At 41.5% G+C, this 144179-nt stretch overlaps 4 protein-coding genes across 5 annotated transcripts in view; 3 read left to right on the forward strand and 1 right to left on the reverse strand.

Annotated features, from left to right (window-relative positions):
• The first annotated feature begins 20393 nt into the window (after nt 1–20393).
• On the forward strand, nt 20394–72838 carry fbxo38 (F-box protein 38). The gene is given in 22 exon segments (XM_085788580.1): nt 20394–20515; nt 22654–22881; nt 28326–28459; nt 34019–34182; nt 36820–36985; nt 40122–40397; nt 44193–44286; nt 45215–45345; nt 45750–45920; nt 47970–48112; nt 53076–53361; nt 55406–55597; nt 57952–58107; nt 59046–59470; nt 59472–59775; nt 64074–64174; nt 66326–66428; nt 67485–67651; nt 68612–68757; nt 69648–69751; nt 70419–70532; nt 72639–72838. Coding segments are annotated over 21 exon segments (3690 nt in total). The 5' UTR covers nt 20394–20515; nt 22654–22747; the 3' UTR covers nt 72818–72838.
• A 7121-nt stretch (nt 72839–79959) lies between these two features.
• On the forward strand, nt 79960–97512 carry magt1 (magnesium transporter 1). The gene is made up of 10 exons (XM_085788593.1): nt 79960–80099; nt 85581–85750; nt 86782–86899; nt 88328–88468; nt 89277–89417; nt 91251–91340; nt 91431–91494; nt 93095–93169; nt 95567–95657; nt 97257–97512. The coding sequence occupies exons 1-10, from the start codon at nt 80019–80021 to the stop codon at nt 97270–97272; spliced, it is 987 nt and encodes a 328-aa protein (XP_085644719.1). The 5' UTR covers nt 79960–80018; the 3' UTR covers nt 97273–97512.
• A 5456-nt stretch (nt 97513–102968) lies between these two features.
• On the reverse strand, nt 102969–111374 carry igbp1 (immunoglobulin (CD79A) binding protein 1). Its single transcript, XM_085788603.1, has 3 exons — nt 110875–111374; nt 106923–107261; nt 102969–103490 (listed from the first exon to the last, which is right to left on the reverse strand). Exons 1-3 carry the CDS (start codon nt 111358–111360, stop codon nt 103218–103220), a joined length of 1098 nt encoding a protein of 365 aa, XP_085644729.1. The 5' UTR covers nt 111361–111374; the 3' UTR covers nt 102969–103217.
• Nucleotides 111375–121522: 10148 nt separating this feature from the next.
• Nucleotides 121523–144179, forward strand: part of abhd18 (abhydrolase domain containing 18) — a 24536-nt gene continuing 1879 nt past the window's right edge. Inside the window, exons 1-11 of one of the 2 annotated variants that reach the window (XM_085788587.1) lie at nt 121523–121634; nt 122451–122535; nt 123885–123985; nt 125067–125142; nt 125914–126026; nt 129531–129669; nt 130601–130690; nt 134890–134991; nt 136965–137161; nt 140425–140561; nt 141808–141970. In XM_085788587.1, the coding sequence (XP_085644713.1) occupies nt 121543–121634; nt 122451–122535; nt 123885–123985; nt 125067–125142; nt 125914–126026; nt 129531–129669; nt 130601–130690; nt 134890–134991; nt 136965–137161; nt 140425–140561; nt 141808–141970 (1295 nt within the window). In that variant the 5' untranslated portion in view covers nt 121523–121542. The remainder of the gene's footprint in view (nt 121635–122450; nt 122536–123884; nt 123986–125066; nt 125143–125913; nt 126027–129530; nt 129670–130600; nt 130691–134889; nt 134992–136964; nt 137162–140424; nt 140562–141807; nt 141971–144179) is intronic. The other variant, XM_085788588.1, reaches the window with a different exon arrangement.

Below are 144179 nucleotides of genomic sequence, written 5' to 3' on the forward strand. Positions count from 1 at the left end.
TTACCTAAAAACTAACTTGTTTTTAGATAATTTTCACTTAAATTCACAATAAATAGAAAAATCTGCCAGTGAAAGCAGGTTTTTTTGTGCTTGTATAATAAGAAAGAAAAACTTGCTCCACTATCAGATTATTTTAAGTGAAAATCTGCTTGAAAGAAGTAAAAAGTGTCTAAAAACAAGCTACTTTTAATATGATGAGTCTTATTTTAAGTAGAATGAGATTTGTTTTGACTAGAAATGACATTTTGACTAGAAATAAGACAAATATTCTTGGTAAGATTTTGAGTTTTTGCAGTGAAGCCACTCTGAACATGGATCTTAGAATCAGTGACCAAACATGGCAGTGCTGAGCAGCTGTGAGTCAAAGACTGGAGCTGGATCAGAGCGGCTATATAGGAGGGGGGGGGGGGTCTGCCCAGAGGAATTATGGGTAACTTGTTGGTGGGAACCGAGGGAACCTATGAGGAGGACTGGGACTGAGCTGGGGGTAAAGTGTTCCCATGGTGGAAGTCTCAGAGGTCACAACAAGATGATGAGGAGGACAAATCTGTGACCACACTGAAGCACTGCAAAAAACTCAACATCTTTCCAAGAATATTTGTCTTATTTCTGGTCAAAATGTCTCATTTCTAGTCAAAACTAATCTCTTTCCACTTAAAATAAGACTCGTTACCTAAAAATGAACTTGTTTTTAGATCATTTTCACTTGTTTCAAACTAATTTTCACTTGAAATAAGTAGAAAAATCTGCCAGTGAAAGCAAGTTTTTCTGTGCTTGTAATAAGGAAGAAAAACTTGCTCCACTATCAGATTTTTATACTTATTTCAAGCAAAAAAAATCTGCTTGAAAGAAGTAAAAAGTGTCTAAAAACAAGCTACTTTTAATATGATGAGTCTTATTTTAAGTAGAATGAGATTTGTTTGGACTAGAAATGACATTTTGACTAGAAAGGGGGTCTTAAGGGTCTGGGGGCTGACAACAAGGTGCTGGACCTGTTAGGGGTCCAGTCCAGAGGAGAGCAGAGATACACCATGAGGTACCGCCTGGCCTCTGCTGTCCCCCCCCTCCCCCTCATTCTCCCATGTGAAATTGACCCAGGCAGTCCCGGTCTCCTGGTCCCAGGGGGACAGGGGGGTGGATGGGGGGGGGACTGGTATGAGTGTGTGTAGGGGTTATGTGAAAGTCCTCCTAACCCACTGCCCTTAAGACTTTTGACTGCTGGGTAAATAAATACAGCATTTCCTCCTCTCTCCCTATGGACACTTTCTCATGTCCATGTCCAGTGGTCAGCAGGACAGGACAGGACAGACAGGACGGGACGGGACGGGACGGGACAGCAGGACCTCAGTATGACACTTCTGATACATGACCTTTAAAGGGGACATATTCTGCTCATTTCTGCTTCTTGACATGGTACCTTGATGTCTAAAAGTAATGTTAGCAACACGCTTTGGTCAGAAAAACCAAAAGATTGAGCACAGCTGGGTTCTCTACACACCAGTTTCACAGCCCTGCTCTAAACGGTCGGTTTAGAAGCTTCGCTCTGGTAGCTGAGGTAACCATGGTAACCGTGGTAACCATGGGAGCGAGGGCTTGAATGTTCACATCACCCGGCTTGTGATGTAATAAGCCGGGTGAAATTAAAACGGCTTGTTTAGAGACACATGTTCTGACTATATGGTAGTTTACAAAATGTTGACGTAGTTGTCAAAACTGACGTTTAAGGGGTGAGGAGGCAAATACACATACTAAAGCTATGAAAAAGTGAGTTTTGCATAATATGTCCCCTTTAAAACCATGAGCAATGCAGCAGGCGGCCTGTCAGGACCAGGACCAGCAGATTTTCACTTGAAATAAGTAGAAAAATCTGATAGTGGAGCAAGTTTTTCTTCCTTATTACAAGCACAAAAAACTTCCTTTCACTGGCAGATTTTTCTACTTATTTCAAGTGAAAATTAGTTTGAAACAAGTGAAAATGATCTAAAAACAAGTTCATTTTTAGGTAATGAGTCTTGTTTTAAGTGAAAAGAGTTTAGTTTTGACTAGAAATGAGACATTTTGACAAGAAATAAGACAAATATTCTTGGAAAGATGTTGAGTTTTTGCAGTGTAGGTCCTACAGTGCAGTGGTTCAGAGGTTCAGGTTAGAATCAAGTTTATGTATCAAAGTCAGCAAAGCGCATGTGAGTCTGAGTCTTTCCGTGTGTGTGTGTGTGTGTGTGTGTGTGTGTGTGTGTGTGTGTGTGTGTCCTCTTACCTGATCTTCTTCACACCTCCTCCTCCTCCTCCTCCTCCTCCTCCTCCTCTGGACACACATGTGGATCTCTGTGGGAACACACACATGTGTTGAGTGAGTGTGGTAGTGTTGGTATCTCTCAGAGGACCCCACCCTGCCCCACCCTCCGTGGCTGCAGGAGTTCCACTGTTTACACCACTGAGCAGCAAACACACACACACACACACACACACACACACACACACACACACACACACACACACACACACACTTTGCTGCAGAAATATTTGACTCATATTTGACTTGAATCATCAGAGCTTCCTCACAGCCCATCACTGACCCACTGCCCTGATGCTGTTTGTGGCTCGGTGTGTGTTCTGTCATTTATAATCCATATCTATATCTATATCTACTGTATATCTATACCCATACCCATACCCATACCCATACCCATATACATATACATATACATATACATATACATATACATATACATATACATATACATATACTGGTCAGACTAGTGCGGACTAGTGAGACCGATGCGTATGAAGTGATGAAGCCCCTTGGATAAGAGGTGAAACGTCTTCCTAGATAAATACAAGTCCAGTTGCCTACAATTCAACTTGAGAGACACATATACATACACATATAGCCTATATGATTGGTTCTCAAACCAATAATTACCTCAAGGACCCCTAAACTGACACACATTAGACCAGAAAGACAGAAATATTAGTGACTGTTTCAGACTGGACAATGTTACTTTTTTTTAGTCAGTGTAGGTTCAAATCACTGCCAGTGGAACAGGAACTTTTGGAAACATTTCAAGAAATCTCTGGAAGAAAAATGTAATATTTCTGGAAAACAAAAATGTGGTAAAAAATTTTGAGAAGAGTTGGGGACCCCCTTGAACCCTCTTAAGGACCCCTGGGGGTCCCCGGACCCCACTTTGAGAACCACTGGCCTATATTCACAAAGATATCCCATATGTATGAACGGGTCAAATGATGTTGGTGTAAGTCTGAGATGAGTGATGCAGAGCTACAGTCACACACTGAACTCCTTTGACTAACTGTTTGTAAAAATGGACAATACTAATAAAGATTGCCCTGCCTTGTCAAAGAGCAAGTTAGATTTTCTCTGTTTTTTTCCCCCTGACAGTCAGAACTCAGGTCTGAGAGTCACACTGAGTCACATTATCACAGTCTACAGGAGTGAGGAGGTCTCATGCTCTGAGCTGGACACCTGTCAGTGAGTTCAGAGGACAGCGTCCCAGACCAGTGGTTGAGTACTGTACTTAAGTACATATCCAGAGGATTTGTACTTTACTTGAGTATTAGATTTCTTTGGTACTTATTACTCTTACTTGAATACATTTCCAAGACAAATATTTTTACTTTTACTCGAGTTAATTTCTAGGAAGGCTGAAAAATACTCGTTACTTTCAGGTCTGCTCTTAAAATCCTATTGGACACAAGCTGTGTTTGTCAAAGAAGGAAACCCTACACACTAAAAACAGTTGGGTTAAAAAATAACCCAATTTTAACCCAACTGCTGGTTCAGATAAGGACAAACCCCTATTTTGGGTTAATTTTAACCCAACAGGTTGAGTTATTATTTTTTGACCCAACTTTTGGGTTGAATATTCAACTGTTTCACTTAAATTACTTGAACAACCCAGGAATTGGGTTAAATTAATAGCCTATAACCCTGAAAATGGGTTACACTCTGGAAAAATAACCCCCCCAAATCTAACTCAACACCAATAACTCAGAAATTGGGTTACAGAAATAACCCAACATTTTTTTTAGTGTGTAACCCCTAAAAGCAGCACATCAGTGCAGGTGGTTTCAAAGAGTTCATCAGAAACAAGAGTTAAAAGCTCCTTACATTCATTTAGAAACAATTATAGTAATTCACTGATGTGAAAAATAAGAAATTTACTCTTACTCTTACTTTTACTTAATACTTTTGGACACTTAAGTACCTTTAAAAGCAAGTACTTTTTTACTCTTACTCTAGTAACATGTCGACTGAGCTACTTTTACTTGTAACGGAGTAAATTTTGACCAGTAGTATGTGTACTTGTACCACACTGAGACACTGAAACACATCTAAGTACGAGACCCCGTCCCCTCGTTACCTGACGGAGCTGCTGCACCGCGACGTCTCGTCCTGCTGTCATCAGTCTGGCTGCTGCCTCTCTTCTCCCAGCTGACTTCTCTCTTCACTATAAGGCTGGGTTTTTGGGGGGTTTTTTTACCACAAGCTGCTGCTGCTGCTGGAGATGATGATGATGATGGTGATGATGATGAAATAGGAGCATTATTTCTCTGAAACTCTCTGAAACTCTCTCTGACAAAACCTTAAAAAACAGTTTTCAGTTGAAGAAGACAGGAATGAAGCAGCTGATGAGCGTGGGACAGGACACCCTCCTCTCTCTCTGTGTGTGTGTGTGTCTGTCTTATGAAGCAGATGCACTGCCAAGCCATGCATTCCTCTCTTACCTTGTATGGTCACCGGGGGGGGGGGAGGGGCCTTACACCAAAGAGGGGGAATGCCCCCTCCCTCCCAGCATGATGATGACCGATCGGCTGCTGATGTCAGAGAGAGTAAACCAAGAAGCCTCGACCACGACGACTATAGTGACCTGTAGAGTGAGTGAGTCTGTCTGGGAAAAGATGGAGGACGGAGGGAGGGAAAAAGGAGGGAATGGGAAGGGAGAGGGGGAGAGGGAGAGGGAGAGAAAGAGGGGAAGATTAGAAGAGAGTTGGGAGAGGAAGAGGAGAAAAGAAAGGAAGAAAGAAGGAAGGGAGGGGGAGGGAGAGAGGAGGAGGGAAGAGGAGAGGGGAACAGAAGATGGGAAAAAAGGAGGAGTGTGTGTGTGTGTGTGTGTGTGTGTGTGTGTGTGTGTGTGTGTGTGTGTGTGTGTGTGTGTGTGTGTCGGGTGGTATATTTTCCTCTGGTTAAAAAAAAAAAAAAAAAAAAACCTTTGACAATTTTCATATTTCTTCTAAATTTGGGCTTTTTCTGCATCAGGCAGCAGCCGACTGGACGGCAAACAGAGAGAGAGATACCATGTCCATGTGGAAGCTATTACACTGCTGGGGGGGGGGGGGGTGAAGGGGGGGGGGGCAGAGAGAGAGGGAGAGGAGGGAGAGAGAGGGAGGGAGGGGTGGTGGGGGTGAAAAGGGAGGGAGGAGATGGAGAGAGAGAGAGAGAGAGAGAAGGAGCAGGAAGAGAGCAATTATTTAGAGTAACATTGTTTAACTGCTTTCTCCCTCTTAAACACACACACGCACGCACACACACACACACACGCGCACACGCACACGCACACACACACACACACACACACACACACTTAACTCTGTCTTTGTAAGGACTCCCATTGAAATGATACATTTCTACATTTCAAGTGAACAGTGGAGACAGAAACAGGACAACTTGATGTCATTGATTGTTCCCTTGGTAACGCAGTCTGAGGCCACTGCGAGGTCTAACGACTGAAATCACTGCATGATGGAGAGAGAGAGAGAGAGAGAGAGAGAGAGGGAGTTAGTGAAAAGTATTTTGTTTTTGAGAGAGGAATGTGTGTAGGAAAACTACACTAAAGACACACAACAAGCAGCTACAGGAAGGTGATTACAAAAGACGGTAAGACTTTACAATAAAGGTCCATTAATTAACGTTAGTAGGCTACATTATTAATAAGCATTAATTAACTGTTTACAGATTATTATGTATTACTTAGGATTAGGAAAAACATTTATTAAAGGGATAGGTCACCCAAAATTGAAATTTCTCTACTCATTATCTCCTCCCCCTCATGTGGACTAAGGGCTGGGAGAAGTTTCAGAGTCCTCCGTGGCTTGTCCCGAAAAAAAATTAAATAAGTCATAAATTTGGACGAACTGGAAAGAGGAGCTTCCGCTACAAACAAGCTTGAAATAGAGACTTATTTAATTCTTTTTGGGACAATTTCGCATTTCAGGGCTTCAATACAAGACGGACATTACATACGAGCAGCATGGAGGTATCTGGATGTTTTTTGGTGTGTCTTTTTGTTACGAAGACAGTTGGTATCCATTTGCAACCGTTATATGGACATGCACTGCTACGCCGAGACCCCCTGTAACTCAGAGAAGCCACGGAGGACTCTGAAACTTCTCCCAGCCCTTAGTCCACATGAGGGGGAGGAGATGATGAGTAGAGAAATTTCAATTTTGGGTGAACTATCCCTTTAATGTAGCCTATTAGTAAGCAGTTAATTAATGTTTACTACTCAAAGTTAGTTAATAAATTATTAAGTAATAATAAAAGTTGAACAATGTAATTAGTTATCATTATGTATGCATTACTCAGCATTAATTAACACATTATGCTTAATAATGTACTAACTAATGTTAATTAAGGGACCCTTATTGTAAAGTGTTACCCTAAAGACTGACAATAAACAATCAGTCAGTCAGTTTACAGTTGACACACACACACACACACACACACACACACACCTCTTCTGAAGGTGACATGTCTATAACACAGACCTGAAAAAAAAACAATGATAAATGACATATTCTTCATTAGAGGTGGACGGTATAAGCAGGAGGAACTCCATAAAGACACATGCACCAGGTCCAAGGATCAGGATCAGAGTATGTGACAACACCAACACCAAACACATTTAGGTTTAGCTGTCTTTAAGCAGACAAGTGACTGACACAAGTGTCACTAGGTGTTGGACGTGTCTTATCAGCTGATGAGACCTGAGACACATCACAGCAGTTCAGGTTTTAACTGTGACGTCTGGAAAAACAGCCAAAGACAAACAGTCTTCTTCTTAAAGCAGAAGTAAGCGATGGTTGTGGTTTTGGCTAATGCTGCGTTCCAGGCAGGCTTTTGAAATCGTAAATTACAGCTTCAAGTCACGACTTACGACTTTGTAGCGTTCCAGGCAACCCACTCGTGTTTCTCCGACCTGTTTTACCTGTGAAAGTCACTATAACGGCCACTCGTAACTTCTGACCCGTGAACTCGTACCAGATCGAACTGGTACCACTTCACGGGTCGGAAAAACACGAGTTACGGGTTGCCCTGAACGCACCATAACAGTCCTCGTCCCTACGTCGCCACATTCACGGCGTTCCTTGGCTGCACACACAGCCCTGCATGCTGTTCTCTCTCCTCATTGGATAAAAACTGTAGGATACGAGAAAAGTTTTCTCCTAGGCTCAGAGCAGAGCAGAGTGACTGACAGACCCGTGTTTCAGACCAAACACTCTATAGAAGTGATTGCTGTCGGAAGATATAACTATTTAAGACTTATATTAACACAAATATATCACTTACTTCTGCTTTAAAGGGACAACGAGGAGTTTTGGAAAAGCGAAGTGTCTTCTCACTACATTTATGAGCCTCCGCACCGTGAAATTCTTTGACCGGCCCAAGACAGACTCATGTTTTCATTCATCAAGAATTAAAGTCAGAGGTTCAAAGACGATCACATACCGTCGTAGTTCCCATCGGAGATTTGGCTGCGTTATTCTCATGACTCGCCGCGAAACCTAAAGTAAAGAAACGCTGGTCGGCTCGCCCAGCATTTCCACCACCACTAATAATAACAAAATAACGATAGAGACAGAACGATATATTTATCTAAAATGGACCATTAACAAGTGGTAACGTAGATTCATCCACATTAATATGAGACTTTTTTTATAACCGAATAGAAACTCCTTGTTGTCCCTTTAAGTTACCTGACAGAGTCTTTCTGTGTTGATGGTCCAATCAGCAGCCATACATAGGCTACCAAAGACACATTTTTAAAGATACAGTAAGTTTCTGACACTAACTCTATTAAATATACAGTTTATATCCAAATGATGAGTCACTGTTGGTCTCTCAATGTTACATCTAAAGAAGTTCAGTCAGTTGACAGTGGACTGCAGGTGCTCTGTGCTGTCCCTGGTCTCACATCATCTGTCATAGAGGCACAGCACTGTCTGTCTTGTTATATTGAGTTGTTGTAACCCTGGCAACAGCTGCCAGAACTGAACCAGCTGACCTGAGCGCTCTGTAACACTCACACACTGCTGGTTTGGACTTTAAATAAATCCAGAGATGTGATGTTTTGTGGTCCCGTCCCTCTTGGTTTGGACTTTTCACGGACAGAGAGACCTCAGCTGATCTGAGCCAACAGTAACTTTGACTCTTTCTTCCTCAGAGATCTACAGGGCCGTGGCTAGGAGTTCTGGGCCCCCTTAAAGAATACTAAAGTGGGCCCCTACCTGCTGACTTTTCCACTTTTTTTCAATCAATCAATCAATTTGTTTATTTCGGGCATGTCAATTTAAATCATCATCATCACACTTCATCTTAGTTCAAATAATACAATACACATGGCCGAAAGGGAAAGCGGGAGAAGCAAAAGCTGATCTAGTCCCGCCCCCATTACCCACAGAATAAAAATCTTTATCATAATCTTTTCTTTTCTTTTTGCTTTTTTTTTTACATTTTGATATAACATTCTTTTACTTATGACATTTTGACATAACATGTTACAGCAGTAGGTAGTATACAGAGCTGAAGTTTAATTTTGTATAGGTAATTTTTTATTAGACTACTTATGTATTATCATTTCTTATTTAGCCTACTTTGTTTTGATGCTAACGCAGCGTTACTATGAGTATTATGCTGCGTTCAAGACAGGGTCTTATGCAGAATAAATCAGTCATACAAAGATTAGACTATGGGTTTTTTTGTGGGCCCCTAGAATTATCATCACATTTCTCCCTTATAACGGCCCTTCATAAAAACAAAATAAAATCCCCCTCCATACCAGCAACCCCAAAGTAAGACTCCATTAAACACTGTAGTGTAAGGCCGTAGCGAGACGCTAGCAGCTTTACAAACCTGGTTCAGCCACAGGCAGGTTTTTATCAAGTCCTTTTCTTACCGGCTGAATCCAAAAATGGATGATTTCTCTCTCACATGCAGTGGAGTTAGAGTAGCCTACCTACACACTGCAGAACAGTGACGCTGTCATAAAAGATGTTGATGGTGATGTTATGTGGCCTTTATACCTGCCCCTTGTTATTTGACTGGGTGGACCTGTGGAAAACTGCACGTCCCCTGTTTCATGTTCAGTCCTAGAGCGTCTGACATGTTCTGTAACACGCTGCTGTGACTTTTAAACCTATATTCTTGGCTTCCAGTCAGGCCCAAATTTAGGCTGTCTGATGGATGGCTGGAGCTGGAGCTGGAGCTGGAGCTGGAGCTGGAGCTCTTCAAAGCGTTTCCTCTACAGTAAAGTACCATCTTTATTTTAGCACAGTGAAGAGGATTATTCAGACTCTCTGTCTGTTCTGTCTCACGTGTCTTAATAAGGTAATGTTTGGAGATGGTTCTCTGTTTACAGCAGCCCACAGGACCGGCCTATTAGCAACGACAGCCATGCATGGACAGGACACACATACACATGCACGCATTCGCAGCAGCACGCGCACACATGCACTCAGTCACACACACATGCAGGCATGCGTGCACACACACACTTACGTACATTACTCTTTACTGAATGAACAGTGAGTCTCCATGAGGCGCTGCTCCCTCATATGGAAACTCTCTCTGCAGAAAGTCAACCCTGATGAAAAGCACAAACCTGATCACTCTTCTCTTCTGAGGTGAGTGATGGAGAGAGCAACAACAAAAACAACTGATCCTGCCAACCAGCATTAGTTTTGTTTTGTTTTTCTAGGATAATGTCAGATATGATCAGAGATGGACAGAGTACTACTCGACACCCCAGTACTTGAGTAGGAGTACAAATACTAGGCCTACTGGTCAAAATTTACTCCGTTACAAGTAAAAGTAGCACAGTCGACATGTTACTCCAGTAAGAGTAAAAAAGTACTTGCTTTTAAAGGTACTTAAAGCAGAAGTAAGCGATCCGGTCGTTTCGGCTAATGCTGCGTTCCAGGCAGGCTTTTGAAACCGTAAATTACAGCTTCAAGTCACAACTTACGACTTTGTAGCGTTTCAGGCAACCCACTCGTGTTTCTCCGACCTGTTTTACCTGTGAAAGTCACTATAACGGCCACTCGTAACTTCTGACCCGTGAACTCGTACCAGATCGAACTGGTACCACTTCACAGGTCGGAAAAACACGAGTTACGGGTTGCCTTGAACGCACCATAACTTCTTGCACTGCAAAAACTCAAATATCTTACCAAGAATATTTGTCTTATTTCTAGTGAAAATGTAATTTCTAGTCAAAACAAATCTCATTATACTTAAAATTTTTAGATCATTTTCACTTGTTTCAAACAAATTTTCACTTGAAGTAAGTAGAAAAATCTGATAGTGGAGCAAGTTTTTCTTTCTTATTACGAGCACAAAAAACTTCCTTTCACTGGCAGATTTTTCTACTTATTTCAAGTGAAAATTAGTTTGAAACAAGTGAAAATGATCTAAAAACAAGTTAATTTTTAGGTGATCAGTCTTATTTTAAGTGGAAAGAGATTAGTTTTGACTAGAAATGAGACATTTTGACAAGAAATAAAACAAATATTCTTGGAAAGATTTGGAGTTTTTGCAGTGTGTCAGCCGATGGAGTTAGCAGCCCCCGCCCTCGTCATGGATCTGTTGGTCCTCGTCCCTACGTCACCACATTCAGGCGCATCCCTTGGCTGCACACACAGAGAGGACTGCCCCTTTATGCCGTTCTCTCTCCTCATTGGATAAAACTTGTAGGATACGAGAAAAGTTTTCTCCTGGGCTCAGAGCAGAGCAGAGTGACTGACAGACCCGTGTTTCAGACCAAACACTCTATAGAAGTGATTGCTGTCGGAAGATATAACTATTTAAGACTTATATTAACACAAAAATATCACTTACTTCTGCTTTAACTCTTTGAAACCAGCTGATGTGCTGCTTTTAGGGGTTAGGGTTTCCTTCTTTGACAAACACAGCTTGTGTCCAATAGGATTTTAGAAAAAAAAGAAAAGAAAAAAAGAGCAGACCTGAAAGTAACCAGTACTTTTCAGCCTTCCTAGAAATTAACTTGAGTAAAAGTAAAAAATATTTGTCTTGGAAATGTATTCAAGTTAGAGTAATAAGTACCAAAGAAATCTAATACTCAAGTAAAGTAGCTACAAATCTTCTGGATGTGTACCTACAGTAAGTACAGTACTCAAGTAAATGTACTCTGTTACTGTCACCACTGGATGTGATATGGAATCGGGAGATGATGTGAAACCACATGCATGTACCTGTTAGATGTCATAGTCACAAAAATGCTTTCAGCTCTTCCATCAGCCTCTACCTTCCACCACTCTGCATCAGTCTGTTTCTGTCTGTTCAAAGTGTAGGTGGGTCTGTTCCCTCCAGCAGAGGGCAGACACCGCTGATGGCTCTAGTGTTCACAAAGCCCCAAAGTCTTAACTCTTGTCCTTTTTTGTCCAGACCGGTCTGACTCTGACGTGCAGGATCGTCCACAGCGATGGCAGCGTCTCCTGGGGCCAGTTTGACTGCATGTGGCTTAAAGTCACCACAAATAGTCAGACCACAGAAAGACCACAATGGATTCTAGGTAAATCAACAATAAACCCTTCCCTTTTCTCTGAGCTCCTGACAATGTCTGCAAGCCACATACATTTATTATATGTAAATGTGTTGTTGGGTACTGGTCAGTGCAGGTGTATTTCTAAATAAATAAACTTGTATGAGCAACATGAAAACTGGAGCAACACTGCAACTGGTGTGAAGTCACCAGGGCCGTTGTACAGGGGAGAAAGGTGATGATAACTCTAGGGGCCCAGCGCCCAGTGGGGCCCATAAAAAACCCCAGTAGTCTAATCTTTGTATGACTGATTTATTCTGCGTAAGACCCTGACTGATACTCATAGTACACTGTAAAAACTCAACATCTTTCCAAGAATATTTGTCTTATTTCTTGTCCAAATGTCTCATTTCTAGTCAAAACTAAGACTCATAACCTAAAAATTAACTTGTTTTTAGATCATTTTCACTTAAATTCACAATAAATAGAAAAATCTGCCAGTGAAAGTAAGTTTTTTGTGCTTGTAATAAGAAAGAAAAACTTATTCCAAGTGAAAATATGCTTGAAAGAAGTAAAAAGTGTCTAAAAACAAGCTGATTAAATCAAGATTCTGTATGTTTGTGATTACAGTAAGTATGTTCCTATAAACAGGAGAAGTTGTTTATAGTGAGGCCAAACTTTACTTTCAAAGAAAAATATCTGGGATTCTTCCCAAGATGCCACGTAATTACAAAACTCCCCAAATCTCAGTGAGTTGGTGGCTCAGCAGGAAGTCCCTGCAGTTTGTGTTCACCTGTAACCTGGACAGATGAAATATTAAGTAAAGGGGGAGGGAGGAGATGGATGGAAGGAAAGAAGGGGGGGTTGATCAATTTACCCCACTCCTATGGTCAACTTACCCCATCACAAGTCACAAGACCACTTTTTTTGAACATGCTATATTTTAAAAACAGTTATATTTACACTCATTCTGTTAATTTGTAGGGATGCAAAACATCCTGAAATATATGCAGATGTGTTAGTTAGCAACAAAACTATAATTGTCTTGATGTAGTGATCCTGAATACAAAAAGTGGCTCGACTTACCCCACTCTCCCCTAAGACCCTGTGCTCATGTCTGGCTATACAACAATGTTCAGTGTGAGGAAATGTTCTGGTTAATTTCAACATAAGGAACTTTACAACTGGCCTACCTCAGAAAACATCAGCTAGTACATTTTAAAGGTCCAGTCTGTAAAATGAGGGAAAACCGGCAAAGGACAAAAAAACTTTTGGTTTACCACAACTGGGAGTATTTCAGGAGCATGGAGCGATGAGGTGAAGATCTAAACCATCTTACAATATGTCTGCTGTTTCCTCTTGAAACGTGCTCTCTGATTGGCTGGGTTTTCCAGTCGGGCTGCCGTACAAACATGGCGGCGCAAGATTGGGACACTCTCTAAAGCAAGACCCCTGCTATATAAAAGAATAATTATAAGGCTACGAAAAACAAACTAATTTTATTTTATAGTGATTATACACTTAAACAAATATATTCATGGGTAGCATATTCAGATTTTGCCAATAATAAACCTTGTCAGATATTACACACTGGACCTTTAACAGCGTAACTAACAACTTAAACATGAACAGATATTATAACTGTTGTATAGATCTGTGAGGTGCAGGTGTAACGGAGGATACGGGTGCACTCACTCATCCATAAAGGACGTGCAAACCCAACTGCCGAGATTAACATCGGCTACATGTCCCCCCCAATTTCTGAAAAATATGAATCGTCCCCCCCAATAAAAAATACCCTAAATGATTAAAAATTGATCAAATGTATTTTCAGATTTCACATTTTTCACATTTTAGATTCACACCTAAAAATAAATGATTGAAATGGTGAAACAATGTTTGACAAATGTATTTCTGACTCCACATTCCATCAGTGGTCTCCTCCACTATGATGCAAATGAACGGGTAGTTTCTTACACAGATGCCGATGACATCAGCAGGCTTTAAAGAAACAACCCCCTCAATCTTAGGGCTTCATTTATTGATATTCATCCATATCAATTAATCATGCATATAAAAAAAGTAGTCCCATACACTGGGAGAAAAGGAAGATGGGGAGAAGAATTGGGGATCTGGGAAGGGGGAGGCGAAAAATAAGAACGTGAGTAGACATTACATGACCCTTAAAATTATGATTTACTAATATAACAGTTGAGGCCGTGAAAATAGGCCGTTTCTTTGGGTCTGTTCACAACACTGTATGTTGTAAATCTCTGGGCAGGGCTATTATGGGCTGGCGTTGCTAACGGGAGGAGTGCAGAGAGTCTTCTACTGCAATTAAAGTACTTAGGGGCTATTTGGAGATCATACAACCCCACTTTAAAAAAAATGCTACTATCCCTTTAAGGACAAATAAACGAGAAAGGTATAAGCACAATAAATGATTCCCTGTGCAGTACTTTTTGAATGATATGGCCAGCCTCTACCAAGTTGTGATTTATGGGTGGCAATATGAGTTGCATACCGGCAAAAAAAAAAAAAAAAGCACACCTGTCTCTTTACTTTCATCACGCACGACTCTTATGTAACCAATCCTGTGGCTAATACACCATAAACATGTGTTGTGTAGAGCAGTGGTTCTCAACCTGGGGTCCGGGGACCCCTAGGGGTCCTTGAGAGATTTGAAGGGGGTCCCCGATTTTTTCTTGAAACTTTACCACTTTTTCTAGATTTTTTTATTACTATTTTTGTTTTAGAAATTTTACCACTTTTTTCTAGAAAATTTTTACTTGTTTATTTTTATTTTGAAATTTTTTTACGAGAAATTTTACCACTTTTTTCTAGAATTTTTTTTTTTTTAAATTTTACCACATTTTTCTAGAAGTTTTTTTTTTTAATTTTACCACATTTTTCTAGAAGTTTTTTTTATTTTAGAAATTTTACCACTTTTTTCTAGAAATTTTTTACTTGTTTATTTTTATTTAGAAATGTTTTGACGAGAAATTTTACCACTTTTTTCTAGAAGTTTTTTTTTTTTTTTTTTTAATTTTTACCACTTCTTCCTAGAAATGTTTAAATGTTTTTGGAGAAATTGGACCACTTTTTTCCAGAGATTTCTCTACAATATTTCCAAAAAATTCACGCTATTGGCCCCAATTTAGATGTATAAAAACGTAATGTTCTTCAGTCTCAGAACAAATATTTGTGTATTTCTGTGTGTTTACTTCTAAATTTGGTCCAATGGGGGTCCGTGGTCTAATTCGTCTCAACTTAGGGGTCCTTGACGTACAAAAGGTTGAGAAGCGCTGGTGTAGAGGGAGTGTGAGGCTGTTCAGTGTCAAAGGAAGTCCAGCAGAGCAGCAGGAGGCTGTGGGCAGTTTCACTCTGTTTACATCCAGTGACAGCAGCAGCACACCAGTTAGAACAGTGTGTGTGTGTGTGTGTGTGTGTGTGATAGAAAGAGAGAAAGAGAGAAAGAGACTCCATCTTGCTGTACTCCAACTTGTCAAAGCAGGAAGAGCAGAGATTAGTGGGTCCAGAATTAGAACGGTGTGTATAGGTGTAGACCTGCTCTGTCTCTGCAGCTGCCACGGCCGTGCTGCTCTCATCTGCTTTCCATCAACTCCAGCACCTTCACCATGACCGGTACTGTAGGTACGCTCACAGCTCACAGCCAGAGATGGACAGAGTACTTGACCCCAGTACTTGAGTAAGAGTACAAATACTACTGGTCAAAATTTACTCTGTTACAAGTAAAAGTAGCTCAGTCCACATGTTACTTGAGTAAGAGTAAAAAAGTACTTGCTTTTAAAGGTACTTAAGTATCCAAAAGTACATGCTTTTAAATTTACTTTAAAGCAGAAGTAAGCGATATTTTTGTGTTAATATAAGTCTTAAATAGTTGTATCTTCCGACAGCAATCACTTACATAGAGTGTTTGGTCTGAAACACGGGTCTGTCAGTCCCTCTGCTCTGCTCTGAGCCCAGGAGAAAACTTTCCTTGTATCCTACAACCTTTATCCAATGAGGAGAGAGAACGGCATAAAGGGGCAGTCCTCTCTGTGTGTGCAGCCAAGGGATGCGCCTGAATGTGGTGACGTAGGGACGAGGACCAATAGATCCATGACGAGGGCGGGGGCTGCTAACTCCATCGGCTGACAAGACATTATGGTGCGTTCAAGGCAACTCGTGTTTTTCCGACCTGTGAAGTGGTACCAGTTCGATCTGGTACGAGTTCACGGGTCAGAAGTTACGAGTGGCCGTTATAGTGACTTTCACAGGTAAAACAGGTCGGAGAAACACGAGTGGGTTGCCTGGAACGCTACAAAGTCGTAAGTCGTGACTTGAAGCTGTAATTTACGGTTTCAAAAGCCTGCCTGGAACGCAGCATTAGCCAAAACGACCGGATCGTTTACTTCTGCTTTAAGTAAAAGTAAGAGTAAATTTCTTATTTTTCACATCAATGAATTACTATAATTTTTTCTAAATGAATTTAAAGACCTTTTAACTCTTGTTCCTGAGAATTAACTCTTTGAAACCACCTGCACTGATATAGCTTTATAAAGCTGCAGAAACACCTATAAAAAAAACTAATAAAATGAATGGGATCATAAGAGGACAGCAATTGTCATTTTCATGTTTTACACCCCCCAATGCTGTATTTATGTGGTACCACAGGAGATTACAGGCAAACGTTGATAAAAAACAAACAAACAATTCTTTAATTAAGTAATGCAGATGTTTATTACGTAACAATCATTTAACTCTTGCGTGAAAACTGTAACCAAATGAACCTGCACCGTCCAACTAACTCTTACTCTTACTTTTCAGCCTTCCTAGAAATTAACTCAAGTAAAAGTAAAAATATTAGTCTTGGAAATGTATTCAAGTAAGATAACAATTTCTCATGTCGGGGCTTCAATACAAGAGGGACATTACAGACGAGCACTATGGAGGTATTTGGATGTTTTTTGGTGTGTCTTTTTGGACGAAGAAAGTTGGTATCCATTGACAACCATTATATGGACAAATACTGCTGCGCGGACCCCCCTGTAACTCAGAGAAGGAACGGAGGACTCTGAAAACTCTCACAGCTCTTAGTCGACATGAGGGTGAGTAGATAATGAGTGAAATTTGAATTTTGGGTGAACTATCCCTTTAACATTGAATATTTACCTTTACTAACTGAAGTTGATATTGTGCCTTACTGACTGACAAATAAAACAGAGCGCCATTGTCTCACTGACTGATGAGATAGAGCTGAACCTGTGTCTTTACACTGCAAAACTCCAGTTACCTCATCAGAACTATATAACACTGAATATGAACATGAATATTCTCCACTTTGACATTACTGATCATCAACACTGAATATATCTCACTGATGATTGTTTTATTAGACTGAGCACTTACTCATTTTACCCAATTAAACAAGTTAATCCTGCGTGGTGTGAAACATTTGCCTTTATGAAACCTGAAATCAGCCCCAACTGTAGCTAAGCACTTTTAAATCCAGGTTAAAAACATTTCTCTTTTCACGTGCTTATAGCTGAGCTCTTTTTAAGAACTTTAAACTTTACCTATTTTATTTTATTTTACTTTTATTTGCGCTTGCTTTTAACTCTGTTTTTAGTGTTTTGTTTGTTTTTATTCTGTCTTATGCTTCTTTTTGAATGTTTTGTCTTTATGTAAAGCACATTGAGTTGCCTTGGTATGAAATGCGCTATATAAATAAAGATGCCTTGCCTTTATGTAGCTACCTGTTTATGCATTCACTTTATAGTAATAAAGTTTAGTCTCATGTTTTAACTAACCTATTGTGTCTTATATTTTTGACTAACCCATAATATAATATAATATAATATAATATAATGCAATGAGTACCAGTAACCTGTTTGATCATTCAGAGGTAAGCTGAGGGCACACGGAGCCACAGTGAAAGCAAAACATCTCCAAGGCCGAAGGGAGGAGAGGATGAGAGGCCTGTGAGCTCTGCTGAATGAAGCATTCTGAGGAAGAAGTTTTAAAGGGATAGTAGCATTTTTTTTAAAGTGGGGTTGTATGATCTCCAAATAGCCCCTAAGTACTTTAATTGCAGTAGAAGACTCTCTGCACTCCTCCCGTTAGCAACGCCAGCCCATAATAGCCCTGCCCAGAGATTTACAACATACAGTGTTGTGAACAGACCCAAAGAAACGGCCTATTTTCACGGCCTAAAAGAGGTTTTACCTGAAAGAAAAATACACAGTTCCATTGTTCGCTATAATATAATTTTTTCCAGCCCTTCAAAGTGCAGGAAAAACACAGTTTTTATTTGGACCTAACCAACTGCTGATTGGCGGGCGCTAACCCTGGGCGGAGGGATACGTGAGTTGGTCGCGACACTGACAACACTACCTTATACCCAAATATATTTGTTTTCAGCAGAAAAAAGTGGTTTAGGGGTTTAGTTCCTCTTTAAGTGTAACTTACTGGTAAGTTATTGTTGACAGCTGGTGTGGACAATAATCACACCAGTGAGTAGGCTAGACTAGTAGACTAAAGTTAACTGCTAGGCAACCATGTCAGCACATTTTACCATAAATTAATTAGTTATCACGAGAAAACGGTCTTTGTTATCTCGAGATAACGAAATAATAAGTCGTTGTCACGAGAAAACGGTAATAAAAAAAATATATAGGCTACGGACCTGGCCGTTCTCGGCTTCCGTAAATTATTATTATTATTATTATTATTATTAGGGCCCGAGCGGCGACTGCAAGTCGCACAGCGAAAGCCCTATTGTAATTCGTTCATGCCCCAACGTGCAAGTGACCCCAAAGTGCAAGTGACCCCAAAGTAATCAAGTAGTGAAGTAATCATGTGGTATGGAAGACCCAGGGGGAAAAATGCTATATTGAAATTGTAATGTTTATTATTCTTATTATTATTATTATTCACGCGACTTTTCATGCCCCAATTTCGCCCCTTTCCCAAACTGGAAAAGTTGTCTAACTTTGCATGTCCCTCCGGCCTCATCCGAAATTCAATATTTTTGGGTCGTCGCACATGGTCGACGCAAAATGGCGAAATAGCGCCCCCTACAAACTTTAAATTTGCCCTCGCCTATTGGGTTACTTTGTCGTAGGCAGACGAAATTTGGTACACACATTCATCATCCCCAGACGCACAAAAAAGTCTCTTAACGTCATGGTAAAATCTCAACAGGAAGTCGGCCATTTTGATTTTAATTTTCAATTTTTGCCATTTTTTGGCCATTTTTGGACATTTCCACTACTTACGTTTGATCTAACTCGTCCTAGGGACTTCACTCGATCGGCTTCAAATTTGTTTTCCAGCATCGAAACCCCATGATGACCTTATCTTGTGCTCCGCAGGTGTGTAGGTCATAGGGCGTGGCTGCTATGGCTCAATTCACATTGGCGACTGTTTCGGTGCTCGCCATTTAAATACGAATGGCTCTCACGCCCACATACTTTATCGTAGCTACTTCAAACTTGCTGGACATGACGATGGCTCCGCCCTGAACGTCCCGATATATTAATTTCCTACGTCACTCATAGCGCCCCCCGGTGGTAACAGGAAGTGACCAGTTTTTACATTACGTGTACTGATTCCACATAGTTGACCCCATCAACTTCATTCCACTTCTAAAACATGCAGAACCAGTTGGTGAAGCTACATTATGAACGCTATGAAGCTACGAGTAATGGCGACCGCATGGCGTCATGGCAACTGATGATCCCTCGCCAAGAAAATACGTTTGGCTTTTTGATGGCTTTAATGAACTCGTATCATCATGACATTTGATACACAGGTCCAGGGTCACGACCTCAACGTCTCCATATGCTCATAGGCGATCTCACTCATGTAGCCCCCTAGTGGAAACAGGAAGTGCCATTTTTTGCATCAACATTGTCCGATTTCCACGAAACTTCACATGTGTGATGAGGGACTGACCCTGAACACACCTGCACGCATCCCATTACTGCCCCCTAGTGGACGAACATTTAACTGCTCATAACTCCCTCATGCTTTGTCCGATTTCCAAAAAACTTCACATGTGTGATGAGGGACTGACCCTGAACGCACCTGCACGCATACCATTACTGCCCCCTGGTGGACGGACCTTTAACTGCTCATAACTCCCTCATGCTTTGTCCGATTCACTCCAAACTTCACACGAGTGATGGGGGGCGGCCCCTGAACGCACCACACCACATGCGATGACTGCCCCCTGGTGGATGAACGAAACATTGCGTTTTTGGACTCCTTCCAGGTTTTTTCTCCATTTCTGCTCCGCGCCACGGCCCCGGCGTGCCTCAGGCCCCGCGGTGGCATGGGCGAGCGAGGGCCCGCCATCGCCGCTTGCGGCTTTAATTATTATTATTATTATTATTATTATTATTATTATTATTATTATTGTTATTGTTATTATTATTAGCATTATTATTATTACTACCAATTATTGAATTTACAAGTTCTTGTTTGAGCTGTCCCAGCTGCAGTTCTCCTCTCGGTTCTCCTCTCGGCCTCACTCCGCACCAGCTGGGGGCGCTGTAGCTCCGTGTTGCCGTTCACCCGCCGCCGTTAAAGCAGTGGAAGAAGAGGAAGAAGTGATGAAGACTGCTCCGTGTTTGGTACAGTAAAGCTGCAGCAGGATGATGGACGCAGAGCAACAGCAGCAACATCCCAGCGGCTGTCATAGAAACAAACCGGTAGGTAGGTAGCTCAGCTCAGCGGTTAGCCGAGTGGCCGCGCTGAAGGCCCTTAGTAACGGCCGCTCGGTGTGTTGTTGTTGTTAGGGTTACGGGGCTAGGGGGGTTACCACTGTTAGCTGCGGCTATGCTAACCAACGGAGCTAGCCTTGTAGCTTTGACAAAGAGCAGGCTAAAGTTTGTAGCATTGGGACGTGTGGCCGCTGTGACAGACAGACAGGGAGGCAGGCAGACAGGGAGGCAGGCAGACAGACAGGCAGACAGACAGACAGACAGACAGACAGACAGGTGTGTTGTGTTCCTCTGCTTCCAATGTCGGTGCTGTTGTTATTAGTGACGGTGTAACTTCACTGTCGCTGGCCGTCGACGTAACAGACGTGAACAGCGCTGTCTGTCTGTCTGTTTCCTCTGTCTGTCTGTCTGTGGCTGCAGTGACGGAGTGTTTCCTTCCGTTAACCAGCCGGTAACTTACACACCGACCTGTTGTCCCCCCCTCACACCCCACACACCTCACCTGTCCCCCCGGGGTCCTGGTCCCAGACTGAAGGCTTCTCCATACCTGCTGCTGCTACTGCTGCTACTGCTGCTGCTGCTGCTGTGGACACATGTGGAGACACACCTGGTGGGTGTGTGTGTGGACAGGACACAGTGTCTGTCCACACACTCATCCTCAGACATGTTATTGTGGGGTCATTCCTATGTTCCCTCAGCCCTATGTTCCCTCAGCCTTATGTTCCCACATTTCTAACTTTTGTTGTCACTGAAAATTAGGCCCTATGTTCCCTTCCCACAGCCCTTTGGTCCCACCATTGGTTGGGTTTAGGCAATGAAGAAAAGAGTTGGTTAACCCTCCTGTTGTCCTCCTGTCCTGAAAGGAAGGAAGGATGAAGGGAAAGAAAGAAAGAAGGAAGGAAGGGAAGGAAAGATAGAAGGAGGGAAGGAACAGATTAGGTCAAAGACAAGGCTCTCCTATCCACAACATGGGGCCTAATTTTGAGAAAAATCTTAGAGCTGTGGGAACATAAGGCTGTGGGAACATAGGGCTGTGGGAACATAAGGCTGTGGGAACATAAGGCTGTGGGAACATAGGCATTGACCCGTTATTGTAGCTCTAGAAACCTCCCTGACCTGTGCTCTCTGTTTTTTTCACTACTGTATTTAATTAACAGCATTGTGACAGAGCTGTAAAGTAAAGGTAACATCCTCTCATCATAAACCCCTGAAGAATAAAGAAGCAAGGCAATTTTATATGTATAGCCCATTTTTACCAACAGTTTGTCTCAAAGGGCTTCTTCACATGGCATCACAACAACATCCTCTGTCCTTAGACCCTCACATCCACTGAGGAAAAACTCTTAATAATTACAACTTATGGTTGTAATTAGTTTCAAATCTCAAAATAATTGGTAACATTTCGACATAGAGAAGTTAGTGGCGGTCGTCAACGCTAAATTTCTCACCGCCTCCAGCTCCAGAGTCAGTGTTTTGTTTTTTTCCGGACTTTTTATGCATTTATTTAGAAAGGACAGCTGGAAAGAGACACAATCCAATGTTCATGTAGCAGTCACTTTACCTTGGATCACATAGGAAAGTGGGTAAAATTGTCCCTAACCCTATGTAGCCTAATTGATGTGGGGTTTTTCTTTTTTTTTTCTGCATTTGTGTTTATTATGAAGTCGCTCTTAAATTTAATTTCAAGTGGCTTTAAAAAAAGTCTTAAAAAGTCTTAAATTTAACTTGGCTTAAGCTGTAGGAACCCTGCTAACAGTCACCGTTGTCATCGCTTTGTCGATCAGACAAAACCACAATTTCAGTGTTGTGTGCAAACTGCAGCATCCCATCCAGTAAGATGCAACACAGCAGTGTCCTGATCACATGGAAGGAAGGAAGGAAGGACCACCACCAACTACCACTGTGGTTTTCCACTGACGTCTCCTCCTGTCACAGTCTCATCATAAACCACCATGTCATAATTTACAGACCAACTTCCAGCTGACCACTTGACATCAGACTAGTGAAGACACAGGTCAACACCTGGTTTGATCAGGGCCAAAGGTGTCAGGACAGATCAGACAAATGAGAAACTGCCTTTATCTTGCTGCTGCTAACCTGTCCCTCTCTGTGCTGTGTGTGTGTAGAACTGAGGTCCATGCTGAGGGATCGAGCCTCCAGGCTGCAGGAGGGAGGAGGTGTGTGTGTGTGTGTAAGAGCCTGAGCAGTGACGTTGAAGTGATGGGTCCGAGGAGGAAGGCATCTAAACTCCTACCTGTAGTTGGCAGCGGTGGAGGGGAGCCGGTCCTGAGTCCCAGCGAGCCCAAGGACTACATCAACGAGCTGTCCCATGAAGTCCTCTGTCATATATTCAGGTACACACACACACACACACACTGGGCTACGGGCTAGCTAGTAGCTACACCGCCCTGTAGTGGTGATGTTCGATACCACAGATTTCCTTTCCGATCCGATACTGAGTAAAATTCAGGCTGGTATCGGCGATAGCGATACTTTGTGCAAATGCACCTAATGTGTCTGGTAAATCTAATAAAAAAAGTAGTGTATTTCAAGTCATAGCTTCCTAAGGATGCAAGACTTCAGAGTAACGTATTTATTTTAAACTCTAGTGCAGGGGTCATCAACTATATTTGTTGAAGGGCCAGAATCTTTCTCAACCCACACCTCGGGGGCCGGACATTCAAATAGGCCGAGACTGAAATTAAATTCACCTTTTTGCCTAATAATTTATTTCTATTTTACCTGTAAGCTCATAATTTTCATTTATACATAGCCTATCTTTGGTGTTTGGTATGATATAAAATGAAAATTCTTGACAGCTGGACTTTCAGATGCTCCCACATGCTGGAGCTTTACACTGCTGACTGGCCCTGTGATTTTCAGCCTAAATATGAAAGGAGGCTGACAATCGGTTCTGATGATACAAGTCAGTAGTCCTGAGTAGTCAGTAGTGTTTCTCTAATACACAACATCTCGGAGGCGACGTTTTTCCACACACGGGCAGAGCTCAGTGGGAAACAGTAGGAGAGATGCAGGCCGAGGGGGAACCGGGACAATTGACCCTCGGGGATAAATAACGTTTTTTGAATTGAATTGAATTGAAGGGAGAAGCAGGTCCGTGCAGCTGTGCGCCACGGACATGCACAAATAAAAACAACCGAGTGGCATCAAACACGCGCCGCTACCGCATCGTTCGAGCGCGCATGACACTGAATGGGTTTGAGTGCGCAAAAGACGCTACATCTGAACGGCCCGTCCGTGCACACCCAGTTTAACTAAGGCAGCGGCCAAAATCACCCAGCAGCCTCTGCAGACAGACAGGGAAAACCCTGCAGTCCAGTCGGCTCTCTAAACTTTCATGCACGGTGCTTTGGGTACCGCGGCGTTTCCTAATCCCAGTGCAGGGACTCACAGGCACACAAACACTGAGCGCGTCTGCGTGTCTCCGTGTCCCAGCGCATTGACTGACAGGCGCACACAACGGGAGACCGAGAAATATAGGTACTTGTAAACTATTAGAACTCAGTCGCGGGCCGGATTGGAAGGTTCGGCGGGCCGGATTCGGCCCGCGGGCCGCCAGTTGATGATCACTGCTCTAGTGGCCTCGTTTAGAATACAGCGGAAAATAGTAGGGGTGGGAGAAGAAATCAATTCACATAAATATCGTGATATCTTTTTTGACGATGTTTAAATCGATTTTTTTTTTGAAAAAAATATTTTTTGGGGGAATTTTTTTTTGGGGGGGGGGGATTTTTTTTTAAATATTCTGCAATGTGCATTTGTTAGCCATTTTTTACATACAGAGAGTACAGGTTTTGAAAAGGGTTATAAGGGTATAAAGTTCACTTTATAATGGAGTATGTTCATTTAGGCTCCTACAGTATTTGTGTGCAGATAAATGTTAAAAATGCTAAAGACTAAAAATCGAGAGAATCGGCAATATCGTAGAATCGCAATTTAAATCGAATCGCCATCCAAAAAATCGTAGAAGAATCGAATCGGGAGAAAAGCATATCGTCCCAGCCGTAGACAAAAGTGTTTCAAACACTAAAAAAAGAACATTAAGTAAAATAATAAAACCATAAATTAAATAAGAAAATGATAAACAAACATATAATTTTTTTTAATTCATTCATTTATAATATTATTTATAATTTTCCCACAGATATTACAGACTTCGTCTTCACTGTTTGTGGCACTGAAACAGCTCCACACCTGACTCCTTTCATGCTGCTGCGCTTACACGTTACGCACTCACCCAGGTGGAAGAAAAAGTAGTTCCAACCAACCGCGTGTCATTTAGACAAGATCTGAATAGTTTAGTTACTTTCCACTGTGTTCCTGTTAATGATATGCATAACCACAAATGACTGAAGTATCAAAAGTATCGATATTTTCATTTGAGTATTGATTCTAGAGCATACAGACCTGGTATGGGAAGTATCAATATTTCAGTATTGATCTGCACATCACTAGCCTGTAGTGGTAGTACTGCTTCAGACAGTCTTCATGTGTTTCTGTTGTCAGCACAGTGATGAACTCTCCCTTTTTAATCTGATATAAATCAAGGTACTTCATCCTCCATGTCAAATGTATGATACAACCCTGTTATTGATTTAGGACGATGCTCTAATACAGCTAGAGTTTTACAAGAGTCCCACCCTGATGTAACGATAAGTTGTTTTTACAGTTTTTCTCAGTTGCTAAAGCACTAAACCCTGTTGTCTGAACCAAATTCTCAGTTTCCTGAACCCACTGATTGAATCTGTCACTTCTTTTGGCAAAACCATCAGCACTTTTCACCTGTTTAGACACAACTTACCAACACATTTTCATTGTGATGCACCTGTGTTGCATAATGCTGAGCACAGGTGGCAAAAGTCAAACACAACTAAAGCACAAGTTTCACCGGTTGAACACAACAACTCAAAACTGATAACACTTGTGTCTAATGATGTGAGGGAACAAATATAAACCAGTTCAGGATGAAGTCCTGTGGCCTGATCCAGTACAGAGAAATGATGCTGTGGCTGAGTTGTGCACTTCTCATTTGTATATTTTTGTACTTTATTTTTACGTAGGCTTACTGCATACAAGTACTAAATGCACAAGATTTCTGTTTGTTTTTGTACTGTACAAGTGCTACGTGTAAAATGCAGAGGATTTCGGTTTTTTGTACTTTTTTTTGTACAGTAGTACTATGTACAAGGTTTTTTGTTTTGCAACATGCATTTATGGAGGGAGAGGAGGAGGAGAGGAAGAGGAGAAGATGAGAGACGACAGGGTGAAGGAAGAGAGGATGAGGGAGGGAGGGATGAAGTGGGAAGAGAAAAGAAGAAGGAAGGAAAAGGGGATGAAATGGATGTGAGGAGGGAGGGAGGAGGGTGAAAGAAAGGGAAGGAGAGAAGTGCTACAGTGTAAATGCACAGGTTTTTTGTTTTGCAACATGCATTTAGCTACAGTGAACAATAAACATTTATTTCTACAGCTTCATGACCTGATAGTTGTGTTTTCTATTTTTCTATGTAGTGTTTAGTGGCTGGCTCAGTAGTGTTTTTAATTCTGATTGACTCGGGGCACGATTTGACAACATAGTTCAGTTTTGAGAACAGATTGAACTGTTTTGAGGTGAAAGTTTGGTTTTGCAAGAAGAGTCTGAGGTTTTGTGAATGTAGCTTGAAAATTGGGGTTTGTGTTCACAGTTTAGAGAAAAGGAGAGCAGCTTTACAGAAATGTGTCTTAGCAATCGAGAAAAACTGTAACTGTACATCACAGCCCCCCCTTGTGGAAGTGACATGACTTACATTGACATCTACTGTATAAACTCTACATCTGATGATCTTACATCGTGCCATTTCAGCAGGATGGGGCTTCAAATTAATATAAGGCGAGACACTACAGGCAAAAACATAGTTTTTTTCATGCACTGCCTGGTCAGTTTTGAGATTTGGAGCTATTATTTTTCTTCCTTCACATGTCTTCTTTCAGAAAAGTGGAAAAAAAATGGTAGAAAATCCACATTAAGGTTTTTTATTTCACTTCATTTTGTCTCTATCGTCAGTAGATTTCTCCTAAATTCAACAAAAGTTAACCTGCTACTGTGACAGACTGAGCTGTGCCTGTTGTCTGACCCAGGTCATGTCAGGTATCATTGTAAAGCTCTCTCTCTCCCGAACAACGATGTAGGCTCCAAAAATTGTCATTTCCTCCGTATCAGTCGTAGTTTTTAAGTCTTTAAAAGCCGTTTTCTCAAACTGAGTTTTTCCTCAGAGTCTGAATTATAAAATCTCCACTTCAGCAGCACTTACAGACACCAAACCTTCCAGTTTTATCACTTTCTATATTCTGAAGGTTTTTACAGAGGGGTTTGTTGATATATCATTCACAGCCTGATTTATACAACATTTTATTCCTAAAAACATGGAGACATTAGATTTTTTAGGGCGGGTGACAGTATTTTCTCATTTACAGAGTGATAAAAAGAGATATCCGAGATAATCCTCTCTGTAAAAACTTCTGACTCTAATATATGTCAACAAAATAAAACAAGAATTTTGAAAGTAGCTTTATCCATTGTTCAGATTTCTGTTCTGGAAATCCACATTGCCGCATATTTAGTTAGATATAGCCTAATTTACATATTTAAAATTTGACAACTTGTAATACAAACAATATTTGTCTTAATGTAAGTGATAAACATGGGAAGTTTCATGGTGATATCTGTTAGTTTATTTTTTTTACCCTATTCACCTGTAGTGTCTCACCCTAAAGAGGAGGTGGCTTTATTTCCTTACACTCCTTATACGCCCACATTTTAAATGATTTCCCTGAATGTCATGTGCAGTTAATCATCTCACACTATGCACATCATCCCTACTGTCGGTGGTTTTACAGAAATAACTGTGACTCCTTGACAGCAGGGGTTTTTTTTTTGTTGAAAAATCTGTTTATTGGCATTTGTAATTAAACACACACAAATTTCATATTCAGTAAATGTACACATTAAGCCCCCCGCCCTCTCCCGCCACCCCATTGTCCCAAATCCTCTAAGAGAAAAGAAAATACAGAGAAAATAATGTGATAAGGGGGGAAAAAAGAAAAAGTGACAGCTGAATAGACCGCTAAAAAAAAAAGAAAAAAAAAAAAAAGACAACAATAAGTTAAAGTTACCAGTTTTCACCTACATATGCAAAGATATCCTCTATTGGTCTCAATTTGTCACATCAGTCATGTTATCAAAATAAATCAGAAAAGGCATCCAGACCTTGTTAAACTTGTCCTTATTACCTCTCAGGGTGAATTTAATCTTTTCCAACTTAAGGTGAAACATAATGTCCCTGATCCATCTGGCATGGGATGGGGGTTTGGAGCTCTTCCAATTTAACAGTATTTGACGACGGGCAAGTAAAGTAGTGAAAACCACCACATTGTACATATTTAATGGCCAGACACAGTCAGTCCCCAGGTCTTACACCAAATAAAGCTATTAAAGGATGCGGATCAATAACCATACTAAAAGCTTCACTCAAGGAATTAAATATTGCAAGCCAGAATGTGCGAAGAGTGGAACATGTCCAAAACATATGTATTAAGGTCGCCGGTGCATGTTTGCACCGATCACATGTAGGGTCAGTGCTGGGATAAATCCTAGCCAGTTTGGCCTTGGTTAAGTGAACACGGTGAACAATTTTAAATTGTATAAGGCCATATCTACTACAAGAGGAAGATGAGTGTACTTGGTTTAGAACTGACTTTGACAGCAGGGTTTTGACAGTTTGAACACTGTGCTGTTTTGCAGGTACCTTCCCATGAAGGACATCATGTGTATGGAGAGTCTGTCCAGGAAGCTCCGTGAGGCCGTGACTCTGTACCTGCGCGTGGTCAAGGTGGTGGACCTGTGTGCCGGCCGCTGGTGGGAGTATATGCCTTCAGGTAAAGGTTTGTAAGTCTACAGACTGATCCTAGTTCCAGCTCGGATGAACATGTGACTAGAGTCAATAACAGTTGCGTTTCCATCCACCTTTTTTTATTCGCATTTTCAAAAATTGCAAATAAATACTTGGATGGAAACGTCGGAAATTCGAAAAAAGGCAGTAAATGCGCATAAAGGTTTTTACGCTTTGGGGGGGAGGGCAGGGCCGGCCCTGTACATCTGGGGGCCCTAAGCAGGATAAAATTGGGGGCCCTGCCTCACGTGTACCATCAAATATTCATAAAACCAGCTACCGTATGCAACCCTTGCATATTTTATTGTACCTCTATCAACATGATGGCGAGCATATATTTTATTACTAATTAGAGTCACTGAAACACTTAAAGCTGTCTAATTGCACTTGTCATTTTTTCTTCTACTTTGTTTTTGTCTGAATGTTAATGTTAATATTGTGAATGGCAATAGGTGGCTCCAAACCTGCAGTATTAAATCACTACTTTTGATATAGCAGAAAGATAAAAGATTTAGGGCTGACCTCCAAAAGTCGACTATTCGACGATTCGATTCGGAGAGGTCTGATTCGACTATGAACCTCGTAGTCGAATCTAACCAAGACCATACCATTCTGACTATATGGGGGTGCCCACGGCTGCTGAGCATAAATTGTTACATACATAGAATGTCTTTTTCGTTATAAAAAGCCTATTTCGATACAAAATCTGGCTACTTTCTGTTAATAAAGAGTTCAAAATGATGTGTGCGTTTAAACGGTAGTCTTAGCTTCTTACTATGTATTAATAAATCACCCACTGCAGTTGCACAAATGAGCAGAGGTTTTTTTCCTTTTTCAAATGAGCGGAGGTGAGCAGTACACACAACAGGAGCGTCAACGTCACGGTACTCAGAAGTCACTGCAGAACAGGCAGAGCCGCCAAAGTTTAAAATCAAGGAAGTCTGACAGTCTAACTTTGTCAGCATGCCTACATCATGCATGACCTAACAGAACTACAAAACATTGTGAGGATACGTCTGACTTTGACCGAGTTACATTCAAGAAGCTGCTTTCAACCACGGAAAATAAATTAACTCGAGGTGTAATTTTTTTTTTCGATCGATCAGCTGTGTTTACCGTTTCATGTGTCAATAGTTCTGATGGTTAGACAGATGAATTAGTCCCTAACACATCCTAAAGTTTGACATGTCAGGGTTTTTCAGAAGAGGAACTCGTTTTTTCCGACTTCCGAGTTGTCATGAACGCATCATAAGTGCCGGGAGTCGGGATGCGAGTAACAGCTGTGATCTCGTCCCTCTGCACTTTAACACTGAGCCTGTCTGTCTCTCTGCCGCTGCCGCGGTCACACTGTGTGTTACAGGGTTAATTAAAACACACAACGTAATGTACGGATTGTCGAGTCCTTCTGACCTCAGTTTGTTTTGATACTACATGTTTTACCTGGTTTCTCTGTGTCCACCGCTATCCTTCATCACATTGAGGGATGTTTGATTTGCCACTCAGTCCGCGCAAAAGGAGCGTTGTCCAGGGCAACGTGACATAAACGCATACCCTGGCCAATGGCTACTAAAAATCATCCAAAGTGTGGGAAATAAATAAAGGTATTTGTTTTACACCGACCATATTTTTGGGGTGTTTTAGCTCTTTTGTTTGAAACGGGGAAAAAGTCGCAAATTTGCTGCTATCTTTAAAAAAAAAAAAAAAAAAAAGGTTTGACGATCAGTCGACTACGGCAAAATCTGACGAATCAGATTCGACTATGAAAATCCTTAGTCGAAAACAGCCCTAAAAAGATTCTACAAAAGATTACAGTTTGAACAGATTTATTTTCTTTAAATTATCTGTACAGCTAAATTCTAGAACCCTTAAAACAAAACTTAAGTTGAGAAGAAGATAGAGGATGTTGGTTGGTCAGCAGCATCATCAGCAGTAACCATTGGAGCTGTGGAGAAGATTAGTAGAATTTTTTTAGCCACTTGTGTACACACAATTTAATTTTCCAACAGAGATAAACATATTGTGGCAACAAACAAGAAACTTACCAACTGTATGACTGGAACCAGCCACAGGGGATGAGGATGTGGCAACATGACATATCTAATCAGCCATTAATAAATGGGTGATTGATCTTTTATCCCCTCACAGGAAAACAGCATTATCTTTTCACTGTAAACAGACCTTAAAATCAGCCAGGACATGTGAACTACAGCAGGCTGGTATGTAGCAGCTAGCCAGCTAAGTGAGCTAACACAAGCACCGACATGTTTTTCGGCTAAACGTTCATCTGGTAAACATAACATTAATTAGCCTTACCTTGTCCTTGTTTTTTTTTCATCCTCGACCTTCTTCTTTTTCCTATTTTCCGCATCTGACGGATATATCCTTTAGGACATCGTCGCTTTCCAAAAGCCAATCACCTCCTCGCAAATCGCGATCTCAGTGAGTGAGGGAGGGAGGGGGCCAGGGGGGAGAGAAGGGGAAGGGGTGGTGCGCGCTCGTTACCGGAGAACGGCCACAGTCTGCGTTACGTTTACGTATGCGTGTCACGGTCATTGTTGCCAGTTGGGTCAAGGGTTACATGTTGCCGTTGTCACAAAGACGGTTTATAAACCAAGACCTTTCATGACGAGTCAGCTTCCTGTATGCATGTCACGTGGGCTTCTGCACGGCCACGCCCCTTTAGAGAGACCAGAGGCAGCCTGGAGTGTATTGATTCCTATGGGACAATTTAATGTGAACACAGATTATGATCGGGCCTTTCTCCCCACGGTCACTGAAGCAAATTTTGGACTCATTTTTCACAAGCCACATCTCTTCTGAACAGTTTGACACCAAAATGGTAATTTTCGGACAGAGAGATCCGGAGAAAATCCACTTTGTTCCAGACCTGTCTCTGTCTCTACGACACACTCTCGCGAGATTTGGCACAGATCTCCTAGGCAACGTCAAACAAACGGCCGCGAACTCCCGTGAAAATGATTTAAATTATTTTTGGCATGCTAAATATTACTGTTAGTAGTGTAAATATTTAATGTTATCATAAGAAAATATAAATATCTCACTTTCATCTACCTACAGATTGTATAAATCCACACACACGTTCACAGACGAGGTGGGGTGACGGTTGGCCACGCCCACTTAGAGAGACAGGAAGTGTATACCATTTCATATCATTGGAGCAGCCGCTCATGGAGTATCTTTCCATTTATTGAATATCTTTGGTTGTCAGAGACGGTTAGACAAATGATTGAGCAAAGTTTGGGGGCCCCCTAGTGGCTGCGGGGCCCTAAGCAGCTGCTTAGTTCGCTTATAGGGAGGGCCGGCTCTGGGGGAGGGGGTGGATTTGTCAGCGTATCGATAAAATGAAAATGCGACTTTTTGTTATGGAAACAGGTTATGAGAATTGAGCCAGAGTTTGTGGGTGAAGCTGCTGGACTTCACCCAGCGACGTTCAAACAAATGGAGAACGACGCCCCGGTGTCCCAGCTCTCCTCTCTGCACCGCAACACGAACGCGCTCTGTAACCCATAATCTTTTGTTTATGACGGTTAAGCGTCTATAGTCCGGAAAGTACGTAAATTGTCCATAATGTTGAGTGTCAGCTGAGTGTCAGCTGTTGGATACATTCACGCTCTCTTATGACGTAATCTCACGGTGCACCACTCCTCCTCCTCTCCCAATAATCGCAAAACAATAATGAATGGAAACGGGCATAAATTCGCTTTAAATTTTCTTTTTGCGCATTTTCACAAACATCTGCTCTTAAATTCGATACATTTGGATGGAAACCCAGTTAGTCAGACAGAACATGTCCTGCTTGGGTTTGTTTTCTAATCCTTAATGTTTGGTGTTTGGTTGTCTTTCTGTTTCATTCACAGGGTAACAACAAACATGTCTTACTGATTGGTTCTCAAACTTTAAACGTGCATTGAGCCACTCCTGGTCAACATTTCTGTTACTGTGAAAAGTTCAGCAAGTGGAAGATGAAATGATCTTCTAAAGGCATAACGTTACAGATGACACACTCCCTTTACATTTGAAACTATATTTTTCTATTTTCTATTTACATTTTCAAAATGACAGAAAAGGAAAAGGGCCCTCGGCAAAGGTTTGGTTAGGTTAGTTTAGTTAGTAGCTAGTAGCCCCCCCTTTGTAAACCATCACAGTGTGTAAATAGTAAATATCTTGTCTGGTACCTTGGTCAAAGTTCTCTGTCTCCTGGGTGAAAAGTTGACCTTTTGCAATCTACTATACGAGAAAATCTTCCACCTTCAATGAAATCCCCTAGCTGCTCGCAGCCTCTGAGCCGCTCAGTGAATGTGAAAGCGGAGACGAGGGGGGGGCGTGTGGTTAAAGAAATGAAGACCCCCGTACATGCATAAATGGTTTAGGCAAGGCAAGGCAATTTTATTTGTATAGCCCGTTTTTTTACAAACAGTTTGTCTCAAAGGGCTTCACATAGCATCATAACAACATCCACTGAGGAAAAACTCATATCTTATCAGCTGGTGATGCTATTATTAGTTTATTTAGGGGACATTGTGCAATGACATTAATCATTTACAGAAAATGAGAAGATGGTTGCACCAGATTTAGCTTATAGCTAATTTCCATCTGCAGTCCCAACATGTAACAACATATAACAAACAGACAAGAAACACAGACCACAAACTACTATACAAGAGTGATACACAAATAGACAGTAGACAGCACATAGACAATACAAAAAACAAAACAAAAAAACAACAGTTTCCACATCTAAAAAGACCAGATCAAATGCAACACACCTGAGAGAGCTGAGGTGTACCCTATCCTATATGATCAATAGAGAGAAAAGCTCAGTCTTACAAGATACAGAATATATGTAAAATGTTTTACATATATTCTGTATCTTGTAAGACTTAGCATTTTAGAGTTCCATAGTTCATATTCCATAAGGTTTTAAGATAATTTCATGGATTGGGTGCATTGAGAAATACTAAGATACATTTTTTTAAAAAGACTAACTGAGTTTAGTTTAGTTTAGTTTATTGAAACAGGACAGTGTACATTACCATTAGTCAATTGAAAAAACAAAACAATGAAAAGATGGTTGTACCAGATTTAGCCCTCGGGCTAATTTCCATCTGTAGTCCTGACACTCACAATACAAAACACAATAAAATACAAATGCCAAAGAATACACAACATAGTGCAATACAGAAAGGCCCAAGACATAGAAAGGCACAGATAAACACAAAAGCCCACACCTGTTACCCCTTGGGCAACCGGGGGACTACATTGAAAACACATACATCTCCTCATTCTTCTAAAAGTAGGAGAACACCACTGGGAATTAGCATTAGTTAAAGTGCTGGTTAGTTAAAGTGCTAGTTTTCTAGAGTAAAGTGCTGTTTTTCCCATTTAGGATACATAAAGTGCAAGATGCTCGTAGCACGTAACAAGTGCCCTGCTTTTAAACCTGCTGGCAACTTTGGTTCATGCAGTACAGTATCTTCAGGCGGCGTTAGCAGGGTCTGATGTCTCGGTGTGTCCCCTGGTTCAGGCTTCACAGACGGCAGCTTCCTCCTCCTGCTGAAGAAGATGCCGGACCTGGAGCAGCTCTACGGCCTCCACCCGCGATACCTGGAGAGGAGACGAGTCCGAGGCTACGAGGCGTTCAGTATCCCCGGGGTGCTGGAGGCGCTGCAGGCCTGTCCCAACCTCCTGGTCAGTCTGCAGAGAGAGTTCACATCACATCACATGGACCTGGTCTGACCAGCAGGATTACACTCATATCAGGCCCATGTCCCTTTTTGCTGACAGTGTTTTAAAGGGATAGTAGCATTTTTTAAAGTGGGGTTGTATGATCTACAAATAGCCCCTAAGTACTTTAATTACAGTGGAAGACTCTCTTAGCCCTGCCCAGAGATTTACAACATACAGTGTTGTGAATGGGCCCAAAGAAACGGCCTATTTTCACGGCCTAAAAGAGGTTTTACCTGAAAAAAAAAACACAGTTCCATTGTTCACTATAATATAATTTTTTCCAGCCCTTCAAAGTTCAGGAAAAACACAGTTTTTATTTGGACCTAACTAGGGATGTCACGATTACTTGTTTTCACAGTTAATCGTGGTATTAAACGCCACAATTAATAAATCGTAAAGATTCCTAAATACCGTCACTTCCCAAATAAGATGATGTTGGAACCTTATCGGCAGATGTGGTGCAAAAATAAAGGTAAATGCACCGATACTGGTCCATTTATTTAACGTAACATTGAATCGGTAGGAATTTAAATGTTAGTGTGTCATTTGTATTAAAAAAAAACACAAAATAAAACAAAAAATGATTAAAATAAATGTAAACATTTGGTATAGATGACAATTTATGACCTGAATATTTCAAACATTTCCCCTGGGGGGTTAATAATTGGTCATATATTCATAGATATTTGAAATATTTTGTGTAAACAATGAGTAATGTAGTTATATTTAGACTATATTTGATTTTACACATTCATAGTGTTGTGAAATTAATTAGCCTAATGCATAATAATCGTGATAATCGTTAATACCGTGTTTATTTCTCTGACAATAATCGTACCAAGAACATTTGTAATCGTGACATCCCTAGACCTAACCAACTGCTGATCGGCGGGCGCTAACCCTGGGCGGAGGGATATGTGAGTTGGTTAGGTCCAAATAAAAACTGTGTTTTTCCTGCACTTTGAAGGGCTGGAAAAAATTATATTATAGCGAACAATGGAACTGTGTATTTTTTTCAGGTAAAACCTCTTTTAGGCCGTGAAAATAGGCCGTTTCTTTGGGTCTGTTCACAACACTGTATGTTGTAAATCTCTGGGCAGGGCTATTATGGGCTGGCGTTGCTAACGGGAGGAGTGCAGAGAGTCTTCTACTGCAATTAAAGTACTTAGGGGCTATTTGTAGATCATACAACCCCACTTTTTAAAAGAAAAAAAATGCTACTATCCCTTTTAATCTGTGAAATGAGCTGGAGTATTTGTTTTACTACAAACTAGTGTTCAACTGTGTGTTTAGTTGTGTCCTTTGTCAGCTGATGGGGGATGTTATCGTCATAGCAACTGAGCACACTCTGTCCACCGAGGCTATGTCTGTGACAGCGACACCCACAGAGCTGCTCCCTAATTGGGTGTCATCATCAGCCTTCATTAACAGTGGTTACATGATAATGAATTACAAGTGTTACTGGCCGTGTTTTCTTTGCCAGCAGCTGTTGTTCAGTTCACATGAACGTACATGTTCTATGTGTTTTCAGGGCCCTCATTTATCAACCGTGCGTAAGAACATTCCCATGCAAAGTATGGAATTTATCAACTTGTACTTGTGCTTAGGAACGTGCGTAAATTTAAGCACAACCCTGACCATGTTTAGCGTACACACAAAATCTAGTGGTAGAACAGTGAAACTACAAATACATCCCAGTGGAGGAGTCACAGTGTTCAGCAATCTCAAACTTCACACATGTTCCCTGTTTCCTAATTTAAAAAAATTCTCAATTAGTAATTTAGCAGACATTTTGAATGATTGATTGAGTGTGACAAGCTATCAAAGTATTCAGGTAGATTCGTGTCTTTATTATTCAATCAAAAAAAAAAAGGTTGCTTCAATCCAAAAATATTTTCAATTTAAAAAAAAACTTTTTTTCTTTGATTGAAAAGGTTTTTTTTTATTATTGAAGTGAAGGTTTTTTTAATTGAAAATATATTTTTTGATTGAAGAATAAAGACACAAATCTACCTTCATATAAAAGACAGCTTTTTTATTTCTCAGTGATCTTTCCTCTGACCCAACAGAATTAACAGCAGTTGTTACTTTCTCCTATGCAGCATTTTTTATTTTGTTGGTCACACCTGCAGCATTTAGTGTCCCAACAGTATTTTTTGGTTTGATTCAACTTCTCCTACAAGTACCTCAATCTCGGTATCAGAGAAACTCCTCTTCTCCGCCCTCTTTGCCATGATATTGGTGTGGGGGAAAAAATCCATTCACACATTATTAAAGGGATTGTTGCTACCATATATGGTCAATTGGAGGCGTTTCTGAATGCAAACGACCCTAACCACGGTAGTTAGGAACAGGTGGGATTTATCATCACTGATTACTTACTAGTGTGCGTACGACCGGTGTCCGCACGTTTGATAAATACAGATTTTTTTGTACTTACACACATTCTAAATTTCATTCCTACGACAGAATTTAGAACCTTTTCTACGCACGGTTGATAAATGAGGCCCCAGGTGTGTTAGTTTGGACAGAGATGAAAATGTGACCCTAAATGAAGACTTCCTGTTGTCAAATATGTGTCTTTTTACTTGACGTTAGGGTGTTGAGACGTCCCATCTGGAGCTGGTGGAGGCCATATGGAACTACATGCCCCAGGTTCACATCCTGGGGAAGTTCCGCAACCGCAACGGGGCTTTTCCCATTCCTGCTGAGAACAAACTGACCATCCCTATAACGGCAAAGATCCAGACCCTGCATCTAGTGGGTGAGTAGGATCTCAATCAATCAATCAATCAATCAATCAATCAATCAATCAATTTGTTTATTTCGGGCATGTCAATTTAAATCATCATCATCACACTTCATCTTAGTTCAAATAATACAATACACATGGCCGAAAGGGAAAGCGGGAGAAGCAAAAGCTGATCTAGTCCCACCCCATTACTAGTCTACTTGCCAGCCCATAGGGCCCCATTGTGAACCCGGAAATGTTGAGTCCCCCAAAGTTTTATGTTAGAAATATATAGTATGGGTCCCCAGTATTCAGAAACTGCCGGATGCTAACTTATATATATTGGACAATTAGCATAACAGACATAATTAGCATACATTAGCATAATTGCCTATATGGGCAATATTTCAACAAAATTGATTTGGCTGATCTGGGCAATATTGGAGTGGTTTTAGGGGTTATTGGTGATGCTGAATCCATTTCTGACGTTTTCAAAATTCAAAATGGCTGTCTAAACCGGAAGTGACCAGATTTTAACCGCCAGTGGGCCGATTTTGATGGATTTCAAAATCTGGTCACTTCCGGTTTAGACAGCCATTTTGAATTTTGAAAATGTCAGAAATGGATTCAGCATCATCAATAACCCCACTCACCCCAAACTCACTTTTTTCATGACCAATTAGGTGACTTGTGTGAATCGTTCAGATCCGAAGAGTTTTTGTTTTTGGGAGGGAGGGAGGGAGGGGGGGGGTCTCAGCGTCTCAGCTGGGGTCAGTAAAATGTTTTTCTAACAGAATGAGACAGTGACAATCACGTGAAACTGAGGCGAACTCATTCATGGTCTCTGATTATACTGATAACAGCCGACCTCCAATGTTGACGCGCGACATGCGCGCTCGTTAAAGCGGCGCGTATCCGCGTGCAGTCGGTGCGACGGCGACGCCATTTTTTCCCCGTGCATGTCCGTGGAGCTGTGCGCCGCGGACATGCACGGTTCCCTACGTTGCTGTGTCAGGCAGGTGTTTCCCACGTTTCAGAGGTGAAGGAGAGACGTCGCCTCCGCGATGTAGAATGTGTTCACTTGAAAAAGTGAAACTAACACATTATACCTATAGGCCTATGTCCATTACACACTGAATGAAACATCCCATGTCTTTATTTATTCAGTTTATTTTAATAGTAATAATTATGACTAACATTCAGTGAAGACCTAAAATTCAGTGTCTCCAAAATTGAAATATTGCAAAGGATTTTTTTTATTTTTGTAAGCATTTTTAATATAGAAATGTTGGCCTTCTGAAAACTATGTCCATCTATATGCACCCAATACTTGGTTGGGGTTGAACTACTGGAAATTGACTTTTCCGTGATATTGTAATGTACTTATTTGTTAGCACCACCCCCCCCCCCCCCCCCCCCCCCACCGGGAAATTCCTCTCTTTTTTGGTCCTGACCCGTTTGCATCCCTGCCTAAAACCACTCCAATATTGCCCAGATCAGCCAAGTCAATTTTGTTGAAATATTGCCCATATAGGCAATTATGCTAATTTATGCTAATTATGTCGGTTATGCTAATTGTCCAATATATATAAGTTAGCATCCAGCAGTTTCTGAATACTGGGGACCCATACTATCTATTTCTAACATAACACTTTGGGGTACTCAACATTTCCGGGTTCTCATTGTTGGCAAGTAGACTATACCCACAGAATAAAAATCTTTATCATAATCTTTTCTTTTCTTTTTGCTTTTTTTTTTTTACATTTTGATATAACATTCTTTTACTTATGACATTTTGACATAACATGTTACAGCAACATGCGAACCCACACCTGATGCTGCTGCGACCGTCCACATCACCCCGGTAACACATGGTGCAAGTCTGCATCTGGAAAAGTTCATTTATTATAGTAGTTCAGTTCAAATAGTGAAACTCTTTTATTATATATATTCATTACACACTGAAGTATTTTATATTCAGTGTGAAATAGTCTTTATTTCATTTAATTGTAATGATTATGGCTTACTTTTAAAGGGACAGTTCAACATTTTGGCTAATTGGCCCATTGCCATAATCCCTATAGTCATAGCAGTAGGTTTGTTAGCTTTATTGGTCGGTGCAAGCTGTTTTTAGAACGGCGGAGCAGAGCCGTGAGCTGCTTAGAGCTACGCTACAGAGGCTCATTATGGGATTTCTTGGTTTCCCTCATCATCAAACTCATCAAATACACAATCCAACAACTCCACAACGCTCTGGTGGACAAGTTGTGAGCTGCACATTCACCACGCTATGAGATAATAACACAACGTTACCACACAGAGTTGTTTTAGAGGGAAATTCATGCAAAACCGCTGATGCACGTTGCCTTCAGGGACAGTTTTTCAGCAAGCAGTCTCTGTATTTACCTCTAAAACATCTCTGTCTCGTAACTTTTCGTTATTATTGTATCTCATAGTGTGGTGAACCAACAAATAAAGGTAACGAACCTACTGCTATGACTATAGGGATTATGGAAATGGGCCAATTTGCCAAAATGTTGAACTATCTCTTTAATGAAAACTAAAATTCAGTAACTCATATTACAATTATAATATAGTGAAAAAGTTCACTATTGTAACCTAATGATGTCACACTCTAACATACATTAATAGTATGATAGTTGTGTTGCACATCGTTAGTCTGGTGCACTAACGCAGTGGTTCCCAACCTGGGGGGCCCGACCCCCCAAGGGGGGCGCCAAAGATCCAGGGGGGGGTCGCAAAGCCCTCTTGATTTTAAGGGGTTTAATCATTTTAATGTAATGAAAATGTTAAATAAATGAGTAGGCTAAGCATTTAATTCATATATGTGACAAAATCAACTAAATTCAAGGGCCACATTAAACATTTGTGTATTTAAAATTTTAGATAAACAAATAAGTTATAGGCCTATATCACGAGGAACAGAGTGTGTACGACGTGAACGCCTTATATTATTAAATTACTGAAATATAATAAAGTATTTAATGTAAAATAAGTTATGATGTTCCTTATTTTATTTTTCATCGGGGGTGGGGGGGGGGGGGTCACCAAAGTTTACAATGGTAAAAATATGGGTCCCTTAAGAAAAAGGTTGGGAACCACTGTTCTAACGTACTTCACATGATGGTTGTGTGTTGTTGTGTTGTAGGTGTGAATGTCCCAGAGATCCCCTGTGTGTCCATGCTGCGCCATCTGTACCTGAAGTGGGTCCGCCTCACCAAGCCGCAGCCCTTCAAGGACTTTCTGTGCGTGAGCCTGAGAACCTTCGTCATGAGGAACTGCGCAGGACCGACCAACTCCCTCAAATACGTCCCGCTGGTCACCGGCTTGGCCTCGGCCAGGAACCTGGAGCAGCTGGAGCTGGTCAGAGTTCCCTTCCTGGGGGGCTTGATCCAACACGTGGTGGAGGACAGCTGGAGATCAGGTGAGGGGCGTTGTGTTGAAGTGACCTACAGTAGTGTGAGGCTGTGGATGAAAAATGACTTTATTTCTGTCCCATTATATTTGTTGGATGTCCTGTATTTAAGCAATATATCACTCCAGTCTGTGGTCTATGCTCATTATACCACGGCTAAGGGGCGTTGTTAGAGTGGTATAATGACCATAGACCACGGACTGGAGTGATATATTGCTTTTATAAAACGGTTACCAATAATGACAATATGAAAGAGGGATACGCAATCAATTTAATGTAGTTTTATTCAACCAGAAATACATATTATCCAATAAAATAGCCTCACTGTGAAAAACTAGTCCCACCTCTCCAGACGTTAGCTCCAAGTAGCTCTGCATCTGGTCTTTTCCTCTGTCACTGCTCAGTCCCCTCTACCATTGTTAACCCTCTGGAGGTCAAAGTTCACCTTAAACATGTCAATTACACTACTTTAGTCCAGTTTTTAACATCGTAAAAACATCAGCTGTCTTTTGCTACGGACTGCAACAGTCCGTTGTCATGGATACATGACAACAACTTCCATTCATACCAGTCATACGTGCCTGAGGCGGAGTGATAGCCTACGCTGTGATAAGGCTTTAGAATAGTAGCCGTGGGTTAACAACCAATCAGATCGCCGGATTTCACCTTTCTGTTTTATATATACTGTTTAGTCAGATTAATATGACAGTGGCTGTGACTCTCAATGTGAATTGCATCTTCCACATTATTTTAAAAAGTCATTGTTACTTATTTGTGTACACAGGTTCAGTCTGTGTCTGCAGGCAATTTTTTATTTTAAGCCATAGTCAAAAAGGAAAATAGAATAGAATGCTTTTATTGCCATCATGCATGTTCAATATAGAACGAAATTGTCTCTCTGATAAAAGAAACTGTATCCATTCACTCTATTGGAACACACACACACACACACATACACTCAGATAGTGCTGTTTAAAGTCACCACCACTGTTACCAGATAGCTGTTCACCCTTTCATCATATCAGTTCATTTTCTGCTGCAGGGTGGAGCGGATGTTAAAGGGATAGTTCACCCAAAATTTCACTCATTATCTCCTCCCCCCCATGTGGACTAAGGGCTGGGAGAAGTTTCAGAGTCCTCCGTGGCTTCTCTGAGTTACAGGGGGTCTCGGCGTAGCAGTGCATGTCCATATAACGGTTGCAAATGGATACCAACTGTCTTGGTAACAAAAAGACACACCAAAAAACATCCAAATACCTCCATACTGCTCGTATGTAATGTCCCTCTTGTATTGAAGCCCCGAAATGTGAAAATTGTCCCGGAAAAAATTAAATAAGTCTATATTTCAAGCTTGTTTATAGCGGAAGCTTCTCGAAGCTCCTCTTCCCGGTTCGTCAAATTTGGACGAACCGGGAAGAGGAGCTTCGAGAAGCTTCCGCTACAAACAAGCTTCACTTCACTTGGTTCACTTGTTTGATCCGCACCAGAGTCCAAAACGAACCCTGGTGCGGATCAAACAAGTGAACCGAGTCCCAGCTGCAGAGGTGGTCTCGGTCCACTTGTTTGATCCGCACCAGAGCTGGTTTGTATTCACACCTCCCCAAAAGGTCCGCACCAGAGGAAAAGTCCGTTTCAAGCGGACCAAACGAGCCTGGTGTGAATACGCCCTTAGTCTGGTTCAGTAGCTCCACTATCATGACTTCCATCATAGTCTGCTGTAGAGATGCACCTGTACATATCTCTATGCAGCTTGTAGGCTATTGATGTAATGATTAAGAACAAAATAACCATAAATACATGAATAATGTGATGGTTGTTTTACACATCATTGGTCTCTAGGCTTGAGTGGATAGATGTGTGTCAACATCCACCAGGCTTCAAAGAAAAAAAAAAATCATTCATAGATATTCCAGATGTAACTCCAATATTCTTCTGTCAGATAAATAAACACATACACATGGCCTGCTAATTTGTTGTCCTGTCTTGTGTCATTGTTAAGCAGTGATGGGAATAACGGCGTTAAAATAAACGGCGTTACTAACGGCGTTATTTTTTTCAGTAACGAGTAATCTAACTAATTATTATTTCCAGTCACCGTTACAACGCCGTTACCGACAATTTGATTTGATTTGATTTTTATTTGTCTCAAACAAGCACATCAAAAGACAATCTATGTAACAAGAAACAAAACAATAATGATACTGTGCAAGTTTGAGAATAGAAGGGGCTGAAGGAAGCAAAGCTGATCAAGTTCAGCCCCCCCTTACATTGTGATTCATGTCATACATCTGTAGTTCCATACAATTCAGAAGATTAAAAACATATTGCTTTAATATGAAATAAGACCATGATTATAAATAAAAAGAGTAAAATTAGCTGTCCAGTTCTTTATAGCTGTCCAAGAGTGTATGTTTGTACTTACTTTACATTTACTTTTAAGTTATTGCACATTTTTATATCCTCATCTAGTCTATTCCACATTTTTACACCACAAAAATAGATGCTAAAACTTTTCAGGGTAGAATGGATGGTAGATTGTTTAAAGTTACAGTTCCCTCTTAAATCATATATGCTTTCTCTGACCATAAACATTTTTTGGATGTTTATTGGTAGCAACCTATTCCAGGCTTTAAACAAAATCTGACCTGTTTTGAATTTGACTCGGTCCTCAAATCTTAAAATACCCGATTTTTAAAAACAACGGATTTGTATGATCAAGGTATCCAGCATGATGAACCATCCTTATGACTCTTTTTTGTAAAATGCAAATCTTTTGTAAAGTGCTTTTATATGCGTTTCCCCCATACCTCAACACAGTAAGATAAGTACGGATCAATGAGTGCATAGTGCAGCATTTGAAGTGACTTCTGATCTAAAACATGCCCCTTCAATTTCCACATTTTCAATTTTCAAACATACCTCTTGCTTAATTGGACGATTTCCGAATATCATGAATTTTGTTTTGTTTAGGTTTAATGATAATTTGTTTTCATCAAACCACCACTTTAATTTTAGCAATTCACTTTTGACCATCAATAATAGCTGCTGCAAATCTCCCCAATTCTCCAACAATTAAATGAGGCGCGTTATTACAATACTCAGTGAAGCCGTTGTCCTCCGACTTGGCTCATCTCAGCCACAGAAGCTGCAAAACTGTTTGTTTTTTTCCTTCTCTCCTTTGGTGAGGGGAGGGGGGAGGAGGGAGGGGCTAGACAACCGCATAAGCGATGCTGATTGGTTGAGGCAGAGTAAGGTTTCATGCTAAGCCAATCAGAGGCAGTGTTCAGTTTGTACACAAACCACACATAACACGCAGTTTAGCCTCACACACACAGAAACTAGCAGAGGGAAGCTGCTGCCGAGTTCGGAGGGAAAGTTGGCGTTTTCAAAGTGGAAGGACAGACAGACACTACTTTAATCTCCTTGAGGTAAAAGACAAGAACACACATGTGAGGTGTAGCTACATTATGTCCCAGAGCGAAGTGTTTGTCCACGTCCGTTGTAAGCCACTCCAATCTACTGAAGCATCTCTCAGCGGCACACGCGTCTACAAAACTAGTGGGCCAATTAAAACACCGTTGTTGACACTGTTTGTAATGATAGCAGGGCTGTAGGATTAGTGGGTTAGCGGGGTATGTAGAGTCTAAAGCCTTCAGGCTCTCCTGCACTACTAAGGTGCTCTCTTTTAGCCCGGCTAGATCACCATGGTAACTTATGCCTAGCTCATAACATCGTTCCGACCAGGTTATGTTCAGAGAGATGATGTCAGATTATTTTCATCCCTGTGTGTCTGTGTGTTTCCAGGAGGATTTCGAAACCTCCACACCATCGTGTTTGGAGCCTGTAAGAACGCTCTGGAGGTGGATTTGGGTTACCTGATCATCACCGCTGCACGCAGGTTCACTTCCTTTATCCCATTGGCATCAGTTCAGCCTGTAACAAAGTGAAGTGAAGCATCAGAAGTCTGATGTCAGTGATGCTCTCGGTCTGTTAAATGTCTGTGGACAGAGGGTCGCACCATCGTTCTGTCCAGGTGTTATGATACTGTATGTGGAGCCTTTGTGTAAATGGTTAAAGGGATAGTAGCATTTTTTTTTAAAGTGGGGTTGTATGATCTACAAATAGCCCCTAAGTACTATAATTGCAGTAGAAGACTCTCTGCACTCCTCCCGTTAGCAACGCCAGCCCATAATAGCCCTGCCCAGAGATTTACAACATACAGTGTTGTGAACAGACCCAAAGAAACGGCCTATTTTCACGGCCTAAAAGAGGTTTTACCTGAAAAACAATACACAGTTCCATTGTTCGCTATAATATAATTTTTTCCAGCCCTTCAAAGTGCAGGAAAAACACAGTTTTTATTTGGACCTAACCAACTCACGTATCCCTCCGCCCAGGGTTAGCGCCCGCCGATCAGCAGTTGGTTAGGTCCAAATAAAAACTGTGTTTTTCCTGCACTTTGAAGGCCTGGAAAAAATTATATTATAGTGAACAATGAAACTGTGTATTTTTTTTCAGGTAAAACCTCTTTTAGGCCGTGAAAATAGGCCGTTTCTTTGGGTCCATTCACAACACTGTATGTTGTAAATCTCTGGGCAGGGCTATTATGGGCTGGCGTTGCTAACGGGAGGAGTGTAGAGAGTCTTCTACTGCAATTAAAGTACTTAGGGGCTATTTGTAGATCATACAACCCCACTTTAAAAAAAAATGCTACTATCCCTTTAATATAATAATATAAGAGTCAACATTGAGCAGGGATCTTGTAGCTTCACCCGACAGCAGAGACAGAACAGATCTTTAATGACTTGACTTGTGGCTGTTGACAGACTACATGAGCTGCGGATCCAGCCCTCGCTCACTAAAGACGGAGTCTTCTCAGCTCTCAAGATGGCCGAACTAGAGTTTCCTCAGTTTGAGACCCTCCACCTGGGATACGTGGACGAGTTCCTGCTGCAGTGTAAGTAGTAGCATCACCGCAGTCTGGGTCACTCCTTCACTCGACCCTCTCATCAGGGCCGTTGTATAGGGGAGAAAGGTGATGATAACTCTAGGGGCCCAGCGCCCAGTGTTAAGCCAATGTTTTGCTCTAGCACTAAACACCTTTAATTCTGTTTGGGATTTGATTTCTGGTGGTAAAGAACTCCATAGGTGTGTATATCTAATCTATCTACGCAGCACTGAAAGGGCTGATTGACCGAATGTTGTCCTGCATCTTCGAATTTTACAGTTTTGCTTGCTCATGCTCCTTGTCGTTGTCCCACAGTTGTCTGATTTAGTAAAAATCTGTGACATCGCTAGGCCAAAAAATATCTACATGTGGATTTGGGTGTGTGAAGTCCTGTGTGTGTGTGTTCCATGCAGGTAAGATGAGTCACTCGGAGCTGGTGAAGTACGGTCTGGCCGACGTCATCGAGAACCCCGGCATCATCACGGACATCGGCATCAAGGTGGTGAACGAGGTGTTCACTAACATCAAGTACCTGCTCATCTACAACTGCCCCCACCTGCACAACCCTCACCACTGGATCACAGGTGAGACGACGGAGCAGTGAGTTTAGGGCTGCAGCTATCGATTCTTTTTGTAATCGATTAATCTAGCACTTTATCGATCGATTAATCGATTAATCGGATAATTTTTTGGGGGCGTTTTTAAACAACAAAAATGATGTGGCTTTGAATGATCAAGCATTTGGCTTTTTTATTGGCTCCAAAAAGCCCATTTATTGCAAGTGGCAACAAGTAGGTAACAACACAGTTAACTTACTGTAAATTTAAACATACAACATTACAAATAAGGATTGCACATTTGCTCCTTCTGAAAATTACCTGACCAAAGAATATAAAATATCAAGCCAAACAGGTTAACATATACAATATCAAATTTATATTTAAAAAAAAATTATAATAAATGTAGGCTAAATAATACAATTATAAGTCAAGACTTGGCATAAAAAACAAATGATGTTTTCTAATATTAAAATTCGGATTAAAAATTATTGGGTCAGGTCGACCACGGGCTTCTTTATTTATTTATTTATTTATTTAATTTCGCCGTGGTCCAGCCGAGAATAGGAATATAACGATGCTTCGAGGCAGAGTTTTTTGCCTCAAGCCATTTTTGTAATCGAGTTAAAGGATAATTTCCGTTTTTTACAACCTGGACCTTATTTCTAGCATAAAATACGATCATTTACTCACCCAGATAACTTTGGTGTCATTTGGAGTCGTTTTGACGAAATTAGCCCCAGTGGAGAGGCGTGTATATCCGTATAATGCGAGAACACGGGGCAGCGCAATGCAGCCTCTAAATAACACATTATCCGCCGCACAACTCGTTCATTTCACCAATATTTAGTTCTGATAGGCTAGTGCTATTCCCCTCTGAGTCCGGGGTTAGCTGTTATCAACATCCGGGGTCTGTAGGTTGACCTACTGACCTCTGACCTGGATGATGTCATCTCTGAGCGCTGCCCGGCTCATTCTGATAATAATCATTCTGCTTCGGCATTCGGGTCCATTTTTATCTCAACTAGCCGGAGCTTTAGTGAGTCCAGGTTGAGGAGAGGAAGCCTGTGGAAGCTGAACTTCATCCAGCTGCTCATTTTGTTCTGACAAGTCGGAAACACGCAGAAACGAACCATAGCATTAGTGGTAGCAAGTTAGCCGCGCCGCACCGCGGTCGGAGATGACATCATCCAGGTCAGAGGTCAGTAGGTCAACCTACAGACCCCGGATGTTGATAACAGCTAACCCCGGACTCAGAGGGGAATAGCCAGTGTTTTCTCCAGGATTTTTTTAAAGAGTGGCGGCGAGGGCGACGGGGGGGGGGGGTGTGTCTCCAAATCCTCCGCGGCCAGCTCGCGCCCGTTCGGCAGTAAGTCACACAAAGAAACACGAGACAATCCGGTCAATTTTCAAAATAAAACACCATAGCACGATTTAGCGCATATGTTTATTACCGTCATTACCTGTCCATGTGCCCATGTGTGTGTAAGTGCGTGTGTGCGAGAGAGAGTCGTTAATTAACGCTGTATGCGGAGGAGGAACTATGAAGAACTCAGCTGTGATTGAAAAGAAAAGCACCTAAACCCAGTCGAGAGTTGTAACTGTGTAGTGCAAAGGGTGCAAAGTAATGGTAACTGGTAGTGGGAAGCCTGCTTTACATTGTTTTAACATAAAAAAATAAATCATTCTGAAGGTGTGGCGGCTTTTATTTTGCCGTGGCGGTGTGCCACGATCAATTACATGTAGCGGAAACCCTGGAATAGCACTAGCCTATCAGAACAAAATATTGGTGAAATGAACGAGTTGTGCGGCGGATAATGTGTTATTTAGAGGCTGCATTGCGCTGCCCCGTGTTCTCGCATTATACGGATATACGCGCCGCTCCACTGGGGCTAATTTCGTCAAAACAACTCCAAATGACACCAAAGTTATCTGGGTGAGTAAAATGATCGTATTTTATGCTAGAAATAAGGTCCAGGTTGTAAAAAACGGAAATTATCCTTTAATCGAATGACCCGATGAATCGTTTCAGCCCCTAAGCGAGTTGACCACTCTGTTGACTCTGTCTGTCCTCAGATCAGTCCAGATGGAGCCGCCTCGTCGACCTCACCCTGGTCAGATGTCACGCGATCAAACTGGAGTCGTTCTCTCAGTTCATAGAGTCACTGCCCAGTTTGGAGTTTATCTGTCTGGACCAGATGTTCAGAGAACCACCCAAGGTATACAGCATAACACACACACACACACACTGTCATACTGTATGTAGTTTTTACATTCATTTACCCTAGGGATGTCACGATTACTTGTTTTCACAATTAATCGCGGTATTAAAACGCCACAATTAATTAATCGTAAAGATTCCTAAATACCGTCACTTCCCAAATAAGATGATGTTGGAACCTTATCGGCAGATGTGGCGCAAAAATAAAGGTGAATGCACCGATACTGGTCCATTTATTTAACGTAACATTGAATCGGTAGGAATTTAAATGTTAGTGTGTCATTTGTATTAAAAAAAAACACAAAATAAAACAAAAAATGATTCAAATAAATGTAAACATTTGGTATAGATGACAATTTATGACCTGAATAATTGGTCATATATTCATAGATATTTGAAATATTTTGTGTAAACAATGAGTAATGTAATTATATTTTGACTATATTTGATTTTACACATTCATAGTGTTGTGAAATTAATTAGCCTAATGCATAATAATCGTGATAATCGTTAATACCGTGATTATTTCTCTGACAATAATCGTACCAAGAACATTTGTAATCGTGACATCCCTAGTACAAACTGAGGGAAGAGTGAAGAGAGATGTTGTGCAGATATTTAAGATATTAAATGTTATTTTGTTGTTTCACACAAAGTTGCTACTTTAAATCAATCAGCATTAATGGTCATTATCTTTGATTTTAACAAGTTTTGCAAAGATAAAAGTATTTACAGAAATAATAATTATATATGGCTGTCAGAATAGGATAAAGGGAAGGAAGGAAGCCTGGAATCTTAAAGGGATAGTTCAACATTTTTTCAAATTTGCCTATTGATAGATATCACGTGACGTCACACAGCGTTCGCAGCCGGTCACAGCGCCATCTTGGGTACCGACTTCCAAAGGCAGTCTATGGGCTGTGACATCAAATCTCACAAAAATAGTGGATAAACCTTTTTTTATTACATGGCTCTATTGAATGTCGTATTCCGATAATTTATTGATATTTCTGATATTTATTTACATCTTGATTTTGCATTTAACAGTCTGTTATTCCTGTTTAACAGATCGTTGCTAAGTAAAATACACTAGGTAGGGACGCCGCTCTGATCAGCGCAGCACAGAAAAGAGAAACTATGCAGGATATTTACTTTCTGTTTCATTTTTTACCGTCATTAAACAGCTTGGGAGACATGTAGCCTACGCCAAGGGAGGCTGCCTCACTCTACATAGTCTGAGCAGCACGTACGTTCACGTTGCTTTCGTGAATTGTAAACACACAGACGCCCCCTCGGTTTTAGCGTCCAGCAGTTTAGCGGCTGGATAACTGTACCGGAGAGGCTCAACATGAGCTTCATTTGAGGAATAAACGGCAGCTTTTACCTGACGGGAGACCGACGCCTGAGCTACGGTAGCTAACAGCTAGCAGCTAACAGCTAGCAGGTTTTACCTACTTTCCTCTCTCCCTCCTCCCCCTCCCTCCCCCCTTATACACGCACACGCGCGCACACACACACACACACACACACACACACGGCCCAGGTTGTCTGTCATATCTGTTGTAAACCTTGTAATAACAGCTTGTTGAGTACAGTTAACACTATTGTTGCTTCGGTTTGAGTGTGGATTAATTGTTAACGGTTTGTTTAATGTGAGTGGTGGTCATCGCGTCCTGATGAGTTGGGTTTTAATAACAGCTGATAACGTAACTGTGTGTGTGGCGTGGATTGTGATGAGAAGGTGTTGGCACATATTTTAAGACTTATTTGTGCAAACCATTGTGCAAAACCTGTTTGTTGTGACTTTTTGCGTTATAAGATGATTTGCCGAATTCTTCTTCCATTCCTGCAGCCTTTTGTCTCAATGTTAACGATGGCAAAATGTCCAGATATTTTATTACTTTATGAAAATAAATGTCTGTGAGTTAAAAAGAAGTGGGCTACGCATTTCTGATTTGATTTGGCTTTTCGTGTATTTGGAGGAGAGACAGAGCGAGCGAGAGAGAGAGAGAGAGAGAGACGAGGAGAGAGAGAGAGGTCCGCTGGGTGAGCTAGATTAAGTTTTAACGGGAGAGAGAGCGGCGCACCGCGCTGTCAAAGATCGTCTCAGCAGAAATGGTGTGTGCTTTCAAGGCAAGGCCATCAGAATGAGAAATATCCATATCCAAATATCAGGCAGCAGTCATTTCTGGTCAGAGAGGACGTGGCTGCACTGAGCTGAATAGAGGTTAACTCAGTGTTCGGTACCCAGCATGGCGGCGGCCAGGTGGAACGCACCGTGACGTCACCTTACTGATAAGTATCTATTGCCATAACCCCTATAGTCATAACAGTAGGTTCATTACCTTTAATTATCAGTGCATGTTGTTTTGAGATCAGCGGGGCAGAGACGTGAGCTGCTCAGTGAACACAATGAAGGTGAACGGTACAGATCCCCTGTCCCTCATCAAACTCATCAAATACACAATCCAACAACTCCACAACGCTCTGGTGGACAAGTTGTGACCTGCACATTCACCACGCTATGAAATGATAACGTATGATTATGTAACATTACGACACATGAAGCAAATACTACTAGAACTACTTGCGCTTTTGAAATCCCTCCGCCCAGCAGCCGTGTCTGCCTCTAAAACAACTCTGTGTGGTAACGTTGTGTTATTATCTCATAGCGTGGTGAATGTGCAGGTCACAACTTGTCCACCAGAGCGTTGTGGAGTTGTTTTTTTTGAGTTGTGTATTTGATGACCTTCACTGTGTTCACTGAGCAGCTCACGTCTCTGCCCCGCAGATCTCCAAACAACGTGCACCGACAATTAAAGGTAACGAACCTACTGCTATGACTATATAGGGATTATGGCAATAGGCAACTTTGCCAAAATGTTGAAATATACCTTTAAGCACAAACCTGAGGTAACAGAGAAGGAGTAAGGTTGTGTTACTTAACAGTCCAAGTCCAGTCAAGTTTCAGTAACTATTAATGTTAGCGTGACAAAATAAACAACAGATAAAACCATTTTCTTATTACTCTACTGTCACTAATATGAACAATATCACATGCAGGGTTGTGATGTCGTACTGAATGTCAGCATGTGAATCACTAGCTGGGTTTCCATCCAAGTCGTATCGAATTTAAAAGCGGATTTTGTGAAAATGCGCAAAAAGCAAATGCGAATTTATGACCGTTTCCATTCATTAGTGTTTTGCGATTATTGGGAGAGGAGGAGTGGAGCACCGTGAGATTACGTCATAAGAGAGCGTGAATGTATCCAACAGTTGACACTCAACATCATGGACAACTTACGTACTTTACGGACTATAGACGCACCTGTATAACCCGCACCAGCTAAATTTTAAAAGAAAATACATATAGGTCGCACTTGAATATAAGCCTCAGGTTTTCATGTTGTAACATGAGATATTTACACAGAAAGACAGTAGGGAACTGTGACTGTCCGCTCGCTTTTCCGCTGTCGTGGTTACGCTCCTCTCGCCCATGTAGGGTTGGGTCCCGAGAATCGAGAATCAGATGGAACCGGTTCTAACGTTTCGATTCTCCCGGAATCGTTCAGAATTTTTATTTTCGATTCCTCAAAACGATGCTTTAGCAATTTTCATTCACGCTGACTATTTTTTGCCGGCGTGTAACATCTTATTTCCTCGCAGAGCTGCGCACAGCGCACCTATTCACTCAGCCCCTCCTTTACCTGCTCTCTCTCTGTCACACACACATTGACAGCGGACCTGTCTGTGAACTCTCCCTCCTCTCCTACACACTGAAGCCCGTTTAAAACAGAGATCCCGTTACATTTCCTACCCCTCATTACACTGGCGTTGCTTGTTTACATGGGGCTCTCCCTCACAGAGACGTCCAGTCGGCGCCGTGGCGACCTCCTCCGCTGCCGGTTTAACGGCGGAACAACGACGCTCCGCATTCCGTGTTCTGTTCGTATGTGTTATACAGAACGGCTGGTGGAATCATTTTGCACCAGAATAAAATGAGCTTGTGTCAAAACATTACCATCCGCGAGAGAAAGGATTGTTGTTGGTGTAGAGAAGAGGCTGGCTGAAGTGATCCACAGTTGGGGGAAAAAAAAAAAAAACAATGGAAAAAGTTGGCTGAAAGTGAAACACTTAAAGGGGTAAAGTCACTTTGTGACTTGTTGTTTGACACAAACTGTAGCCTAAAAATATTAAATATTTACCATATTGTGAAGTCATTTAAATGAATGTAATATTCATTTGATATAATGTAGGCTATACCTTCATACATTTAAGACCCCTATCTGCCAGCACCACAAATAGAGTCTAATTCTGTGGGAAAAATAACTCAGGTTCTCCCTCATTTTAGACCATGCAGACTTTTTTAACCCCCATTTTTAAAAGAATCGGAATCGAGAATCGATAGGAATCGGAATCGAAACGTGGAATCGGAATCGTTCAATTTCAAACGATACCCAACCCTACGCCCATGTGCATCTGTTTACATACGAAGCCGGTGAAAAATCAATAAATGGAGCACCGGATAACGTTACATAACGATGTTACAGCGTGTGTTTGTGTAGTCTTAACCGTCATAAACAAAAGATTATGGGTTACGGAGCGCGTTTGTGTTGCGGGGTGCAGAGAGGAGAGCTGGGACACCGGGGCGTCGCTGGGTGAAGTCCAGCAGCTTCACCCTCAAACTCTGGCTCAATTAGCATAACCTGTTTCCATCACAAAAACTTGCATTTTCCTTTAATCGATACGCTGACTAATCCCCCCCCTCCAAGCGTATAAACTTTTATGCGCATTTACTGCCTTTATTCGAATTTCTGGCGTTTCCATTCAAGTATTTATTCGCAATTTTTGAAAATGCGAATAAAAAAAGGTGGATGGAAACGCAATTACTGATGTGTCAAGTACACACTAACGTTAGTATACATTGTGTGTGTGTGTGTGTGTGTGTGTGTGTGTGTCAGGGCTGTGCCAGGGTGGGCCTGAGTGCAGGAACTGGTATCGGCGTGTCGTCGGCGCTGGTCAGCAACCAGAACTCCAACAATGACAACGACAACAACAACAACCACCATCACCACAACAACGAGGCTAACCTGCCCCCAGCCCCTCCACCTCCACCTGTCGTCAACAACAACAACAACAACCAAAGACCACAACAACAACCACCACAACCACCACAACCACCACAGCCACAGCAGCAGCCACCGCCACCGCCACAACAACAACAACAACAACAGCAGCAGCACAATGGCAAGTTCTGTCTGCATCTTAATAGTCCAGTAATTTTAGGCCAAAAAAGGGGTCAACGTTGAACAAATTGCAACAGAAGCAAACTCAACTGATTTTGTATCCTCAGCATGTCCTGAGTGAGGGAAAAAAAAGCCCAGAAGAATCCCATTAGGGGAAAGTTTAGAAAAACACCCAAACATATCCCATTCATACGCATATAAAAATTTTTTTTCACGTGAATAGGGTAAAATTTTTAACCTTTAGATATCTCCATGAAAATTACTGAGTTGATTACTTATATTAAGACAAACAAAAAATGTATTACAAGTTTTTTGAAATTCTTTGTTAACATGAGCAAATTTGCATAAATTTGTATACATTTGCATAAATTCCACCGTTTTGACAGCACATGTATATATGAAGTTGCTGTGGTGGTACCGGCATGAAAACTGGAATGAGTTGACTCCATCGGTCAACCGACAAGTTGACCACTTTAAATTTCAAGATGACTGCAATTTCTCAAGATAGCCACATCCTTAGTAGAGCAGGTATGACATGAGCCAACAGTGCATAATCCAATCACGTATGGCTAATTTGCATACATACAACACCTGATCTAAACATTGAGTAGAGCAGGTGAAAATGTCTTCTTCAATCTTGTTAACATATTACAGTTAAAAAATGTCTTGTTCAATCTTGTTAACATATAATATGTTAACAAGATTGAACAAGACATTTTTTAACTGTAATATGATATTACAGTTAAAAAAGGAACGGAACCAATTTAGGCCCATGAGCATTAATAGAGACGGAGCATGTCATACCTGCTCTACTAAGGGTTAAGGGATGTCTTGAAAAATTACAGTCATCTTGAAATTTAAAGTGGTCAACTTGTCGGTTGACTGATGGAGTCAACTCATTCCAATTTTCATGCCGGTACCACCACAGCACCTTCATATACACATGTGCCGTCAAAACGGTGGAATTTATGCAAATTTATGCAAATTTGCTCATGTTAACAAAGAATTTCAAAAAACTTGTAATACATTTTTTGTTTGTCTTAATATAAGTAATCAACTCAGTAATTTTCATGGAGATATCTAAAGGTTAAAAATTTTACCCTATTCACGTGAAAAAATGTTTTTATATGCGTATGAATGGGATATGTTTGGGTGTTTTTCTAAACTTTCCCCTAATGGGATTCTTCGGGGCTTTTTTTCCCTCACTCAGGACATGCTGAGGATACAAAATCAGATGAGTTTGCTTCTGTTGCAATTTGTTTAACCTTTTCTCATAAAATGACTGGACTATAAGCCTACCACACATAAAGATAATCGGGCTGATTTTGCCCCGATTTTCCCAGAAAGACAGAAATCGCCCGATTATCTTAAACTCTTAAGATTATTTTATGAGATTCTCTTGTAGTGTGTGGTGTGTTAAGAGTCAAAATTCCCCCGACAATCGGCTCGGAAAACGTTCGGCGCCAATAATCATAAATATTAAAGGATAATTTCCGTTTTTTTACAACCTGGACCTTATTTCTAGCATAAAATACGATCATTTACTCACCCAGATAACTTGGCCCCAGTGGAGCGGCGCGTATATCCGTATAATGCGAGAGCACGGGGCAGCGCAATGCAGCCTCTAAATAACACATTATCCGCCGCAAAACTCGTTCATTTCGCCAATATTTAGTTATGATAGGCTAGTGCTATTCCCCCCAAAGTTGTCTGGGTGAGTAAAATGATCGTATTTTATGATAGAAATAAGGTCCAGGTTGTAAAAAAACGGAAATTATCCTTTAACAATTGTGGGTAACGTAGATTCATCCACATTAATATTGTCGCATAATTTTTCGTTCTGCCGACGGAGAAACTCCTTGTTGTCCCTTTAACAGTCACATTTTCAACTAAACCTATTCAACTAGCCACTGTTATGAACATTTTGTTATGTTGCTGCTCAAACTGAATGTTATCACCACAGCGTCGTTGTGTGATATGTCGGCAGTCGGTGAAAAGAGGTCAAGAGGTTTTTTTTGTTTTGTTTTGTTTTGTTTTTGTCACAGCTCCAGTTGAAGTGAACGGGTTGGAAGATGATGATGAAGAAGAGGAGGAGGAAGAGGAGGAGGTGATCTTGGAGGAAGAGAACGTGGAGGCTGAGCCCCGGATAGAGCTGAAAGGAGCCGAAGGCGGGGACAGGGCAGCTGAGGCCGGTCGTCCAGCCGGAGCACCACAACCTCCTGATGAGGAGCAAGCAGGTTGGAGCTGCTCGTCTTTCACCGTCAGCACAGGTTAAAGTAGGGCTGTTTTCGACTAAGGATTTTCATAGTCGAATCTGATTCGTCAGATTTTGCCGTAGTCGACTGATCGTCAAACCTTTTTTTTTTATTTTTTTTTTAGATAGCAGCAAATTTGCGACTTTTTCCCGTTTCAAACAAAAGAGCTAAAATACCAAAAAAATATGGTAGGTGTAAAACAAATACCTTTATTTATTTCCCACACTTTGGATGATTTTTAGTAGCCATTGTGAGCCAGGGTATGCGTTTATGTCACGTTGCCCTGGACAATGCTCCTTTTGCTCGGACTGAGTGGCAAATCAAAGGATAGCGGTGGTCGTGGACACAGAGAAACCGGGTAAAACATGTAGTATCAAAACAAACGGAGGTCAGAAGGACTCGACAATCCGTACATTACGTTAATCAATCCTGTAACACACAGTGTGACCGCGGCACCGGCAGAGAGACAGACAGGCTGCAGAGGGACGAGGTTACAGCTGTGACTCCCGACACTGATGGTGCGTTCATGACAACTCGGAAGTCGGAAAAAAAAAGTTCCTCTTCTGAAAAACTCATGTCAAACTTTAGGATGTGTTAAGGCGGGCTTACACTGCACGACTATTCGTCTGTTCACATCTCAAACTGCAGGAGCTTCCCTCTTCAGTCCTACGTCTCAGATCAGTCTCAGACCCCCACTAATTGCACGTCGTTCTACGATTGCTCTCCACCACGATTACCCTGCGATGCCGCTGAGATTTGTGCTGCTCTATAACTGCTCGATTGTAAATCTCAAATTGACATTGGTTCCTGATGTTGGTTCCTATATAGCAGAGTCCATGTGGAAGATCAGACCGACAAACACACACACAGAAAGCGCGCATCACCTCCAAGGCCGGTGCTGCAGAGAGAGAGAGAGAGAGAGAGAGAGAGACGCTCTCCAGCCAGCTGACGTGGAGCTCACCTGCGGCTCACCTGCAGCTGTCAGAGGAGCCTCGCTAGTTCTCTCTCTAGCCTGCACTTTGTTTAAAAATTCAGCTGATCAGCAGCCAGAGCACAGTGGAAGTGGCTGGTGTGTAGGATCGCTATTTTATACTGTAACGGCAAGAAAAAATAATCGTCCTCAATTGCTGATTGATAGTGTGTGTACATTTGTCGGGCTGATCTTCCACCACGGACTGCGCTGCATTACTGATCATCACCCGGTCACCCTGTCTGTCACAGCTGTGGTCTAACTTCAGCTGGTCACTCCCCTGTCCCTCCTCTCTCTGTCTGCCCGTTCTAACTCCATCTGACGAGGTTCAGCATCACATTCAGGTTCATAAAGGCTCTGTGCTCTGTGCTAAAACAATCTGTCATGGTAAAAACTTGTCGTATGTGCAGAATCGTGACGTAGGACCCCATACATTGTCCGTCACGACGAGAAATTTTCTGGCATGTCAGAAAATAATCGGGAGGTCGGCGACTCGTCTTTAGGACGTCGGGACGTGACGCAGAGCCTCACTAACCATACGTCCCGATTATGCTCACGACCCCGCGATCCCTCTAAGATTATGCAAATTAGGCTGCGACTCGTCTGGGACGAGAAAATCGTGGCAAAATCGTACAGTGTAAGCCCGCCTTTAGGGACTAATTCATCTGTCTAACCATCAGAACTATTGACACTTGAAACGGTAAACACAGCTGATCCATCGGAAAAAAAAATCACCGCTGGAGTTAATTTATTTTCCGTGACTGAAAGCAGGTTCTTGAATGTAACTCGGTCAAAGTCAGATGTATCCTCACAATGTTTTGCTGTTCTGTCAGGTCATGCATGATACATGCTGACAAAGTTAGACTGTCAGACTTCCTTGATTTTAAACTTTGGCGGCTCTGCCCCTCGTCTTTTTGCCACTCAGTGAGTGTTCTGCAGTGACTTCTGAGTACTGTGACTTTGACGGTCCTACTGCTCACCTCCGCTCATTTGAAAAAAAAAAAAAAACCTCCGCTCATTTGATTGTGCAACTGCAGTGGGTGATTTATTAATACACAAGAAGCTAAGACTACCGTTTAAACGCACACATCATTTTGAACTCTTTATTAACAGAAAGTAGGCAGATTTTGTATCAAAATAGTCTTTTTATAACGAAAAAAGACATTCTATGTAACAATTTATGCTCAGCAGCCGTGGGCACCCCCATATAGTCAGAATGGTACGGTCTTGGTTAGATTCGACTACGAGGTTCATAGTCGAATCAGACCCCTCCGAATCGAATCGTTGAATAGTCGACTTTTGGAGGTCAGCCCTAGGTTAAAGCACGTGGTTCATCTCTGATGTGTCTGGTCTCTGTACCTTTCAGGGCCCAGCGGTCTCGTCCAGCAGTGCCGACCAGCTAATGCCGTTGTTTCCAAGCCCCCGCTGGTCATCTCAGACTCGGACAGCGAGGAAGAGGAGGGTCTCGTGTCGAGGCTCATGCCAGCTTCCTGCTCGCAGGAGCCAGCGTCCTGCACAGAAGGTGTCACACAGCACTCACCACGGCAACCAGGGGTCCACTCAAAATGCAACCCAAATCGAAATTTCACTCATTATCTCCTCCCCCTCATGTGGACTAAGGGCTGGGAGAAGTTTCAGAGTCCTCCGTGGCTTCTCTGAGTTACAGGGGGTCTCGGCGTAGCAGTGCATGTCCATATGACGGTTGCAAATGGATACCAACTGTCTTCGTAACAAGAAGACACACCAAAAAAACATCCAAATACCTCCATGCTGCTCGTATGTAATGTCCCTCTTGTATTGAAGCCCTGAAATGCGAAATTGTCCCGAAAAAAATGTAATATTTCAAGCTTGTTTTGTAGCGGAAGCTTCTCGAAGCAAATTTGACGGACCAGGAAGAGGAGCTTCGAGAAGCTTCCACTACAAAACAAGCTTGAAAAATCGACTTATTTAATTTATTTCGGGACAGTTTCGTATTTCGGGGCTTCAATACAAGAGGGACATTACATACGAGCAGCATGGAGGTATTTGGATGTTTTTTGGTGTGTCTTTTTGTTACGAAGACAGTTGGTATCCATTTGCAACCGTCATATGGACATGCACTGCTACGCCGAGACCCCCTGTAACTCAGAGAAGCCACGGAGGACTCTGAAACTTCTCCCAGCCCTTATTAGTCCACATGAGGGGGAGGAGATAATGAGTGACATTTCAATTCAATTTTGGGTGAACTATCCCTTTAAGTACAGTAGATGCAGTAGAAAGGTCTCTGCTCTCCCCCACTGAGAAACACCGGCGCGTGCTACACAAACACAGTTCTTCCCTCAGTGTGGTTTTAGCCACCACACTACATTTGCACCATAACTTTGTTTTGATGTTTCCTCTCAGGTGTCTGTATGAGCAGTTTACTTTGTGAAGTTATTTCTGTACAAGCAATGACCTGTGTGTGTGTGTGTGTGTGTCTAGGTAAGGGGAAGACTCCTCTGCGGCGCAGCAACACCACCAACGGGCCGTGTGTGTCGGTGTGTGTGGAGCAGCAGCAGCAGACCAAGCCGCCGCTGTCGGACAGCAGCTGTGAGAAGAGCTGCCAGGTGACCAGCGAGCAGATCAAGGCCGACATGAAGGCTGCCGGGGAGAGCAGCAGGAGGACTAGCAGCAGTAATAAAGGGATTACTACTACTACTACTACTACTACTACTACTGAGGGGGGGGGGTCTGGGGGGGCCCCCGAGGCCGGGCCTGCTCAGGGCGCTGGGAGTTCAGTAAGGACCGGAGCGAGGCCGACGGCCCGCAGGACAACCACGACCACGACCACCGACAGAGCCACGGGGACCAGCAGGACTAACGACGGAGCACAGAGCGGGGGGGGGGACGCGTCCACAGGGGGGGGGGGCTGTTGCCGTGGGGATGCTCAGCTCTAGCTCCGGTCCTGCAGGCGGTGTGGACGGTTTGGAGCCCAGAGGAGGCAACGCCGCCGCCGCTGCTGCTGCTGTGAACCCCGTTGCCAGGAGACCAGTGCAGCAGCAGCAGCAGCAGGCGGCCGCTCACAGAGAGAGACAACCTGGACCCGCTACCGGGTCGGGGCCACAGCAGCAGCAGCAGCTCGGTCCGCTCAGAGACCAAGACTTTGTTCCCAGACGGCCGCTGACCCGATCTCGCACCCGTATGTCTGCTGTGTCCCTGGTACCTGACACAGGTGAGGGAGGCCCGTCATGCTGCAAACTACTACATGATGCATCCAGTAGGGATGCACATTTTGAATTTTTTTTCTGACCAATAACCAACGCTCGTTAACCAATTATTAACCATTAAACCAACACTAAGGAACTTTTCAACCTTCATAAAATATTTTCATAACTTTTGTGATGATACATCGACTTACAACAAGTTGAATGACACCTCTGTCGTGGCCTGAGGGGGTCTGTATCATTATGGTCTGTATCTCTTTCTCTGGCACTAAGCAGCTTTGAGGAGCATGGTAGGAACCCGGCTCTCACTTTCACTTTAGCGAGTCACAACAAGGAGGGAACAGGCAAAACGGCACTTTAGCAATGGATTATGTTTGTGTTTTCACTTTGAAATGATCCACTGGAAACAGAAACTTAGTTTTGATGTCTTCTGTTAATTTTAATGCAGGATATTTACAGGGCTTCACGCTAGTGCTCATGGGAAATGGAGTCTTCCTTCAGGCAAAACACTACCGCTTTGGTCCACAGGCGCCGCAAAACTCAACCAAAACTGAAAGTTCTTTAGTACTGCTTTAACCGATAAGATTAAGACGCTCGCGGTGCACGGCCAAAAAAAATTGCCGTTAAATACACACGTGCGCTGCGACGGCTGATCAGCGCCACATGTCACATCCACTGTGCTCTGTCTCAGCTGATCGTGCTCAGATCGTCCAATGTAGAACTGTTTTTATAAAGTGCAGCCAAACACCGGCTGAAGGAGCAGCAGAGCTCCTCTCTCTCCTCTGTGGAGCTGCAGGAGAACAGGCTGGAGAGCAGCAACGTCCTCTTTTTTTTTTTTTTCTCAGCGTCGTAGTTACAGGTGATTCACATCTATGTCCGTGTAGCTACATTTATTGTCTGATCTTCCTTCACGGGGGCTGCTGCACATACTGTCAGCTAGGCTTGGGCGGTATCCACATTTTGATACCGTCAAACTTCCTCCACATTTTACCGCGGTATACGGTATTACCGTGACTAATTAAAAATGATGACGTAAGTGTCGTTACCAAACACCGGCTTGTGTCTTCACCAATCAGAAACTGAATACTAGGGCTAAACATTAGCAGACCAAAATCTCATTGGTCGATTGGTCGCAGGGGAAAAAAAAAAAACATTTGGAGCCGTGTCTTGTCAAAATTAAGTCAAAATCAATATGACCGAACTGTATATGAAAGGCTATAGGGCTTTTATTTTGAAGGGCCAGATACAGGAAGTCATGACACGCACTCGCTGTCAGTTTTTTTTTTTTTTTTTTTTTACACGGCACGGCAGGTCCGGTCCCTTTTTTTTTTTTTTTTTCTTGTCAAGAGCGACTTTTTCCAAGTTTCTGGTTTGGAGACGTATCACTGGTGTTTTCAACGATTAGCGGGACCCGTCCCACAGGCTCACCGGCGGTCTGTCTCACAGTGTCACGGAGCAGAGACATGATTAAATTACACATTAAATTACTTTTATTTAATATTTAATCCTTATCTCCTGTATAAGTGCATTGCATTTTTTCATGACGGTATTGAAACTGATACCGTTGCTATTTTTAAATACCTGCAGTATACGGTATTACCGCAATACCGCCCAAGCCTACTGTCAGTCCTCCTGTGTAACTTGTTGCTGCGAAATATGACTGAAGGCAGTGGAAGTCTGCACGTGTCGACACGCCCCCATGAGTTGACGACATAAGGAGCTAATAATAATAAATAAAAATAACCGATAGTATTAATCGATCAAAGTTCTTGTTATCGGTTAACGGTTAAACAGTTAATCATGTGCATCCCTCGCATCCAGTGTGTCCACTAACATGCAACGGCCTGAGTGTGTATCAAGTGTTGATTGTGTTGGAGAGTTGTGTGCAGGGCTTCAGTTTGTTGCCAGTGATTCTGTATAAAGTCCACATGTCAAATTCCCACACGTCCTGGAAAACCTGGAAAATGGTTGACCAATTTTCCAGTCATGGAAAATAAGAAAAAAAAGTCAAATGTCCTGGAAAATTATTTATCAAATGATTTATCACATTGTGACATCAGCTGCCAGAGCTCTGTTTGACTTTCACACCTTTTTTCAGGATTTCCTTTCCAAAGAAGTGGCGAGTGAGAAAGTAGAGTCTTTGAGTTGATGAGTGTTTCCAGGATTGGACTGCAAGCATGAGGGTTTAAAAACAGAAATACCATGTTTTTGCGTCATTCTATGATAAATTTGTCACAATTTCTAAGCATGTAAGAGATTATTTCATAGATAAGTTAAAGAGCCAGGGACTGCACACCTTTTAAAAGAGACCTCTGGGGGTGAGAGAGGAATAAACATAGAAACAATCATGTCCGAAATGATAATAACTGTTGAAAGAAACACATCTGGAAGAGAGAAAATGTCCTGGAAAATGATTTTAAAGGGATAGTTCAACATTTTGGCAAATTGGCCCATTGCCATAATCGCTATAGTCATAGCAGTAGGTTCATTACCTTTAACTCATTGAGTGCCAACCACGTAATTTCTCGTTTTTCGTTCCCATGCGTTGAGTGCCAAAAACGAAATTTTTCGTTTTTTGCTTTTTTTTTAAATTATGAAAATAGACACTTTAATACACATTATATGTAAATTTGGGGACTCTACGACGAGGAGAACTGAAATAGATGACGATCAAAGTCACATGACAGCTCATGATCTGGAAGTTTTTATCATAACTCAGCTTCTGCAAACGGAGTTCTGCATGCAGATGCAGCGCAGCTGCTCCGCAGCTGCTCCGCTCTCACCCGCGAGGCTGCAGCAGCTGGGAGCTGAACCAGGAAGCTCTCAGCCCACTGTCCCGCCCGGTCTTCATCTGGAGCAACACCGTGTCCTCCCCAAAGTCCTCCCGCGGTAAAATCTGATGGTCTCTGGACCAAAGCAGACCGGCACCACCGACCCGTACCACAGAAGGACCGCGACCACCGGCGGGACCGGTGTTCGCGAGCCGCTGTGGCCGGCAGAGCCTCACGTTCCGCGGCGAGAGGCTGTGACACGGCACGGTGCGTCTGTGTTATTGCTGTTTAGTGGCGCCCCCCCCGCCCCCGATGGTGGTTTTGTGAATAGAACAACAATTGTTGTGTATATTTATCTTATACGAGCCCTTTGATCCAGAAATGCGAGTGTCAGAAGAGCGACAGACACAAACAGCGCACCTTTCATAAAAGACGCTCTATCTCCTTTTCTAGAAAAAAAGGAGGGATTTTGGTGAAACCCAGCCATGTTTAGCTTGACTTTTCTCAGGAACGGAGGCACGTAGAAACAAACGGTTTGTGGCCATTTGAAGGATAAAGTTAAACCTTTCAATTGAGCTACAGTATGTGTTGGTGGCAATAATATAGAATACACTATGGCTCTAAAATAAAAAGTCAAATATGGTCTAATTTGCCGGTACACTTGACTAAAACTTTGGAAAGGAGCGCGGCACTCAATGAGTTAATTGTAGGTGTAAGCTATTTTCAGTACGGCGGAGCGCAGCAGCTGGCTGCTCAGAGCTACGCTATGGAGGCTAACGGAATTTCTTGGTTTCCCTCATTAAACTCATCAAATTCAACATCCCAAAACTCCACAGCGCTTTTGTAGACAAGTTGTGAGCTGCACATTCACCACGCTATGAGATAATGACGGAACGATACGAAACGGAGCCGTTTTCGAGGTAAATACAGGGTAAATACGGAGACTGCTTGCTGAAAAACTGTCCCTGAACGCAACGCGCATCAGCGGTTTTGTATGAATTTACCTCGAAAACGGCTCCGTTTCGTATCGTTCCGTCATTATCTCATAGCGTGGTGGTTGTGCAGCTCACAACTTGTCTACAAAAGCGCTGTGGAGTTTTGGGATTTTGTATTTGATGAGTTTGATGAGGGAAACCAAGAAATTCCGTTGGCCTCCGTAGTGTAGCTCTGAGCAGCTCACGGCTCTGCTCCGCCGTTCTAAAAACAGCTTGCACCGACAATTAAAGGTAATGAACCTACTGCTATGACTATAGCGATTATGGCAATGGGCCAATTTGCCAAAATGTTGAACTATCCCTTTAAGAAAAGAGAGGGAACCCCAAATCTGTTGTCAGGGGTCAGTGAGGACACATGAACTTCTACTAAACTAGTTTCACACTCAAAAATCTCCAAACAGCAGTTTCCTTCAATAGCGGATACAGGAAGGGGTTTCCACTACAGTGTGTTGATTGTGTGACCTGTTGTTGTTGTTGTTGTTGTTGTTGTTGTTGTTGTTGTTGTTGTTGTTTGACACGTCTGCTGTGTGTGTTGTGTAGATCTATCAAGAGTCAGACCGCGAGTAGCAGTGAAGAGGAAACGAATGTCTGACAAATCAACCAGCACCTCAGACCCGGTCACCGAGGACGACCACGTACAGGTACACACACACACACACACACACACACACTCCGGTCTGTAGACATTTTTCAATGTAATGTTACAGTTTTAAAGCTCTGCGAAAATGCAGATTATTTTTTTATAATTATAAAGCTGCTTTACAATGTTCCATATTAAAGGGATAGTTCACCCAAAATTCAAATTCCACTCATTATCTACCAGGGATGTGATTTTTCCGGATTTTTAGACATGAAAATGCGACCCTCGTAAATAATGCAAATCCGCTTTTTTTTTTTTTTGAGAGGGGGGATGGGGGGGTCAACCCACACAGCTGTTAACCCACACAGCCATAGGTGTTGATATTGCCCCGACCATTGAGCAGCAACGTAACAAGAAGACGTAGCGGCGGTAGTCGGTAGTTTTTTTTCTCTCTCTCTCTCTTTTTTTTTTTTTGCAGCGGTAGTGTTTGTTGGAGCGGCGTGGTGCTGCACCTGACGCGCTGACGTTAGTGTGTTTACATTTACGACGAGCATTAATTCTCAGTCCAAACCCGTTAAAAAAAAAAAAGAAAAGCCCGGCCTCACCGAGTCATATTCTCTGCGCGAACCCGGCTCGAACCAGCGCGTACGGGCGGGTTGGGCCGTCCATGCTTAGAGCCCAAAACAACAGTCCAGGGAGCCGAGGGACAGAGAGAGACAGTACAGCAACAGGTGTGTGTGTGTGTGCTACCTGCTGTAAAGGGGCTCTGCAGCCACAGCTCCTCACTGGACCAGTTCTGAGTTCAGTTGAAGTTTCATACACTCCAGCCATTCTTGCCATTACAATGATAGGAACCTCAGTCAGTACTTAGGCCGAATTCCGATTCTCCCCTTAGCCCTAGCCCTTGGCCCTAACCCTTCGTTTTGCGCGTTCACGTGAAGTGGTAGGGATGTCCCAATTCTGGTTCAGACGAGGGTTAGGGGGAAGGGGTAGGGCTATCTCGCCCTCGAAACGGAGATTTTTCAGGGCACACTACGGACCGAGGGCTATGGCAAGTTTCCCAGAATGCATCTTGCGGCAACCGGCAGCTGATTTATTTCTCACTGTAGCGCTGTTATTACGTCATTTTGTTAAGTTTTAATATTTTTTCATGCGAGAAAGTAGCTGTTTAGATCCCCAATGTGCGGTCGGTTTATCCACATGACGGCTGTTTAGACGTTTGCTCTGATGTTTTTCGGAGAAGTGAAGCTCCACGTTGGAGCCTCCACCTGTGGAGCAGATCAGCGGCTCGTCACGGAGACACCACCCCGTCCGGAGAGCTTGTCAGCCGGCCAACCTCCCGACCTCGTCCCGGTAGAAAAGACGGACGCTAATTAACTTACCCGCAGGGTTTTAAAGGTTTACCGCCGCGTAGTTACATTCTTTTTAGTAGATAAATGCTCGTCTCATTGATGAAATGTAACAATTGTCGCATTAATTTGTTTGAATTAAAAGTGAAGCTTCATGTGTTTTGGACACAGAAGCAGCACTGGGGGATCTGTGAGCCTACAGAAATCACCACATTTACATCAATAAATAAATGTTTTACAGTGAACCGATCATTCTTCATTAAATTTTATTTTATTTTATTAAGTTAACGTGGTTCTGAATAGAGGATTTGTGGCAAAAGCTCGTCACGTCTGCTTATATGAAAGCCAGCAGAGACGACTGATGACGCATGTGATTGTTGAAGTGGTGTCCCAATTCGTAGGGGTTGACTTTCAACCCTACTCCTTGTAGCTCCGTTTCAAGGGCAAGGGTTAAGGGCTAGGGGTAGGGGGAGGGGTAGGGATGAAAAATAGAATCGGAATTGGGCCTAAATCTGCTTTTGTTTTTATTATTTACTTAAGCAGCTACAAAAAATATTAGACATGTACCACACATCTGGCTGGAAGGTCTCAATGGTTCAAGAACTTTTTTTCCCATCATTAAATATTAAAATGGAGCCAAGTAGCCTACTGCATGTTTGTTTTCCTTTTAAATAAGTTCAATATCAAGTGGTAATTCCACCTGCCACAACTGGCTCTCTCTCTCTTGTCTCTCTGGCTCTCAGACACATTTTGAATGATCAAAATGATGAAGATTATGTCACAGTGACATGCTGTGTGTGGTTCAGTCCAAGTCCAGTAGTATACAGTATCCTGATGATGACATCCTGTGATGCTTTTTGCAGATCTTGTCTCTGAAGAGTAAGAACCTGGTGGGGATCACTCTGACCAACTGTGGAATCACCGACCTGGTGCTCAAAGACTGCCCCAAGATGATGTTCATTCACGGTAACACACTGACTTGATATCTGATGACTCCATTCATGTTTTTCTGGAAACGTTCTGCATCATATACCATAATATAGAGGAGCCTTACAGTCTGACTTCCATAAATACCCCCGGTAATAGGTGTTATTTAGTGTCTGATTATCATTTCTCCACAATTAAAGGCAGGATAGTTTAACATTTTGGCAAATTGGCCCCATTGCCATAATCCCTATAGTCATAGCAGTAGGTTCGTTACCTTTAATTGTCGGTGCAAGATATTTTTAGAACGGTGGAGCAGAGCGGTGAGCTGCTCAGAGCTACGCTACGGAGGCTCATTATGGGATTTCTTGGTTTCCCTCATCAAATACACAATCCAACAACTCCACAACGCTCTGGTGGACAAGTTGTGACCTGCACATTCACCACGCTATGAGATAATAACACAACGTTACCACACAGAGCTGCTTTAGAGGTAAATAGATGCAAAATGGCTGATATGTGTTGCGTTCAGGGACAGTTTTTCATCAAGCAGACTCTGTATTTACCTCTAAAACTGCTCCGTTTCGTAACTTTCTGTTATTATCTCATAGCGTGGTGAATGTGCAGCTCACAACTTGTCCACAAAAGTGTTTTGGAGGTTTGGATTGTGTATTTGATGAGTTTGAAACCAAGAAATTCCTTTAGCCTCCGTAGTGTAGCTCTGAGCAGCTTGCGGCTCTGCTCCGCCGTTCTAAAAATAGCTTGCACCGACAATTAAAGGTAACAAACCTACTGCTATGACTGTAGCGATCATGGCAATGGGTCAATTTGCCAAAATGTTGAACTATCCCTTTAAATGTGTAGTTTTGTGGCCCAAACTGTGCAGAAGAGAAAGTCTAGCCACCCCCCAAAATATAACGAATGTCAACATTAAAATACAACCTGTAAACTTAAGTTCTCTCCTGTTTTTGATATGAATGACCGTTGAGGATTAAATTCAGTCCACCCATGGACAAGAACCGTATCCTAGCAACCTCTGAGCAGCTGCTGCAGTGCAGTCCAACAGCCCTGTCCCTCACTCTCTCTTCCTCTCTGCAGCCACCAGGTGTCGTGTGCTGAAGCAGCTGCGGGTGGAGAGCGCCCCCATAGTGAACAGGTTCGACTACGCTCAGTGCAAGAAGCTGGACATGGAGCAGGTCCTGGATCAGATTCTGAGAATGCCTCCAGAGAGGAACCGTATCATCTACATGCGCCCCATGCATCAGGTTGGTAACCAGTGATGACCATCATGTGAAGCAAGTGCTCGCATGACATTAAAGGGATAGATAGTTCACCCAAAATTGAAATTGCACTCATTATCTCCTCCCCCTCATGTGGACTAAGGGCTGGGAGAAGTTTCAGAGTCCTCCGTGGCTTCTCTGAGTTACAGGGGGTCTCGGCGTAGCAGTGCATGTCCATATAACGGTTGCAAATGGATACCAACTGTCTTCATAACAAAAAGACACACCAAAAAACATCCAAATACCTCCATGCTGCTCGTATGTAATGTCCGTCTTGTATTGAAGCCCCGAAATGTGAAATTAAATAAGTCTATATTTCAAGCTTAAGCCGGTGCATATTCTCATTTTTCCAGGTCATAGTATTTCAAAGGAGGTTAAATCGAAAGCAACTGGACTTAGTTATTTGTCTAGGAAATAACAAATAACTAAGTCCAGTTGCTTTCGATTTAACCTCCATTGAAATATATTTCAAGCTTGTTTGTAGCAGAAGCTTCTCGAAGCTCCTCTTCCCGGTTCATCAAATTTGGACGAACTGGGAAGAGGAGCTTCGAGAAGCTTCTGCTACAAACAAGCTTGAAATATAGACTTATTTAATTTTTTTCGGGACAATTTCGCATGTCGGGGCTTCAATACAAGACGGACATTACAGACGAGCAGCATGGAGGTATTTGGATGTTTTTTGGTGTGTCTTTTTGTTACGAAGACAGTTGGTATCCATTTGCAACCGTTATATGGACATGCACTGCTACGCCGAGACCCCCTGTAACTCAGAGAAGCCACGGAGGACTCTGAAACTTCTCCCAGCCCTTAGTCCACATGAGGGGGAGGAGATAATGAGTGAAATTTCAATTTTGGGTGAACTATCCCTTTAATGGTCCTACTTGTCTCTGGTCTCCACCCTTTTGCTCCCTGTCTTGACTCTCCCATGTCTTCACTTGTTGTCAGATCGACTCGGTGGCGCTGGAGCGTCAGCTGTTCCAGGGGCCGTACCCCTACCACATCGCCATAGTGCACGAGTTCAGCAACCCCCCGAACATCCGCAACAAGGTTCGAATCCGCAGCTGGATGGACACCATCGCCAACATCAGCCAGTGAGTAGCATTCACACAACAGTTGCCTCTGTCTCTGTTCCACATGTAGAAAAAGAGAGGGTTGCCCGCACACTCTTAAAGGACAATTTCGGTTTTTTACAACCTGGACCTTATTTCTAGCATAAAATACGATCATTTCCTCACCCAGATAACTTTGGTGTCATTTGGAGTTGTTTTGATGAAATTAGCCCCAGTGGAGCGGCGCGTATATCCGTATAATGCGAGAACACGGGGCAGCGCAATGCAGCCTCTAATAACACATTATCCGCCGCACAACTCGCTCATTTCGCCAATATTTTGTTATGATACACTAATGCTAATCCCCTCTGAGTCCGGGGTTAGCTGTTATCAACATCCGGGGTCTGTAGGTTGACCTACTGACCTCTGACCTGGATGATGTCATCTCGGACCGCTGCCCGGCGCAGCTAACTTGCTACCGCTAATGCTACGGTTCGTTTCTGCGTGTTTCTGACTTGTCAGAACAAAATGAGCAGCTGGATGAAGTTCAGCTTCCACAGGCTTCCTCTCCTCAACCTGGACTCACTAAAGCTCCGGCTAGTTGAGATAAAAATGGACCCGAAAGCCGAAGCAGAATGATTATTATCAGAATGAGCCGGGCGGCGGTCGGTCCCAGTTCAGTGAGTCACCTCCGATGTAGTGCTTCATTTCGTTAGACCACACATGTACAATAGGGAGGGTTTAGTTCAGTTCAGTGTTGATCATCATGTCATGGTGAATTGTTAAAGTTCTATGTGGGAGAACTGGGGGAAAAAACTGTAACAGCTCAACTTTACACATAGAGGCATTTGTACAAACTATTCATATGAAGATATGATGTCATTTCTCTCACACTCTCTCTCTCTCTCTCTGTCTCCCTCTCTCTCTCTCAGAGAGTTAATCAAGTATGAGTTCTTTCCCGAGGCCACCAGGACAGAGGAGGATGTGAAGAAGTATCCCAGTTACCCCTGGGGCAGGGACATCTATACACTGGAGGGTAAACAACCACACATGTTGTGCTCTGTAGCCTCTAAACCAGCGCTTCTCAACCTTTTGTACGTCAAGGACCCCTAAATTGAGACGAATTAGACCACGGACCCCCATTGGACCAAATTTAGAAGTAAACACCAGAAATACACAAATATTTGTTCTGAGACTGAAGAACATTACTTTTTTATACATTTAAATTGGGGCCAATAGCGTGAATTTTTGGAAATATTATAGAGAAATCTCTGGAAAAAAATGGTCCAATTGTCTCAGTTTAAGAAAATGTTTAAAAAAGAAAAGATAAGTATCTACAAAAAAGAAGGAGGAGAAAGAGAAAAAGAAGGGAAAAAAAGAAAAAGATAGATAGACGAGTGGTGTCTACCGTTATTTTTTTGGTTGGTTTTTTATCATTACTATGTTTCATCATCTTTAATATTTTGAAACAGAGAATAATACTGGTGTTGAAGTAAGCCAATGTAACTGTAACAACAGAGAGGGGCAGGTGTTATAAGTTTTTTCTTCATCCTGCTCCTTTTCATTCATGGTGAAAATGTGTACATTATGTATGTGTGCAACTATATGTGAGAAAGTACATACCATGAATGAAATAAATCAAAAATGAAATGAAATGAAATGAGTGTAAGCAGCAGCTTGTTGTGTCGTGTTGTGTTTTTCAGGCGTGGTGGACGGCGCCCCCTACAGCATGATCACAGACTTCCCCTGGCTGAGGACGCTGAGAGCGGCCGACCCCAACAGCTACGCCCGCTACGACTTTGAGGACGATGAAAGCAGTGAGTCAAGTCACAGTGCAGTTCCACTAGGCCTGAAACGATACACCCAAAGTCACGATTCGATTCGTTATCTCAATTTCTGACCCACGGTTCGATACACGATTCGATTCAACTCGAATTTTGTTAAAGGGATAGTAGCATTTTTTTTAAAGTGGGGTTGTATGATCTACAAATAGCCCCTAAGTACTTTAATTGCAGTAGAAGACTCTCTGCACTCCTCCCGTTAGCAACGCCAGCCCATAATAGCCCTGCCCAGAGATTTACAACATACAGTGTTGTGAACAGACCCAAAGAAACGGCCTATTTTCACAGCCTAAAAGAGGTTTTACCTGAAAAAAAATACACATTTCCATTGTTCACTATAATATAATTTTTTCCAGCCCTTCAAAGTGCAGGAAAAACACAGTTTTTATTTGGAGCTAACCAACTGCTGATCGGCGGGCCCTAACCCTGGGCGGAGGGATACGTGAGTTGGTTAGGTCCAAATAAAAACTGTGTTTTTCCTGCACTTTGAAGGGCTGGAAAAAATTATATTATAGTGAACAATGGAACTGTGTACAACAAAATGCTACTATCCCTTTAAGGTTAAAAAAAAAGAGATTTTGATAGCAAAAACTGGATTATTTATTATAACAACAATATATAGCCTAACATTAACTATTATAACTAGGGCTGCCCCCAAATAGTCGACCAAGCACTGGTCGACCAAAAAAACATTATTTAATTCAATTTTATTTATTAAGTGCATGCACAGGGCAAACTCAATGCGCTTTAGCCTACAATAGTTAAGCAATTACAATACAATGCAATTTAGCCGACCCAAATCTCATTGGTCGATTGGTCGCAGGAAAAAAAAAAACATTTGGAGCCGTGTTTTGTCAAAATTAAGTCAAAATCAATATGACTGGACTGTATATGAAAGGCTATGGGGCCTTTAATTGAAAGGGCCGTCACAGCCTGAGCTCGCAGTCACTCATCTGTGTTTATTGGTGATAAACGGGCATAACGGTAAAACCCGACCGACTTGTTGAAACTAATCAAGTTCATAAGCTGTGTGCAGAGCGATCTGGCTGTGTGATGTGTGTGTGAGTGACGATGGCGGAAAAAAAACAGCCACGGAGCGATGGAATGGGTGTGTCGCGGCTCTGCCATTTCATTGGCGACACAGGTTCGTGTCTTATGGCGCATTTCCACTAGCACGGCACGGCTCAGTTGTGTTTCCATTACAACTGAGTATCACTAGTGCCGCCGTGACGTCATTTACACGGCGCCGAGCAACGCTCTAAACTCTGTAAATATATAACTTTAGCAACATTTGAAACATTTTCAGGCGAGAAAGTAGTCGTTTAGATCCCCAACGTGTTGAAAATCTGACTAAATACCAGCTGTTTACAATTTTGTTTCAACGAAGTCGGCGTTACTAAAGCTAGCCGTAGTGAGCAACGCACTTCCGGTTATTTTCACAAAATAAAACACCCGTTGCCTTTTATCACAAGGAAAGCCATCACGATAGAATTGGTGCTTTTACTTTGTAAACAGGAAGTGAACCTACCCTCGCTGTAGCTAGCTTTAAACCGCCGTTTTGACTGCTCTCGTCCCGTTAACGGCATTTAACCGTTCAATATGCCTTACCGGAGAGTCTGGCCAGCTCTGAGATCGGCCTGGTTCATTGTAAAACATTTATTTATTGATGTAAATGTGGTGTTTTCTGTGCGTACAGACCCCAAGGCAGTGCTGCTCTTCTGTCTAACCACAAACAAACTGCTGCTACAGCCACAATTGTTAGATTTCATCAATGAGACCAACATTTATCCCCTAAAAAGAGTTCAACCAGCCGGTGGTAAACCTCTAAAAGCCATCGGGGAAGTTAATTAGCGGTTGTTTTCTCCCCGGGGTGACGACCGTAGGCTGGCGCGCCGAGCCGAGCCGAGCCAAGCCGAAGCGCGCTAGTGGAAACGCGCCATTAGAGTGTCGCGGTTTCGATTTCGACACGTGTATCGTTCGTTACAGGCCTAATATAAGTCCCACCCACCTGTCTGAATGCTTGTTGCCTCTAACCAAACGTGTCGTGTTGTTGTGTGTTGTGTTGTGTGTTGTGTGTGTCAGCCACCATCTACGCCCCGAGGCGGAAAGGCCAGCTGTCGGCCGACATCTGCATGGAGACCATCGGGGAGGAGATCTCGGAGCGCCGGCAGAGCAAGCGGGGGGTGTTCCAGAGGGTGGTGGTCCTCTTCCTTCATCACTGTGACACGCCGGGCGAACCCGTGGACGACGACTACATCTAAGACAACAGGCACAAAGCTTTTTTTTTTCCTGTCTGTCCACAACCCCGAAGACGGTCGCACACTGCCATGCACATGAGAACTCAGAGACCGGGCTGAGCTTCAAGCTTCACGGAGAGAGAGGGGGGATAACTCCAGAGGAGGGAGGGAGGGAGGGAGGGAGCTCCTAAACCTTTAGCCTCAGGTTGAAACCTCTTCTTCCAGAGAGGAGGAGCGGAGGAGCGGGACGGGACAGGACAGGACAGACTGACTGACTGAGATCTGGAGATGAGTTTCACGACTCATGTGATACTGATTTTTCTTGAGGCAATTCGCAATGAGAGTCCCGGCAGCACAGCAGCAGCAGCACGTCTCTAATAAAAATAAAAGCTGGGTGGGAGAGTAGTACAGCTACAGCTACAGCACGGAAGGTGGTAACTGGTCAGTGTTGAGTGAGTGAGTGAGTGAGCGAGTGAGTGGATGGATGAATGAATGAATGAAAGCAGTCCCGTTCTGACAGCTCATGTTCATCACACTGGCAGTGCGAACCCTCTCCGTGCTGATCTCTCATCTCATCTGTCCGCTACCACAGGCTTCCTCCTACCTCTGAAATGGCCTTAGACACAAATGTCAAACAAACTATGCTTTTTATTTCAGTTTTAAGTTGCTTTTTCTTTTCTTTTTTCTTTTTTATCTCGACATGCTGAAGTGAAGTGTTGGTGGATCTGGGTCGTGGATTTACCTCAGCACTAAAAAAAGAGATGGGTGTTGATGTTGAACATGTCTGGCCCATCAGATAGATAGATAGAAATGCGGAAGCTAGACTTTGTAAGAGCGATGGATGGATGGATGGATCAGATCTGCTCCGTCATAGTCACAGGTCACAGTCTCACACAGCTATGCAAATATGTTGTGACCTACTTTGGCTTCTGCCTTGTGAATCAGCTGCAGATAACCACTGACTCAGCAGCAGCAGAGAGGGAGCTAGTCAGTCTAACCCAGGGCCGTTGTATAGGGGAGAAAGGTGATGATAACTCTAGGGGCCCAGCGCCCAGTGGGGCCCATAAAAAACCCCAGTAGTCTAATCTTTGTATGACTGATTTATTCTGCGTAAGACCCTGACTAATACTCATAGTACACTGTAAAAACTCTACATCTTTCCAAGAATATTTGTCTTATTTCTTGTCCAAATGTCTCATTTCTAGTCAAAACTAATCTCTTTCCACTTAAAATAAGACTCATTACCTAAAAATTAACTTGTTTTTAGATCATTTTCACTTAAATTCACAATAAATAGAAAAATCTGCCAGTGAAAGTAAGTTTTTTGTGCTTGTAATAAGGAAGAAAAACTTGCTCCACTATCAGATTTTTTCTACTTATTCCAAGTGAAAATCTGCTTGAAAGAAGTAAAAAGTGTCTAAAAACAAGCTGCTTTTAATATGATGTGTCTTATTTTAAGTATAATGAGATTTGTTTTGACTAGAAATGACATTTTGACTAGAAATAAGACAAATATTCTTGGTAAGATACTTGAGTTTTTGCAGTGTAATGCTGCATTAGCATCAAAACAAAGAAGGCTAAATAAAAAACGATAATACATACGTAGTCTAAGAAGAAAAAAAAAAGGAAAAGTTAGGGGGAGGGGCCCACTTTAGTATTCTTTAAGGGGGCCCAGAATTCCTAGCAACGGCCCTGGTCTAACCCAGCACAGACAGATGTGGAGCTTCACTTAGCTGCTCTGTTTTCTACATCATCAGCTGGAGTTTGCTGTTTGCTGGTCCTGCTGATGATGCAGCTTTATTGTTTTGGTCATGTTGCTTCAGCTTTATTTTTGTGACCCATGACAAGTTTAAAACCAGGACCAGGTGAGAACCGATGTGAATACTGAATTTTGAGGATAAGTATTCACTAGAGCCTTTTTTTTCTCTCTTTTTTTTTTTTTTTTTACCTTGGAGAGAAATCAGTTTTGGACTGTGTGTGGTCATGTCCTGTCTCTCTGACACATTTCTGGGTCAGCTCTGTTGCCTAAAAAGAAGCTTGAACATGAAGAAGTGAAGCCTTTTTTGAGGTTTTACGAGCCCACGGGGGCTGGATTAGTTCTTTTTTTGTTGTTTTTTTGTTTTGTTTTTCCCTCTGGTGTCTTGCAGAGACCAGAGAGCTAGCTGGTCGTCTGATAGAGGATGTGAATGGTCAGGGATGTGGATGTGGTTCCTCACAGCCGGAGAAGAAGATGGACAGTGAATGTTCACTATCAGGTGATTAGAAATATTCAGTGTGCAGGTTGGACTTGATACAACGAGTTCACCACCTGTCTTGTGTACTGATGACTGTACAGGTGTCATGGATGATGCTCTGCTTCCATGGTGTTTATATGTTTATAAAGAAAGAACAAGACTATTTCACATACTGAGAAATAAAATAACAGGAAACAACTTCTGTTCTTCTGCTCTTATTTCTGAATTTATTAGATTCTGATTTAGAAGGTGGTCACAAACGATGGATGATGTTTTTCATATACAGCATAGAACACAATGGCTCAGACTAGGGATGTCACGATTACAAATTACTATATTGGTACGATTATTGTCAGAGAAATAATCACGGTATTACGATTATCACGATTATTATGCATTAGGCTAATTCATTTCACAACACTATGAATGTGTAAAATCAAATATAGTCAAAATATAATTACATTACTCATTGTTTACACAAAATATCTATGAATATATGACCAATTATTAACCCCCCAGGGGAAATGTTTGAAATATTCAGGTCATAAATTGTCATCTATACCAAATGTTTACATTTATTTTAATCATTTTTTGTTTTATTTTGTGTTTTTTTTTTAATACAAATGACACACTAACATTTAAATTCCTACCGATTCAATGTTACGTTAAATAAATGGACCAGTATCGGTGCATTCACCTTTATTTTTGCGCCACATCTGCCGATAAGGTTCCAACATCATCTTATTTGGGAAGTGACGGTATTTAGGAATCACAAATAACACAATCCAACAACTCCACAACGCTCTGGTGGACAAGTTGTGACCTGCACATTCACCACGCTATGAGATAATAACACAACGTTACCACACAGAGTTGTTTTAGAGGGAAATGCGTAGCCAGAACTACATTCCAGACCAGGGCCGTTGCTAGGAATTCTGGGCCCCCTTAAAGAATACTAAAGTGGGCCCCTCCCCCTAACTTTTCCTTTTTTTTTTTTCTTAGACTACGTATGTATTATCGTTTTTTATTTAGCCTTCTTTGTTTTGATGCTAATGCAGCATTACACTGCAAAAACTCAAGTATCTTAGCAAGAATATTTGTCTTATTTCTAGTCAAAATGTCATTTCTAGTCAAAACAAATCTCATTATACTTAAAATAAGACTCATCATATTAAAAGTAGCTTGTTTTTAGACACTTTTTACTTCTTTCAAGCAGATTTTCACTTGGAATAAGTAGAAAAAATCTGATAGTGGAGCAAGTTTTTCTTCCTTATTACAAGCACAAAAAACTTACTTTCACTGGCAGATTTTTCTATTTATTGTGAATTTAAGTGAAAATGATCTAAAAACAAGTGAATTTTTAGGTAATGAGTCTTATTTTAAGTGGAAAGAGATTAGTTTTGACTAGAAATGAGACATTTGGACAAGAAATAAGACAAATATTCTTGGAAAGATGTTGAGTTTTTACAGTGTACTATGAGTATTAGTCAGGGTCTTACACAGAATAAATCAGTCATACAAAGATTAGACTACTGGGGTTTTTTATGGGCCCCACTGGGCGCTGGGCCCCTAGAGTTATCATCACCTTTCTCCCCTATACAACGGCCCTGCTCCAGACATGGCTGCTAGGCCGAGTGATTTAAAAAACGCGAGTAGTATTAGAGAGTAAGAGTATTTGCTTCAGGATGTGTTGTAATATATTACATAATTATACGTTATTGCATCATAGTGTGGTGAATGTGCAGGTCACAACTTGTCCACCAGAGTGGTTTGGAGTTGTTGGATTGTGTATTTGATGAGTTTTGACTCAGGGAAAGGCAAAAGTATCATTTTGCCTCCATTGTGTTAGCTGAGCAGCTCGCTTCTCTGCCCCGCCGATCTAAAAACAGCTTGCACCGACAATGAAAGGTAATGAACCTACTCCTAAGACCGTAGGAATTATGGCAATAGGTGAATTTGCCAAAAATGTTGAACTACATGGGGACTTATTATGCTCATTTCTGCTTCTTGACATGGTACCTTGATGTCTAAATTTCCCTGACATTAAAAGTTGGCATTGAAAACAGAATGTGGCATTGTAATAACAATTTTTGGCATTGAAAATAAAATTTGGCATTGTAATAAAAGTTGTATTGACACTGAAACAAGTATTGGCATTGAAAAATGTTGGAACACAGGCATAAAAAATACAATATTTAATTTGGATTTAAAAAAATATATATTATCATGTAATTTTCAATGTCAGTCTTCAGATTTCTTCTTCATGTCCATCTTTTTCAGTGTGTTTTTTTACACTGCATTTCCCCCCAGTCTCACTGGTTTTCAGTTTCAATTTTTTTTTTTTTCTGTTTCAATGTTCTTCTTTTCAATGCCAAGTTACTGTCAGGGTTTTGGCGTGGAGGGGGGGGGGGGTCTGAGGGGAGGGGCTAGGGACGCATGGAGAAGAAATCTGAAGACTGACATTGAAAACTACATGATAATATATTTTTTTTTAAATCCAAATTAAATATTGTATTTTTTATGCCTGTGTTCCAACATTTTTCAATGCCGATACTTGTTTCAGTGTTAATACAACTTTTATTACAATGCCAAATTTTATTTTCAATGCCAAAAATGTTTATTACAATGCCAAATTCTGTTTTCAATGCCAACTTTTAATGTCAGGGAAATAGCTCCATATAAAAGTAATGTTAGTAACATGCTTTGGTCAGAAAAACCAACAGATTGAGCACAGCTGGGTTCTCTACACACCAGTTTCACAGCCCTGCTCTACACGGTTAGTCAGGTGCAAATATGAAAAAAAAAAATTCTAACAAAAGGTTTCTCAGCTGTTTTTTATAGTATTAGATGTCCTTAATAACATACTAAAAGTTTACCAAAATTTGACCACTAGAAAGGTGTTATTTTCAAGATGGCGTCCAAGATGGATAGGAAGCCTGAGGAGACACCACAGGTGAATAGGGTAAAATTTAACTAACAGATATCACCATGAAACTTCCCAAGTTTATCACTTACATTAAGACAAATATTTTTTGTATTACAAGTTTTGTCAAATTGTATGTTTAAATATGTAAATGAGGCAATATCTCATTAAATATGTGCTAATTTGCATACATTTCCAGAACCGAAATGGATAAAAGCCACTTTCAAAATTCTTGTTTTATTTTGTTGACATACTAGAGTCAGAAGTTTTTACAGAGGGGATTTTGGATATCTCTCTTTATCACTCTGTAAATGAGAAAATACTGTCACCAGCCCTAAAAATTCAAGTTGGTCGTGTTTTTAGGAGTAAAATGTTGTATAAATCAGGCTATGAATGATATATCAACAATCCCCTCTGTAAAAACCTTCAGAATATAGAAAGGGATCAAACTGGAAGGTTTGGTGTCTGTAAGTGCTGCTGAAGTGGAGATTTTGGGCTCTTATACAACATTTTACTCCTAAAAACACGACGATATTTGAATTTTTAGGGCTGGTGACAGTATTTTCTCATTTACAGAGTGATAAAGAGAGATATCCAAAATCCCCTCTGTAAAAACTTCTGACTCTAGTATGTCAACAAAATAAAACAAGAATTTTGAAAGTGGCTTTTATCCATTGTTCAGATTTCGGTTCTGGAAATGTATGCAAATTAGCGCATATTATTGCCTCATTTACATATTTAAACATACAATTTGACAAAACTTGTAATATAAAAAATATTTGTCTTAATGTAAGTGATAAACTTGGGAAGTTTCATGGTGATATCTGTTAGTTAAAAATTTTACCCTATTCACCTGTGGTGTCTCCTGAGGCTTCCTATCCATCTTGGACGCCATCTTGAAAATAACACCTTTCTAGTGGTCAAATTTTGGTAAACTTTTAGTATGTTATTAAGGACATCTAATACTATAAAAAACAGCTGAGAAACCTTTTGTTAGAATTTTTTTAGGGTTAGGTGTTTTTTTTTTCATATATGCACCCGCCTAGGTCGGTTTAAGCCTAGGTTATACTTTCGCCTGGCTCCGTTGGCAGTTGGCGCGCGCACCTCGGCAGAGCGCACAGGCGTTTATACTTGCCGCATTCACCGTTGCAATATTCGTAGCAAAGACAGGGGGCGGTAGATAAAAAAATACAATAGGAAGTAGCAGAAGCAACTAAAAACAGAGAAGAAGTAAGCAGGATTTCTCCTATAGCTCTACTATTTACCTTAATTAAAAAGCTCCGGTGTAATTGTGATAGTTCACTACATGATTTGAAAACCAACCGTCCTTGCAACATCAGTGTAGTAGTTATATAACGTTATCGATCGCTCCATGTATTGATTTTTCGCCGGCTTGTTGTAAACAGATGCACATGGAGGAGAGGAGGGACCGGATTTGCATAGTTCCTCGAGTTCTGGGTCATTTGATGGTGTTTATAACTTAATTACGAGTTGTACAAATGCTAGAGCGTACCAGCTCAGCCAGTCTTCCCTCAAATTCATCCATTTTGAACCGAGCGACACTCGCGCGGCGCGCGCCAAGTTTCAAAATCCTGGAGGTGCGCGACAGCGCGGCGCGCCAGCGCGCGACGCCGTCGCGAGGTGCGCGTTTACGTCATTTGTGGCGCGCGAGCCTCGCGCACTCGCGACTGCGTCGAGCATAAACCAGGCTTTAGAATCTTCGCTCTGGTAGCTGAGGTAACCATGGTAACCATGGGAGCGAGGGCTTGAATGTTCACAAGTCGGGTGAAATTAAAACGGCTTGTTAAGAGACATTTCTTACTATGGCAGTTTACAAAATGTTGACGTAGTTTTGCATAATATGTCCCCTAACAAAAACAAAACAAAAAACTACAAACTACCGTCCTCCAGTGTGGTTGTATATGTGTTTATCAATAAAGTTTGACAGAAAAAAAGCGGCAGCAGAATGACAGCTCGCTGTGATTGGCTGACAGCTGACCAATGGAGAGCTGACAGGAGGCGGTGGTGTAGCGAGTAGAGGAGTCGGAGCTGCTGCTGCTGCCGCAAAATGTTTGGAAAAGTTTTGATTTCGCTGTTTGTGCTGTCGGTTTTCCACCATGAGCTCAGCGACGCTCAGAAGAAGAAAGAGGTAAGACACGGTCACACACACACGGCTCAGGAGCAGCACACACACACACACACACCGCAGGAAGTCTGTGAGTTTACAGTTTAAAGTCCGTCCCAGCAGCAGCAGCAGCAGCAGCAGCTAGGCTAACAGCTAGCATCAGGCTGCGGGTGTTAGAAAGTCAAACAAAGTGCAGACAAACTAAGCTACTGACAGCGGTCACACAGTGTTTGTTTATTTGTTTATTTGTTTATTTGTTTATTAGATGGATCCCCATTAGCTGCCGCCTTGGCGACCACTAATCTTCCTGGGGTCCATAGGGTACAATACATAGTACAGTGTAACATCAGTGATATACCCAGACATCAACACATACAGTCAGTGGCGTGCACAGACTTTTTGAAGGGCAGGGGCGAAAAGGAAAAAAAAGGGCACCTAGTAGCGCGTCCTCGCCACTGAAGAGGGCACTTTAGCACATGTTTTGGCTCCCAGATGTGGCTCCTAGAGGGCACTTTCAGGGCTGCCAAGTTTCAGAAAATGACAAGAGTGAGACTGTAGCGACATGGTGCGTTTGGCCGGCGACCACAGGTTGGCGGCGAAAAAAAATTGATCTTTTTTAACGTCGATTTGGCCTGTTTTAACACGTGTTTTGGCTCCCAAGAGGGCACTTTAGCACACGTTTTGGCTCCTAGAGGGCACTTTAGCACGTGTTTTGGCTGCCTTGAAGTTCACTTTAGCACACGTTTTGGCTCCCATGAGGGCTCTTAGCATGTGTTTTGGCTCCTAGAGGGCACTTTAACGCGCGTTTTGGCCCCCATGAGGGCACTTTAGCACACGTTTTGGCTCCTAGAGGGCACTTTAGCACACGTTTTGGCTCCTAGAGGACACTTTAGCACACGTTTTGGCTCCTAGAGGACACTTTAGCACACGTTTTGGCTCCTAGAGGACACTTTAGCACACGTTTTGGCTCCCCTGAGGGCACTTAGCATGTGTTTTGGCTTCCAAGAGGGCACTTTAACACGCGTTTTGGCTTCCAAGAGGGCACTTTAACGCGCGTTTTGGCTCCCATGAGGGCACTTAGCATGTGTTTTGGCTCCTAGAGGGCACTTTAGCACACGTTTTGGCTCCTAGAGGGCACTTTAGCACACGTTTTGGCTCCTAGAGGGCACTTTAGCACATGTTTTGGCTCCCAGGGGGCACTTTAGCACGCGTTTTTCAACAATTGGGCCACGAGGGGGAGCGACCGCCCCCCCCTGCCTCCACCCTGTGCACGCCACTGCATACAGTCATACATTCCAATCATAACTACACTTCACATATAATAAACACTTATAATAAAAACAACAATAACAACAACAATACACATGCACACACACACATCAATTTATACATGCATACTACCACAATATTTAAAAAACATCATAGTTCATACATATCATATAATGCCCTACATTTGTAATATCTTTTCTTTCACTACTATCATAGTAATCCTAATTGTGATACCAATAATGAATTCCCAGTCATATGGTCAGCTGCATTAGGTGAAGCCTTGAGTAGTTTTTTAAAAGTTAATTTGTTTTGTGAGTGAGATATGTGAGGAGGTAAAGAATTCCAGGACATTATTGAACGATAGATCACAGAGTGTTTGAGTAGATTATAGTTCTCAGAGTTGGAAGAATCAGGTAACCAGAGCTGGTGTTTCTGGTGTAATGGTTAATAATGTCTGTCTCTAGTCTTCAGTAATTGGTTAAAAAAATCTGCAGGTGTCTGATTGAATATGATGTTTCTAAAAAAAGATCAGAATGTCGTAGCTGAGTTTAACTTCAACTGTGAACCAGGAAAGTCGGAAGTGCATATCAATAGTGTCCGGCACACAGCCTGGTGGTGACGCCGAGGACCCCGAGGCTCTGCAGGGGAACGGGTCGGACTGAGAGCGGCAGCAGAGCAGAGAGGAGTGGAGGAGTTTTAATATATGTTTTTATTTCCAATAAATTAACAAAAAGGATACAACAACAAAAATATCCATCTTGAAACAATATCGATGATGGGCTGACTCGTACAGTTTCTTTCTTTCTTCTTTTTTTGTTTAACCCATGCATATATATATAAGACAAACAAGGAAACAAAATACAAACAAAACAAGCAAACAAAGACAAAAACAATCTAAATCAATAAGAAATAAGTGGAAAAGCAGCAATCTGTCTTCACTGACATTAGTGGGTATTTGCACATATACAGTATGTGCTTACCTGCACAAACATACACATAAGCGTGCTCGCTACACATATGTACATCCACATAGTCAAACATGCGCATAGATTTTACAGAGATACATATATTTAATATTAAGGTCTGCCCCTGCTCTATAGGGCACCAATTCAGGGCTCAACCAATCATATGTCCCCTTTAGAAAATTCCTCCAAAACCTAAAAGTAATGGAAACCTAAATTCTTGAAAGATATGACCACACTTATGTTTTTCCAAAGTAAATTTTTCTAAGGGTAAAGAAGCTGAAACCTCCACTCTACCTGCCGCTCTCTGTCACAGTCACTGACAGCAGCAGGCAGGGCTCTGTCACCGACTACCTCCTGGCATCAGAGGACAGAGTTTGCCTCGTTAGAAATCTCTCATTACTGTAATACTACTGCACGTGTCCTTCAAGTGAAGCATAAAGCAGTGTAACGTTACTAGATGAACTATGTATCTGTGATGGGCGTGGACCTGGCGTGGCCTGGAGGTCCACTAGTGGAACTGGAAAGGCTGGTGCAGAAGAGAAAAGCCAATAGGTGATTATTAATTATAAAGCACATATAAAGACTTGTTGATGGTCCAGACAAGTTGTGACCTGGACGTTCACTATGCTATGAAATAATCCTCTAACATTAGGAGACAGAGTTGTTTCAGAGGCAGATGAATAAGAGGATTCAGCTGAGACTGGATGGAGAGAGTTCTGCTGCAGCAGAGGACGAGGATAGACAGGAAGCATCACATAGAGGTTTATATCATGACTCTATAGTCATTCATATATAGTAAATGTGTTTGCAAAGAGGCAAAAATTAAAGCAGAAGTAAGTGGTCCGGTCGTTTTCGCTAATGCTGCGTTCCAGGCAGGCTTTTGAAATCGTAAATTACAGCTTCAAGTCACAACTTACGACTTTGTAGCGTTCCAGGCAACCCACTCGTGTTTTTCCGACCTGTTTTACCTGTGAAAGTCACTATAACGGCCACTCGTAACTTCTGACCCGTGAACTCGTACCAGATCGAACTGGTACCACTTCACAGGTCGGAAAAACACGAGTTATGGGTTGCCTTGAACGCACCATAACAGTCCTCGTCCCTACGTCACCACATTCAGGCGCATCCCTTGGCTGCACACACAGAGAGGACTGCCCCTTTATGCCGTTCTCTCTCCTCATTGGATAAAGTTTGTAGGATACAAGGAAAGTTTTCTCCTGGGCTCAGAGCAGAGCAGAGGGACTGACAGACCCGTGTTTCAGACCAAACACTCTATAGAAGTGATTGCTGTCGGAAGATAGAACTATTTAAGACTTAGATTAACACAAATATATCACTTACTTCTGCTTTATAACTTTCCATGAAAAGTTAAAGGTTATAGCTACAACTTTTCATCCACAGAATGTCTAGAGGGCTGCAGAATAAAAGTATTTATTTTACTGAATTAAAAAAAAAAAAGTATATAAATAATTGTTTAATAAATTTTGGCGGGTCCGAAATATGTAAATATTTACATCTGGTCACGTTGGCAACGTAGCATGGAATGATCTCTGTGGCAACAGCATTAGAACGGTGATGCCATGTGTCGACTGCTCATAGATATATAAACGTAGATGCGGCATTCAGGCTTGTCAGGAATGTCTCACGGCCGCCATCTTGAGAAGGAGTTCCTCCTGACGAGCAGTCAACTGTCAGAGGGTTTGACAGCTGTGAATCTGGTGAAATGCCAAACTTTTGTGCTGCGTACGGATGTTCCCATGAAAGAAACGCCAAAACGAAGAAACATGGAATAACTTTTCTCAAGTAATAAGTTGTTTTATATTATATAACTGTTATGAACTTGTTGAATGTGATGTAGGTGAGTTATCTGACATAAATGAAACTAACGTAACGTATCATAGGGTGGGATATGTGTTACATTTAGTGCATATACCGCTAGTTCATATATTAATAGTTTGGCTTATCAGCTGTTTCCCCAGGCTGTGGTAGTTGTGAGTTTGTGGTTGCCATGGTGATGAGGCCGGCGAGTGAGTGTAAACCACTGTAGGCTAACTTACCTATATAATTGTGCTAGGCCATATTAAATCAGTTTCATGGCACTTACATGAACCCTAACTGCTAACGTGAGTTGTGTACCTGAATTGTAGTATTTATATTAAAACAAACGGCTTGAAAATCGGTTGAAAATTCAGTGATAGACCTCTACTGCCTCTGTAGACTAACTTACAGTAAGTAAAAGTTAGACACCTCCTGCGTCAGAGGCATCTACGTGTATAGTATCTATGGTAACTGGCAACCAGTAAAACAGAAGGTTGGAGCGAGAGCAGGCAGAGTGAGTTCTACACCTACTGGCCAGAAGGAATTAAACTTGTAGCTATCACCTTTAAACAATTATTTATATACTTTTTTTTTTTAATTCAGTAAAATTAATACTTTTATTCTGCACCCCTCTAGACATTCTGTGGATGCATTATTTTTGAAAAATGTATCCTTTTGATGAAAAAGTTGTAGCTAGCTATAACCTTTAAGCTGGAGAAATTTGGAAAATTCCAAATTGGAAATGTGGGGTGAACAAACTGTATTGTATCCAAAACACAAAAATAAATGTTCAGTTCTGTCATAAGCTGACATCCATGCAACATACAACAACTAAAAAACATGACATTTCAACAGATTTATTTGTGAGTAGAACTTTGAAATTCTTGCGGAGCAGAATCAATTTGGTCTACGTATGGGAAACAATAGGTGTGTGTTTGAGTAAAATGAACGTTTGTGTTTCATTCTATAAACTACTGATGACAATTTCTCCCAAAAATTACAACTGGTCAAAATAACAAAACGAGATGCCGTGTTTTCAGACCTCAAATAGGCTAATGCAAAGAAAACCAGTTGATATTCATTTTTAAACAGACCACTAATGATTTAATTTAGGAAGAGTTCAGATTAATATAGATGGAAATTTAATCCTGCAGCAGCAGTGACTGTTTACTGATTTACTGATTATTTACTGATGCATATGTTATAGTTCTAAGATTTTCTATTAAAATAAAGCCAATAAAGACATTTTTTTGTTCTCTTTTTATTTGGAAAAGTACCAAAAATCGAAAAGTATCGAAAAACATTTTGGTACCGATACCGGTACCAAAATGTTGGTATTGTGACAACACTAAGGGGGCGTGGCCTCAGCAGCCCTGCAGTGCTTGCATTAATTGGTTGTTTTAGCCAAGATTATGCTACAATATATTTATATTTCCCCCCCACCCTGATGCAGACGCTGCTGTCGGAGAAGGTGACTCAGATGATGGACTGGGCCTCCAAGCGCTCGGTCATCAGGATGAACGGGGACAAGTTCCGCCGCTTCGTCAAGGCTCCTCCCAGGAACTACTCGGTGGTCATCATGTTCACGGCGCTGCAGCCGCAGAGGCAGTGTGGCGTCTGCAGGTGAGAGGCTGCAGCTCTTTTTTGAATTTGAATTTTTATTTTTGCACAAAGTAAAAAAAAAATACAGCATAAAACATGGTAGGTAACAATAGGACGGACAGTGCAGGGAGAGGCAAAAAGCCACAACGGGCTTATTTTTAAGCCTCCACCTTATATTACAGTTTAATGTGAAAAATAGGGATGTCACGATTACTTGTTTTCACAATTAATCGCGGTATTAATAAACGCCACAATTAATTAATCGTAAAGATTCCTAAATACCGTCACTTCCCAAATAAGATGATGTTGGAACCTTATCGGCAGATGTGGCGCAAAAATAAAGGTAAATGCACCGATACTGGTCCATTTATTTAACGTAACATTGAATCGGTAGAATTTAAATGTTAGTGTGTCATTTGTATTAAAAAAACACAAAATAAAACAAAAAATGATTAAAATAAATGTAAACATTTGGTATAGATGACAATTTATGACCTGAATATTTCAAACATTTCCCCTGGGGGGTTAATAATTGGTCATATATTCATAGATATTTGAAATATTTTGTGTAAACAATGAGTAATGTCATTATATTTTGACTATATTTGATTTTACACATTCATAGTGTTGTGAAATTAATTAGCCTAATGCATAATAATCGTGATAATCGTAATACCGTGATTATTTCTCTGACAATAATCGTACCAAGAACATTTGTAATCGTGACATCCCTAGTGAAAAAACACAAAATAACATGAAAAAATTAATAAAAATTTAAAAAAAAGAATAATAATGACTGACAACAACAATAATAAATATAAAATTTAAAAAAACAGAAAATATAAGTGTGTGTGTGGATGTGTGTACTGTACATGTGTCCATTAGTGTGTACTCATGAGCAGCAGCAACAACAACAATGATAATGAGAATAATAATCAATATCAAAATATCAAAATACCAACATAGCCAATACATTACATGCTCAGGGAACTGCTGCTGCTGCTGCTGCTGCTGCTGCTTTTCCTACTGAACGACGTACCTTTTCATTTCAGACAAGCAGACGAGGAGTTCCAGGTGCTGGCTAACTCCTGGCGCTATTCTTCCGCCTTCACCAACAAAGTCTTCTTTGCGTCTGTAGATTTTGATGAAGGCTCGGACGTCTTCCAGATGGTGAGACTGCTTCTAAAAAGTCTGAATACTGTTAATACATTTACATCAAACAGCTGGTAGTGAAGTGAGCTGCTGTGGTGTCGGACTGAAAACCTGCTCAAGTTTCATCAGCTGCCTCTTTGGATCCACTCATCCTGTTCCTGTACATCTGCCTCATACAGATGTGTTGATAGATAGATAGATGTAATAGGCTAGTGACTAACTGTCAAAAAGGGCTTTAGTTTTTGAGATACCCCTACCGGAGGTAGAACAAAACCTAACAATGTTTTTCCTCATCTCTAAGGTCTCCCATATATGAAATGGATTCTTAGGTTAAAATATTTTACTGCAAACATTGTTAAATTGATACATATTGTCATACACCCCAAACTTAAAAAAGAACAAAAATACAGCCTGGCCGTATGGGAGTTAAGACACATAAACTCATGTAGATTAATAACACAAGCTCTGACAGCTTTGAAACTTGACATAATTGTGGCCAGGAAGTTCCTTTACCTATCAGAAAAAACTGGATGTGAATATCTTGATGTGTGTGACATATAGAGACCTATAAACACTTGCCTTAAATAAGCGGACATGCAAATAAAGAATATCTATGCAGAATATTCTCATTTACTTTGTAGTTGCTCAATCAGGGATTGTCATAGAAACACATATGATGACTTGTTTGAAAGATGGAGTTGTGCAGAATCCAGTGATACCAAATATGTGAATATAGCATGCATAGTCAGCATAATACATCACCAAATGTATGAGGTGTCCCAAATGAAAGAAAGTGAAACATTGGCATAATCAAGTCTCCAAACCCTAACCCTCGTCTCGTTCGCTATAATATAATTTTTTCCAGCCCTTCAAAGTGCAGGAAAAACACAGTTTTTATTTGGACCTAACCAACTGCTGATCGGTGGGCGCTAACCCTGGGCGGAGGGATACGTGAGTTGGTTAGGTCCAAATAAAAACTGTGTTTTTCCTGAACTTTGAAGGGCTGGAAAAAATTATATTATAGTGAACAATGGAACTGTGTATTTTTTTTCAGGTAAAACCTCTTTTAGGCCGTGAAAATAGGCCGTTTCTTTGGGTCTGTTCACAACAATGTATGTTGTAAATCTCTGGGCAGGGCTATTATGGGCTGGCGTTGCTAACGGGAGGAGTGCAGAGAGTCTTCTACTGCAATTAAAGTACTTAGGGGCTATTTGGAGATCATACAACCCCACTTTAAAAAAATGCTACTATCCCTTTAACTGAAAATTACAAATAAAGTGTTTATAAAATCTCTTTGAAAAAAGAACTAAGTGACAGAGAGGTAAATAAAGGTTTACCTCAGTGAACCAGACCAGATGAACCTGTGAGACCAGACTGGAAGAAGAAGCACCGGCCCCAGTGTGATGCTCTGCTCTGTCGGTGACTGACTCTGTGTTTGTGTTTCAGCTGAACATGAACTCTGCTCCGACCTTCCTCCACTTCCCGTCCAAAGGGAAACCCCGCCGGGCCGACACCTACGAGCTGCAGGTCCGAGGCTTCGCGGCCGAGCAGCTGGCCAGATGGGTGGCGGACAGGACGGACGTGCAGGTCAGCGTCGGCGTGGCCGTGGGCTCTTGTTTTACAGTCTGTGGGTCTGTCCCAATATGCACACTCGATCACACTTACACACTTGGCCACTTGGCGTGTGCGTTCATGTTCTTAGTGTCAGTTCAGTGTGTCCCGTTTCTCCAACGACCGAAAGTGCAGCTGCTTGATTTGCACTTTACCCACACTGAAGGTCAGACCGCATCCCAGCGGTATTTGGCCAAGTATAAATCCCACAATGCACCACGGTGAAGTCCGCCGTCACCGGCAGCCACAAGCCCGTTTAGGAAATGAGATTGAATTAATCTCAATAAAATGAAATGAACTTTCTATCTCATAATTATGACTTTTTAATGTCATATTTTATATTCATCATGCTCTGTTCATGTTTTTATTTTATGTTTTTTGTTTTTTTTGTTTGTTTTATTTACTTACAGAGTTGGGTTTACACATTTATGATTTGAATCTTGTGCATAGAGACACTTTAGGAGTAGATGAGACTGTGATCCAGCAGCACTGTTTATAAACTGTTGCTGTGCTGTGTGTGTGTGTGTAGTAGTTGTGCTACTGTGCACAATGACACAGGCTGCACTTGTCAAATTTGTCCCGATTGCTTTTAAATCTCCCCACACACGCTTGGCCACTTAATCCATGCTTGTACACTATATGTAAATATACGTTCGGCCAGCAAAACGTCACCAAAGTGTGTGTGGTAACCAAGCGCGCTGAGCCAAGTGTGGAGGAATGGGACAGGCCCGGTGTGTTGAGTGAACACTACGAGCACGGTGCTCTCTGTCCGTCTGTGTTTCAGATCAGGGTGATCCGTCCCCCCAACTACGCGGGGCCTCTGCTGCTGGGCTTCCTGCTGGCCGTGATCGGGGGACTGGCCTACCTGCGCAGACACAACCTGGAGTTCCTCTTCAACAAGAACGTCTGGGCCTTCTCTGCACTGGTAACTGCAGCCAACACACACACACATTCTTAGAGTCAGGATGTTTGGTTTGTTAGTAGGGGTGGGCAAAAATATCGATATGGCAATGTATCGCGATACGATATCGATATTCAATATTTAAATATCGTTTTTTTTTTAATCAAAAAAAAAAAAATTTCACATTTTTTTCACTTTTTTTTTTCAAATAATAAATCATTTTTCAGACGTAAATCCAGTACGACTTCCGCACCTCTGCTCCGCGAGGTGTCACTGTACTGCTGCCTCAGACAGTGTGTTGTTCATGCAAATATGTTGTTGTAACTTGCACTTGTATAAAATGGCATGGATAATTCGAATTACATTGTTTTGACTCAGTTTGTCCCATAAATTATCACTATCATCTGATGTACATACAACTCGGATTTTAAGATGCATAATGCCTTTTACATTTTTCAGTGAACTATGTAGAATATCGTAGAGTATCGCAATATATCGCAAAATTTGGATATTGCAATATCGTATCGTATCGTGACTCAAGTATCGTGATGCGTATCGTATCGTGAGGTCCTTGGCAATGCCCACCCCATTATTGGCCTAATACTAGGCCAATAATGTGATAACTTGTTACATTATTGGCAAAAAAAAAAAAAGTGAATATGTTGTTGGCTTTATCACATTTAAAATGGCCAAAGTTATTACATTATTGGCTGTTTTTTATGTTTTGGGTCGATTTACGCCCCTAAATGTTCTGCTTGTGCTCCTAAAATTTCAAGTTGGAGGCCACTGTGCTCCTATTAAAGATAAGTTAGTCTGAAGCCCTGAAGCGCCATTGTTCACATTGAATCAGAATCAGAATCAGAATCGCATTAGAAACCACCTCCGTATGCGGTTTGAACCTGTTTCAGAAAAATCGGATCTCATCATGTGGTTTTTGGCTAAAATCAAACTACACAATCTGGATATGACAAAAAAAATCAGATTTGGAGCGAAAGTGTGAACAAGGCCCAAGTCTCACATACAGTGACTGAAATGATGTAATAAGGTCAACAGGTACCTTGATCATACAAATCTGTTGTTTTTAAAATCGGGTATTGTAAGATTTGAGGACCTATAGTCAAATTCAAAACAGGTCAGATTTAGTTTAAAGCCTGGAATAGGTTGCTACTAATAAACATCCCAAAAAATGTTTCTGGTCAGACAAAGCATATTATATGATTTAAGAGGGAACTGTAACTTTAAACAATCTACCATCCATTCTACCCTGAAAAGTTTCAGCATCTATTTTTGTGGTGTATAAATGTGGAATAGACTAGATGAGGATATAAAAATGTGCAATAACTTAAAAGTAAATTTAAAAGTAAGTACAAACATACACTCTTGGACAGCTATAAAGAACTGGACAGCTAATTTTACTCTTTTTATTTATAATCATGGTCTTATTTCATATTAAAGCAATATGTTTTTAATCTTCTGAATTGTATGGAACTACAGATGTATGACATGAATCACAATGTGGCGGGGAGGCTGAACTTGATCAGCTTTGCTTCCTTCAGCCCCTTCTATTCTCAAACTGGCACAGTATCATTATTGTTTTGTTTCTTGTTACATAGATTGTTTTGTCTTTTGATGTGCTGGTTTGAGACAAATAAAAATCAAATCAAATCAAATCTGTAACACTGTAATACTATCAGTTCTTCTCTAAGTAAAACTCACAGACAGGTGGAGTAGAAATGAAAAATGTGCACACTGATTTTTGCTCTCTGTGTTCTCGTGTGTGTGTGTGTGTGTGTGTGTGTGTGTGTGTGTCTGTGTTCTTGTGTGTGTGTGTGTGTGTGTGTGTGTGTGTGTGTCCAGTGCTTCGTCCTGATCATGACTTCAGGCCAGATGTGGAACCACATCAGAGGACCGCCGTATGCACACAAGAACCCCAGCACAGGACAAGTGGTGAGTCAGAGCCTCAGAGCCTCCAGCCCACAGCACAGCACAGTGTGAGTGACGGTGTGAACAATAACTGACCTCAGATCTGATCCACAGAGCTACATCCACGGCAGCAGCCAGGCCCAGTTCGTGGCCGAGACCCACATCGTGCTGCTCTTCAGTATCCTTCAGCTGATCACACACACAACAACAACAAGACAAGCTGAGGAGAGGGAGGGGGTCAGTTGTGGGGAGTCGTTTTTGTGACTCCAATATGGCGGCCTGAACAGCGCCATGTTGGATTGGCCGGCCGAGAACCCGCCCACTGGCCTCGAAGCAGCTGTCCACGGAGCTGCTCAGACCTGTCACTCAACGTTTCCGCGCCCTGATTGGCCAGAGTTTTAACCTTTTAACAGTAAAACGGCAGAGTAAAAAAAAAATTCACCCCCCTCAGAGTGTGTGCGGGGGTAGAAACTATCGATTGAGACGAAAAAACGTTCTGACACCAAGCTTTTAACATGTTTACTGAGGATGTAAAGTCGGCGATTTTAACATGGGGGTCTATGGGGAATGCTCCCTTCTGACACCAGCCCCCAGAGGAAGAAGAGGGGATTGCAGCTTGTTGAACGCGGAAGTGACTTCACTTCTCAGACCGACAACTGCCCCCTTGAGATACACTGCACATCACCATTTATCACCTTTTATCACAAGTAAAACTTGTCTTATTTACAAATAGTCGTTCAATTAAAAAAGAAAATCTAATAGTTCATGAACCAATTTCATTGGTCGATTGGTCTGAGAAAAAAACAAACAAAATAAACAGGGGGTAGCACCGAGGGACAAGAGAGATAGAGAGAGAAAAGAGAGTGAATTGGTATGTGTGCGTGGCGGCGGCGTCTGGTGTCGAACAAATGAATCGACCAGTGACTTTTGAGATCATGTAGCTACTTCTCACCAGAGACTTTGTTCTCACGCATCGCGATTTTTTTTTATTTTCACCGATGCGAGTCGTCACGCATTTGTATCGATTTTTAATCGACTCACGATGCATCGTTACATCCCTACACATGATTAACCGTTTAACCGTTAACCGATAACAAGAACTTTGATCGATTAATACTATCGGTTATTTTATTATTATTATTAGCTCCTTATGTCGTCAACTCATGGGGGCGTGTCGACACGTGCAGAGTTCACTGCCTTCAGTCATATTTCGCAGCAAAAAGTTCCACAGGAGGACTGACAGTATGAGCAGCAGCCCCCATGAAGGAAGATCAGACAATACATGTAGCTACACGGACATAGATGTGAATCACCTGTAACTACGGCGCTGAGAAAAAAAAAAAGAAAGAGGACGTTGCTGCTCTCCAGCCTGTTCACCTGCAGCTCCACAGAGGAGAGAGAGGAGCTCTGCTGCTCCTTCAGTCTGGTGTTTGGCTGCACTTTGTATAAAAACAGTTCTACATTGGACGATCTGAGCACGATCAGCTGAGACAGAGCAGAGTAGATGTGACACGTGGCGCTGATCAGCCGTCGCAGCGCACGTGTGTATTTAACGGCAAAAAAAAATTGGAGTGATTTTTTTTTTTTTTTTTTTTTTTGGCCGTGTGCCGCGAGCGTCTTAATCTTATCGGTTAACGGTTAATAATCGGTTAACGAGCGTCGGTTATCGGTCAGAAAAAAAATTCAAAATGTGCATCCTAGTCAGAGCCCAGGAGAGGCTTTAACTGTCATGATGTCATGGATGTGTTTCCTGTCTGAACCTTGACCATCACTATCAGATGCTGCTGTTACCATGGGAATCGTGCTGCTGTGTGAGGCTGCTACCTCGGACATAGAGATAGGAAAGAGGAAGAGTATGTACACACACACACACACACACTCACACACACACACACACACACACACACACACACACCTACATAAAACAGACTGGGTGTTCTGCAGCATGCTGATGAGTCTCTACCTGAGAGGTTTTTTCAGTCTGTTTGTGTCCCTGTGTGTGACAGGCACACTGGAGGTCATGTTGGTAGATTTAAAGGACATAGTCGTCATGGTATGCACCTGACGTCCAGGGGTTAAAGTTCTCCGTCGCCACGACGGATTTCCGTCAATGAGAAAAAATGAGGGGAGAAAAAAAAGGCTACACGTGTTTTTGTTGTGGTTTACTAACGCTGCTCTCAACCAATAAAACTAGCCAGGACCGTTGTATTAACCTAGTGGTTCTCAACGGGGATGTGGGGGGGCGGCGCGAGCACAGTAGGAGGGGAGGGTGGGGGTCGGCTCCCAGTCGGTAATTTCTCCCGCTAATTAGTGAAGTAAAAAAGTAAGAGTGTGGGGGATATTTTTCGCACTATCTGGCAACCCTGGCCTGCCTGCACGCATGAGCCCGGTGACGTGACTGTCACTCACTGGAGGCAGATACCGGTTTATACCGGTACGTAGTAGCGTTGGCTCCCCTGCAACGAGCGGACCTGTTGGTCATTGGTCCGCCGCCGCGGTCCGAGCGGACGTGGCCGCGCGCATTCGGTTTTTTTTTCTAGACCAGTTCTGAGTTCAGTTTAAGTTTCATACTCTCCAGCCATTCTGGCCTTGTTGCCTTACAATGATAGGAACCAGTTAGTCAGTAGCTACTCAATGTTTTTCTTCTATAGAATGTTCTTCTCAGAGGACACCAGAATGCTTCATTTATGTGTTAAAATCACCATTTTTTTTCTGGGGGGGGGGGGTGCCCCCAGACCCCCCTACAGGGGTTTGGTGACTCACCTTTTTGACCACTTCAGAGTTTGCAGGCAGTTTGCATCTTCAGGTTTATGCGTATGCAGAATCATCACAAGGTTCCTTCATCAGGTTTAAAATACAAGGCAAAAATGACGACAATAATGCACACCGGACGAAGGAACGCTGAGTGGGGGGGGGGCTTGCAAAAAAAATTTCAGTCAAAAGATTTTTTTTTGCTTTAACCCCTGGACGTCACGGTACTCGGAATTCGCTGTGGAACGTCCACTGAGCGGCAAAAAGACGAGTGGCAGAGCCGCCAAAGTTTAAAAACGACGCAGTAACGAAGCGATTTTCTTTTGTGTACCGTTACACCCCTACCTCTAACACATCCTACAGTTTGACTGGTCAGAGTTTTTCAGAATAAAAGCAGCTAGTCCTCTAACACATCCTACAGTTTGACTGGTCAGTGTTTTTCAGAATAAAAGCAGCTAGTCCTCTAACACATCCTACAGTTTGACTGGTCAGAGTTTTTCAGAATAAAAGCAGCTCGTGTTTTAGTGTCGGGAGTCAGTGTCAGGACGACAGTAACAGCTGTAATCTCGTCCCTCTGCACAGTAACAGTGAGCCTGTCAGTCACTCTGCAGGTGCCGCGGTCACTCTGTGTGTTACCATGGTTACAGGAAGTGTCCGTGGAACAGACGGTTGTGTTGAGCTGGTTGTCGATTCCTTTTGAGATATAAGATATTTTATCCAGTTTATGAGTCCACCGCTATCCGCCAGCACGTTGAGGGAGGTTTGTTTTGCCACTCAGTCCGATCGAACGTGGCGTTGCCGAGGGCAACGTGACGTAAGCGCATACCCTCTATTGTAAAAGTGCATTGTAACACACATTGTAAAAGTGTGTGAATTTATTCATTTTATTAAAAAACAAAAGATGGGGGCGGTGCGTGGCGCAGTGGGTAGAGCGGCCGCCCCATGTAGAGGCTACAGTCCTCGCCGCAGGCGTCCCCGGTTCGAATCCCGCGTCGGGCAGACCTTTCCTGCGTGTCATTCCCCCTCTCTCTGCCTCCCCATTTCCTGTCTATCTCTACTGTCATCACTATCAAATAAAAAAGGCAAAAAGCCGAAAAATATATACTTTAAAAAAAACAAAAGATGAACCGGTAGATAAAATAGAAAAGAAGATTGTTGTTTTTGTTTTTTGAGAGTGGAGCAATGTTTTTTTTTTTTTTTTGGGATAAACTTTGCCTTTGATTTATTATCCTAACCCTATTTTGAATGCTAGTCTTTATCACAAACTAAAACTGTTGAGTTAAAAGTGTCACTGATGTAAATGGTTACAGCTTGAAGTGGCGGTGAGGTATTGAAAATGTCTTAAAAAGGTATTAAAATTAACTTCAAGATTCCTGTACGTATATACCCTGTTATAGTAAAATACACAACATATACATATACAGAGGTGATGAGGGTGCAGTTTATTATTGATACAGAAATGAAGCTGATTATGAACTCTGTGTGTGTGTGTGTGTCAGTCATGTGTGTAGCAGGTATCGGTCTGGTGATGCTGTTCTTCAGTTGCCTTCTGTCCATCTTCAGAGCCAAGTACCATGGATACCCATACAGGTCTGTCTCCTTCTAACCCGTTCCCATTGGTGGACACACACGGTGCAGCCTGGTTTCCTATTGGACGAATCTCCTTGTTGTTTACAACTACTTCCGGGTAGAAAACCAGCATGAGAACAATAGTGACGGACGAGAGTTTCGCTATATATATCTAATTTTTCATGTCACTATATCACCGTTTAGACTAATCTGATGTTTGTAAAGTCTATAAAACCAATGATTGGACAAACATTACTATTTCTGTGTGCACATTTTCGTAATTAGTCATGGTTATCAGAGATTAGCCGGGCTAACGGTTAGCTACCTGTTAAACTTTAATAACTCAGTGACTCAATAAACGCTCCATGAAAAAATATTTTCTCCAGCGGATATCTGAGTTACGACATGACTGAGCTAACTGGAGTAGTTTCATGTCGTGTCCCACAACGGGAGGGTTTTAACAGCTGACGTCCTGCTGTTAGCTTAGCTACCGCCGTTAGCTTAGCTACCGTTAGCTTAGCTACCGTTAGCTTAGCTACCGCCGTTAGCTTAGCTACCGTTAGCTGTCCCTGTCAGCTGAGCCTCTGATGCTTTCTAGACACCGTGATTCCCCCAAACTGAATAAATACAACTAGGGTTGTAAAATTCCGGGAATTTTCAAAGTTGGAAACTTTCCATGGGAATAAAAGGGAATAAATGGGAATAAATCAGAAATTTACAAAATTGAAGGTTGGCCCTTAACAGGCAACTTAAATATAGTTGTATATATAGTAGCATACTAAAACAACCAGATTTAATGCAAGTACACGTGAATATCTATGGAAAGCGAAGTGTTTTCACTACATTTCCCATGAGCCTCCGCGCGCACGGTGAAATTCTTGGACCGGCGCAAGACGGACAAAAGCGAAAACACTTTGCAAGAATGTTTTCATTGATCAAGAATGAAAGTCGGAGGTTCGCAGATGATCAGATACCATTATAGTAATATAGTATATATACAGTATATACATATATATATATAATTTTATTTTATTATATATTATTTTATTTTAATTTAATTTTTTAAGGTAAAAGGGGTAGGGGTATATAAGCTTTGGCTTCAACCTACACCCTTTTGGTTATATAAGCTTGATATACCGAAATAAATAAATTCATTCATTCATTCATATATATATATATATATATATATATATATATATATAGTAGTATTTTAGTCAACATTCATGTTTTTGTTGTTCAGTAAAAGAATTGATTGTTCATACAAAAATTACATTCCCAATAATTCCTATAAATTCCCATGGAAAGTTTCCAATTTGGAATATTTCCAATATTCCCCAGCTTAACTTCCCATGGAAAGTTTCTGGAAATTTACCGCCCCTTTGCAACCCTAAATACAACACATAGCAACACAAAACACACACACAGAAATAGTAATGTTTCTTCAATCATTTCAGATTTGTCTAAACGGTGATAGGGCCTGAAACATATGATATATAGCTAAACTCTCGTTAGTTACTATTGATCTCATTCACATTACAGCTGGTTTTCTACCCGGAAGTAGAATGTAAACAACAAGGAGATTCGGTCTGTTGTCTGACAGTCTCACCCTCTGTGTTGCAGCTTCCTGATAAGTTAGAGCCGACCTCGTCGACGGGACGGAGGGTTAGGTTAGGTCATCGGTGGACGGGACGGTGTCCACGGCGACGGTGCCACACCACTGTCTGTCTGCTAAGCCATGATTCGTCTTCTGATCTTCATCGTCGTCGAGTGTGTCCACACACTCACACTCCCACAGACACACACACACCTCTGGTGCCTCTACAACAGCAGGACTCGTCACTGACGTGCATCCTGGACTGTCTGCTGCCAAAACCACTTTTCTACTCCACAACACAACACAACACAACACAACACAACACAACACAACACAACACAACACAACACAACACAACACAACACAACACAACACAACACAACACAACACAACACAACACAACACAACACCATCTGACTTTCATGACTCGTGTGATGGGTAGTGATCAGGGACTGACTCAGTGAGTGAAGCTGTTGTTAGGACCACCCCTCTCTTTCTCTCAGTGTGTGTGTGTGTGTGTGTGTGTTTTAACAGAGTGACAACACTTAAAGACTGTTTGAGGGAACAGGGCCGTTGCTAGGAATTCTGGGCCCCCTTAAAGAATACTAAAGTGGCCCCTCCCCCTAACTTTTCCTTTTTTTTTTCTTAGACTACGTATGTATTATCGTTTTTTATTTAGCCTTCTTTGTTTTGATGCTAATGCAGCATTACACTGCAAAAACTCAAGTATCTTAGCAAGAATATTTGTCTTATTTCTAGTCAAAATGTCATTTCTAGTCAAAACAAATCTCATTATACTTAAAATAAGACACATCATATTAAAAGTAGCTTGTTTTTAGACACTTTTTACTTCTTTCAAGCAGATTTTCACTTGGAATAAGTAGAAAAAATCTGATAGTGGAGCAAGTTTTTCTTTCTTATTACAAGCACAAAAAACTTACTTTCGCTGGCAGATTTTTCTATTTATTGTGAAAATGATCTAAAAACAAGTCAATTTTTAGGTAATGAGTCTTATTTTAAGTGGAAAGAGATTAGTTTTGACTAGAAATGAGACATTTGGACAAGAAATAAGACAAATATTCTTGGAAAGATGTTGAGTTTTTACAGTGTACTATGAGTATCAGTCAGGGTCTTACGCAGAATAAATCAGTCATACAAAGATTAGACTACTGGGGTTTTTTATGGGCCCCACTGGGCGCTGGGCCCCTAGAGTTATCATCACCTTTCTCCCCTATACAACGGCCCTGTTTGAGGGCTCAGGCTTGCACTTAGGAAGGACCAGGGAGTGTGTGTGTGTGTGTGTGTTTGGACCGGTACTAATGGATGGACAGCATCACCCCTCCCTCCCTCTCTCCCCCCCTCCATCTATTCAGCCGTTTTCACTTTGCCAAATGAGAGTTTGTTGTCAGAGAATCATCTGTGTTTGTCTCTAATTAAGAAGAAAAGTCTTAACAAGACGAACTGTCTTTTATTTTCTGTTGTATAAAACATTGAAGTGCTTTAAACCTTTATGGAAGCCTCCATCAGGTGCCAGGACAAAATATTTGATCTGAGGTTATTTCTGATATTAAAGTGCCTTAACTGTCATCCAGTCTCTTCCTCGTTCTTCCTCTTTCCTTCAGGACTGGGGGCAACCGGTCATGTGAAGTACCATCTATAAAATAAACGCTGAAATAAATCAATAAATGAAGTGATGTCTGTGTAAATATATAAGGGAAGCAATAAATAAATAATCATATAAATGGTTGGTAACACTTTAATCTCTATAATCTCTATCTCTATAACACATTATAACTAGGGCTGTCAAACGATTAATTTTTTTAATCGCGATTAATCGCATTTTTTCCATAGTTAACTCGCGATTAATCTCTATTAAAAATATTATATATGGCGCTTTGGACTTTCAACCCTCCAAAGTGTTATAATCTCTAGACAAACAACTTTTAGACCAGACCTAGCAGGCCTAGTACCTAATCATAACACATGATGCATGAAACTCACACAGAATTGAAACAAATTGCATCCAGTGGAAATTGCCCTTTACTTTGCTACGCCTCTGCCTGGCCACGTGCATTTGTTGACAACCGACGCTGTCAAAAAAATCAATACATGGCCATGTGCATTTGTTGACAACAAAGCCGTCAAAAAATCAATGGATGGAGCTGTGGATATATGTTAGACTGTGTATATTTGTGTAGCAACCAACTTGAAGGTGCCTTACCGCCACCTACTGGACTGGAGGTCCCACACTCCAGTCCTCCAGTCCAGCAGACAGAGGACAAAATGGGCCACGATTAACCGCGATTAAAAAATTTAATCGCGTTAATTTTTTTAATTAATCTAATCGCGATTAACGCGTTAACTCTGACAGCCCTAATTATAACCATACTTATAATGAGGTATAATGCAGTTATAGCACTGTATAACTATAGTTATAAACACTCATAAATGATCATAATGCTTTACAACAATAATCATAACACACTATAAAGCATTTTATCAAGACTTATAAGGTCAGGTATTATAATAAAGTTATAATTGTTAGTAACTGGCTGACATGCCCACATTTATAATGCATTATAAATATAGTTATAATGTGTTATAATTGTTTTATGAACGTGTTTAACTATCATTATAAACACTCATTAATTATCATAAGGCTTTATAACAATCAGCATAAGACATCATAGAGCATTTTATAATGGCTTATAGGGTCTTAGTATTATAATAAAGTTATAATTGTTAGTAACTGGCTGACATGCCCACATTTATAATGCATTATAAATGTTGTTATAATTGTCTTATGAACATGTATAACTATCATTATAAACACTCATAAATCACATAAGACTTTATAACAATTAGCATAACACATTATAGAGCATTATAACTCTATTATAATACTAAGACCTTATAAGCCGTTATAAAATGCTCCATGATGTCTTATGCTGATTGTAATAAAGCCTTATGATAATTAATGAGTGTTTATAATGATAGCTATACACGTTTATAAGACAATTATAACACATTATAACTATATTGATAATGCATTTTTGATGTGGGCATTGTCAGTGAGTTACTAACAATTATAACGTATTATAATACCTGACCTTATAAGTCATAATATGATAAAATGATAAAATGCTTTATAGTGTGTTATGATTATTGTTATAAAGCATTATGATCATTTATGAGTGTTTATAATTATAGTTATACAGTGCTATAACTGCATTATACCTCATTATAAGTATGGTTATAATGTGTTATAGAGATAGGCATCAATAAAGTAACGTGTTGCTTTAGGTTCCTGATGTTCACACAGGGACCTCCGCTCTTTTTCCTTTAGTAAGACCACAGAAAGAGGATTACATTAAAAAAAACGATAAACATAAACCTCCACTTGTAAAACAACACCAACATGTCAGTCCTTGTTCAAACTGCACATTTTACCCCCCTATTCCACTGGTCGAAAAAACCACCTGCATACTGTCACCTGACCACTGCTGTTAAACCCAGACTCCACAGCTACACAATGAGCTTTAAAGGGGACATATTATGGAAATATATACTTAATAATATACTTTTTTGAAGGCTCTAACATATATTTAGGTGTTTGTTTCGTCTGCTAGCTCCTAAAATGTGAGAATTGACCAAAAAATCAGTAATTTTCAGACTCCCTAGGTTTAAATCCACATGGTTTTATGAACTGTTCCCTCACTTGTCTTTCAATGATGTAACTAGTTTTTGAATCTGCATACCCCCACCCTACCTGGTAGCAGTAGAAGGGGCGGGGCTAGCAGTGGTTCATTTGCATTTAAAGGGACAGGCACTGAAAGCAGCCGTTCTGAACAGGGCTGTTTAGAGAGGATGAAAAGAGCTGTGATGTTTGATCCTCGGGGGATTTTGACCAAAGCATGTCACAGACATGTCTTTAAGACACCTGGGAACTATTTTAATTTTTGGAAAAGGGGCAGAATATGTCTCCTTTAAAGGGACAACGAGGAGTTTTGGAAAAGCGAAGCGTTTTTTCCACACTACATTTATGAGCCTCCGCACCGTGAAATTCTTTGACCGGTGCAAGACAGACTCATGTTTTCATTCATCAAGAATTAAAGTCAGAGGTTGGAAGACGATCACATACCGTCGTAGTTCCCACCATAAACGGAGATTCGGCGGCGTTATTCTCATGACTCGCCACGAAACCTAAAGTAAAGAAACGCTGGTCGGCTCGCCCAGCATTTCCACCACCACTAATAATAACAAAATAACCATAGAGACAAAACCATAGATTTATCTAAAATGGACCATTAACGAGTGGTAACGGAGATTCATCCACATTAAAGGATAATTTCCGTTTTTTACAACCTGGACCTTATTTCTAGCATAAAATACGTTCATTTCCTCACCCAGATAACTTTGGTGTCATTTGGAGTCGTTTTGATGAAATTAGCCCCAGTGGAGCGGCGCGTATATCCGTATAATGCGAGAACACGGGGCAGCGCAATGCAGCCTCTAAATAACACATTATCCGCCGCAAAACTCGTTCATTTCACCAATATTTAGTTCTGATAGGCTAGTGCTATTCCCCTCTGAGTCCGGGGTTAGCTGTTATCAACATCCGGGGTCTGTAGGTTGACCTACTGACCTCTGACCTGGATGATGTCATCTCTGAGCGCCGCCCGGCTCATTCTGATAATAATCATTCTGCTTCGGCATTCGGGTCCATTTTTATCTCAACTAGCCGGAGCTTTAGTGAGTCCAGGTTGAGGAGAGGAAGCCTGTGGAAGCTGAACTTCATCCAGCTGCTCATTTTGTTCTGACAAGTCAGAAACACGCAGAAACGAACCGTAGCATTAGTGGTAGCAAGTTAGCCGCGCCGGGCAGCGGTCGGAGATGACATCATCCAGGTCAGAGGTCAGTAGGTCAACCTACAGACCCCGGATGTTGATAACAGCTAACCCCGGACTCAGAGGGGAATAGCACTAGCCTATCAGAACTAAATATTGGCGAAATGAACGAGTTTTGCGGCGGATAATGTGTTATTTAGAGGCTGCATTGCGCTGCCCCGTGTTCTCGCATTATACGGATATACGCGCCGCTCCACTGGGGCTAATTTCGTCAAAACAACTCCAAATGACACCAAAGTTATCTGGGTGAGTAAAATTATCTTATTTTATGCTAGAAATAAGGTCCAGGTTGTAAAAAACGGAAATTATCCTTTAATATGAGACTTTTTTATTGTCGCAGAATTTTTCGTTCTGCCGATGGAGAAACTCCTCGTTGTCCCTTTGAAACACACACACACACTCACACTGACGCTTTGACACTTTCACAGGAGCTCTAAGCATCATTACAGGACAGCTAGCAGCTCATGTGAAGTGCACGTGATGACACACTTGCAGCTGTGTGTAAGGTCCAAACAGACAGACACACACACACCACTGGCAGTGAAAAGGGACCAGCTGGTTTTGTTATGTTGACCTGGGTTTAGAAAACCCAGTGGAACAGGCTCATCAATGATGGATCCAAAGGTCTCGTCCCTTTGAGCTCCTCTTGGACTGATCTGGCTGTCCTACTGTGTTCTGGCAGTGTGGTTTCTCATTGTGTCTGGATGAACCGTTAATATAAGCATGTGTATAAATAAATTCCCTACAGGAGCCCATGTTGCCTTGTGGCTCAGATGTGTCAGTGTTATTCATGCCAAAGATAAAGGTTGGTTTGATCAGTCTTTATTTATATCCAGTGGGTGATAGAACAATGACACTACAGATGGCCGCTGCACTGTGGATGACAAACATGAGAATCAGCTGTAGTGTCGTTAAACCAATCAGAATTCAGCAGACTGGTCATGTGGTGCTGCAGTGGGGATCAGGAGTGTGGAGAGTTCCCCCTGTGGGCTGATTAGAGTAGAAATGAAGACAGGTGTGTGTGTGTGTGTGTGTGTGTGTGTGTGTGTGTGTGTGTGTGTGTGTGTGTGTGTGTGTGTGTTAGCCCATGTTGTGCCGGTTTCCATAGCCCCTGCGGTGAGTGTCTTTCCAGTCGTCCCAGTTCCTGGCTTTCAGCAGAGCCTCCTCGTCATCCTCTTCAACCTTCTTCTCCTTCTCCTCCTCGTCCCGGTCCTGTGCCTCGGCGTCGTCGTCCGCGGCGACCCTCCGGGGGACGCCCTGGTCGGGCAGCGCTCCCTTTTTCCTGTGCTGTTCGTACCAGTCGTCTACTGTCATGGTGGGAAGGCTGGGGTAGCCGGCCCCGAAGACCCGGGCCTGTGGAGCAGACACACACACACACACACAGTCAGGCCTGTGTTAACACTAGAGATGTGCACGGTTACCCGAGTACCCGGGTACCCGAGTAGGCAGTCTGCTATCCGGTTATGACTTTATTATCCGGTTAAAGGACAATTCCAGGCGAATTCAACTCGGGGCTGTATTTTCATATCATTTTAGGTCTAAAAGAAGGAATCTGAAGATTTTCAGTTTAATGTCTCCTGTTTTGTGGTAGTTGTGTCTGTCCCCGCGTCGCCACGGCAGCAATGAATGGGAGTGGATGTAAGTTCTGCTGCTTAGGCTGTTTACATCCCTCAAAGCCACAGACAGCGTCAGATGGAGACTCAAACATGCAGCCAGAAGTTTATTTACTTCAACAAGCCGACATGTTTGTAAAACTAGATCTAATTCAAAGTCTCCCAGAGTCTCGCGCGAGACCCAAGTTGCCGCTCGGTGTGTTCAGGTGCAGTGGGAAAAGCTACCGTTTGTGTCATAAACACAGGAATATCAACTCTTTACTTGCTTCAAGTCTACATTTTTTTCCACAGACAGCGTCAGGTGGAGACTCAAAGATGCGCCGAGAAGTTTTTTTTACTTGAAGCAAGTCAAGAGTTGATATTCCTGTTTATGACACAAACGGTAGCTTTTCCCACTGCACCTGAACACACCGAGCGGCAACTGGGTCTCGCGCGAGACTCCGGGAGACTTTGAATTAGATCTAGTTTTACAAACATGTCGGCTTGTTGAAGTAAATAAACTTCTGGGTGCATGTTTGAGTCTCCATCTGACGCTGTCTGTGGCTTTGAGGGATGGAAACAGCCTAAGCAGCGGAACTTACATCCACTCCCATTCATTGCTGCCGTGGCGACGCGGGGACAGACACAACTACCACAAAACAGGAGACATTAAACTGAAAATCTTCAGATTCCTTCTTTTAGACCTAAAATGATATGAAAATACACCCCTGAGTTGAATTCGCCTGGAATTGTCCTTTAACCTAGGATTAAAAAAACGGCACGTTAAAGCGTCAGTCTAGTGTCGGATCAAACTACATCATCATGCCGTGGTTCAGCTTTTTGTAGCCGAGAGACCCTCACGTTCCGCGGCGAGAGGCTGTGACACGGCACGGTGCGTCTGTGTTATTGTTGTTTAGTGGCGCCCCCCCCCCCCCCCCCCAATGGTGGATTTGTGAATAGGACAACAATTGTTATGTGTATATTTATCTTATACGAGCCCTTTGATCCAGAAATGCGAGTGTCAGAAGAGCGACAGACACAAACAGCGCACCTTTCATAAAAGACGCTCTATCTCCTTTTCTAGAAAAAAAGCAGGGAATTTGGTGAAACCCAGCCATGTTTAGCTTGACTTTTCTCAGGAACGGAGGCACGTAGAAACAAACGGTTTGTGGCCATTTGAAGCAGAAAGTTAAACCTTTCAATTGAGCTACAGTATGTGAGAAAACAAAAGAAAACAAAAGAAAAATTCCAAGGCACTCTCTTACCTATAAAATGCCTTTATTAAATTATGGCATGGTCAACATGACAATTAAAAACTCCGACGCGTTTCGGCGTCTAGCCTTCATCAGGGAGTCAAATGGAGTGGGACAGGAACAATGGTTCTTTTATACAAGTGTTTGTCCAATGACAAGTGTCCACCTGGTTACCACAGCCCAGAGTGGGTGTGGTCATCAGCCCATTAAACCCCACCCACTCTGGGCTGTGGTAACCAGGTGGACACTTGTCATTGGACAAACACTTGTATAAAAGAACCATTGTTCCTGTCCCACTCCATTTGACTCCCTGATGAAGGCTAGACGCCGAAACGCGTCGGAGTTTTTAATTGTCATGTTGACCATGCCATAATTTAATAAAGGCATTTTATAGGTAAGAGAGTGCCTTGGAATTTTTCTTTTGTTTTCTCACATCATTGATCCCTTTCCAAAGAGCACCTCTTTTTAAACAACGAGTCCACGTAGCGCTCCTTTGTTTGAAGATTTTTTGAGCTACAGTATGTGTTGGTGGCAATAATATAGAATACACTATGGCTCTACAAAAATCGTCAAAAATGGTCTAAATTGCTGGTACACTTGACTAAAACTTTGGAAAGGAACGCGGCACTCAATGAGTTAAGAGTGTATTGTTTGATAAAGTCTGTTTACCAACCGGAGCCTTATGTCACCCTTGACCTAACTAGAGCTCAGAGGTCTGTTTGGTTGGCGGTTGAAACGGGACGTTTCCATTCAATCCCAGAAGAGAACAGAAAGTGTCACATGTGAGAGGTAGAAAATGAAATGCATTTTTTGTTTTACTGTCCTTTTTACCATGACTGTAGACATAAGCTCTTTCTTAAAATGACCCCAGACTGTCCTGATCTGTTTTCTGTGTCCGATGACTGTAGACTAGCATATCTGTTTAGTGAAAAAGTGTTTTATTTAGCTCAGTATGTGTTGACTGCTTACCAAAAGCGCATGGGCGTGCTTTATGTTGGATTGTGGATTGTGCTTTCTGATTACTTTAGATCACAGATTAGTGTATGTGGAGATGTTCTTTTGTTTATTGTTCTTTATTTCTTTTGGTTTGTCTTGTAAGCCCATGAGGGCTGAGCTCCTCTTTGGTGTATGACACCGTGAAAATAAAAAACTAACTAACTAACATATTGTCATGTATTGGTTTGTGTTGATCACGTGTGAGCATGGGAAGTGTTTACGGAAGCCATGAGGCTGTTGTTCATGTACGGTCGGAACAATAAAGCGAGTAAAAGAGACACTTCGAGTAATGATTCAATTCAGGATGCATTCTAATTAGGGCTGGGCGACAAGGTGATATTAGATGGTGAAGGATTAGAGCGTGTAGACGATCTGCCAAAGTGCAGAGGTCGTAGGATCGTCTGGGGCTCATTCTATAAACTGCAGTTCTATGCTGCAAAGCGCAAACAAAGGACATTTACAGAGTTTGATAAAAGAGAAAACAACAGTTACTTTAGTTTGTATTTTTATTTGACCCTTTTCAATCAGCTATTTAGTGTTTTGATACTTAAAATCCTGTTAAAATGACTGTGTTGAATAAAACAAACAGTAATGTCTTCATTGATATTTTACTTAAGCTACCTTTTATGTTGCAAGAGTCCACTTTATCAGTGTTGTTGTTGTTTACCTTTTACTATGTTTACGTTGTTTGCACATGTTGGCAAAACTGCAACTATTTAGATTAAAACCTGTTCAGAAAGGTTCTTTGGCCTAAATTGTCTGTTTTTCTTTTTTTCGATTTAAGATGGTGATGAAATCGAAATCGTGACTTCATTTTTTAAAAACCGTGATATGATATTTTTGCCATATCGCCCCCCCCTAGTTCTAATTAAGTAATAAGATATGCACACAACACAACACATACAGTGCAGTATCCATTAGGCTTCTGGGCTGCTGAGTCTGACCTGCATGGCGTCCTTGGTGAGGATGAAGGGCTTCATGGGCGGCCTGGCGGGCTGTGGCGGCTGCGTGCTGGCGCCGTGCTGCTTCAGGACGTCCATCCTCTGGAGGATCTGAACCTCCTGGTCGATGCTCTCGATCTCCTCCAGACTCACGCCCACCCAGCGCCGCACGTTCAGCAGGTAGAAGTCTCTGCTGACCTCGTCGTCCGCCTGCCCGCCGTCCACCAGCCTGCGCACCTCCGCCAGCCGGGCCTCCAGCTCCTTCTTCTGGCGGTACCGCTCGATCTTCGCCTGTCTCTGTGCTGCCATGGAAACCAGGTCTGCCTGGCCGGGGAGCGCGGGCTGCAACGACAAAGCACACAGCGGGGATTTCAGTTTCACCAGTGTAGCTACAGGTAGTTACCGCTTTATTTGGTACACATTCTAATAGGGCTGGGACGATATGCTTTTCTCCCGATTCAATTTAAATTGCGATTCTACGATATTGCCGATTCTCTTGATTTTTAGTCTTTAGCATTTTTAACATTTATCTGCACACAAATACTGTAGGAGCCTAGAAATTAACATACTCCATTATAAAGTGAACTTTATACCCTTATAACCCTTTTCAAAACCTGTACTCTGTATGTAAAAAAGGTTAACAAATGCACATTGCAGAATATTTAAAAAAAAATTAAAAAAAAATTTTTTTAAAAAGAAAGAAAAAAAAAGAAAAATAGATTTTTGAAAAAAAAAAATAGATTTGAAATCGTCAAAAAAGATATTGCGATATTTATGTGAATCGATTTTTTCTCCCACCCCTAGTAGTTACCGCTTTATTTGGTACACATTCTATTGTGTTTGAATTAGGGCTGTTCGATTAATCGATTTAAAATTGTAATCTCGATTATTTGGAATCGTAAAAATCGATTTTTTAGATAGATAGTTATTTTTTTGATAAAATTTTTTTAATTAGACTCTAGGTTCATTTAAAAAGACACAAACAGCACACAAAATAGTTTGTCATTTAACAAAAAAAATCGTAATCGGAAATTGATTTTTCAGAGAAGAAAATCGAGATTTTATTTTGGGGCAAAATCGAACAGCCCTAGTATGAATGTTTTTATCAGTAACTAAACAATAGGAACACAATCCCCAACCATCAGCCTCCAGCCTCCAGCTAAATCAACATCCACATCAGAACCACCAACACATCAGACCTGCTCCAACAGTCAGCTGGTCAGGTGGTCTGTGCTGTTCAGTGTTGCCTGCTTGTTGTGGTCAACCTCATTAGTGTTATTTGAACAACAGCACTGCCATAGTCAGCATTTACATTTCTCTTAGCATCTCCAACTTAGCCTACTGTATATGTCTATACATATGTATATGCATACATACAATACCAGAAATATAACACTGTATTATACAAACCAGATGATCATGTTTTTAAAGGTCCAGTGTAGTAGGGAGGTTAAGCGACTTTTGACTTCAAGTCATGATGCAAAGGTCTCCTTTGGCATGGAAGTACCTTAGGGTCATACAAATAAATCTATCCTAAGACACAAGTGAGATCACACTTTGTATCCGAAATAAACACGTTTTTAAAATGCCTTTTATTTGATAAAATGCATGTTAAGATAAAATACATTGATAAGATGAGCATTAACAAGCATTCACAAAAGTAAAAATCTACCAAAATAATGAAGCTTACCAGTTTCTCAACATTACTCTAGAGAGGATCTTAGCCAGCTATACTGCGCAGGTGAAATAAGTCAGTCCTAATCATATGCTCATATAACTTCCCTATATATGTACAGAAAAGCTGAACATTGCTTAGCGCTCTACACTAAAAATTGTGTTTACTTTAGGAGCACAATGTAAAATGTTTTCAGTATCAGGTTATATAAGCCTTAAAAAATGTACAGGGTCCAATGTGACCCATTCTTACATTTGAGAACAGTAAAAAAAAAATTCCTTTGACTTTAAGTTGACGTTGACGATGTAAATTCAACTTTTTTAAATCAACATACACAAGCAGTAACTAGTTCTAGGTAGGCCTATACAGTATTTTGACCAACACAATATTTGGCTAATTGGTCTTTCCTGACACCACTGTGATATGAATTACATCTTATTATTTAACGACTTGTAGGCTATATTTGTTGCACTCAGTCTGATGTTCAACAAATCAGTATCAGTATAGTTTTATTAATGTTTTTACATTAATAAAACCCAATATCCTGTCACACAAGCAGCTCCATGTTGTCTCAGAAGCTGTAGATCTCATCCAGGAGCTGAAGGCATCAGGGCATCTGCCTGAGTTTATATGGACATTCTAAATGAAATGTGCTTTTAACATGCGTTTTCTCAATTAAAAAAAGGCATTTTAAAAACGTGTTTATTTCGGATACAAAGTGTGATCTCACTTGTGTCTTAGGATAGATTTATTTGTATGACCCCAAGGTACTTCCATGCCAAAGGGGACCTTTGCATCATGACTTAAATCAGAAGTAAGCGATATTTTTGTGTTAATATAAGTCTTAAATAGTTCTATCTTCCGACAGCAATCACTTAGGCTACATAGAGTGTTTGGTCTGAAACACGGGTCTGTCAGTCACTCTGCTCTGCTCTGAGCCGAGGAGAAAACTTTTCTCGTATCCTACAACCTTTATCCAATGAGGAGAGAGAACGGCATAAAGGGGCGGTCCTCTCTGTGTGTGCAGCCAAGGGATGCGCCTGAATGTGGTGACGTAGGGACGAGGACCAATAGATCCATGACGAGGGCGGGGACTGCTAACTCCATCGGCTGACAAGACGTTATAGTGCGTTCAGGGCAACTCGTAACTCGTGTTTTTCCGACCTGTGAAGTGGTACCAGTTCGATCTGGTACGAGTTCACGGGTCGGAAGTTACGAGTGGCCGTTATAGTGACTTTCACAGGTAAAACAGGTCGGAAAACACGAGTTGTTGGTTGCCTGGAACGCTACAAAGTCGTAAGTTGTGACTTGAAGCTGTAATTTACGGTTTCAAAAGCCTGCCTGGAACGCAGCATTAGCCAAAACGACTAGATCGCTTACTTCTGCTTTAAAGTCAAAGGCCTATTTTTTGGGCTTAACCTCCCTACTAGTGTGCAAAATGGGGGGGAAACTGTGACATCTCATGTTCATATGATTGCAGCGCTCACTCCCCCCATATCAAAAATGTCTGGACGCGCCCCTGTGACGGTGATGCTGACCCTGACCATAGACCCTGACCTGACTACACTCAAACACCAGCTGACACCACCTGCCGCTGGCTGTGATGCTCAGTCCCCTCTACCTCTTTTCCACCGAGCTGGTTCTGGTGCTGGTTCGGTGCTTAACTGGTTCAACTCTCTGGTGTCTCCAAAGAACCACTTTGCTTTTCCACTGGTTAGGAGCTGCTCCTGTCTTTGCTGCTGCTACAGTTATATTTTTATTTATTTATTTTTGCCTGCTACAGTTATAAACGGACCTGAAAATTAAAACCCGGTCCGACCTGCGGGTGTTGAACACCGGACCCGACGTGGAAGCATCTAGACTAGGCTTTTAATTAACGATAACTCTAACCCCGGCTGAATAAAAAGAAGGAAAAAGCAGCCGTCTTCTACGTTTTGACGGCGATATGTTTTGATATGAGCCGTTAGCTGCTGTTAGCCACCGCCTGTAGCTCAGCTAGTTAGCTTCAACTGTGTTTACATCGATAAACAAACTTAATACGTAGCGATAACATGTCCGTATAAATCTTAGCGCTGGTCTTGTTGCTAAGGTAACCCCGCTGGTCTTGTTGCTAGGTAACCCCGCTGCCTGCCAGCCCCTGGAAGAACCGGTTCTTTTAGCTCTGGCCCAGAAAGGAGTTGGTGCTGGTCTGGAATCAGTTCTAAGAACCAATAACCGGTGCTAAGCAGGAACTAGCTCCGAACCAGCACCAGAACCAGAGTACCGGTCCAGCCAGCTCACCTTGGCCGCAGACAGGCCGTTCTCTGCGGCTCCTTCTGGGCTCGTGTCTCCTTCCGCCGCCGCCGGCAGCTCAAACACCGCCACGTTGTATTCTTTACACCTCCGCAGGTAGTCCATGAAGTAGGCCCGGGCCGTCTGCACCACGGCCAGCCTCTTGCTGCTGTCCCTGCTGGTCTGCTGCTTCATGGTCAGAGCTCCGAGCAGCGCGGGCAGCAGCAGGAACCTCAGGTCGGCCGTGGCCAGCTCCTCCAGCTCCTCGTTGCGGCTGAACAGCTGCAGCTGCGCCGCCATGCTGGTGGCTTCCTCCAGCATCCCGATGCCCCGCTTCACCTGCAGCTGGACGGAGGTGGCGCCCAGGGCCTCGGCGGTGCCGTCCACCTCCTCCAACGTCTTCCAGCCGCGGTCCAGCAGCTCGGACAGTTTGGGAGGTCCAGAGTCTGAGGTTGACGTCTGTCCGACATCGCTGCTGTTTTCACACTCCGCCATCTTGTTTTGTCTTACTTCCGGGTTCCCTCTTCTTTGTCTTGTGTTTTTCTGCTGCGTAGTTCTTAACGGAGGAGTAGCGCCCCCTGCAGGACACACGGGGAAACTACACTTCATCTTTAGAGGGTCAGGTCAAAATCGAGCTCATCACTGTAGTCCAGACCAGAGCGATATCTATCGCTCTGGTCCAGTCATTTTATGAGAAAAGGTTAAACAAATTGCAACAGAAGCAAACTCAACTGATTTTGTATCCTCAACATGTCCTGAGTGAGGGAAAAAAAGCCCAGAAGAATCCCATTAGGGGAAAGTTTAGAAAAACACCCAAATATATCCCATTTTTACGCATATAATACATTTTTTTTCACGTGAATAGGGTAAAATTGTTAAAGCAGAAGTAAGTGGTCCGGTCGTTTTCGCTAATGCTGCGTTCCAGGCAGGCTTTTGAAATTGTAAATTACAGCTTCAAGTCACAACTTACGACTTTGTAGCGTTCCAGGCAACCCACTCGTGTTTCTCCGACCTGTTTTACCGGTGAAAGTCACTATAACGGCCACTCGTAACTTCTGACCCGTGAACTCGTACCAGATCGAACTGGTACGACTTCACGGTCGGAAAAATACGAGTTTCCTTGAACGCACCATAACAGTCCTCGTCCCTACGTCGCCACATTCACGGCGTCCCTTGGCTGCACACACAGCCCTGCATGCCATTCTCTCTCCTCATTGGATAAAAACTGTAGGATACGATAAATGTTTTCTCCTGGGCTCAGAGCAGAGCAGAGTGACTGACAGACCCGTGTTTCAGACCAAACACTCTATAGAAGTGATTGCTGTCGGAAGATAGAACTAGCCTATTTAAGACTTATATTAACACAAATATATCACTTACTTCTGCTTTAACCTTTAGATATCTCCATGAAAATTACTGAGTTAATTACTTACATTAAGACAAAAAAAATGTATTACAAGTTTTTTGAAATTCTTTGCATAAAATTAAATACAACATATGTTGCAACTTTAAAATAACTATCTAAGTAATGTTTATAGATGGTTTAAAAACCAAATATTAACCATTTACAAAGTGCCACTGAAACACATTTTAATCTTTATAGATGTTTTACAACCAATATTTAAACCCTATATAAACATTTAATAAATAGTCCATTAATAATTAATAAACATTATTAATCATAATTTAATTGCTTGTTAATTGTAGATTAACTATTAAAGGGATAGTTCACCCAAAATTGAAATTTCACTCATTATCTACTCACCCTCAAATAAACTACCTATTTGCCAATTATAAATGATGGTTAAACATTAATAAACTATCTATTTACCATTTATAATTGGTCTATATGCTGTTTATAAATGATGATTAAACATTAGTAAACTATCTGTTTACTATTTATAAATGGTCTATTTACCATTTATAAACTATGGTTATTGTAAAGTGTTACCGAATAAAGCAGTATAAACCTGTATAAACCGGAGTAAAGTGAAACCAAAACCGGCATAAACTGGTATAAACCGGAATAAACCAGTATAAACCGGAATAAACCTGTATAGACCGGAATAAGCCAGTATAAAGCGGAATAAACCGATCTAAACCGGAATAATCCGGGATAAACCAGTATAAACTGGAATAAAGCAGTATAAACCGGAATAAACTGGTATAAACTGGTATAAACCGGTATAAACCGGAAACTCCCATGTCTCGGTTCACTGCTCTTCCTGTGACCGGTGGAACAATTTCTCATGTCGGGGCTTCAATACAAGAGGGACATTACAGACGAGCAGCATGGAGGTATTTGGATGTTTTTTGGTGTGTCTTTTTGGACGAAGAAAGTTGGTATCCATTGACGACCATTATATGGACAAATACTGCTGTGCGGACCCCCCATGATGAAAGCTACGACCATCTCCTTACAGACAGACAGAATTCAACTTTATTAATAGCCTATTATAATCTTTTTTTTTTATAGTAGGGTTGATCAGATATTAAACTAAAGCAAGTTAAACCTAAGACCTTTTAAGTTTTCAAGTTGCATGCCATACACAGAGAAACAACATCAGCAAATACGCTTCTCCAGATGTTGTGTAATTCAAATTTGCTCAAGACCTACTTTTTCTCGCTGGCCTTCAGTGTGGGTTAATTTGGGAAACTCAGCTGTATGCTGTGTATGGATCTAGTCTGAATGTGTTTGATATTATGTGTCTGATATGACTTGTACAACACTTTGGTCAACAATGGTTGTGTAAACGTGCTATATAAATAAACCTGAACTGAACTGAACTTGAACTGAACTAAAGGGTTTCACAATCACAACCACGCCCACTCGGGAGACAGGAAATGCAGATCGTATCTCAGCTGTTTTTTTTTTGTGTGTTTTGTTTTGTTTTTGTTTTTGCTGTATTTTTGTATTTTTCAGAGTATCTTTGGTGCAGTCGGATCAAAGACGGTTTATAAACCTAGAGCACTGTAAAAGAGAGTAGCGACACCACCATAGACTCCCGTGGTCACTTTATTCTCCCCCTAGTGGCAGGATATGGGTGTTGCAAATCCGCCCAAGAAACCCATTCACTCCAATGTATGTGTGTTGCCAACTTGCTTGTAAATTGATGAAAACTGCTGTGTTTTTGCTTTTAGGTGCCTTGGTCATATTAAGTTATGCTTATAATTTATTTATTTCAAAATTTAAATTGTAACATTAATGTGAACAACTGTTTTTTTTATAAACATAGATATAACACACAAAATAAAAGATGACAACACTTAAAAACCATTACAAAATGTGACAAAATCAAACCCAAAACGTATTATGTTAAGTTTTTCCTCCAATTTTGATTAAAAAAAAGATAATTAATAAAAACACACGGAGCTGTTTACAGTACTACCGGTCACACAGCGGACAAACACAGAAGGGGACGAGCGAACGCTTTACCGTTGCTAAGCAACCACCAGCTGTCAAAATAAATAACATAAAAAGCGAGAGGGACCTGTGTGCAGGGACATGGGCGCCGCCATTAGCCCAGCTGATCAATACCGGAAGTCACGACCGGAAGTTGCTCATCTTCGTGTATATTATTTCTATGTTATTCTAAGAACCCCCCTCTCTCTCTGGCCTGTCTAGCCTCTACCTGCTCTTTTTACTAAACTTAACCAACTCCTTTCTTCATTGCCTAACCCTAACCAAAGCACCCACCAACGACATTTCATTTATTTTTTCTCTCCCTCTCTCCTGGTCTGCTGTCAGCAAGAGCGGCGCTAGCCGTTAGCCGCTAGCCGTTAGCCGTTCGGCGCTAGTCGTTAGCCGTTCGGCGCTAGCAGTTAGCCGTTAGCAGCGTTTTTTAAATAACTCAATAACTTAATAAACGATCCATGCAAAAAAACATTTTATAGCTCAATCATGTTGTAACTAAGATATCCGCTGGAAAACAATATTTTATTATGGACCATTGAGTTACTGAGTTATTTTTTTTATCTACATAGAAATAATATACACGAAGAAGAGCAACTTCCGGTCGTGACTTCCGGTATGGATCTGGGCTAATGGCGGCGCCCATGTCCCTGCATACAGGTACTCTTGTAAAAAGCCTCGCATGGAAATAAAATAAAAGCCAGCAGCACAATAACTTGCTTGACCAAACAAACAAACTAAAGAAAACACAGGCTTAAGTGGCGAACAGTTAGCTAACACAGTTGAATTTAGCGCGCAAACTTACAGTATGACACTTTAGTGGACTTTATCTTTATCATTTAAAACAGCAAGCATTCGTGACACAACAATTAATGGCCACTATATGTTAATATTTATCTGTAAAAGGGTCCAGGATGATGCTATTAACGTGGGTGATCTATAAATGTCCTTAAATTATTGAAAATACCGCACTTACTCATTCACCAACACTGCAGAGATGCAGCTCTTGGGCGCATTTGCAAAACCCATATCCCGCCACCAGGGGGCGTTTCCACTTGACCAATGCGTGTCGCTACTCTCTTTTCCAGTGCTCTCTAGTACATAGTAGGACCAGGGCCATAGAGATGTTATATCAATCACCCTGAGTAGGACTCCCTGCTTGGTTAATTGTAACATAACTTAGTGTTTTTTTTATGTCAAAAGAGCAATGGTGGACTGGTTCAGCTCAGAAACCTGTTGCTAGGTGACATGATGAAAGCTACGACCATCTCCTTACAGACAGACAGAATTCAACTTTATTAATAGCCTATTATAATCTTTTTTTTTATAGTAGGGTTGATTAGATATTAAACTAAAGCAAGTTAAACCTAAGACCTTTTAAGTTTTCAAGTTGCATACACAGAAACAACATCAGCAAATACGCTTCTCCAGATGTTGTGTAATTCAAGTCTTTGCTCAAGACCTACTTTTTCTCGCTGGCCTTCAGTGTGGGTTAATTTGGGAAACTCAGCTGTATGCTGTGTATGGATCTAGTCTGAATGTGTTTGATATTATGTGTCTGATATGACTTGTACAACACTTTGGTCAACAATGGTTGTGTAAACGTGCTATATAAATAAACCTGAACTGAACTTGAACTGAACTAAAGGGTTTCACAATCACAACCACGCCCACTCGGGAGACAGGAAATGCAGATCGTATCTCTTTATATGTCTATGGCATCATTGACAGCTGTTTTTTTTTGTGTGTGTTTTATTTTGTTTTTGTTTTGCTGTATTTTTGTATTTTTCAGAGTATCTTTGGCGCAGTCGGATCAAAGACGGTTTATAAACCAAGACCTTCCAGTATTATGTCACGTGGGCTTCTGCACGGCCACGCCCCTTTAGGGAGACCAGAGGCAGCCTGGAGTGAATTGACTCCAATGGGAAAATTGAACGTGAACACAGATTATGGTCGGGTCTTTCTCCCCACAGTCACTGAAGTAAATTTTGGACTCATTTTTCACAAGCCACATCTCTTCTGAACAGTTTGACACGAAAATGGCAATTTTCAGACGGACACATCAGGAGAAAATGAACTTTGTTCCAGACCTGTCTCTGTCTCTACGATACACTCTCGCGAGATTTGGCCACAGATCTCCTAGGCAACGTGAAACAAACGGCCGCGAACTCCCGTGAAAATGATTTAAATTATTTTTGTCATGCTAAATATGACTGTTAGTAGTGTAAATATTTAATGTTATCATAAGAAAATATAAATATCTCACTTTCATCTACCTACAGATTGTATAAATCCACACCATAGACTGTAAAAAAAAGAGGTGGGGTGAATATCTTTGCTTTTATTTTGAATGCACCGGAAGTTGAAACACACACAAACACACACGGCCACTGCAGCTTGACTAACGACCTTCTGAGGACGGTGGCAGTTGGTAGCTAACTAACCTGAACACAAGTCCTCAACGAGCCAGTGTGAGGTAGAGTAACTGTCCTGTCTGTCTGTCTATGTGTCTGTCTGCCTGTCTGTCTGTCTGTCCACCAGTCTGTCTGTCTGTCTGTCTGTCTGTCTGTCTGTCTGTCTGTCTGTCTGTCTGTCCGCTTTATGAAACAACCTGAAATGAATGAAGCGGCTAAGTTAAGTTAGCTGTTAGCTGAAGTTTGGTTGAACTTCGGACAGTGATAGTTTAGTTTGACAGCCTGTCTGTCCCGCCGACGAGCGGAGCAGAGATGAGCTATAACTGTTAATGTCCTGTCCTGTGTCTCACCTCCCCCCCACTCCCACTGTGACAGTATAATAATAACGGTAGATAAAGATAACAACAGTAGAGAGGTCACGCTGCTTTGTCATCTGGGCCACAGTTAACAGCTGCTGTGCTCCTAACGGTAGTTCAGCAGCAGCTATAGATAGCTAACGGTAGCTAGCGGAGTGTTTATCATCCCTCACATTGACTTCATTGTGTCTGTCTGTCTGTCATGGCGAACTAACAGCATCTCTGACTGCTGCTGTGTTGCTTCCTCTCATCTTTCTAAAAAGGGGAGGGGAGGGGGGGTCATGTGAGGTAACACTGACTGACTGACTGACACACGGTGCAGCTACGCGCCGCGGACGGCTGACGTTTGGCGGTTGACATTATGCAGGGCCGTTGCTAGGAATTCTGGGCCCCCTTAAAGAATACTAAAGTGGGCCCCTCCCCCCTAACTTTTCCTTTTTTTTTTTTTTTTTTTCTTAGACTACGTATGTATTATCATTTTTTATTTAGCCTTCTTTTGTTTTGTTTTGCTAATGCAGCATTACACTGCAAAAACTCAAGTATCTTAGCAAGAATATTTATCTTATTTCTAGTCAAAATGTCATTTCTAGTCAAAACAAATCTCATTCTACTTAAAATAAGACACATCATATTAAAAGTAGCTTGTTTTTAGACACTTTTTTTACTTCTTTCAAGCAGATTTTCACTTGGAATAAGTAGAAAAAATCTGATAGTGGAGCAAGTTTTTCTTCCTTATTACAAGCACAAAAAACTTACTTTCAGTGGCAGATTTTTCTATTTATTGTGAATTTAAGGGAAAATTATCTAAAAACAAGTTAATTTTTAGGTAATGAGTCTTATTTTAAGTGGAAAGAGATTAGTTTTGACTAGAAATGAGACATTTGGACAAGAAATAAGACAAATATTCTTGGAAAGATGTTGAGTTTTTATAGTATACTATGAGTATTAGTCAGGGTCTTACGCAGAATAAATCAGTCATACAAAGATTAGACTACTGGGGTTGAAATTTCCACACGCAACACTAGTGACCTCGTTGAGCTGCACCGCTGTCACGAGACCGCCGGGTCAAAAGGTCAAAACCTGGGTTATTATTATGGGCTGTGTGTGGTTATTGTGTTTCTGACATAGTTGAAAACAGTTGTGAACTATTATTGGACATGGAAACCACTTATGATTTGTTTTATTATGATGTTCAACAAATAAAGTTAATCTTTTTTGTTTTTTGGAGAAAACAGTGTTTTCAGCACTAAAAGTTGTATCTGGCACTGTACTGGCACTTATAAGTTAAAGTTTCTAACTGAAGGATTTTTAAAAAGCGCTTTAGGAGCTATTTATTTGTTGTAAGTATTTACTTGTTTTGCTAGTAACATTGTTTGATTTCATTATAGTATTAGTTATTATGTATTTTGTTTGTTCCTTATTTGTTCAGCTTAGTTGTTTTTTGTTGTTTAATGTATGTTTAATATTTAATTTCATTTGAGCATACTGTGGGCTACAAAGTTGTAAGGGACCAGAATGCACCTGGGTGGGCTTCTTTCTTTTCCTTTTTCTTTTCTTTTTTTTTACCAGAGCATGAGAGGCCTGGCAAGTTTGACTTGGATTTCTGTAATAGCCACTGAAAAGCTCCATTCACAAAGCTGCTGAGGCCAACTGTTGCTTAGGAAAACTGAAAACTCTACTCTAACCCTTACTCTTTATGGACAGGCTTGCTTACAGGAACCCCAGTAATTGGTAACATGATAATAATAAAGTAACCAGTAAAAACAGACAACTGTCCTCTACCTGCTGGAGTAAGATGTCTTTTGAACTAGTGTCCATTCAGTTAGTGACTCTTGTGTAAACCCTGGCCGCCAGTATGGTTGAATTGATTTATTTTTTGTGTGTGTTTACAAATCCTTACTTGGTATAGTGCTTTATTTCTTTTACATGCATTCCATTTATGGCACTGATCACTGATCACAAAGCTGCTTATATATCTATGTGTGTGTGTGTGTGTGTGTGTGTGTGTGTGAGGCGCACCCCACTGGTGGGGAATAGCGATATGACAGGTGGGGCGCGAGCAGCTGACTCAGACCACTGTGGCCAGCTGTGGTCACTGCTCACAGGAATTATTACAAGGTTTCCATTTGGTGGTGTCAGCGCATCTGTCCCCCCCCCCCCCCTCACTATTCTGTTTTAAATTAATAACATTCATTTATATGCAGATCGAGAGTGAGTGAGCTAATTTCACGTTTGCCTACTGGCAAAAATGCAAATGAGTCGGTTAGAAATGAAGAGAGGAAAATCATAGAGAATATGTCCATAAGACGTTGTCCCGGGAGGGGGGGGGGGGGATCGGCTGTCAGCTGTCAGCACATCTGTCAGCAGCTCCAGATAGATAGATAGATAGATAGATAGATAGATAGATAGATAGATAGATAGATAGATAGATAGATGCCTTTCCAAAGGTGGACAGTTTTTCTCAGACACTTGACAAACTTTATATTGGACAATCTAGATGTTGAATTTGTATCCACAAGTTTCCGAACGTCATCTATGGTCAAAACCGGTTTTGCCGGTTTGGTGGGATTGTACGTTTAGGTTTCCATGGTTTTCAGTCGTTGTCATAGTTGCGGTAAACGCATGGATCTATTAACGCTGGCTTTTAACACGGATGTCACTCTGTGTGATATCCATTGTTAAAAGCTGCTGTGATGATCCATGCGTTTTACAGATTTTCATTGAAAGATAAAGAAAGAAATTCATGCATTTACTGCGACTACAGAAACCATGGAAACGTAAACATAAAATTCCACTGAAAGAGCAAAACCGGCAAAACAGGCTACGTTTTTGACATTCGTAAAAAGGTCGGTGGATACAGTCATATGTTGGATATAAACACTGAGCAGTTCATAATGATTATGGAATTTTGATGTGACAGAAATCTGTGAATATCCATACACGTCTTCTCTGTGCTCACATCCAGTCCAGTCTTCTTATGGACCAACATGTTAACCAGTGGTCACTTCAAGCTGCTGCTCTGCCACAAAACACTTGGTTCATGTTGGAGTGCTTTCTGAGGAAGAAGTCGTCTGAAATGTCAGTGAGGCTTGAAACAAACTCAGTCCTCAGGCAGTGTTTCCTCTACCGTTGTACCGGCCTGACAGGTTTGGGTCTTAAAGGGATAGTTCAAGTGCAAATTCACCCATTGCCGTAACCCCTATAGTCATGGGGCAGTCAATCTCGGCAGGAAGTCACACAAAGAAACACGAGAGAATCCGGTCAATTTTCAAAATAAAACAATTTTCAAAATAAAACACTGCGATTGACGAATACGTGAGGCCAAAGTGTGTACGTTTGTAGCCTATTTGTGTTTATTAATCTAAACAGAGCGCGAGAGATGAACACACACACACACACACACAGGGGCAGAAGCGCTTCTTTCTCTATTTCTTATTTGTGATGTTTTATTCTTGAAAAGTGGGTTATGATAGCATCATATAGCCCAGTGGTTCCCAAACCCCAGGGGTCCTTGAGAAGGTTCAAGGGGGTCACCAACTTTTTCTTGAAATTTTACCACTTTTTTCTAGAAAAATGTTTACTTTTTTTTATTTTTTGAAATTTTTTTTCTAAAATTTTTTTAAAAGATACATTTTTTTTTGAGAATTTTTACCATTTGTTCTAGAAATGTTTAAATGTTTTTGGAGAAATTGTACCACTTTTTTCCCAGAAATATCTCTATAATATTTCCAAAAATTCACGCCATTGGCCCTGATTTGAACATACAGTACATTGACTAAAAAAGTAACGTCCTTCATCCTCAGAAGAAATATTTGCATATGTCAAAATTTTGTCCAATGGGGGTCTGTGGTCTAATTTGTGTCAATTTAGGGGTCCTTGGTGTAAAAAAAGATCGTGAACCACTGATATAGCCTACCACTAGTTGTGGTTTTAATTGCAGTTATATAAGCAAAATGTTGTCTGGGAGAGGGGTACTTGTATTGAATTTGGGAAAGGGTAGGCTACTCAAGCCAAACAAATATCTATTGTATGATTATAATTATTTCTTAGATAGAAAATCGGTATCAGAAAAAACGGTTTTGGCAGGTCAGACCTCCTTAAAAACCGGAAATCAGTATCGGCCAAGAATTTAGCAATCGGTGCATCTCTATTAATTAATTAATTGTTTTGATATCCGTGCGGCAGAGACATGAGCTGATGTTGAACTATCCCTTTAACCTTAATGTGTCCAGGTACCAGCAGCTAAGTGGACTGTTTATTTAACCTTTAGCTCAGTGTAGTCCGCCCTAACAAAGGTAGGTATGGCCGTGCTGAGCTCTGAGCTCTTTGTAAGCCACCGAAGCCAAAGAACACCTGGCTGACGCACATTGTTGTTCTTCTGTGATGCCAGATGCTGCTAGACTAGAGAGAGTTTATTTTCTGCTCATTCTTTCTTTCTTTCTCAGTCAAGTGTGTGTGTCTCTCTCCCGTCCCTGTAGATGCCAGGTGCTGGTCCATGGGTGTGAGCCGACTGGATGTATTTTACAGACGGCTGCTCCTCACCAAACTCTTCATTGGAGGATGGGGGAAGCCTGAAGACCTGAGGAGGTATGGAACACAAAACACAACAAAACACAGCTGTCCAAATCAGGACATACACATGTCGTTAGCCTCATAGCATAATTGCCTAAGTCATTTTTTGGCCAAATTGAGATATCTGCCTAACTTTCCTCTCCTACCACTGCTGCATCACCTTGCCTTATTGGCTATGTCCTCAACCAATCAGAACACCTTTTAGCGTCCAAAATCACTATCTGCCTAAGTCATCTTTTTGACTTTGCTTGCTAGAAATTGTGTTTTTTCTTTTTTTCCCGAAAATCTTCAAATATGACTTAGGCAATTATGCTATTAGGCTAACGATATGCACTTAACTCCAGCCCGTCCTGGGAATAAACTGTGCAACATATCAGTCATTAAGGATTTCATGTTATCTGAAGCAAGTTGATATAATATATAATATATTGTCATTATTTATTATAATTAAGACGTTTTGATTTCAGTTAGAATCAGGGTCAGGGTTTCAGGACAGCCACAGCAGCCATGGCCGTCGTCATTAATATTCATCGTATAAATACTCAGCTCAGAATGAAATTCCTCACATATTGGATGATTTTTTTTTCAGTGTGTTTAATTTTCACTGGAGAAATTTCAAAATGATGTGATTTTTTTGCACTAAAGATATTTTTCTCTTTACATCCAGAGAATATGGTTTGTAGCTTGGGGTTTCTCTGCAGCACCACACACAGTGCTCATGGTGTTAACAAGATGCATCAGTGTTGTGACCGACTCTAAAAGAACAACTCTAATACTTCATTGATAAATGTTTTTTACACTCCCCTTGTTTTTCTTGTTTGTGTTTTGCAGAATCTTTGAGTTCCGTAAGCTGATTGGAGACAGAGAGAGGTGCAAGGCCCTGGTGCCTGAGAACTATCCAGTTTACATCAACAAGGTACTCGCCCTGCTCTCTCCGCTCACCACTCTACAGGAAGCAATATTTTTTTTCGTAGGATAGGTCCGGGAAAGTCCCGCCTTTCCCGCCTCTGATTGGCTAGATGGGCTCCATTTTCGACTCTGATTGGCTAGAAGGGCTCTCGCCTGATTGGTTGTTTGTTTTGGCTGTGAAACGGCTGTGAAACGCAGGCTGTCGGCCAAGTGTTATAGACCGAATCTCCTTGTTGTTTACATTCTACTTCCGGGTAGAAAACCAGCACGTAATTTGAATGAGAACAGTAGTAACGAACGAGAGTTTAGCTATATATCATATTTTTCACGCCCTATCACCGTTTAGACAAATCTGAAATGATTGAAGAAACATTACTATTTCTGTGTGTGTGTTTTGTGTTGCTATGTGTTGTATTTATTCAGTTTGGGGGAATCACAGTGTCTAGAAAGCATCAGTGGCTCAGTGACAGGGACAGCTAACGGTAGCTAAGCTGACGGTAGCTAAGCTAACGGCGGTAGCTAAGCTAACAGCAGGACGTCAGCTGTTAAAACCCTCCCGTTGTGGGACACGACATGAAACTACTCCAGTTAGCTCAGTCATGTTGGAACTCAGATATCCGCTGGAGAAAATATTTTTTCATGGAGCGTTTATTGAGTCACTGAGTTAATAAAGTTAAACAGGTAGCTAACCGTTAGCCCAGCTAATCTATGATAACTATGACTAATTACAAAAATGTGCACACGTAAATAGTAATGTTTGTCCAATCATTGGTTTCATAAACTTTACAAACATCAGATTAGTCTAAACGGCGATATAGTGACGTGAAAAAGTAGATATATATAGCGAAACTCGTCCGTCACTATTGTTCGAATGCTGGTTTTCTACCAGGAAGTAGTTGTAAACAACAAGGCGATTCGTCCTATAAGCGCCTAGATCTACCTGGACCCTCTCTACTTATCTGGCCTGTCTACACTCTACCTGGTCTTTTTACTAAACTTAACCAACTCCTTTCTTCATCGCCTAAACCTAAACCAATGGCACAATTACACTTCTCTCAAACTCAAAATGAAAACTTGGAATATAAATTTTAAAACTATATTTTTCGGAATGTGAAACCAGCGGGGATCGAACTCGGATTCACCACACCGCAGGCGAAAACGCAAACCGCTACGCCATAGCATCTGATCACACTTATATCTTCAGTTGGTGTGTATTTTAGTTTACTACAGGAGAACTCATCCAGCCAATCAGAGGCGGGGAAGGTGGCACTTTCCCAGAGCTATCCTACGAAAAAAACATTGCGTACAGGAAGTGTTTCTTGTTGGAGTCTCACTGCTTTGCCTGTTTGTGTCCAGACAGAGGAGCACTCTGACTGTCTGATCCACGATGGCTTCTTCATCTCTCCTCTGGAGCACTTGGTTCCAGGCATCCTGCCAAAAGAGGCCGTCAAAGCCAGGTAGCTACACCATGTGACCACGTGGTCCACTCCAGCTACAGTAAGGCCCAATCCCATTTCCCCCCTTGGCCCTACCACTTACCCCTACCCCTCCGTTTTGCGCGTTCACGTGTAGGGGTAGGGGTGTCCCAATCCCCGTTAGGACAGAGGGGTAGGGGGAAGTGGTAGGGCTACATACCCCTCCAAACGGAGATTTTTCAGAGGCACACTCCAAACGGAGGGGTATGAAAAGTTTCCCAGAATGCATCTTGTGGCAGCCGGCAGCGGTGGCTGTAAAACGAAAAGCTGTTTTATTTCTTGCTGTAGCGCTGTTATTACGTCACTTTCTTAAAGTTTTAATATTTTTTCTTGCGAGAAAGTAACTGTTTAGGTCCCAAATGTGCGGTTAGTTTACCCAAATGACGGCGGTTTAGAAGTTTGCTCCGACGATTTTTCGGAGAAGTGAAGCTCCAGGAGGAGCGGCTCCTCACAGAGGCAGCAGCCGGTCTGCAGAGCTGCTCCGCCGGCCAAACTACGTCCTCGTCCCGGTCCCGCCGGGAGAGAAGGCGGTCGTTAATTAACTTATCCGCAGGTTTTTAGAGGTTTACCACCAGCATGTTAAATTCATTTTAGCATTTAAATGTTGCTCTCATTGATGAAATCTGACAATTGTGGCAGTAGCATTAGTTATTTGGATGAAAAGTGAAGCTTAGACAGAGGAGCCGGCAGCTGCCTCTGGGCTCTGTGTACAGAAATCACCACATTTACATCAGTAAATAAATGTTTTACAATGAACCGATCAGTCTGCATTAAGTTTTATCTTATTTTATTAAGTTATATGGAACACGCTATTTGATTTCTGGCAAAAGCTCGCCGCATCAGCTTACGTAAAAGCCAGTGAGACTACGTGATGACGTATGTGACTGTTGAAGTGGTGTCCCAATTCGGAGGGGTTGACTTTCTACCCCTACCCCTTGTAGCTCCGTTTCAAGGGGCGAGGGGCAAGGGGTAGGGGTAAAAAAGAGAAATGGGATTGGGCCTAAACCTTTGTCTGTTGATGACTCATGATGTGTCTGTGTACTATTATGGTCTGTTGTTGCAGGTTTCAGTTCATAGTTCCCAGGAAGTGGCAGAAGAACAGACCAGTATGTATCCACCTGGCCGGGACTGGAGACCACGTAAGACCCTCGACCTCCACAAGACCTGATTAGCAGGATGCACTCAGTCTGCACTGTCTCAAGTATTAAAGGGATAGTTCAACGTTTTGGCAAATTGGCCCATTGCCATGATCCCTATAGTCATAGCAGTAGGTTTGTTACCTTTATTTGTCGGTTATTATTTTTAGAACAGCGGAGCGGAGCCGTGAGCTGCTCAGAGCTACGCTACGGAGGCTCATTATGGGATTTCTTGGTTTCCCTCATCAAACTCATCAAATACACAATCCAACAACTCCACAACGCTCTGGTGGACAAGTTGTGACCTGCACATTCACCACGCTATGAGATAATAACACAACGTTACCACACAGAGTTGTTTTAGAGGGAAATACAGAGACTGTTGATGAAAAACTGTCCCTGAAGGCAACGCGCATCAGAGGTTTTGCATGAATTTCCCTCTAAAACAACTCTGTGTGGTAACGTTGTGTTATTATCTCATAGCGTGGTGAATGTGCAGCTCACAACTTGTCCACCAGAGCGTTGTGGAGTTGTTGGATTGTGTATTTGATGAGTTTGATGAGGGAAACCAAGAAGTCCCATAATGAGCCTCCGTAGCGTAGCTCTGAGCAGCTCACGGCTCTGCTCCGCCGTTCTAAAAATAGCTTGCACCGACAATTAAAGGTAACGAACCTACTGCTATATAGACTATAGCAATCATGGCAATGGGCCAATTTGCCAAAATGTTGAACTATCCCTTTAATGACTGTTTGTTCTCTGTGTCTGTGTGTGTAGTTTTTCTGGCGGCGGCGGACACTGATGGCCCGGCCCATGATCAAAGAGGCAGGAATGGCTTCACTGCTTCTGGAGAATCCTTATTATATCCTTCTGTTGATTGTCACCTGTCAGTCCTGCTTAGTCTCGCTTGCCAGACCCTCCTCCAGGAAAGAAGGAGCAGTCCTGCTGGACACCCCCTGATAGACCCTGATACACGCTGCCTGCAGTGTTGCACTTAGAAACACCGTTTGGATTGCACAAACACTCATTGTTTGAGTACAGAGTGTGTGGGTGTTTATAGTTCATGTAGCAGCAGCGAGTGCAAAGTGCAGCTAGCTGGGTGAGATCAGGTACGAAGGAGTATTAGGGCCAGCCAAAAAAAAAAAAAGCAAGCAAGCAAAAAAAAAAAAATCTGGCACAAGAAAAAAAAAAAAGTCAAGTGAAGAAAAAAAAAAAAATCTGGCACAAGAAAAAAAAAAGCCAGGCAAAAAACCCCCAAAACTGCTGGCTTGACCACGTACCACAACAAAGCGACAAGCGACTGACTGCTCCATGACAGCAGCAGAGTGACAGACAGGCTCTTGTAGTAGTATTTGTAAATACTACAAATACTACAGGAGAGGAGATAGTATTTGTATTTGTAAATCAGGGTATCCGCGGAGTCTTGAAAAGTATTAATAGGTGATAAATCAATTTTGGGAAAATTAAGACCCTTAAAAAGTATTAAAAAGTCTTTTCACGACTTTATAAAGTCTTAAATTTTGAAGGTATTTTTTTTTCTGAATTAGCTGTCCAAGAGTTTGAGTCCTAAAAAACATTGTGAAAGTGTATTTATTTGTTTTATTAAAAAACAAAGATGAACCGGTACATAAAGTGTCCGAGTAGTGAAATGGTACTCGGATACCAAGTCGAGCGAGTACTCGGATATCGGCTGCAACCCTCCTGGAGACTAGATCAAATGAGTTGAGGCACATCTCATGACTGTCGTGATTGTTGTTTTTGTGTTTTGAGAGTGGAACAATGTTTTTGTTTTGTTTTTTTGATAAACTTTGCCTTTGATTTATTATCCCAGCCTATTATGAATTCTGTAGCATCATAGTGGTCTATAGTCTTTATCACAAACTAGAACTGTTCAGTTAAAAGTGTCACTGATATAAATGGTTACAGCTTGAAGTGGCGGTGAGGTGTTAAAAAATATTGAGAAGGTCTTGAAAAAGTCTTAAAAAGGTTTTAGAATTAACTTCAAGTTTCCTGTATAAACCCTGTAAATACTACAGGAGGAGGCAGAGACCTGGGTCGCGGTGGTCTAGTCACGGAGGTGTCTCCAGTCACGTTTAGTCATGCTAAACGTTAGCTCATATAACGTCTCTATGTAACTTATAAATGATTGTGTGTGTGTGTGTGTGTGTGTGTTTGTTTTGGGGGGGGGGGGGCAGCCATAGATATGGGGGGGGACAGCAATGAAGAACATGCATTGCTGATTGCTGTAGGCTACGTTAGCAGCAGGGGTTGGACACGGAAGTGATTCGTGTTTTCATTGTCATACTCCGGCATTGAGTCAAAGTTAATCGGCTTTATTGTTCACTTTTATGGCGCTGCAGAGTTTGGCAGCCTGTCTGTCACTCTGCTGCTGTCATGGAGCCGACAGTCGCTTCTCGCTTTGTTGTGGTACGTGGTCAAGCCTCTGCAGTTTTTTTTTTTTTTTTTTTGCCTGATTTTTTTTTTTTCTTCTTGTGCCGGATCTTTTTTTTTTTTGCTTACTCTTTTCCCTTGCACTGGATTTTTTTTTTTTTGGCTTGCCCTAATACTCCTTCGTAGATCAGAGGACGATGATGTTTGATTCAAAACATTTCAGCCAGTCACGTCACCGGTCTCGTCCTTCTGAACCAGCTGATTCAGCCGCAGCCAAACATGACAACAGGCCACTGAAGGAGCAGATGAAGTCTAGATGTAACGCACTATTTTGCTCTCTAAGAATTAAACATGTAACACCACTTTGTAAAGAGAAGGAACAAACAACGGACATGGTGTAATGTCACTGCACTCTGACCTTGCCCTCTTCCTTATCAGGCTTGTGTTTCCATGCTTTGGAAGCTAACACCTGATGCAGACGATAAGAGGCTGTGTTGGTGAAAGCAGATCAGGGATCAGTTCAGCTCTGTTATCTAGTCAAATGTCTGTGTTATCTTTGCTGCCTCTGTGAACATGTGTCTGATCCTTGACTGACCCTTCACATGGCTACCGTAAACCCAAAGACCAACTGTAAGTTCAACCTGTCACACTCTATATTGACTGTATGAGTTTTTATTTTCAGACAAGTAGAAAAAAAGCAGCTCTTTCTTTTTTAAATGACAAGTAAATGTAGAAGAAAAAGCAAAAATGCTACAAGCTGCGTAAATGTTACATTTACAGTTTAATGAAATAACTGAAATAATGACTTCATGTGTGTGTTGCCTACGAGAACTGTGAGTGTAAGTCTGAAACTCTGGTGGCCCCTAAGAAGAAAGTATAAACATTAAAGGTATATTTTAACATTTTGGAAAATTCGCCCATTGCAATAATCCCTATAGTTTTAGAGATAAAAATACACAATCCAACAACTCCACAACGCTCTGGTGGACAAGTTGCGACCGGCACATTCACCACGCTATGAGATGATAATGGAACGTTATGAGATGGAGTTGTTTTCGCAGCAAATGCGAAGCTGGTGTTGTGCGACGGGAACGTGCATCGGCAGTTTGGGATTTACCTCAAAAACAACTCCAACTTTTGATGAGATATTTCCTATTTTAGAATCTGTTCTTTTACTTATACTATGCTTTTTTATTTCTATTAAGCACATTTAATGACCTCTGTGTTTGATGAAGTGCTACACAAATAGGGTTGCAAATGAGGGGAAAATTTCCAGTAAATTTCCAGAAACTTTCCATGGGAAGTTAAGCTGGGGAATTTTGGAAACATTCCAAATTGGAATTTGGGGATTATTGGGAATTAAGTGGAAATTGGGGGTAATTTAAACATAAATGTAAATATTTAGTTTTGTCATAAGCAGACATCCATGCAAAATAATACAATTAAAAAACATGACATTTCAACAGATTTATTTGTGAGTAGAACTTTATCAAGTTGTAATTCTTGTATGAACAATCAATTATTTTACTGAACAACAAAAACATGAATGTTGAGTAAAATATTACTAGGTCCAAATAAAAACTGTGTTTTTCCTGCACTTTGAGGGGCTGGAAAAAATTATATTATAGCGAACAATGGAACTGTGTATTTTTTTCAGGTAAAACCTCTTTTAGGCCGTGAAAATAGGCCGTTTCTTTGGGTCTGTTCACAACACTGTATGTTGTAAATCTCTGGGCAGGGCTATTATGGGCTGGCGTTGCTAACGGGAGGAGTGCAGAGAGTCTTCTACTGCAATTAAAGTACTTAGGGGCTATTTGTAGATCACACAACCCCACTTTAAAAAAAAATGCTACTATCCCTTTAATGCTGTATTTGATTTGTCCTCATAGGCCACCGTACAAGACTTTTAAATCTCTATTTCAGAGACTTTAATGGCTTCAGTTATTAAAGCTGAAATAAATGCAGTCTGAAGTGAATGTAAACATCGTGTGTGTGTTGTTCAGGAGGTCCAGTCTGAAGAATGTGTCGGACCTGTTTGTGATGGGAGGCGCTCTGATCCTGGAGTCGACAGTGCTGCTCCGCTGGCTGCATGGAGAAGGATACTGGCCTCTGGGAATGACCGGCATCTCCATGGGAGGATATGTGAGTCCCCAGAGCGGCACACACACACACACACACACACAGTCTTTTTTATCAAAGCTGTCATGATCCTTACATATGGGCTAGAAAAAACGCATTTCTTTAGGTATCTTCAAACCAGGTCTTATTATAACGATCAGATAAAACCACTAGAGGAAAGTGAGACCAACTTAATCGACATATTTATTGACATGTACAAAAAAAAGGACAATAGAAAACTTGTTTCAAAACTGTACTCCCGTATTCAGTCTATTAAGAAACACTCAACAGATAAGATTAGATTAAAATGGGAGAAAATGTTGGAGGAAGTGTGGTGAACAGCTAGCAGACCATTTTCATATATTCTGGAGCTGCCCAGCTATTCAGCCATATTGGCAAAAGATCACGCAAGTAGTACAAAACATTTTTGGTGATGAAATTAATAGCTCCTTTTCTACAATCTACCTGGGTAACATTGCACCCCATATATTGGAGCGAGACAAATATCTTTTAAAAATACTATTAGCAGCTAGTAAGAAAACCGTAACTCTGAGCTGGCTGCAGGCCGCACCTCCAGCAGAGTCAGACTGGATCAATATTGTGACTAATACCCAAAATATGGAAAGGATGAGCTTTTCGTTAAATCTACAGACTGATAAATATTTGCACTATTGGGAAAAATGGATTGTGTACATGTCCAAAAGCGACGCTCATTCATTGAACCATCATTGTATTTGTAACTCCACCAGTATAACGTTTGAATGAATGTATTGTATAGGTGACCAACTGTTTGTTCTATGTCTTTCTGTATGTTGTTTATGTTCCTTTTATAAAAATAAAGTACAAAAACAAAAAAACAAACAAAAAAAAGCTGTCCTGATCCTCTGAAGTAGATGCCCAGAGAATGAGATGGGGTTTTTCATGAGCTGTGTTGTTTTTTTTCCTCTGTGTCCAGATGGCGTCCCTGGCAGTAACAAACTGGCCAAAGCCCATCCCTCTGATTCCCTGTTTGTCCTGGTCCACCGCCTCCAGTGTCTTCACCACGGTAACACACGCTCTGTAGTTCCCACACAGTGACAAGACATCTAGTTACCAGGTGACATCATCAAACAGTGTAGATGGGATGATGCAACTGTCTCTCCTTCTTCCTGGTTGTTTGGAGCCGTGACTGGTCCAATGTGGTCCCACTCTGACCCACTCTAAATCTATACTTCTGTGTTTCTAGCAGTAGAAAGTGTCAGGTGGTATTATAACCATTTTAATGTTTCAGTTTTGATTTGATTTGATTTGATTTTTTGATTTGAAATTCTTTATTCAGTCACATGACACAATAGCTACAAACATTATCGACAAAATAGTGACTGAAAAGGCACAGGCAGAAGCATATTGCCTGTCCTACATACCAAATTAAGCTACCCAGCATTCTTACAATATAAAAAACAAACAAACTTACAATAAGAAAAAACAAAACAAAACAATAACAACTAACAAACAAACAAGCAAACGAACAAACTAAACTAAACCAGAGAAAAAAACAGAAAAAAAGGGAACCAATAAGGTTACCAGTACTTAAGTATATTGTAGTAAATACATTTTCAAATAACAGAGAAAAAAAAGAAAACAAAAAAAACAAAAACAAATAAACATCAACATTTGTAGCCTTCAAAAATTGCCCTGCATACCTTTTTTTTTGTAAACCGAAAATGAACTGCACATTCGTAACTGTTCATAACTGTTAACCTTTTGAATCATTATGAACAGTAGTGTTCTGTATTTGAAGGAATAGACCGAATCTCCTTGTTGTTTGCTTCCGGGTAGAAAACCAGCACGTAATTTGAATGAGATCAATAGTAACGAACGAGAGTTTAGCTATATATCATATTTTTCACGCCCTATCACCGTTTAGACAAATCTGAAATGATTGAAGAAACATTACTATTTCTGTGTGTGTGTTTTGTGTTGCTATGTGTTGGATTTATTCAGTTTGGGGGAATCACGGTGTCTAGAAAGCATCAGTGGCTGCAGCTGACAGGGACAGCTAACGGTAGCTAAGCTAACGGTAGCTAAACTCCAGTTAGCTCAGTCATGTTGGAACTCAGATATCCGCTGGAGAAAATATTTTTTCATGGAGCGTTTATTGAGTCACTGAGTTATTAAAGTTAAACAGGTAGCTAACCGTTAGCCCGGCTAATCTATGATAACCATGACTAATTACAAAAATGTGCACATGTAAATAGTAATGTTTGTCCAATCATTGGTTTTATAAACTTTACAAACATCAGATTAGTCTAAACGGTGATATAGTGACATGAAAAAGTAGATATACATATAGCGAAACTCTCGTCCGTCACTGGTTTTCTACCCGGAAGTAGTTGTAAACAGCAAGGCGATTAGTCCTATAGTCCACCAATGTCAGTGTTAATTAGGAATATAGCAGCAGATAACTGTAAATAAAATTAGCTGGCCTGGCATGTAACTGCTATAAAACATTTATTACATTTAGCTATTGACCAAACATCTAAGTCGGCACACTTAGACTATTATTCAATGATATGGTCTCATGTGACAGCCAGGCAGCTCAGAATAAAGCAGCTGTCCTCTGCCCATACCAAGCAAAGGGACACTGATTATGGTCTGGTTCATTGTAAACAGCTTTAGTAAAATTATTCTCATTAGTAATTAAGTGCTGAATCAAGTCTTGGAAGCTCATTTCCTGTTCCTTTGTGTAGAACAAAAGAGACCAGTCAATTATCAGTCAGTGGTGGCATGAATTCATGACAGAGAAAAAAGTATCATATAAAACAGTGCATTCTTACGACAGAGTATTAGGGCCACATTGAGGGAAAAAAAATCACAAACTTTGAGAATAAAGTCGTAATTTACGAGAATAAAGTCGTAATTTTATGAGAAAAAAGTCAAAGTAAAATGGAAGTAGGTCGAGACGAGAAAAGGTGAGCGCAGGTAATGTTCTTGTCGGCTAAACGTTTATTAAACTGTTCTGCTCACTGAGCAAACCTAGGTTTTAGTTAACCTACAGGTTAACGTTTGTTACATGTTGTTTAAGAAGTCGTACAGAAAATGTATTGATCTGTTGTGATCAAAGCAAGGTTATTATTGTTTACAGAACGTATGTGTTAATCATTTGTGATCATGTTGTCAAGACACTGGATTTCTTGAGGTCACTTGCAGATGTTTGTATGAAGAGATTTTATTCTGACTGTTTACTTACTTGTGAAGTTATTAAAAGATATGTTTGACACAATTGTATTTAAGTCGTTTTGATGAAAACAGGCATCTGCTGAACATTTCAAAAGTTAACTGATCAGTGATGGAATAGAATTGACTACCTAAACTTAGTTGCTGCACTTGTATATTGTGGTACATGCACGTTACATGAGTATTTCTATTTCACCACTATTCAGGTTTTATTTTACAATTCAGAGAAAAATCCAGTCATTTCCCCCTCCACAAAAGCAGCGACTTCCTCCAAGTCCGTCTGGTGATTTCTCCGGAAAAGATGCATTTTCTTACATATAAAAAGTCCTAATAGCTACATATGATTATATGATGCTGATGTGCCAAAAGATTAAGTATCTCCTTGTTTGTGTACAACTCCACAAAATCCTCCACGGCCCTCATTTTACCAACTGTCTTCCTATAAAACAACAGGTTAGAATATTATGACTTTTTTCTCATAAAATTACGACTTTTTTCTCATAAATTACGACTTTATTCTCGTAATATTATGACTTTATTCTCGTAATATTATGACTTTATTCTCATAAATTACGACTTTATTCTCATAAATTACGACTTTATTCTCATTCAATAACAAATATTGTCACTTTCCTGTAAAAAAAAAATGTGTTCACACTTTAAACAGGTCACTTGTAGACTGTTACATCCATTTAAACTTTGGTGGCTCTCACTAGTTTACCTTCTCATTTCCCATCTCTGCATACAGTCCCAGCTGCTTCATGCTGACTGCAGCCAGCAGTGCAGTTGAGCTGCAGCAATCACATTTCAGATATTGCAGTTTCTAGTTGTATTTGAATGTCTATTTTTAGCACTGTTGGCCTTGTTTGCCCCTGACAGCACGTCACTGCTGTGTGCATTCATCCACGGCATGCAACTCTCACTCTAACACACAGTGACTTACTAAAGCACTGGAACGCCGCAAGATACCGTTACACACTCATATTATATAGCATCTTTGTTGTACACGTAAGGAGGGAGGAGAAAAGTAATGCTATCCTTTCATGTGGGAGAGAATGGGTTCAAAAGTAGCCATGAAGCCCTACAGCAAAGACAGGTTTTAAAGGACAATTCCGGGCAAATTCAACTCAGGGGTGTATTTTCCTATTATTTTAGGTCTAAAAGAAGGAATCTGAAGATTTTCAGTTTAATCGCTCCTGTTTTGCGGTAGTTGTGTCTGTCCCCACGTCGCCACGGCAGCAATGAATGGGAGCGGATGCAAGTTCCGCTGCTTAGGCTGTTTCCATCCCTCAAAGCCACAGACAGCGTCAGATGGAGACTCAAACATGCAGCCAGAAGTTTATTTACTTCAAGCCGACATGTTTGTAAAACTAGATCTAATTCAAAGTCTCCCAGAGTCTCGCGTGAGACCCAAGTTGCCGCTCGGTGTGTTCAGGTGCAGTGGGAAAAGCTCCCGTTTGTGTCATAAACACAGGAATATCAACTCTTTACTTGCTTCAAGTGTACATTTTTTTCCACAGACAGCGTCAGATGGAGACTCAAACATGCACCGAGAAGTTTTTTTTACTTGAAGCAAGTCAAGAGTTGATATTCCTGTGTTTATGACACAAGCGGTAGCTCCCACTGCATGTGAACACACCGCGCACGGCAACTGGGTCTCGCGAGACTCTGGGAGACTTTGAATTAGATCTAGTTTTACAAACATGTCGGCTTGCTTGAAGTAAATAAACTTCTGGGTGCATGTTTGAGTCTCCATCTGACGCTGTCTGTGGCTTTGAGGGATGGAAACAGCCTAAACAGCAGAACTTACATCCACTCCCATTCATTGCTGCCGTGGCGACGCGGGGACAGACACAACTACCGCAAAACAGGAGCCATTAAACGCTTAAATGTTAGGAACATACAGCCCCGAGTTGAATTCGCCCGGAATTGTCCTTTAACTGTCATTTAGGATTGTAGCCAGTGGTGCTCTGTGTGATGGTGTGTGTGTGTGTGTGTGTGTGTGTGTGTGTGTGTGTGTGTGTCCAGGGTGTGCTGAGTAAAGCAGTGAACTGGGCCGAGCTGGAGAAGCAGTATGCTATCAACTCAGTGTACGAGGAGGAGATCATCAACCTGTTGGAGTACTGTGGGGTACGTTGCCGTCGGCAGCTTTCTTACACATTCCTTACTTATTCACCTTTTTCTCCAAACGACAAAACGGTTTTGCACTTCCGGCGGAATTGTATGTTTATGTTTCCATGGCTTCAGTCGTTGTCATAGTTGCGGTAAACGCATGGATCTATTAAAGGGATAGTAGCATTTTTTTTTAAAGTGGGGTTGTATGATCTCCAAATAGCCCCTAAGTACTTTAATTGCAGTAGAAGACTCTTTGCACTCCTCCCGTTAGCAACGCCAGCCCATAATAGCCCTGCCCAGAGATTTACAACATACAGTGTTGTGAACAGACCCAAAGAAACGGCCTTTTTTCACGGCCTAAAAGAGGTTTTACCTGAAAAAAAATACACAGTTCCATTGTTCGCTATAATATAATTTTTTCCAGCCCTTCAAAGTGCAGGAAAAACACAGTTTTTATTTGGACCTAACCAACTCACGTATCCCTCCGCCCAGGGTTAGCGCCCGCCGATCAGCAGTTGGTTAGGTCCAAATAAAAACTGTGTTTTTCCTGCACTTTGAAGGGCTGGAAAAAATTATATTATAGTGAACAATGGAACTGTGTATTTTTTTTCAGGTAAAACCTCTTTTAGGCCGTGAAAATAGGCCGTTTCTTTGGGTCTGTTCACAACACTGTATGTTGTAAATCTCTGGGCAGGGCTATTATGGGCTGGCGTTGCTAACGGGAGGAGTGCAGAGAGTCTTCTACTGCAATTAAAGTACTTAGGGGCTATTTGGAGATCATACAACCCCACTTTAAAAAAATGCTACTATCCCTTTAATGCTGGCTTTTAACATGAATGTCCATTTACTGTACAGTATGTGGTATCCATTGTAATGAGTAGGTAGCAGATTTTTCAATCAAGCAAAAGACATTTTTTTGAAATGTGATTTTTCATGTTGGCATTAAAGGGATAATTCAGCTTTTTTGAAGTGGGGTTGTATGAGCTACAAAGCCCCATTAAAGGGACAACGGGGAGTTTTGGAAAGCAAAGTGTTTCCACACTACATTTCCCATGAGCCTCCGTGCGCACAGTAAAATTCTTGGACCGGCGCAAGACGGATGAAAGCCAAAACATTTGCCAAGAATGTTTTCATTCATCAAGAATGAAAGTCAGAGGTTGGAGGACGATCAGATACCGTCGTAGTTCCGACCATAAACGGTGATTCGGCGGCGTTATTCCCATGACTCGCCGGGCAGCGTCCGCAAAACCGAAAGTAGGAAATTCTGGCCAGCTCGCCCAGCATTTCCACTGCTAATAATAATAACAAAATAACGATAAGGACAAAATGATACATTAATCGAAAATTGACCCATTAACATTAAGTGTTGGTAACGTAGATTCATCCACATTAATTAGAGACCTTCCTACTGCATCTAGTGTAATTATTGGGCATTTATAGCTCATACAACCCGACTCCAAAAAAAGCTGAACTATCCCTTTAAACTACAATATATTTATTGCTTGTTTCATCAGGACACGTTCCAGATCTTCATAGATCTTAATTGATTGAAATTTGTTTATTTGGATAAAACCCCTTGAGATGTATCATCTCGTTTTCGAGGGGGTCCAAACATATAGACAAACATCGATTCAACAGACAAACATGTTCTCAACAATATAGAAAAACAAACAGACAAATAAACAAACAAAACAAACAAACCAAAAGACAAAAACAATAGTACAAACAAGGACAAACCACAGTTATTGTAACTACATTGGGACAAAACAAAACAACCATAGTAGGGCCACAAAGGTCAACACTGGGACTAAAATGACAGTATATAATGATTAGTAACAGATCAACAAATCAGAAATGCATCTTCAGTGAAAACAGGAACAGATAAACATTTGGAGGAACTAAACTGTCCATTGATAACAAACACCGGTACATTTCAGTGACTCTGGAGGAAGCTCTCCCTCTGATGTGTGTGTGCTCTCATCCATCAGGCCGATTCCTTTAAGATGGGTCAGGCCATCATGAAGAGCGGCGATCCTATCGAACATCTGCTGGGTCTGTCTGGAGCAGACAAAGGGGAATCTGTGGCTGGCCATGGCTTATTGTTTGGTGGAGGAGCTGGAGACAGAGTCGACCATTTATTATCATCCGTCAACAGTAGAGGAACGGGCCTGGACTCTCTCCCAAGGTAAACAAGAAAATTCACTGTGAATAAAAACTTCTCAATGTCTCATGCACTTAAAGGTATAGTAGCATTTTTTTAAAGTGGGGTTGTATGATCTACAAATAGCCCCTAAGTACTTTAATTGCAGTAGAAGACTCTCTGCACTCCTCCCGTTAGCAACGCCAGCCCATAATAGCCCTGCCCAGAGATTTACAACATACAGTGTTGTGAACAGACCCAAAGAAACAGATTTTTTTTGCAGTCTAAAAGAGGTTTTACCTGGAAAAAAAATACACAGTTCCATTGTTCGCTATAATATAATTTATCCAGCCCCTCAAAGTGCAGGAAAAACGTTAAGATTAAGATGCTTTTATTGTCATTGTATATCATACAACGAAATTTCCATTTGAGGCATTCCCAGATACCCATAGCAGCATTTAAAATAATAAAACACAGTTTTTATTTGGAGCTAACCAACTGCTGATCGGCGGGCACTAACCCTGGGCGGAGGGATACGTGAGTTGGTTAGGTCCAAATAAAAACTGTGTTTTTCCTGCACTTTGAAGGGCTGGAAAAAATTATATTATAGCGAACAATGGAACTGTGTATTTTTTTTCCAGGTAAAACCTCTTTTAGGCCGTGAAAATAGGCCGTTTCTTTGGGTCTGTTCACAACACTGTATGTTGTAAATCTCTGGGCAGGGCTATTATGGGCTGGCGTTGCTAACGGGAGGAGTGCAGAGAGTCTTCTACTGCAATTAAAGTACTTAGGGGGCTACTTTTAAAAAAATGATACTATCCCTTTAAAATGTAAAAACTTGGAAATGTTCTATGTGTAACATCCACTTTTACTCAAAAATACACCTGTGACTTTCCTCTTACGTTCCACATGCTTCAGTGACACAGCACATTCTAAACATAACATTGGTAAGATGAAAAGAATGAAACACCTAGTCATTCTGTACATACTGTATGTCTCGCTAAGATACTATAGTCTATAATTAGGGCTTCTAGCACATGGTTCTGATAGATGCCAGTGTTATTAACCCTAACCCTATTGATAATTGCTTGCTTATGTAGATGCATATTTTTTTGGGTGTGTCAGTGTTGTATGTTGCAGATGCAGTTAAAGACTCTCTCTGTCACTTCTGCCTCTCAGCAATCAAAATAATAACTAAAGCTGAAGATAAAACACAGCAAGCAGACCGTCCTGGTGCAAATAGTGGTAAAGAGTAAAAGGCGGTCCAAAACCGATGGGTCCGAGGCACTCTGAGGTGTAGTTAAAAATCCTTTATTTTACAGGGATCAACGCGTTTCGACTGAAACAGTCTTCATCAGGATCTGAACCAACTGATTTGCACAGGTGTTTTAAATCCTGTGTGACTGATGAACAGGGCCGTTGCTAGGAATTCTGGGCCCCCTGAAAGAATACTAAAGTGGGCCCCTCCCCCTAACTTTTCCACTTTTTTTTTCGTATTTTTTTTTTTACGTATGTATTATCATTTTTTATTTAGCCTTCTTTGTTTTGATGCTAATGCAGCATTACACTGCAAAAACTCAAGTATCTTAGCAAGAATATTTGTCTTATTTCTAGTCAAAATGTCATTTCTAGTCAAAACAAATCTCATTATACTTAAAATAAGACACATCATATTAAAAGTAGCTTGTTTTTAGACACTTTTTACTTCTTTCAAGCATATTTTCACTTGGAATAAGTAGAAAAAATCTGATAGTGGAGCAAGTTTTTCTTCCTTATTACAAGCACAAAAAACTTACTTTCACTGGCAGATTTTTCTATTTATTGTGAATTTAAGTGAAAATGATGTAAAAACAAGTTAATTTTTAGGTAATGAGTCTTATTATAAGTGGAAAGAGATTAGTTTTGACTAGAAATGAGACATTAGGACAAGAAATAAGACAAATATTCTTGGAAAGATGTTGAGTTTTTACAGTGTACTATGCGTATTAGTCAGGGTCTTACGCAGAATAAATCAGTCATACAAAGATTAGACTACTGGGGTTTTTTATGGGCCCCACTGGGCGCTGGGCCCCTAGAGTTATCATCACCTTTCTCCCCTATACAACGGCCCTGCTTGCACTTAGTCTTTGCATGAATATAAATTACAGAATCATCTGCATATGATTGAATTTCACAAAGTAAGTCATTGCACCTGTGGGCCTGCCGCTCTGCATCCCACCAACAGGCCGGTGGCTGTGAGTTGTGTGGGGGACATGAATCCTGCCAACACCTGCCTGCAGGTATACGAGGACCAGCTTCCTATAGGTCGTAGACAAAACAGGAAGTGTTGTTGCTGATGCAAAACCTGTTGTAGTTTGTCATGCGTGTTAAAGGGATAGTTCAACATTTTGGCAAATTGGCCCATTGCCATAATCCCTATAGTCATAGCAGTAGGTTCGTTACCTTTAATTGTCGGTGCAAGCTATTTTTAGAACGGCGGAGCAGAGCCGTGAGCTGCTCAGAGCTACGCTACGGAGGCTAAAGGAATTTCTTGGTTTCCCTCATCAAACTCATCAAATACACAATCCAACAACTCCACAACGCTCTGGTGGACAAGTTGTGACCTGCACATTCACCACGCTATGAGATAATAACACAACGTTACCACACAGAGTTGTTTTAGAGGGAAATACAGAGTCTGCTTGCTGAAAAACTGTCCCTGAAGGCAACGTGCATCAGCAGTTTTGCATGAATTTACCTCTAAAACAACTCTGTGTGGTAACGTTGTGTTATTATCTCATAGTGTGGTGAATGTGCAGCTCACAACTTGTCCACCAGAGCTTTGTGGAGTTGTTGGATTGTGTATTTGATGAGTTTGATGAGGGAAACCAAGAAATCCCATTAGCCTCCATAGCGTAGCTCTGAGCAGCTCGCCGCTCTGCTCCGCCGTTCTAAAAACAGCTTGCACCGACAATTAAAGGTAACAAACCTACTGCTATGACTGTAGGGATTATGGCAATGGGCCAATTTGCCAAAATGTTGAACTATCCCTTTAAATGACTTTACAGTGTACCAGCAGGACAGCATGGTACACTTCCAAGAATATTATTGACCCTTTGTCAGTCCATGTGTCTGTTTACATTCATGTGCGTGTGTGTGCAAGCGGTTTAATAGTTTAATCTCACACTGTTATTATCACTTATTTCACAGTGATGTTACAATTATATTTACAATTTGGATGACCTTGTTAGGATTTTCATGCTGCTGCTGCAGTTACCAGTTGCTCCAGTGACACAGTTTGATATTTTATCTTTTTATTCTTCTCTTAGAAGCTTTCAGGCCAACAACACACTGCACAGGACGAAGACTGATCGGGCCAAATGCTCTCGGCCATCACTGCACAGAGAGTCGATAAGCTTCATGAAGGGAGTGATGGATGAATGTACACACATGGCCAACTTCTCTGGTGAGTTCTTTTTCCCTCCTCTGTTGTAAAAAAAAATCACTTCCACACCAGCACATTTAAAAAAAATAAAAAATCTCTGTTCAGATGTAAACGCGAAAAAAAAACGCTGTACATTGCAGCCACACCAGCAGGCGGAGATATCATTTTAAAGGGGACATATGGAAGTATCACTTTTTGAGGCTCTTTAAAGGGGACATATTCTGCTCATTTCTGCTTCTTGACATGGTACCTTGATGTCTAAAAGTAATGTTAGTAACATGCTTTGGTCAGAAAAACAGCTGGGTTCTCTACTCACCAGTTTCACAGCGCTGCTCTAAACGGTCGGTTTATAATCTTTGCTCTGGTAGCTGAGGTAACCATGGTAACCATGAGAGGGAGGGCTTGAATGTTCACATTAAATTCACATTAGCTCTAAACTCTGTAAATATATCACTTTATCGACATTTCAAACATTTTAAGGTGAGAAAGTAGCCGTTTAGATCAGCAATGTGTCGTTAATTTGTCTAATTACCAGCTGTTTACAATTTTGTTAGGACGAATTTGGCGCTACTCAAGCTAGCCGTTGTGACCAACGCGCTTCCGGTTACTTTCACAAAATAAAACACCTGTTGCCCTTTACACACAGAAAACCATGAGGATAGAATTTGTGCTTTTACTTTGAAACAGGAAGCTAACCTACCCTCGATGTAGCTAGCTTGAACCAAAATAAACCGTCTTTGCTTGAACCCTCCGTTTTGACCGATCTCGTCCCGTTAGCGGCATTTGACCGCTCAAGATGCCTTACCGGAGAGTTTTGTCAGCTCTGAGATGAAGATCGGTCCGTTTAGAGTTGCTGAAGAGTTTCTCTGATGACTTTAGGTGGAGGCAGGCTAACACTACCCATACACTTCCAGCGTTTGAGCTAAGCTAATTAGCGGTGCACCAGCTCTGCCCGTAACTCCCTTGTTACTGCATGCACAGTCGAAAGGATGGTGTCTATCTGCTGGTCATGGACTCGGGAGTGAGGCAAGACACGGAAAAAGAAATTATGCTTATGCTAATTGCCCAATATATATAAGTTAGCATCCGGCAGTTTCTGAATACTGGGGACCCGTACTATCTATTTCTAACATAAAACTTTGGGGTACTCAACATTTCCGGGTTCACAATGGGGCCCTATGGGCTGGCAAGTAGACTACAACACTTGCGTGTCATTTGTCAGTGTAAACAAGTATCATAAAAAGGTATATCTGTCCCTGTGTCCCAGTCCCTGTAGACACCAGTCTCATCATCGTGGTCCAGGCCAAAGAGGACGCCTACATCCCTCGTACAGGAGTCCTCAGTCTGCAGGAGATCTGGCCCGAGTGTGAAGTCAGATATCTGAATGGAGGACACATCAGTGCATACCTGTTCAAGCAGAACGTATTCAGGTAAACCGCTGACTTAAAGCAGAGCAAATCAGATGGGAGGTTGTGTGTGTGTGTGTGATGTAATAGTCAATTTGATCTTAGTAACACACACTTGACTGTCAGTGTTGAAGGTGTGTTGTTTTGGAGGAGTAAAGGGTCAGTCTGCTGAGACCAGAAGCGCAGACCAGCAGACAGATCAGAGTCTGCTAGCATAGCATAGTTAGCATCTTTTACACTTTTTCTCAATTGCTAAGACACATTTCTTGAAACCTTCTTCCATCCTTTTCTGCAAACTGTAAACACAAAACCCAGTTTTCAAACTACAATCACAAAACCTCTGACTCTTCTTGAAAGACCAAACTATTGCCTCAAAACAGTTCAAACAGCTCAAAACAAACACTGTTGTCAGATCAGACCCCGAGCCAATCAAAATGAAAAACACTACTGAACATTCATTACACACAACATAGAAAAAAGGAAAACACAATGATCAGATCATAAAGATGTAGAAATAATCTTTATGTTCACAATAGGAAAATGCTTTTTGCAAAACAAAAATCTGTTTAGCCCTTCTAGTAAAAAAAAATTCTAAACAGGAGCCACATAACAACTAGAAAACAATATCTACTGTACAGGTCTTCATTCTACAGGGGGTCAGGACACAGGACTCACCTCTCTGATTGTTTCTATAGTGAAACTTCAACAACCAGGGCTTCTGAACTGGTTTATACTGGTTCCTTCACATCATTAGCTACAGTGTGATCAGTTTTGAGTGCTGTGTTTACAGTTTAGACTCCTGTGCTTTAAAGGGATAGTATAATTTTTTTAAAGTGGGGTTGTATGATCTCCAAATAGCCCCTAAGTACTTTAATTGCAGTAGAAGACTCTCTGCACTCCTCCCGTTAGCAACGCCAGCCCATAATACAGGGTGTCCGCGGGGTTTTAAAAAGTATTAAAAAGTGATAAATCAAAAAAGCAAAATTTAATGGCCTTAAAAAGTGATAAATTTGGTCCAAAGGTATTAATTTTAAAGAATAGGTATTATTTTTTTTCTTTTGGACAATGACTGGTTTTATTTTGATGAAATAGGCGTAATAAAATAAATAAAGCATTACTTGCTTGCGCCGCTACTTCAAAAAAAAGGAATGATATTGACGTCATATCAATTCATTGTATTCATTGGCCGCTAGAAATCTAAAATCGTCTTCGCGCGCATAGTTGTCAGGCGGATAGAAGTGCTAGTGAATCTCTTCGGATTTTAGCGTGTGGCAAAACGTTTCGAATATGGGAAAATGCAAGTTTGCAGAAGACTTAAATTGAGATGACAGGCGCCTTGATGTAGCCTATGTGTATGTCAATGTAGATGCACGTCACGCGCCGCACATCCGATGTGCTCTTTTTTCATGCATTCGCGGCTCACAGCTCCATGAACCTTCTACCGCCAGCCCGGTGTTTAGTCGGACCGGGTCCGGGTCTGCTCCGTTTGAAAGGGCAGGAAGCCCCGAAGCGCTACAGATACAGACACCTGCAGCAGCTGCAGCTTCTACTGAGAGCTGAGGTCAGATGGAACGCACGTGAGACACAGACCGACGGTGCAGATGTGCGGACATTGTTGAAACTTTTCACACTGATGTAAAAAAAACAAAACATATATATGGCCTACCACTGTGTTCTGTGACGGTAGAGACAGAACCAGGTATTTATTTAAAGAGTTAGTGAGGTGAGTTGGGTGAGGGAGGGAGGTGAGGAAGGAAGGAGCGAGGCAAACTGGGTGAGGGAGGGAGGGGGGGAGGGAGGTGGAGTGAGGTGAGTGAGTGAGGGGGGGGGGGGGGGGGGGCCGGTGAGGGTGGGATCAGGGGAGAGAGGCTGGTGATTGAGAAAGGCATGATAAGATATTTTATTTTTGATCAAATGTTCCTGATGACTTATGGATGATGCCCTGTTGTGCAACCGAGTCTCCTGGGTAATGGTAATGATGTAAGTAAGTCTTGGATGATAAAATCTATGTACATGTCATAAAATCTTTCTGATTGATACTTGGTGCAACTCGATGTCGTGGTGGTATTAAAAAAAATCTGAAGGTAGTGAAAAAAGGTATTAAATGGTAGTAAATTGACTCAAAGATTTGTGTATATACCCTGTAATAGCCCTGCCCAGAGATTTACAACATACATTGTTGTGAACAGACCCAAAGAAACGGCCTATTTTCACGGCCTAAAAGAGGTTTTAC

This window comes from Trachurus japonicus, chromosome 10, assembly GCF_045865225.1.
Source record: "Trachurus japonicus isolate A0001 chromosome 10, Traja_1.0".
Classification (NCBI taxonomy): Eukaryota; Metazoa; Chordata; class Actinopteri; order Carangiformes; family Carangidae; genus Trachurus; species Trachurus japonicus.

Excerpts from the sequence above, each read along its gene's own strand:
- magt1 (XM_085788593.1), top strand. The coding sequence starts at position 80,019 with ATGTTTGGAAAAGTTTTGATTTCGCTGTTTGTGCTGTCGGTTTTCCAC. Across the intron at positions 85,751-86,781 it reads AGGCAGTGTGGCGTCTGCAG|ACAAGCAGACGAGGAGTTCC; the intron begins GTGAGAGGCTGC and ends TTTTCATTTCAG. Across the intron at positions 89,418-91,250 it reads TCTGGGCCTTCTCTGCACTG|TGCTTCGTCCTGATCATGAC; the intron begins GTAACTGCAGCC and ends GTGTGTGTCCAG.
- igbp1 (XM_085788603.1), bottom strand. The coding sequence starts at position 111,360 with ATGGCGGAGTGTGAAAACAGCAGCGATGTCGGACAGACGTCAACCTCA. Across the intron at positions 107,262-110,874 it reads ACGGCCTGTCTGCGGCCAAG|CCCGCGCTCCCCGGCCAGGC; the intron begins GTGAGCTGGCTG and ends TTGTCGTTGCAG. Across the intron at positions 103,491-106,922 it reads TCACCAAGGACGCCATGCAG|GCCCGGGTCTTCGGGGCCGG; the intron begins GTCAGACTCAGC and ends TCTGCTCCACAG.